At 38.5% G+C, this 143683-nt stretch overlaps 11 protein-coding genes and 1 pseudogene across 15 annotated transcripts; 6 read left to right on the top strand and 6 right to left on the bottom strand.

The window, feature by feature from the left end:
• Positions 1–1683: 1683 nt before the first annotated feature.
• On the top strand, positions 1684–2367 carry LOC145907149 (thiopurine S-methyltransferase-like). The gene has a single exon (XM_082994581.1). It carries the CDS (start codon positions 1684–1686, stop codon positions 2365–2367), a length of 684 nt encoding a protein of 227 aa, XP_082850707.1.
• A 26611-nt stretch (positions 2368–28978) lies between these two features.
• Positions 28979–29938, top strand: LOC145906680 (uncharacterized). The gene has a single exon (XM_082994129.1). The coding sequence runs from the start codon at positions 28999–29001 to the stop codon at positions 29920–29922; it is 924 nt and encodes a 307-aa protein (XP_082850255.1). The 5' UTR covers positions 28979–28998; the 3' UTR covers positions 29923–29938.
• Positions 29939–35896: 5958 nt separating this feature from the next.
• LOC145907150 (trans-L-3-hydroxyproline dehydratase-like) lies at positions 35897–38115 on the top strand (annotated as a pseudogene).
• A 10093-nt stretch (positions 38116–48208) lies between these two features.
• Positions 48209–50403, top strand: LOC145907151 (trans-L-3-hydroxyproline dehydratase-like). The gene is made up of 7 exons (XM_082994583.1): positions 48209–48345; positions 48438–48587; positions 48692–48849; positions 48918–49090; positions 49160–49246; positions 49537–49652; positions 50259–50403. The coding sequence occupies exons 1-7, from the start codon at positions 48209–48211 to the stop codon at positions 50401–50403; spliced, it is 966 nt and encodes a 321-aa protein (XP_082850709.1).
• Positions 50404–61556: 11153 nt separating this feature from the next.
• On the top strand, positions 61557–63774 carry LOC145907152 (trans-L-3-hydroxyproline dehydratase-like). The gene is made up of 7 exons (XM_082994584.1): positions 61557–61693; positions 61786–61935; positions 62040–62197; positions 62266–62438; positions 62509–62595; positions 62886–63001; positions 63630–63774. Exons 1-7 carry the CDS (start codon positions 61557–61559, stop codon positions 63772–63774), a joined length of 966 nt encoding a protein of 321 aa, XP_082850710.1.
• A 6150-nt stretch (positions 63775–69924) lies between these two features.
• On the bottom strand, positions 69925–73760 carry LOC145906647 (uncharacterized). The gene is made up of 2 exons (XM_082994098.1): positions 73648–73760; positions 69925–73499 (listed from the first exon to the last, which is right to left on the bottom strand). Exons 1-2 carry the CDS (start codon positions 73739–73741, stop codon positions 69925–69927), a joined length of 3669 nt encoding a protein of 1222 aa, XP_082850224.1. The 5' UTR covers positions 73742–73760.
• Positions 73761–78069: 4309 nt separating this feature from the next.
• On the bottom strand, positions 78070–81279 carry LOC145907153 (2-amino-3-ketobutyrate coenzyme A ligase, mitochondrial-like). Its single transcript, XM_082994585.1, has 8 exons — positions 81192–81279; positions 80772–80916; positions 80118–80253; positions 79332–79618; positions 78696–78778; positions 78469–78640; positions 78280–78398; positions 78070–78221 (listed from the first exon to the last, which is right to left on the bottom strand). The coding sequence occupies exons 1-8, from the start codon at positions 81277–81279 to the stop codon at positions 78070–78072; spliced, it is 1182 nt and encodes a 393-aa protein (XP_082850711.1).
• A 2446-nt stretch (positions 81280–83725) lies between these two features.
• On the bottom strand, positions 83726–85012 carry LOC145907154 (arylalkylamine N-acetyltransferase 1-like). The gene is made up of 4 exons (XM_082994586.1): positions 84833–85012; positions 84556–84693; positions 83978–84102; positions 83726–83921 (listed from the first exon to the last, which is right to left on the bottom strand). The coding sequence occupies exons 1-4, from the start codon at positions 85010–85012 to the stop codon at positions 83726–83728; spliced, it is 639 nt and encodes a 212-aa protein (XP_082850712.1).
• Positions 85013–89875: 4863 nt separating this feature from the next.
• On the bottom strand, positions 89876–93202 carry LOC145907156 (2-amino-3-ketobutyrate coenzyme A ligase, mitochondrial-like). Its single transcript, XM_082994587.1, has 8 exons — positions 93019–93202; positions 92701–92845; positions 92050–92185; positions 91162–91448; positions 90501–90583; positions 90276–90447; positions 90087–90205; positions 89876–90027 (listed from the first exon to the last, which is right to left on the bottom strand). The coding sequence occupies exons 1-8, from the start codon at positions 93200–93202 to the stop codon at positions 89876–89878; spliced, it is 1278 nt and encodes a 425-aa protein (XP_082850713.1).
• Positions 93203–96690: 3488 nt separating this feature from the next.
• Positions 96691–97978, bottom strand: LOC145907157 (arylalkylamine N-acetyltransferase 1-like). The gene is made up of 4 exons (XM_082994588.1): positions 97799–97978; positions 97523–97660; positions 96943–97067; positions 96691–96886 (listed from the first exon to the last, which is right to left on the bottom strand). Exons 1-4 carry the CDS (start codon positions 97976–97978, stop codon positions 96691–96693), a joined length of 639 nt encoding a protein of 212 aa, XP_082850714.1.
• A 2635-nt stretch (positions 97979–100613) lies between these two features.
• LOC145906129 (NACHT, LRR and PYD domains-containing protein 5-like) lies at positions 100614–105044 on the bottom strand. 2 transcript variants are annotated; one of them, XM_082993538.1, is made up of 4 exons: positions 104929–105044; positions 104091–104147; positions 103715–103831; positions 100614–103539 (listed from the first exon to the last, which is right to left on the bottom strand). In XM_082993538.1, exons 1-4 carry the CDS (start codon positions 104999–105001, stop codon positions 101177–101179), a joined length of 2610 nt encoding a protein of 869 aa, XP_082849664.1. In that variant the 5' UTR covers positions 105002–105044; the 3' UTR covers positions 100614–101176. The 2 variants fall into 2 exon arrangements, with proteins under 2 accessions (XP_082849664.1, XP_082849665.1); XM_082993539.1 differs by lacking the exon at positions 104929–105044 and adding an exon at positions 104786–104900.
• Positions 105045–106569: 1525 nt separating this feature from the next.
• LOC145905572 (tRNA-dihydrouridine(20) synthase [NAD(P)+]-like) lies at positions 106570–111332 on the top strand. Of its 4 annotated transcripts, none has more exons than XM_082992810.1 (12): positions 106570–106732; positions 106790–106835; positions 107738–107841; positions 107971–108014; positions 108167–108227; positions 108300–108413; positions 108561–108718; positions 108914–109082; positions 109555–109676; positions 109950–110184; positions 110458–110531; positions 110955–111332. In XM_082992810.1, the coding sequence occupies exons 1-12, from the start codon at positions 106613–106615 to the stop codon at positions 111067–111069; spliced, it is 1362 nt and encodes a 453-aa protein (XP_082848936.1). In that variant the 5' UTR covers positions 106570–106612; the 3' UTR covers positions 111070–111332. The 4 variants fall into 4 exon arrangements, with proteins under 4 accessions (XP_082848936.1, XP_082848937.1, XP_082848940.1 ...); XM_082992811.1 differs by having other exon boundaries at positions 107747–107841; XM_082992814.1 differs by lacking the exon at positions 106570–106732 and adding an exon at positions 107107–107245 and having other exon boundaries at positions 106788–106835; positions 107747–107841.
• The last annotated feature ends 32351 nt before the right edge of the window (positions 111333–143683 follow it).

Consider the following 143683-nt stretch of genomic DNA (forward strand, 5'->3'; position numbering starts at 1 on the left):
CCAAATAAGACCTCAAAAGGCCTATCACTCATTAAAATCAGGGGCTAATTTTTTAGGAATACAAGTTCATGTAAATATAAATCTGTTAAAATGCTTGCCTACAGGGCTTACAAACAACAATGCTCGCAACGAAAGTCACTCTCAACAGTTGAAAATAAGAGTGAAGGATATGCGCATCACGAAATTAAAAGCATGATTGAAAAACATCAAACCAGCAAACAACTTGTAGCGTCTCGTATTGGTCGTTAACAATTGCTTGTAGTAACCGCATTTTGTTACAAGTCACCGCCAATTTATTCAAACCGTCAGACTGTCGCCACATTGTCGCCAATCGCGGTTGCATGTATTGTGTTTCATTTCCTCGTCCTTTCACTTCCATTTTGCTTCACAATCACCGAACTCGCACTTGCGCCACCGATAACAACCACTGCTTGGCACCTCCTAATAATTCTTTCTCTCTTCTATTACACCTTTGTCCTTTATAAGCCATTACATTTCTCAACCATGTATGTTGTTATGTTAACAACCTGATCACCACATAAATATTGAGGCTTAAAAATACTCTGTATACAGTACGAATAAATCATTGAGGATTTTTAGTTACGTTAATCAGTGAGACGTTTTGTATGCTGTAAGATAGGGTAGCAGGCAAATATATTTTCAAGAGATCTACATATATTTAAACTGATAAGAAACAGAGAATAATTTCGTACATATTTTTGTTGTGCCTTATTTGGTGTCGGATTTTTATTTAATTCGGGTTTTGTCGCTTCACTAGTATTGAAGTTACTCTGAGTCAGATAGCGCATTAATAATATGAAGGAAACCAATCGAACGCTTCAAACTTATACAGAACTGTTGTCACAGCAAGCCAAGTGATCATCAATCAAACCACGTTGTGCACCAGCACAACATTTAATATTTTCTTATTGAAATCAACCTTTTACAATGCCACTTGTTGTGCGTGACAAAGGTGAAAATTTCACATCAAAATTACAATATAAATATCCTCGTATCAAACGCAGTTGATTGCGAAGAAAACAAAAGTAAAATGCTGAAAATAAATTGTTAAAACGGGCCGAACATATAGATTGCTGGTGGTAACTACCTCCAGGTCACTCTGACCAGCAATGTCAGGTGACCAACTACCGTGGTGTAGCACCGTGGCCGCAAGCATGCGTTGAGTGTGTAGATAAAAATTGCAGGTAGTGCCGATCACGTGATACGCCCAATTTTTTTTATCTACACACGGTAGTTGGTCACCTGACATTGCTGGTCAGAGTGACCTGGAGGTAGTTACCACCAGCAATCTATATGTTCGGCCCGGTTTAACATTTAATTTTAGAATTTTACTTTTGTTTTCTGTTTTGTTTTCTTTGCAATCAACTGCGTTTCACACGAAGATATTTATATTGTAATTTCGAATATAAATTAGAGGCACTTCTAGCAGTTATTTCGGAATCAGTCACGTTGGCCACAAAAACCTCCCAATAGCCAATACTTGGAGCATCGTGTAGTGGGAGGAAGTGTCACACTCACATGTAGGTATTTGATAAATTACCAACAAAGATTGATCAACAGAAACAATAGAGCCGATAATGTTGTTTTTATAGTGAGCTGCAATTGTTTTTTGTGAGCTGCAAAGTGCATTCTGCTGTGTATCTGTTAATTAGTTCCAGTAAAATGACTTCACAAAGAAAAGACTGGAGTAATGAAAAGTGGGACAACTACTATCAAACCAACGACACAGTGTGGCACAAATCGTCCGTAAATTACGACCTGCTCAAGCACGAAGACAAACTTTTGCCATCCAAGGGGAGAGTGTTTGTTCCTTTGTGCGGAAAATCAGTTGATATGAAATATTTGGCTGAAAAGGGACATGAAGTTGTTGGTTTGGATTGTTCAGAAAAAGCTTGTGTCGATTTTTTTGAAGAAAATTTTCTTACATTCTTGAAACCAAAAGTTCCGGGTATACCTTTTACTGTTTTCCAAGCAAACGAGCTTGCAATCACTTTGTACCAAGGAGATATTAATGATGCACAAAGGGATATGTTTGGATCGTTTGATGCAGTTTGGGACAGGGGCGGATTTGGTTCAATCAATGCTGGAAGCAGAATCAAGTATGCCGAAATTCTCAGTAGTTTGGTAAAAACAGATGGTAAAATTCTATTGAACGTTTTCTCCTACGACGGTGAAAAATATGATGGAGCCCCTCACACTATTGAAAATGATACTTTGAATAAAATGTTTGGTTCCACATTTAAAGTTAATTTTCTTGACAAACGTGATCATATATCATCTTATTTTCGTTCTAAAGGAGTTAGTGAAGTGTATATCTGTAATTATGCATTGGTTGAACGTGATTAAGAATCTTACTTGATGAAAATCAAACTGTTATGGCGACCTCGTTGAATGCGGTTGCAGCATAAAATTATATTCCCGAAAAACAATAAAAGCTTCAGCGTCACTGGGTTGTGCAAAAACACCTTCTTTCCAACTAATTCCACATGCCTTCATGTGTACATTCCTAATTGTTTCAATATTGTTATTTTATTGGCAAAGAACTGTTGATTAGAATATTTCGAATGACCTATCCCAGGTAATAACTTAGAACGAAAGGCTTATCGCGAATAAAACATTGAGGTTACGACTGCTTTGCGTTTTCGCTCTCAAAACAGGGTTGTGCGTAAAGTTTTTTGTAATATTTCCACCAAACAATTTTTTTTTAAATCAAGTTTAATCGCCTTGTCTAGTCGACCTGGCTTTCTCGACCTTGGTAACATTGCCAAACACAGTTTTGTTTGTAGACTTATGTAGACAGGTAACTTGACATAAGAATGCAAGTTTTAATTGTGTCTATACTGCAAATGTATATTTAGGCTATTTATGGTAACTTGCTACATCTTGTATGTTTCATGTTACAAGCAACATATACATCTCTACCTGTAAGTGTAAATTATTTTGCAAATATCAGCTACTGTTGATGCCTAAAGGCTAACGTAATATCAGTACGAAACGTAAACCTAAACGATCTAGGGTATGAAAAATTTATTGCTGCCGTAAATTGTAACAAATTATTTATATTATCAATCATGTTCGGAGCGGCAGCTGGAAGACGACGTTTCAAACAATGCAAGTTTTGCACGTTCAGAGAGAGACCAGACCTCACATAAAATGTATCAGGTTGATTTTGTCTGCAATGAACTTCTGTGTGAATTGTACTTTGTGGCTCTGCCATGATATATTACTCTGTTTCTTGGTTGGTGATAAGTTAACGGAAAATTTTGGTATCTGCACAGAACAAACTTTTGCTTATCTTGTAGTAACTTAGTTAGTTGTTTCAGAATCTGAAATTCCTGTTGCTGCCAGGCATATTGCAATTTGAAATGTACTGCTTCTCTGTCATGTCCTAGATTCGATTTCTAAACACTAGAGAAGCGTCTTATCATTTTGGCAGAAGGAACATGTGGAGTTTGCAAATGAGTTTGTGTCACAAAATAGAACATCTAGTATAGCTATGGCCGATAATGTGTTATATTCTATATATTTTGAGCCTTTTTAACGACCATTGATAAACGAGACAACTCCTCAGACGGCTTAAAATTTAATCGGACACAACTTCCCGATTGGCAGGATCGTTTCAAAAATGTAAATTGAATAAATTATCATAGCATGAACGCATAAATTTACGCACCGTGTTAATGTGTGGATATTAACGCTGTAATACCTGGCCTGTCACGCCTACAAACCTAAAGAGTGGATATTATGATGTATTGTCAAAAATCGGGCATAACTTATCATTGATGTGTTTGTGTTTAAAACAAGAATGTTTGTTATCCTATCATACTACTTACCTATTACGGTTAAGTTCTGTTGCGGAACATACAATGCCATGGAAATCAGTGGCTAATTTTTAAGGAACACAATTCCATGTAAATATAGATCTGCTAAATGCATGTCTACAGGGCTTGCCAGCAACAAAACTCACAACAGTCAAAAAATAAGCGTGAAGTAAATGCTCATCACGAACTTAAAAGCATGATTTAAAACTTTAAACCAACAAAGAACTTCTACAGAACTGTTGCCACAGCATGCCAAGTGATCATCGATCAAACCAGGTTACGTACTAGTACAACTTCCTTCCACTATTTCACGAACATATGAAGGGAGATGTTACAGTATTCACAGCTGCTAAACGACCAAACTCGCGTTACACTAATACATTAACAATGAAAGCAGATCCAAGAGTCCGACATAATGTCACATTACTGCGTAATCACGTAAATGAAGTGGGACCTATTAACCGAATATAAATTAGAAGCACTTCTAGCCAAAATTCATAAACACATTATTTTTAAATCAGTCACGTTGGAAACTAAAACCTCTCCACTGCCAATACTTAGAGCATCGTGTAGTGGGAGGAAATGACACGTTCACATGTAGGGGATTGATAAATTACCAACAAAGATTGATCAACAGAAGCAATTGAGCCGATAATGTTTTTTTTATAGTAATCTGCAAGTCATTATACGTTTATGTTGAAGTGTATACTGTGTATTCTGTGTATCTGTTAATCTGTTAATTAGTTCCAGTAAAATGGCTTCGCAAAAGAGAGAGTGGAGTAATGAAAATTGGACAACCACTTTCTCCTACGACGGTAAAAAATATGATGGAGCACCTCACACGATTGAAAATGATACTTTGAATGAAATGTTTGGCTTCACATTTAAAGTTAATTTTCTTGACAAACGTGATCATATGTCACCTTATATTCGCTCTAAAGGAGTTAGTGATTTGTATATCTCTAATTATGCATTGGTTGGATGTGATTAAAAATCTTACGTGATGAAAATCAAACTGATATGGCGACCGCGTTGAATTTGCCATGAATAATGTGCACCGAAGCGTGCAGTGTGTCTTTTCTCGTGTAAGGTTTGAACCTCACCAGGAAACCGTAGTATCCGAATAAACAGTTTATTATCAGGCTATGGGAATAAATCCCAAGCCGGCGAACAGCTTGTTGAGTCTCAGTAATAATAACAGTGTAACAGTAATACGATAGAACAAGTAGAATCGAATGGAATCAAATAGAATCAAAAAGAATCAAATAGAATAAAATAGAATCAAATAGAATCAAATAGAATGACAGCAAATAGAATGAATTTACCGGTCTAAACTGGGCTCTTTAACGCTCTCCATTATGAGAGCTGATTGGTCAATAATGTCACGTGATATCATGAGGCGCTTGAAGTAATATAATACAAGAACATAGGTGTGATGTGACCTAAGCATAGAAGAACATTTTATGTGGTAAACAGGATGTTGAATGAATCACTTTACTCGAGAATATTCGATGGCTAAATCATTTGTGTCACATTATGGGATTATGCAGTACATGTGCAAAGCTGCGCGAAAAACATTACGCAATTCAAGCATTGCTTTCTGTGACGTATGTTACACTCGCGTGTTTTTCGATCGTCGCTTTGCATGCGTTGTTAACTCTTCTAGAGGCGCTCGAAATAAAAGCTGAAACATTTCAGGATCTCAATTGTCTGTACGTTTACCTTGATGACATCTTAGGTGCGATTCCAATTCACCTGTGCATCGTTTCAGAAAATTTCTTTGAAAACTCACCGATTACGAATTGGTTCTTAACCTACAGAAATATCAATTTGGCAAAACCACTATGGATTTTCTTGGGTATAGTCTTAATCAACATGGAATGAAATCATTGTCGACAAGACTCGAGTGAAGCCACTAAATAAATTTATGTAAAGTACAAAAGTTATTTGTTTCACAATACATCTAGGGTTTCATGTCTATCAATCCCAGGTTGTTAGAAACTGCTATGGCCGATGAGTTTCTGAAGTTCATAATGATGAATAATGTATAATGCAGTATATTGTGACAGCAAACCGGGAAGTAATGTGACTTTGAAATAAACAAATTAGCCAATGCTATGGTCGAGAATTCAATGATACAGACCTTTCGATTTTTCGAGAGATTAGTAGCCGAACAGCGAGTTGTCTGTGGTTATGATAAAAACAAAGGGTAAAAAAAACAATCTAAATGCACTATGATAAAAAATTAAATATTAGAAAATACATCTCGACCTTTTAGTGTTTTTTAGGCATAAACTTTTTGAGTCATAGTCGTGTGAAAAACAAATAGTGTTTTTCTGCGTCATCATAACGTATTTTGATGGCTAATAAGTCCCCCTGAGATGTGAGGTGTAATAACTTTATTACACACGGTTTTAAGCAAATGTTTGAGGTTCCCTTCAATCAAGGGTGACTCACTTTCAATGTACAAGGTGGAATGTGTTGAGTTGTTGTCTTTACTTCTGTAGGTAGATAATTCGTCCGACACGTTGTAGTCATGGTTGGGACATAGCGTAGAAATGAAAGCAATATTATTGCGTTCTAGACAGTTGTGTGTGATCAATATATAAGTTTAATTACATTAGCCACCACATTTTATTTAAATACCATCGCAGCCTCTTTGGATTAAAGACATTTACCTAAGATTATAGACATTTATCAGAAAACGTAAAATGGAAAGATGTGGGAACAAATACTTGGATTGAGCATTGGATTGAGACCATCGCAAAACCAGCATGTATTTTAGTGACAATTGACTCTTTCTGCCATGCACGTTAAAAGTTACGTTTGCTGATTTCGTTTACCGTTATATCACACATCCAACATAACAGGTAGGAACTTTTTACGCCAGAATAAAAAAAAAGGTTAAGGAACGCTACAAGAACATTAATATGAAAAGTGTTTCGGAAAGTGAACACTACTTGTGAGTTTTTTTGGCTGGGTGATTAGTAATTTCAGGACAGGGTCTGGTATCTTTGTATACGTCATGAGGTTTATAAAAAACATAATGTAACTTAGTTTCACATTTTGTTTCAAACCTTTTTGATCTTTAAACCGTGGTTCAAATGTTGCTAAATCAACCAATGAAATCATCGTTAGCAAACAAGGCTAGCATTATTCATTGCACCACTTTTCCTTGAACAAAATCTACACACCCTCGTTATGACAAGCTGTGTGTTGATAAGCCATGTTTCTCTGTCGTTCTTATCATTTGATCTGCTTCCGATTTCGTGTTATCGGGCAACAAGAAGTTGTTTGCTCTGATTAACGTCGTCAATCCAGAGGGCTCGTGCAACTTTAACGTTCATTCAGTTGCCCTACGGTTTTATCTTCACACGCAACGCATGCTTGTGGCCGCGGTGCTACGTCACGCAAGTAGGTCACCTGACTATTCAGAGTGTCTTGGAGGTTACCACCAGCAGCCTATTTGTTCGGCCAGTTTTAACATTTCATTTTCAGCATTTTCCTTTTTTTTTCGATTTCATTTTAGAACTGAGGAAGCTTTTAGCGAAACATGTATTCTTTACAATAAATGCGCTTGACACAAGGTTATGTTATATTGTAATTTTGCAAATACGAAGTTATCGCTTGTGTCACGCACAACAAGTGGCGTTGGAAAAAGGTAGATTTCGGAACGTGTTAGAAAACTTGTGGTTGTGGCACAAATTGTGTTATCGTTTTTTTATAAAAAAATAAGTTATAATTATAAATGATTGCGTTCAGGATGGAATAAAACAAACTAGAGATAAATGCTGTTTACTCATGACTGGCACAATTTAGGATGCAATATGTGTGTTATGATCTGCAAACATTGTTTAGGACTGCATAGTCACCACAAAGTGGAAGTCTTGCCGGCTATTTAGTTGACAAGATGGTTGTGAGTCACACCATAGCTGCACTGACGAGACCTTCCAGGTCGAAACAGTGGCCATGTCTGCAGCTTATTATGATAAACACTTTTGGTTCTTGTACTGGTTTAGGGTAAGTTTGATACTTTGTTATCAGTAAAACAATTCCATCTTGAAATAGAATATATTCGGTAAAGTACGATAGGATAAATGCGTTTGGAAAGTTTGTTGTATCTGAGGGAAAATCATCCAGTTTTTAGATACTTTATTACTGACAGGCAAAGTACAGTTATCGACATTCCAAGTTATCCGTTAAATGAAATGTAACTGTTTAATAAAAGTTTTGTTTAATAATGTACCTGTAGATACTGAATTGAATGTTTTTAGTGTGACAAGTAGACCAAACGCAACCGAACAAACCGTTGTGAAGAGAACAACGATTTTAATCAAAGCTGTTTGTCAATAATTCTACTTTAGATGATTGTTAACGTGTGCGGTTTTAGACGTGCGACCATCTTGCAGTTTGTACTTAAAACTTACTAGCAATCAAATGATCTCAACTAATTTGAGTCACTTGATTCTACTAATATAATTCTCCTGTGTGGTGTTACAGATTCACACAGTAGAAGTTTGATAAAAATGATAAAGTTGAAATTATCTTCTTTATTTAATCGCAAGCTTTTGTTCATAGCTTTGACGAATAAAGTGGATCGACTCCAGAATGAGCAGAATCGTACATATCACAGTTAAGATCACTCATTTTTATACTTGTGTAAACAAGCTTTAGACTCGTGTTATTCGTTTAAAACAGGTTAAGCAACGTTATCCAAAAAATACCATTGTGTTCATTACTGCCTTTTCGTGTAATAAACACCAAGTTGATCATCACCACAATGGTCGCAAAAGTTGGGTTGTGTAATAGTTCACAACCCAACTTTTCAAACCCGACACTTTCGTCCCAGCTCCTTCCCCCCAAAAAACATCCCGAATCGCATGGAATGTGAATCAATATAAATAAAAATACTGATTGATTCTCAAACGAACTTTCTGGTTGTACGTTACTTTACATAAACATTGGAATTTTTCAAAAATCTGATGTTGAAAATTGTCCCTCATGTGTCCGTGTTCTTTAAACCTAATATAATACAACATTACACATTTTCAAAAAACAGGGATTGAAAAACTTCTACAAAGTCTTGGTTCCGAATCTTGTAAAACATCTCATGTTCATGGTCTCCAACTTCTTAGATCTGGAGAAGAAGCTTACTGTGAAGACGGGTGGCAGGTGAAAGTGAAAATATACATTTCATTGTTTACTTGAGTAAAATGTTGATTATCCATGCTGAAACCTTTTAATGGAACCTCAATATAAATGTAGTGTTATTGGATGTTAGGCCGTTTATTTAATCAGCTTTGATAAAAACTGTGATAAATAACAGGTGTTCCAACGCCGTTACGATGGATCTGTGAGTTTCGATAGAGATTGGGTGGATCACAAGAAGGGGTTTGGAAAACTATCTACAGAATTTTGGATAGATTTGTTTTCCAATTGACTCATAAGTTTGAACAGAAACTAAACACCAGTTTCCTAAAGCACTAACACTTTCGAGCTGGTGGCGTAATATTATAATTAAGAAGTTGTTTTGTTTGGTAAAGATTATTTAATCGCTAGTTTCATGGTGTTATACCAACAAACTTACTATATACTATAGATAACCCTGGCTTTAAAAACATTGGTCGTCAATGAAACTTCTACCGAGAAAGATCCCAGTTGATATAAAGCCAGTAGTCTGTTTCGCCAAAAGCTTTTGTAACAAAAAAACCTTATTAGGTTTAGAGAAACTGCATCAAATCACCAGTGCGTCCACTACATGTCGTCTTCGTATTGATATGCGGATTGTCTGGACTGGTTTTGGTTTTGCCGAGTATAGGTAAGATTATCATTTTATTGTGTTGAAATTAATCAATTCGTGGCAGCGCTGAATTACTCGATACAGCGTAATGTAAAGAATTGCAAATAATGTTAATGCAAATTTATAGTTTTTCTTTGGAATATTTTGTAATTTTGTCCATACTGGAAATAGCCAGTTGTAAAGGTTATATCGAGTTGTAAATCAACCAGCAAACAATTTACTGATTGCCAGTTTCCAGACAAAACAAATTAGGCCAAACAAATCAAATCGAAACCATCTCACAACTTGTGTAGAGAACTATGTATTTTTACTTTCTATCCTCTAACAGAATTCACCCGGACCCACAATTTGAATGACAGCTTGGGTGACAATACATGTGCTACTGCAAGAAACGTGTGGCTTACACTCAAAAATACTTTGAAAAAAAATTAATAGGATATTCGGTGTATTGGGCTACCTTGACTAGGTTGAATAACATCTGAAATTTGAGCACGTTACGACACCAGTAAGAATTCACCAAACGACCACTCTATCTTACGTTCGATTACCTTGTGGAGATTGGGTCACAATTCTATTACTACTCAGTCTCTAATACATTGCAAATTTTCACTTTCACACAACACGACACAATGTGAAAACGAGTTCGAAGCATGGTATAAAACAGAACCAATCTAAGCGGATGGATTTAAAACTACAAATTAAAATTCGTTGTTATTTACTTAAAGTAGTTGCATTAGTATAATTTAATAAATTTAGCATTGGCGATGAAGGAAGTTCTTACAGAACAACTTTATCCTATGATTCGGGAAATGTAACTGACGCCATGACATTTATTAACGGGATGGGATTTACAACTCGTGACAGACACGGCGATGTGTGAGTAATAATGATAAAACATGTTTCATTCTTGTGTTTTTTTTGGTATTTAGAAACGTTGTCTACTTCGCAGACGGCCAGACGGCAGTTGTGATATAGATCGTCTTGGAGCATGGTGGCGTGGACAATACTGTACAATCTCCAAACTCAATAGTCAGTGGGGAGAAACTTCTTGGCACCAGTGGAGAGGATATAATACAGTCTTTGCACCTATAATGAAAGTTAAATGCTAATAAGTATTACTAGGAAGCTTCGAAAAGCTAAACTTCCAATAACTATTATGTCATTTAAAACCTTGGTAACATCATGACTTCGCACATGTCGTACATCAGAGAATAAAAACTAAAGGTAATAAATATTACGAAACAGATTTCCATCAAACAATCTTGTACACAAATCTTTGCGAAGCTGTAAATTACATAGTTGCGTGTTTTTCATAATCCAGGTACCAGTCGGTACCAAAACTTCAAAATAATTCATCGTCACGGTTGCCATTTGTTTGACAACACTCGGAAACACTCGGAAACGAATCAATTATTAACAACATATCCGTCTGTTGATCATCCCTTGTTTATCATGTGTTTGTTTTAACACCCCGCGTAGCCGTTTCCATGCTTTATGTTGAAAACCCACAAGAGTTGTAAATATATGAATAATTAATCAGATTTAACAGAATATGAATAAACTTGATTCAATGCAGGGTTTTTGTCAATGCCTCAATGTGATATCTTGAAAGAAGAAAACAAAGGTAGTGGCAAAATTGAAGATAAAAGAACGATAGTTTATTATGTTTGTCGGTTTCACCAACTTTCAGTTTTCACTAACAAATAGTTTGGTTTGCGGTTGGGCGTTGTGTCTCATGTTGGCTACTTGCCAAGTTATTAAAACCTGTAGTTCCTTAATTGAAACTGGTAGGTATTAATGTCCAACTACGTTCAGAATTCATTCGTTTGTGAAAGCTTAGAAACGTGTGATCGTGCGAAATACGATGCACTGAACAGAAGGTAAACCACTATACTTTCTTCATTGCTGGAAACGAAAACCTCCTGCAAGTTTCCAAACAATAAACTATTGTGGGCTTTTTTATGTAAACACAGTGGGTTTGTGGTTCGAGCTTGCTCACCTTGAGTTTCAACAATAAATGGGTTGGTTCGGCAAAGAGTTCTCACAGGGTAAAAATGCTGAAACTGCGGATGCTTAGTTTGGCGAAATATATTTTTTGTTTTGAAGGAGCATACTGCAACACACACAAGGGTGAAAAGACACTAGTGTAATTGTATGTGAGAAATATTTTCGGTATAAAGTAACTTAAATGTATATCTCCATACACAAATAGGAGAAAACCCTTATCAATGTAAGATTGGCAAAAAACTATTCACACGAAGTGAAATACTTCCAACTCACATGAGGATTCACTTTGAGGAAAGACCTAACAAATGCAAAGTTTGTGAAAAACGTTCATGAACATTTACCTTTTTCGTTCTTGTTTTTGGGGTGATTCATGGCTTACTTTTTCAATAAACTTGCATGTTGCCATAACTTTATTTAACCATATATAATTTTGCACGAGAGGACAATCATTACATTTATATGGTTTTTCTCCCGTATGTGTTCGCTGATTGAGCTTGAACCCTCCTTCAGTTATTGTTTTTTCGCAGATATCGTAAGTGTACTTTCGAGGTTTTACTCCGACGTTTGAGTTTTGAGCTCCCAATGTTTTTTGAAACGTTTGGCGCAAACATCACATTTGTAAGGTTTTTCTCCGGTGTGGATTCTCATAAGACCACTTTATCCACTGTGCTGTTTCTCGCAAGCATTGCACTGGAAAATCTTTTTTTCGTACAATTAATTAAGTATAATTAAGTTATCCACCGGAAATAAACAAATGTTTGCACAATTCGTTGTTTCTACGATTCTTTTTACACGCTTTCTGTGTAGACTTCATTTTATATTCACGTGTCACAACACGATCCTCCAAGTCACAGTCATGTATGTGGAGAAACAACAGGAAAATAACAAACAATGATAACTTATTTTATTTTTATTATATGTTATATATTCTCAGATGTTATCCTTTTTTTTAGTGTCATTTTGTTGTGATTGTGTTCGGTTCACAGATAAACCGTGAATAAGTGGCAACCTATGGTCGCAGGTTTGCCAACAGGGATTGATATAAATTTCACAAGTTTTGTAACACATCAAACTATCGTCTGCGAAATAATGATAAGCATGATTTTGCGGCGCTAGCGTTATCTTTAGTGTAATATCCAGCACTGCTGCCTTCGCAGATAGGAACGTCTTGTTGCACGTCACTCAGATCTGCAACAAACACAGTGTTGTGAAACACTTTAGTTCAGTTGTTGGTCTATGTTGTAGGCAAGACTAGGTATAAAAAATAATCAAAAAAGGAATGTATACTGCACCACACGCAATACAAATATACCTGTAACAAATCTATTTATAATACCGCTACAAGTCTTGTTATATATACGGATTTATTGCATACAATTTGTTGAAGTCAGTTGAGTTAATTTATTAAGACAACTCTGCGTTTATTTTTGTTTATTTATTCAGATATTGCGATATGGGGAACTTGTCAGTGGAGAATGTTTTTAGATTATCTGATTCTACAAATATGCTTGAAAACTTATACCGATGCAAGGTTTGTGAGAAAACATTCAGTTATTCCACTTCATTAAAACACACATGACTAAACATAGTAATCTGAAGTGCTTCAAAACAGCCCAAGACCAGAAGAGACACACTTTAAAACAATGCGGAAATAAAATATGCAAATGTAAAATATGTGAAAAGACATTTCTAATTGTTTTTGTAAGCTACACGGTTTTGTCAGACACGAATTACGAGCGAATCAGGTGTGATGTTTGTCAGAGAAGCTGCTTAAACTGCCTAAATTGTCGCTTCAGTATTTTCAATGATATCCAAGCCTGTGCGCCTAATCGATATTTTGTGGTTATTTTGTGGTTATTTTGTGAATGCGAAAGTTGCTATTTGTCATCAGGCTATTTTTCACGCATTTAAAAGGGCAGGTGATTGCATTAAAAATACCACACACGCAAGTAAAAATGGCACAAAATTCGGCACATTCAGCAAGCACGCGTCTGTGGCATGTCATTGCACTGTTGTTGCCGTGCGTGTGCAATGAGGCGTGTAGATAGATGGTTACACCTTGTCCATATAGCCTGGAGCGGAGGACTTAAAAAGGTCTGGGTATGGTTCACAATGATTTTTGCAAGTTTCTTGTAAATGCGTGCCCGGACAGCTCACGTCAAATAATGCGTGTGATGCTCGTCGAGACTGTAAAGTAGCTTGTATAACGAATGTACAAGAGTTTGATAGCGCATCGTTAAAGCAGGATAATAATAATATTAATGCAACAAACAATACATTACTCGGCTAGCCGTTCGTTCACCAAGCGCTTAGAACAGAGTAAAAGAGAGCGTTAATAATGCGAGAACAGTATGCGATTTTATAGCTAGCGTTTGTCCTGCTGTCGTCAGACCATTGGTTATCACAGAACGATGTACGGAAAATTGTTTACATTGGCCCTGGCTCGGTTTGGTGCCAGTGACCGTAGACCTATTTGCATTACTTTATATTGGTTATTATAAGTCCTTGTACTATCACCAGTTATAGCGCTCTTGCAAGAAAGAAAGAAACACTCACCGAATTTACTATTTGCAGAAATAAAACCTAAAACACATGATTGATACTAACTCTGCGTAGCTAACGGCAGGTGTTAAAAGTCACATAGGGAAACAGAAACCGCAACACTGAGTATTATTAAGCGTAATACTCGATCACGCGCTGGCGTTATAAAATTGTATCATTTTCGAGCTATTTTATGCAGACTGTGTTGATGTATGTGTCCCAAGAAAGTAAACAAACAAAATGTTCCAGGTTGAGTGTGAAGCTATTACGTTTCAGATAAATCACAAAGTTATTCGATTTTTGCTATCCAAGAAGAACATGAACTTTTATTTCAATTAAATGTTCAAGAATATTCAAGTCGTTTTGCTTGCAATAGGTGACCATGATGTTGGTAGGAAAATATTTTAGGAACCTGATATTAAAACTGCTTTTTCTGTTATATGCTACGTAGATTGGCAAGTTAATTTAGCAAGTTAGTTGACCTTACACTATGTGGCCTTTAGCATTTGTTTGAAATTTGTAATTCAAAAACCTAAAATTTCACATGAATGGAAACGTTTGCTTACAGTTTAATATCAGTCGTCATTTTGAGTACAGTTTTATGTGGCTGACATCGTAGCACTGTTTCATAGGTAACAATGTTCTTAAAACCGCGAAATGCAGTGCATTTTTGCACTAACCTCTTAAACAGTGTTACAATGTCACGTACGTCGAAGAACCGCGCACAAGCAGTTTGAACGGTAACATAAAACGATGGCAACCACTGGTACAAAGTAACAATTAGAAATCGTCGTGGCTGCTTCTTGTAGTCATTTTTTTCATTTACTTTAGTAATACCAGTTCAACTCCTGCTATACATGCGGATTTATTACATACAATTTGTTGAACAGTCATTTGAGTTGTTTTGATAGGAAAACTTCTATGTTTACTATTGTTTATTGTTTTAGATATTGCGATATTGGGAACTTGTCAATAGAGAATGTTTTTAAAGTGCCTGATTCTACAAATATGCCTCAAAACTCATACCGATGCAATATTTGTGAGAAAACATTCAGTTATTCTTGTTCATTAAAAACACATATGACTACACATAGTAATCTGAAACCATACAAGTGCAAGATATGTGAGAAGTGCTTCAAAACAGTCCAAGACCAGAAGAAACACACTTTAATACATTACGGAAATAAAAAATACAAATGTGAGAAATGTGAAAAGACATTTATACGGAATTCTCACCTGAAGTCGCACAGTCAAACTCACACTAATCGTAAGCAATTTAGGTGTGATGTTTGCGAAAAACATTTTCGAAACAAGTCCCACCTCAGTACACATATGAAAATTCACACTGGAGAAAAACCTTTTCCCTGCAAAATTTGTGAGAAGTCGTTTCGGCATAACGGTTCATTGAAGACGCATATAAGAATGCATACAGGTGAAAAGCCATACCAATGCAAAATTTGCGACACAACCTTTCGGCAATCAAGTCACCTAAAGATTCATCTTGTGACTCATCAAGAGCGAAAGTCGCACACGTGCGAAATCTGCGGAAAATCTGTCCTGGACGTAAATGAACATATGAAAACACACACTGAAGAAAAACCGTTTAATTGTGATGTTTGTGGTAAAAGCTTCGCCCAGAAGTCGTATTTAAGACTTCACATTTCGTCACACGCAGATAGAAGGTTTGAATGTGGAATCTGCAAACAAGGATTTCGATCAGCAAAGGACTTGGACATACACGATCGAGTTCACACAGGAGAAAAACCGTTCAAATGTGACAAATGCAACAAAGCTTATACGAGAAAAGAAAACCTCAGACGTCATAAGTCGCAAAATCACCAATGAAACGAATCAAATGACGTCAGCTGTTGTGTTTGTAAATTTTTTATTTGTAATTCCGTGATGTAAACGGCTAAATTGACAAAAATTTCATTCCGTCATTCATTTGTCAGTTGCAAGGACTTTCATTGCATTCTGCAGGTTTATTTTCAGTTTTGTTTATTCAGTTTTGACCTTTGTGGTTTGTAAGCGCGTTATATATTTACAAACACTAATCACCACAGAGAACGTTGAATTGTTTTGTGCAACAGATATCATTTCCTGAAGCCTGTAATTGTAGTTGCGGAAGAAGGAATTTATTGATGAATATTTTTTTTTCTTGAAATGTCGAAAATGTCTGAAATATAACTGTGTGGAATTTTTCAGGTAAAGCAAACTTTGCACTAGTTGTATTTTCTCGTTTTTTTTCTCCAGTGTAGGTGCGAAAGTGTATTTGGATTGCTCACCGGCAAGCAACGTTTTTGCGCTAACGTCGGATTTGTAACGCTTTGCTCCGTTGTGGGTCCCCATGTGAATTTCGAGGTGACTGTTTTGATTGAAGCGTTTATCACAGAACTCTGTCTTACGTTCAGGTGGCGAGTTAGTAAGGGTCTAAACTAACACTAAACGAACTGCTATTTTAAGCAGGGTCGCCAAACCCAATTTGGTAAACGTCCAGCTTACCCTGTGCGCTGACGCTCTACCGCAAACACCTTGTGTCGCGCGACCAAGTTGGCTACTCTGTATTTAACAGAACGGACGCTAATACATCTAAATGGCTAAAAACGATAAAAGTGCAGTTCAAACGACGTGTGTTTTATGGCTTACACACGACAGTACTGCACTTCACCTAGCGCTTAACTGTAGCATTTATTCGCTAAGCCACGTAGTTTAAAAGAGAAGGTCACATTGCATCTATTGTTTATATATGTATGTGCGATACCTAGTGAATTTATATAAATAGGAATTACATCAAATTAAATTCATAGAAATCACATTACATCTCCCCTTCCAGAAGCGGCAACATATTTAAGCACAATAAAAAACAAACTTGGCACAACAAAACATCATTGCGCTACATATAAAGGCGTTGCGTTTTTTTAGCTGATCGACCAGAACGCGTACGACTCTTCTTATGTGTGTTCTATCGACATCATGTTCAATCCAAGCATATGTTTTCGGACAAAGGTTGGGTAAACGGCGTGGGCAATGTCGTGCATCGTACTGTTGTTTTTGATCTCTTTAGTGCGGTCATCACATCGCCGATATCCGTTCAGAAATTTCCAACGAGGCACTCCTCATCGTAGGGACGGGACGGTTGTGCGCGTTCATCTATCCATCGATAATTCGGCGGGAGATCAACCCGACTTCATAGGTGTTGAACGGTATGCAGCAAAGCTGCGTGTATATCGCCTGATTTTCAGAGTATCTTTGAACTTTTATCGTTCGAATTGGACGCTCGGCCTTGTCATTGTTCACACAAATCAAAAGGAACAAACCTAATACTTTTCTCTAATGTGTACAACTACATATAACTTCACATAAGGCAACAAAAACATTATCTCCAAAACATAACAATAAAGTTTTCCTCCTGTGTGGATACGAATATGTCTCTTCCATGTTCTTGATCTAGCAAATTCGACGAAGCATCAGAAGGCAATTATTCAGTATGAGTTCAAAAATGTGGTTTTAAAGTTTCATTCATTTAAAATCTCTTTCTTTAGAATGAATGAGAAGGTGTTGCTTTAGGGATCCACTTCGTCTAAATGTTTTTTTTGCCAAACTTGACATTTAAAAAGCTTTTCTTTAATATGAGTCCGAGTATGAACATTCAAATTTCCTCCAGTAATAAATCGTTTTTCACAAACTTCGCATTTGTGAGGTCTTTTGCCAGGGTGAGTCCTCATGTGAGTTCGGAGTAGTCCACCTTGTACAAATTGCTTTTTGCAAATATAACATTTATAAGGTTTTCTCCAGTATGCGTACGATAGTGTAGCTTCAAACCAAAGTTTGAAGATAATTTTTTCTTGCAAATATCATATTTATAAGGTTTTTCTCCAGTATGCGTACGATAGTGTAGCTTCAAACCAAAGTTTGAAGATAATTGTATCTTGCAAATAGCACATGGATAAGGTTTTTCTCCAGTGTGTGTCCGAAGGTGATTCTTTAAATGACCAGTAACATTAAAAGTTTTTTCACACACCTTGCATTTAAAAGGTCTTTCGCCGGTGTGGATCCTAAGGTGGTCTCTGAGCTGTCCATTTTGTCGGAATGCCTTTCCGCAAACTTCGCATTTGTAAGGCTTTCCACTGTGTGTGTCCAATGGTGAGACTTTACATTTCTCAAGGTGACCTGTTTTTCACAGATATCACAAGTGAATTTTCTTTGTATTTCTTTGGTTTGACTCATCTTGTCACTTTTAGTAGCGGTTGTGGAAAGCATGTAAATACAAAAATTCCCTTTCAAATTTTAAGGTATCTTTGGTGTAAGAAAATCTTGTTTAACGCTTTTTAAGGAAATTATTTTTATAAATTCCTATTTGATCCGCTCCTGCAAAACAATTAAATGCCTATTTTTTCTATACTTTTGTCACTGGTATGTTTCAAACATAAGTTTCATTGTGGTAAAATTATTGGATTTGATGTGAAATTATTATTCATTATTCTCGGAATGATGTGAAATAATATACAATGTTTTCAATAAACAATGTATAAACAAACATACAGCAATATTAAAAACTGTCACATTAACTTAATAAAAGAACAGGTAGAAAATATATTCTAGGTCCAGGTGAATGCAAACTTTTTGCACAGAAAGCACAAGGAAAAATGTCTTAAAACTACAGGAATTACTCTTTTGTTTTTGATGGACCGAGCGTTCTGCTTATGTAAAAACAAAGTAAGCCCAGTGCCATAGTCAACAGCTGCACCGATGATACCTTATGGGTCGAAACAGTGTGTACACCAGTCTGTAGCTCTCAAAATACATGTTGTTTCCATTTTACGTTTCAGCTGATACACAACCTAACCTTGTCGCTGTCATGTTATCTTGCACTTCCAGCCTCCAACATGTTTTTTAGCTACTGTCAATAAGCTATGTTGCCACGCAAGTTATAAGAAAAAAAAATATACACGGGTAAAACAAAACATAAACAAATATCATTTTTTGAAACATTGCTATTGCAACGTAGGGTGCAAAAAAGTTCCTACACTTTACTAAATTATTCGTGAGTTTGTCTGCAAACCTTCCATTTGTGTTTGTAACGCGAGATAGCCAACAAATCTGTTCCATGGCATGGCCACGAATACTAAAAATAGAATGCGAGGCTCAACACTTGCAAAAGTGAACGATGATCAGAGAGAGGAAATTGCGGCGACAGTCAAGCGTGTGAAACAGAATTTATTACACATATTAAAAAGCGAGAACACCATACGCCCCTTGAGCTAACGTTAGCATTGACATATTTGGGCCACCGTTATCACAAAGCGATGTACAGGAAATTGTACTCAACGGTTTGTGGTCGGGTCGGAGCCAGTGAGTTAAACTTTATCTGTTTCATGTACCATCGAATACCAATAAAAATACATAATGTTTTGTCCAAAAATGCCTTGTCAAATTCAGACACAAGACAGACTGCGTTTCAAAATCCAAAAATAAGAATCAGTTACCAATGACGAGGTAAGTTTGCAAGAAGATTCAGAAACTTGCAAATACAGGAAGCGCAACCCAGAGGAAACAATTCACGCGGTAACATGGGCTGGTACTTAATAGTCCGCGTGCGGAAAAAAATATTTGTTGTTTTGCTCAAAGCATACAGATATTGAATATTTTGTGTTTGCCCTTCCTTGAAACGTTTGTCGATTTTTTTCGATGCGTTTTCCTGGCTTAAAAAAGAAACTTAAAATCGCAAGAACAGGTTCTACAATATGTTATTTTTCAGTGTTGTTGTAAATTATCACTTTTCCTATTTGGTGCATTGTCATTGAACAGACTAACTCTGCAAGCTTGTAACCGCCATTCATTTGGAAACGCAACTTGCTTTTTGGAACGTAAGACTTTCTGCACTTTCTGTACCGTAGCAATATCACAAAAAAAATGGGTTTGTATGTAAATACGTGGCGCATTAAAATATAGATTGCATGGACTTCAATTGTGTAATGACCATATCTTTCATAGATCAATTTCAAGAACAAGAAGAAACCAATGTTTGCTTCCAATCTTACGTTCAGGTCAAATGTCTGTCCCCATTCCAATATAATGTTTTGGGAAATTAGCAGACGTTTTGATAACATGGAAGTCCCATGCAGCTACCGAAAGTTTGACGTCCAGTTCCCAATCTAACCTCAAAGCTTCTGGAAAAAAATTTAATACACGACCCATTGTAGTAAAGAGCGACTGGAAACCTCAGACTTTTTTTTATTTTGATCATATTGTCATAATCACCTCTAAAAGTTATATTTGTATTATTTACTTACATTGTATTACCAGTACAAAGTTGTTTAATAAGAGGCATAACCACAGTACGATAAAGATTCTAAGAATAAGCGTGGTTCAAACAGAAATATTCCGCGAAACTCCTGTATTTCGCTGAAATTTTATGACATTTACTAAGGTTGGTGGGTCAGAAAGATGGCACTTGTCCGACAAAATATAGTCATATATATATATGCAACAGATGGGGGAACCACAAGGCGTTATATATAAAAATAAGTTTGCAGAGCATTGTTCAAAATATTGTCGAATGCACACAACACCAACTATATTTGTGAACATGAAGAATGAAAGAGCAGCAATGATAAAACTGAATGTAAACTGTACAAAGTAATTGTTTCCCAATGGCGGCATATTTTTGGATTTCGTTTTGCAGTTCATCTGTGGTTCACATGGCCTAGTTATCGTTGGTTCCAAGAACAGACAAAGCAACAGCAGTAAAGTCATTTCTAGCCTTCTTCAGGCGCACCATCAATACACTTGAGTAGAGCAAGGGGTTAATTGCGCTGTTGATCGGAAGCAACAGACAAGCACTCACTACATAAGCATCCGGAGGCATTTTTACGCCTGCTATGCTCAGATATCCCATAATGCAAATCGGAATCCAACAAAAGAAATTAGTCAAAATCAATCTGCTTATTCTCTTCTGCATCTTGGAGCTTTTGTCGTTGCCTCGGGATGCTTTCATGCGATTGCTTTGCTTGAATATAAAAGCATAAGCAATTACCATGTAGACAAACATTAGAAAGTTGATTGTGATGATGAATGTAGAATATTCCCAAGCGAACTGACCGGATGATGCAAATAAACGTGGCATGCAGACGCTTGTTTCTCCATAATATCCAAATTCCCCTTTGATTGGTTGCCTTGGAAACATCTCACTAATAACCTTTTTCACCTCAAACCAATGGCTGGGTTGAGAATTTGAAGCTCTGTGAGCTAGAAGTGACATATTTCTCCTTGAAACAAGATCCGTTTGATAAAAGTTGTTTGGAAACCACACACTGGTGACAAAATAACCTGAGGTAACTTGCAACAATGGGATAACAGCCAGAAGGATGGCAAAAAGCCAACAAAACAGTCCTGAAGTTATGGTTTTAGCGACACTGGCATTCCTCATAAGAAACGGCTTTAATGAGGAAATCAAGCGAAATGTTGTCATGGCGGCCATGGTAAAAGATGACGCTTCTGACGATAAAACAGCGAGTGCCCCAAAACCTGAACATAAGCTTCCAGATCTCCACTCCTTATCAAACAAACAGTAGGAACCAGAAAACCGGGTTGCCTGGATAATAATCCCCAACAGGTAAATCCCCATAAGAAAGTCTGCTGCTGAGAGGTTAAGAATGAACACGCTTGTACACACAAACACGTTCTCATTTTTGTTTGACTTGGCTAGTTTCCAAGCAGTTGAAACAAACACAACAAAATTCCCCACCAACCCTAATATGGCCATAATCCAGAAGATAGCACGATAAAACGGGTTTGCGATCATTTCGTTGACGTTTGCGAATGCATTTTTCACTAAATTTACACATTCGTCACTTCCGTCCGAACAGTCGTCGATTCCATTGTTAACAAACTTCCTGTCAATAGAAATAGGTTGAGAATTTGAACAGAAAAATCTGGTTCTTTCACAACTACAACGGCTTTCGTCTGTTTCATCGTCGCAATCAATTATGCCGTCGCAAATATGTTTTCTTGCAATTGAAATCCTTCCTTTACTCTTGCAGTAGTAGCGAATAGTTTTACATTTTTCGAGAAACTCATCTGATTTGTCGTCGCAGTCGATTTTTCCGTCGCATACGCGATCACTGGCGATATTAATCTCACCTTTGTTGGAACACCTAACAAAATTTGGACAGTGAAGTTCGGTGAAAACCCCCAATTGGTTTTGTACTTTTCCAATGCATACAAATGGAAGAATTTGCAGCACATCTTTGTTTGGAGCAGTTGGATACTTGCTCATAAAAAACTCCAGTTTTGTGCATTTGTAGCGGGGGTTACTGATTTTTGTTCGATTTGGATTGGTCCTTATGTTTGCTGGACACATATATGGTTTTAATCTTTTCTCCTTTGAGCAGTATTTTGTATTCATGTGGTCAGAACACTGAACACTTGTGTTGCACAAAACGCCTTCCTGGCCTAAGCACACTGAAGTGTTGTAACACAATACTTCATTCCTATGACAGCTTCCTCTAACTTCCCGACACAAGGCTTGATCAGCGCACATACATTCGTCTGACATGTCAAAACAGTCTACTACACCGTTACATACCTGTTTGCTTGAAATTATAAGCTTCCTGTCCAAACATTGAAAGCAACGAAATTGGCCATTGACAAAGCAAAGGTCAGAATTATCCGAACACTGAGCCACAGAATCATAGACGTTGGATTGAGGTAAAACACAAACACCTTTTCGTGTGACTCCAGAACATTTAAACCCAAATCCATGTTGAATTTCGTCGCTTTTGTCTTTGCAACTGAGTGAAGGGTCACTTGAACCATCACAAAATTCTGTTTTTGCAACAAGTTGTTGATTTCCACAGAAAAATACATCCCTGCAAATTGCGTTTGCACACGATGTAGTCGTACAAACTACCTTCTCTGATGTACAGTTGTTGATGTCGGAAGCACAAGTCTTTCTTGTGACATGATTGCAGATTATTGATGTGTTCGTGTTGATAAGTTTTCTGGCTTCTTTATCCGTTTTGCAGCTGACAGAAAGTGAGTGGCAAGATTGGCAAGAATAATAATTTGCAGAGCAAACTTCGTCACTTCCATCAATGCAGTCTGTGATGTTATCGCCCACCCACTCATAGGGAATGCACCTGCCTGGTAGTGATAAATTGGCGCCTGTATATTCATTCTGACATTTTGCTGAAATACCGGAACAGATACACGTATGATGCGTTTCATCACTTCCGTCAATACAATCTTCATTTCCGTCGCATAGCAACGAATGATCAATGCAGTTCAAGTTTATTCCAACACATTGTCTGGTGCTGACGCAGGCGCATTGAAACGTATTGGCTGGACAGGTGCAATTAACTTCATCACTTCGATCTCCGCATCCGTTCAAGCCGTCGCATTGATTGATGAACGAAATGCAACCTCCCATGGCGTTACTGCAGTTTTTGGATTTATAACAATCGCATTCAAATGTATTAACAGGACATGAGCAATTTTCTTCATCACTCCAGTCGCCGCAGTGGTTGAATCCATCACACAGGTTCATTGCTAACAGGCAACCGATGCTAGATGAACAATTTCGGTGTTTGTAACACCGACACTCAAACATGTGAGCAGGACAGGACGTACAATTGATTTCATCACTCCAATCCCCACAGCTATCAAATCCGTCGCAATGAAAAATGTTTGGATAATTAAGACATCCAAATTGGTGCGAACAGTTCTGTGTATTATAGCAAGAACACTCTAATGTATTCGCTGGACAAGTGCAGTTGATTTCGTCATACCAATCACCGCAATTGTTATAACCGTCACACACTTCTGACTTGTTGATACAACCATATGAGGGATTAAAACCACCGACTGTTGCAACTACACCCTCGCTTCTTAGCTTTGTGCAGTTACCTGTTTTGTAGCATGGACACTCAAACTTATCGACTGGACATGTGCAACTTAACTCATCACTTCCGTCGGGGCAATCGTCAACTAAATCGCATTTTAGCAAACTCAATACACAGCTTCCTCCGTCCTTGCATGTTGTATTGTAGCAGTGGCACTGGAAAAGTTGGGGGGGACAAACAGAAGCCACTTCGTCACTCCAGTCTCCGCAGTTGTTCCATCCGTCGTATAAGTTTATCATGTTTATACATCCCTGCACATTTGGTTTACAACTTCCTATTTTATGGCAGGCGCATTCGAACACAGTTGCTGGACATATACAGTTGACGTCATAGTATGGCGGGGTACACGTTGTCAGGTTCGTTGGCCCTGCGCAAAATTTTTACAACATTTGTTTTTGTTTTGAAATGACGTTGATTTACGGTATATTTCATTAATGATAGGGAACAGTGCGTTTACTTCCCGGTGCTCTATAACAACTTGCTGTAACTGTAGTTTTCCCGCCCATTTTTTTATACATCACATGATTTTACAAGCGGTGTTAGCGTTATCCCCTTTTTCGTGTTGGCGCATTTTTTGGCGTTAGTTGTGTGCTGTACCATTACCTTGAGGAAACCTTGTTGAATAACAGGCGAAACGTCGGTGAATAAAGTTACGTTTTATCTTTGCCAGAAGATCAGATTATTAAGTTACAATATGCCTGGCAGCAACAAAAACATTATATTTATTTCATCAGAGGTCAACACAACTACATACTATATGTCAATTGGCAGTTTCACATGCCGTTTGGTGCTTAATCGTGCAAATGAAAGTTGTAAAGTCTATTAAGTGTTTATGTAATTTACCCACATAATCACTTGAAAAATCACAAGTGATGAATTCACAAAATATTTAATCGTCAGCAATAAAAATGCTGCAACTTACTTTTGAAGGGAAGTGGAGCCAAACTTGTGTCCTCCGTTGGACAAAGACCTTCCACCAAACAAACTGACAGAAGCACTATATTTATTACATTTAACATCTTACACCTCTGTCGATTGCAATGAAATTTGCTTATAGCCTGTTGTTATACGTGTGATATTACACCATGAGAGATGCTCCAAAACAAACAAAACATAGAATAACTCAGGCAACTACACTGTCTTTGATCGCAAAATCTCACTCCTCTCAGTGATGAAAACTACTGTTAATACAGGTTGAGTTTGGTCCATATTTATGGTAGACTGACAAGTCGTGCACTAGTCGAATACTGTGACGAGCACTTCCTTTGGCCGAGGAAGGTTTATTGAGGATACGCGTTGTTCGCCAGAACTCATTTCCAAACCACAAAAACCGCACTAATACGGTAAACAAAGTGGCGTCTATAGAGTGTGGAAACATGCGCTGTTTTGTCGTTCCTGTCATTGGGGTATGTAATACTCCGCTTATCTTTTTTAAATAAAACAAAATTAAATCTAAAACTTTAGTAATTGTCCAATAAACTGGTGCGAACAGAAATTTTAATTTTCAGTTTTGCCGAAATTTTAAATTATGATTTGCTTTTATTGGATTTTAAATGATACATAATAAAAACCTCCAGTATAGCATAATTGTGTTAACGCACGACAAAATTTCTTGGAACTGATCCGTTTACGACTAACTACTCACTTCCCTTTAATAGAAACAATAATTAATAGCTCTGATCGATCGGTTGATATCAGATACTTCCTGGGTTTGCATTATTAGTACACGACGAGCATTACACTTTGTGAATACACGCCAATAGACTATGAAATCTTTGAATACCTTTTTAATGGAAAACCCATGGCAAATTGGAAAGAAATGGACGCGGGTTGATGGACTTTAAATGAACCTTAATTGAGCAAAATATTCTTTACTTCAATCCTATAAATTAATAGCAAGAAAACGAATGTGTACACTAATTGTTGAATTGGCATTGCTGCGTTAAAACGTTAAAACCACAACTTAATGAGCACATCGACAAATGTTGAACTGTTCTTCCACGATCAGATGACAAGCATGTCACGCACAGATAAATGATAGCTTGGCGATCAGTTCCTCAAACTGACAACTTTATATTTTCAACTTGACGTGGTAAGGTAACATTTTCCATGTTATGTTTACGATATTACGTAACTAGTGGAAGCGTAAGGCCCCATTACTCATGTCAGTTCACAAAAGTTTGCTTTAGGGACCTACAATAATACGTAATAATAGCAGTGTCATGCCGCTGAAATAACATAAAATCGAATTGAACTTCGATTTAAACGGTATATCATGTAATGTAGCTATAACAGGGACCAAGAAAGGAAGAGGGAAAAGACAATGTTAATCAAAAGTTGTGAACATTTCATTGTCTGCTACACATAAAAAATGGGCCAAAGGCCTCTTGTAATGCTTCCAATTCGTTAAGTTGCGTGTCATGAGATGAAGTGTGATATGTGTTAGATATTGTCCGCTCTCGTAAATGCGTTATCAATCAATCAAATTGCTTGATAAACATTACCCAAAAAACGTATTACGCAACTCGCGTAAAATGCGTGAAAATCACCATGACAAAAACATTATGCTGCAGGACCAAATTGATCGAAAGCTTAACAATATTGCGTGCTTTTATGATGTTTCAGTGTTTCGCATTAATTGTCGATATAGTTTCGACAAGGTGTTTGCAACGTAGAAAAAAAATTGTCGTCCTTGGTCAGTTCGTTGTCGTCAGGAAAACAATCGCTTAATCAAGGAATAATTCCTCTCATTCGACAAGCAATCGGGTGCTCTTTTCCAGCATATACCTGCGATAACACACAGCCAACCGCAAAGTTTTAAGTGTCCAACAAAAATTGTTTCAAAACATCAGGGTAGCGCAAAAGAGGCTGAGAATCTAACATGTGTTTATTGGAACTGAGGGCCTGATGGCAAATCTGAAGTACTTGCGATTGGTTTGTTGTGACACAAGGTCTTTAGAGTTAACCCGTCAGCCACCACACGCTGCAAAACAGCGTCGAGGCGCTGCAAACGTTGCTCAAACGTTTCAGAATACACAATGATTCACCTATGCTAGTACCCCCATTCCATTCAATGCCCTACAGGGTCTTCTCTTCTGGGCATTAAGTGTTTTTTCACATACAATATTTATTTGTAGACGAGAATAAAAGCTTTATAAAGCATAACCTCATACTGCAATGATAATACTGGTTTCCAGAAAAAAAAATAGTGTTTACTCTTTCGGCAATATTAAATTTTATCACAAGACCAAGGTAACAAACGGTTCATACACATTGTGTATAAGCTGCAGACAGATGGCCACTGTTTCGACCTAAAAGGTCTCATCAGTGCAGCTGGTGTGACTATCAGACGACTTTGCTGACCAAACGGCCAAGCAAAGACTTCCACTTTGGTTCATACACAGTTTGGTGATGGTTTCTACTCTAACCATTAGCGTTCTTTTCGTCTCCTGTCTTACACGTCACCTCAGCACGTTAAATCCCCTGAGCGTGTCATCGTGCTGTCTACGACATCAGTCTCAGGAAGCAATAGTCCAACAAAAGTTAAGTCCGTTGTTTCGCATGTGTAGTAGTTTCTGGGCTTGGAACACTTTGCGTCGCATGGATGTTGGTTTAAACGTCGTTCGTCTTTGTTCTCGTCGCCTGATCAATTTACATAGGATAAGACGGCGTTCTTTGTGTTAACATATGATTTTTATTGGAATTAACGTTCAAATTTCACCTTTGTGAATAAAAAAGCTAGTTGCAATTACATGTTGTACATGATAACGCATTAATGATAAGGCAGGATCGCCCTACTGCGCAGGCCTATTAAAACCGCAATCCTTGCATCGTGAATAACCCGACAATGTTGATGAGCTTCCACTGCACCAAGTGGCTGCATGTGGTAAAATCGTGTTTTGTGTTTAGTAATCCTTTTTATCAAACAGAATTCAGCATTATCACGCAACGTTCTTCTATATAACGAAGTTTAGCAAAATGCTAAAGAAGTCGTTTCAGACTGTTTTGTTTGTGAGCGTTTAAATTTCCTTTGCTCGCAATAATTTTCCAGCAAATGCCTTCGTTGGTGCTGACTACCGCTTTGCAGGTCATACACGTCTGGCAGATAAATTTCTTTAAACCAACCATGACTGGAAAACCCCTGTCCATTAAATCAGTACCTGCGGTTAACTCCCGAACCAGGAAGAATCTGGGTCTACAAGCAATAATCTCCTGCTTGAACAATTGTCGTACTTCAAGAAGAGATTCAAAACACCTCCGTAACGAAACAATCTGTCGCGCTTATTAAAGGTCACTCATGTCTGACCATTACAGATAAACTGATTCCTTTTAAATGGATTTGATTAAGTCAAATATATTGTTTTTGTGAAGTATGTTGTTTTTTCTGTAACTTACTCTTGCATGCCTCGTGGTACAACACGAGTAATGACCTAGAATAACCCCATTTTTTATTTTAAGTCTCTTCCGCTGATTCTTTAGAATGTTGAGTTGCTCGCAATAACTTTGCGTCACAATCTTCACGTCACTGTTATGAAAACCTGCTATTGTTTCACTGTTTCGGTGCAGGTATTGTTAAGATTACTGTGGCGAAAATCCAGTTCAAAGATAAGGAAGCTGTTTGATCTACAGTTGTTTAACTTACTTGGAAGGGTCGGTTTGTTTTCTGTTGGGTTTAAATGAAAGGGAAATTGGCGTTGACGTAATTCCATAGTTTGCATTCCCGTGTGATTCAATGTTCGAAAGACGGTTTTAAATGAAGGGAAGTTTTGTAGAAAGTTCATAAAGTGGTTTGAGATCTGAAAAAACTATAGTCAAAAAAACATTGAGTATTGCATTTTTACATGAATTAAATAAAGAAACGTTTTTATGCATAGTTTCTGTAATTATTGTTCATCGAAACAGTAAAATGGATGTTGATAACTGCATGCAAACAAGAAATACGCCCCACGGCATTTTGTATTACCACCGACAGACGTTGAATGCGAGTGATGCAGATCAACATTGCCAGGATGTTCACAGTGCAAGGTTGGCAGTTTTAAACACAAGTGAGAATTTCAAAGATGCAGTGGATTTTATTCCATCCATGAAACCATGTGGAAGAAACTATTACCGCATTGGATTAACTGACAAAGGAAGTAACGTTGATGTTTTTTGGATCACTGGAGAAAATTTTAAACGTGTTGCAGAAGGGCAAAATTTTCGATTCAATAGAGCAACAGGCGGAAAGGAGGATTACGGCGAAATAGCTCGACATAAACAAGATATTTGGTTTGGGGGTGCAAGTGAACGACTACCATTTCTTTGTTACAAGCCACACAAACAGTCACCAAGTCACACACAGAGTATAGTAACCAGCACAAATTGCTCCTCAAAAACTACAAGCAAAAAAACTCTCCCAAAAACCAGCAGCGCAATAGTTTTCAAAACAACTAGCAGCGAAATATCTCTGCCAAAATTCGACAGCACAACCGGTTTGCCAAATCACAGCAGCACAGTAGCTTTATCTTCTGCTGTAGGAATGACTGCTGGGATTGTAGTTATTGGGGTCGTGATCATTATTGCATTGTTGGCTTTGGTGGCGTTCTTGCGTCGTAGGCATCAACAGCACCAACAACAACAGGTAAATGTGGAAAGTGTATACATCAACATGCAAAACCGGGAAGACCCCACCTACGCAAACATCCAGGAAGTATCGGTGGCGCCTACAGACAGTGGAAATGGACATACCTACAGCTTTATTGCTCCAGTTACGCCTACACGCAATAAAAACCGGGAAGACCCCACCTACACAAACATCCAGGAAGTATCGGAGGCGCCCACAGACAGTTGAAATGGACATACCTACAGCTTTATTGCTCCAGCTACGCTTACACGCAACAATTTTTGGCCTGATGAAGGGATCAACGTACTTTCCGCACCTCTTACCGCGCAAGTTCATAAGGAGAAGAAAGTGATTGAAGTTTACAGTGAAGTGAAAAAGACGAAACGAGGCGATTCAACAACTTAATATTCTAAATTAAGGTTTTTTTCGGACCATACAATGTATTCCACTGATCTTGTTATCAATTCTGTAGTTAGTCTTGTGTATGATTTAAATAATAGCCACTGTACATATTTTCATGCAAATTAATCAGTTGAATATAAATGTTTTTTTTGTTTGATTTTTTTGGAAGTGATTGCATTTAAACAAGCCAATACATATCTCCCCCCGTATTTATGTCTTTTATTGACCTTGCGACACATTTTCACTTCATGCTGCTCACAAACCTGTAGGTATGAATTCCCCGACATCAGTTTTCGAAGCAACAATTTCGCATATTTGCATTGCGGGTGCGAAAACAATGTCCTGGTGCGAAGACCATTATTAATGAAAATCACATGTCATTTCTGCTGAAGCACAGCTTTTATACGATAGTGTTTGTCTCTATTTGCTATTCTTGGGCCATACAGACGGACATGGGCCCGCAGTTACATTGCACCGGCTACACTTCCTTTTCTTGGCGCATTTTGCCTAAAAAAACAAAACTTTTAAAGTAAAGTTGGAATTTATCGGAAAACATGATCAAGAAACAGGAATGAAAGCAGAAGACTAAATTGCTCCCATTTCGATGTTTTCGCGACACACTTGTTTAGATTAGAATCAGTAAAATGTCAATGTTCACTTAAAATTAAATGAAAATATCCAATGCCACGCGAGCATCCAAACTTTGCATGTAGTAGTAGCTCTCTGAAAAATACGTAAGCTTGGCTGCAGTGCTTAGGCTACGAAGCCTGTGAACCTTACAAACTCAAGTGACGTTATTTTTTACCCGTTGGTTTCTCTGTCTAAAATTAGTAAAACCGCAACCCCATTATCTTATAACCCGACCGTAGCCATGTCAACAAGCGAAGCAGAAATTCCCATAGTTTCGCCGCGTAGTGTTTCATCGGAAACAAATGAGCTAGCGCCCTTGACGTCCAATGTTGCTAACGCCGCAAATGAAACGCAAATACAGCCGATGGTAAAGCAAACATTCCAGCTGGCAAGGTTTTGGCCCAACGCCCAAAGCCATACGCAATACTTCCAATATGCCGACAGACAATTTCAGAAAAAGTCAATTACCTCGGATTCTGATAAGTTCGATTTTTTGTTAAAAAGTTTTTCGAAAGAGCAAACGTTCCAAAATTTAATTTCGCAGGCCTCGGTAACTGATACGCCGTATAATACACGTAAGAAGGCGTTAATTAAGCAAGCCAACGGATTGGACGCCCAAATTTGGCAGACGGACATTTCAAATCTTATCCAACTACCCAACGAATTCCCAAGTGTTTATTTCCATCGTTTGGCAAACACCTGTGCTGAAAACCCGCATACCAATCCATTAGCACAAAATTTAGTGTTAAACGAATTTCTGCAACGTATGCCGCCAGAAATTCAAACCTTGATCAAGTCACAAAACCCCGATACATCATTAGAAGATATTGGTATTTTAGCAGACAGAATTTCTGATGCCAATTCAAATGTACCAAGCGACCGCACGCAGCCAAACGAAATGCAACGTTTAACAAGCCAACTACAGGAATTGCTAACTACGTTTTAATCTTCAGCTACAGGACAGGGCACGCCAAAACCGAATTATTCGAATCGCCAAAATTATCAATATTACAACAGACCACAACCGTTCAGGCGTGACGAGTTTCAGCCACGTCATGCAGCACCGCAACGCGCGCCCGGAAGCTCTCATCAGCTGTTTCAGCAGCCGCAGCAGTACAGTACGTCGCAGCAGCAGCGCAAACAATTTTCGGGACATCCCCCAAATAGACAGCGTTATAACTCAGATTATGTTTTTATCACGCGCGTTTTAGTCCCCGTGCAAATAAATCCACCCCCCCCCCCCTGCCAATGGAAAGGCAATTAACAAGACATCCCTCCTTGTACATAATTCAATTATTAACCATGTTTTGGTGCACCGGCACAACTGCCCTCCATTTCAATTTGCGCATTTATTCTCCGCAACAAGTTGCGGAATACGAGATATTGCCCCCGAAAACCTGCCATCGCCACCTGCTCAACAAGACAAAAAAATCCCATGTTAATGTTTTCCGCCTTGATAGAAATTTAAGGGAAATTCCAGCCATATCATGTTCCGCTGTAGCAATGATTACTACAGACACTTATTACTTTTTTTGGAGCACAAATTACCCACTTCATGCGATTTTTTCCAGCCCAATTATCAGGCACTATTACGCCCGCCTGATAAGGCCATGCCAACTGCTATTGGTTTTTACCTAAACGATTTAAATGATCAATTACGATCAAGTTTCCAACACCTGAATGCTGATGCATCTTACCTACAATGCCAGCTGCAATCTTATCTCTCGATGCTACTTGCAACCAACGCGCGCATTAACCTCTCTCTTACTTTATCATTACTCACGGGACAACAGAAAGCTACCATTACTGGAGAAACTATCACAGAGATAGGCTGCACGTACCGAAATGTACGATTACTAGGCTCCTTACAATACAATAATGTATTTGCCACGCGTCCATTGTTTACCGAATTAGCAGGGCCCGCTAAATGGAAGCAAACCGTTTGGCAGCTGCACTCTAACGGAGAATTACACTCAAAGGTACAGTTTGTAGAGCACTACCAACCTAATAGGATTTTTCACTTTAAAATACAAGAAAAAAACCTATCGGTTTATTAATTATACAATGTCCCACGTTGATACGAATATCAACCAATTATCCTCGCAACTGCTTCCTATAAATATGTCGATTAAGTAAGATAACTTTATCGAAGCTTCGAACATTCTATAGAATGTTCTTATAGGAACCCCTAATTACCCGCTTAGGGATCTCGACTCCATTCTCGCGTCACTGGCACAGACCAAACCGCAGAATGAACGCTCAGACACGTATTTTGGAGGCAAAGAACTTCTCCAAAACGTCGGATGTGGCAAACTTGCGTATCTCAAGCAGCATCATTCAGTACTTAAACAAACGTTATTAATGACACTCTCCTCTATAACAGACCCATTTTGGAGCAGTATCTTGGCTATTTTAGTCATCTTATCCTTAATTTGGGGTGTCATATTAACGGGTTTTGCAATTAAGCATGTCTGGCTACGCCTATACCCACGTGTAAGACCAACTATTGCTCATTATCTAGCACGGGCTCGGACAAACTTAAATCCCTTGTATAGGAATGAACCAGGTAACGAACCTGAAGCAGCAGTACAAAACGAGACTGAAAATATTCCTTTGCATGAATTGTACCCTGATTGGCAAAATGTAAATGCCCAGCAAGAACCAACCGCACCTCCTACTGCATAGGCGCATGGTCCTATCCATAAAACTAGCAGATCAAATATTTTTTAAAGGGTGAAGTTTCCCGCATTGTTATCACCCCCATCACATAGTAATGACCCTTTGTGTATTCGCATGTCATTGCACGTTTGTTGTGACTATTCCTTGTGCACCATTATAACCGAGATAGTCTCTATTAATAACATACCAAATTTGCGAATTATTTCATTTTTTCCGCACCCACCATTTGCGTTTTATTCGTTCAATCGCATTAACCATCTTTTTAATCGCCCACAGCTGATGTTGTATTCATCACCTGCAAATCTGGGGGGAAGTATTTGTAACATACGTCACAGAAATCAGTGTTTATATTTCGTAATGTTTCGTGTGCACAAGTTTTGCAAAATCCCATACTGCGACCAATATGATAAACTCATCGAATGTTCTCGAGTAAAGTGATTCATTCAACATCCTGTTTACCACATAAAATGTTCTCCTATGCTTATGTCACATCACACATATGTTCTTGTATTATATTACTTCAAGCGCTGGTTTTTAAGATCTCGCTCTGACTTGTCGGGAAAAGTGGCTGATCCAGCTTGGCTGCAATGCCTTGGCTGCGAAGCCTGTGAACCTTATGATCAGAATATTAGAGCTGTGATCGCCAAATATAAAGGGCCTGCGCAGTGGGGCGATCCCGCCTTGCTATGCGTAAGCATGGCATTACTTCTACACGCTAGTAGCGTGCTTTATCTTTGTTGTTATTATACACTGAAAGGCGAACAGTCGAACAGTTCTTGGAAGCTAAGGCAGTATTCCAAATTAAACAACATTTGATTAGCAAAAAAGAGAAAGGATATGATCAATTTTAAAACAGTTATAAAATTGCAGTCCGAATTACCATTCACTGATACTAATGCAAAAATATGCTCTGACAGAAAATAACGAACAGCTTGTGCTATGGTGTTCGCATATGAATTCCGTGGGAACGTTACAGCATCCGACAAAACATTACAGCATCCGACATACAACTGTAACCTCGCCTGGTATAGATCAGGGCAGGGTGGTGCGAACAGCAGAATATTCCGAATTCCCCATTGTTTGATATATGATATCGAAATTTTTTACGTACATTAAAGTGTTTTAGGGTGGCAAAACGTTGGCAGGAAGCTTATGTTGTTTAAGACAGGGGGCCACATGTGGTGGGTTGCGACCCAATTTTGGCCAGAATGTTCATTTTGTGACGCGAAAACAGTGGATATGACGTCGCACTTTGGTTAAATTTTCTTGCGCCTAAAAGAACATTCAATGCGCACATGTTGTCAATATTCAAGTGAGTCCCTTCGTTATCATATAATCATTTGCGCTGTAAGTCGTTTTGCACATGATCAATTATTACGTTGCAGTTACGTAAGTGTTGAATTCGCCGCAAGCAGAAGTGACCTCAGGAAAACTGCAAGTGTTACCCTCTTATTTGCGTCGTGAGACATATTACGAATATCATTTGTGGATCGCGCTAAATGTATTCGCGGAGCCCTCGATTATGAACCTATCCTATGTCACAGTTAATTCGTTAAGCCTAAGTGAGTTTGCTGAGAGGGTACATGTTTTGTAAACAATCCCCACAAGAGGGGGTGAATCCGTTGTGGCTCACGTCGACCCATGTGAATTTTGGGGCTTCATGGATTTAATGTTATTGTTTGCTTTGTGACTAAGCTTTTATTGCATTAAATCAGCTGTTTTCAACCGTGGGTCCGTAGAGCAGTGTTTCCCAACCGGTGGCACGCGATCACATTTCTATAATGTGCGGATATAGTTTGAATTAAAAAATCGTAAGTGGTCCGCCATGACAAAAGGTTGAAAACCACCAAGTTACAAAAAGACCCCTACCATCCAATGTAATCTCCAAAAAGGGGGTTCGTCTCGCCCAGGCACAATTTTTTCTCGCTTTCCCACAATTTTTACCGCTCTTCTGTTTACAAACAATCGCCTGTTTGTTCTATAGCGTTTACCCAGCCGAAAGAACATTTAATTTCCGAAGAATTGTCTCAGCACTATATGAGACAGGACAATCTACCATATACCTATATGTACACTTTCTATTGGCTGCTTAGAAAATAATCCGAATGAAATGAAGCTTTATTCTTTATCATTAGGTTTAGTCTAACAGGCTTCGCAGCCCCGGCCTAATTTTTTATATATTTTTTTTTAATTTAACAAGGACAAGCACTTAATCGTTCAGAAAATCATTATGAGACAATAGTATACAACTAACGTTTGGTACTTTGGTTTGAACTGCGGTATGAGCAAAATGGTATGCTTATATTTCACATATGAAGTTCTATTGACCTGCAGGCGAATGTATGTCAGGACCAAATATTGACTTGTCGTGAGTTGCCAACGTTGCTGGTTTTGCAATCCGGCTTACGGCCTTCATAGTGAAGTGTTGACGATTGAACTGTCATTGTAGTTATTCGAAGTAAAGAAACGGAAGCGCATCAAGCGTTTGAAAATGCGCCTCAAGACCATCGACTACCATTGCGGGGGTTCCCCTATGCGGATCATTACCGGAGGACTACCGAAAATCGAAGGAAGCTGCTTTGAGGAGAGAAAGCAATACGTGCACGAAAACCTGGATTTCATTCGCAAGTAAGTTGATTGTGCGACTGAAATCTGCATCTTTACAGTGCATTGTAGTAGAAGACATTTGCCAACGTAAAAAAGCTTACCTCATATCACAGGCAGCTATGTTGGGAACCCCGTGGTTACCGATCCATGACCGTTGTCTTGCCAGTGGCTCACGACTAATCAGTGGCCGACGTCGGTGTGATCTTTTGCGCAGCTACCATGTACTTGCCGATGTGCGGAGAGGCGACTATTTGCTTTACAAGGTGGTTTAACTACAATTTAAGTTGTTTAACTACAATTTAACTTAATACAGCCAACCCTATATTAAGCACATATATGTTTATTCTTACCAATATACACTGCTAAGGTACTTGCTGGAACACGGTTTGATTAAAGGCACTGAACCGGAAACAAAGTTGGTCGTCCAATGTCCTCCCGGTCTGGTCACGTGTTACGCAGAATGGACCAATGGGAAAGTTGGAAACATTCGCTTGAACATGGTGCCTTCGTTCGTGCACGCAAAAGGTGCATTTTTCAGTCAAATTTCGGGCTCCAAAAAAATCTATGCAACTCTTGCTGCTTTTGTTTTGCAGACCGAAGTTTAAAACTATCGACAGGTTTGGAAATAAGTGCCAACCTCGTGTACGGCGGTGCATACTACGTGGTGGTTTACCAAGACGAACTCAAAATCGACATTGATAAAAATGAGATCAGCGCTATGACGTCATTAGGTGATGACGTCACGGAACGAGCAATCGAAGCTTGGGTTAGAACACTGACAACTGAAACGGTGTTTAAAGGACAAATTTTAGGAAAATTGTTTGTTTTGTTGATAGAAAGAAGTTCCAGTCAGCGGTACCATTATTGCGGATAGAAATCATACATCGTTTTCGTTTCATTTCATCGTGGTTGGCGAGTCGATGGTGAGTTTAGGAACAAAACTTTGTTTGCCCTCAAACGAACACTGATTTAATGTTTTCAGTGAGCTGCCTTTTCTTTAAACAAACGTGCTACCATCTAATTATTGAACACTGTTTGGCAATAGGATTCTTTTGGATCTAAGCCAAAAGCGCGGTTTCAAATAGTTACTAGAAAAACATATACTGCATAGGGTCAAAGAGGATGCAAGCGAAATACTCGTGCAATTTTATTTCCAAGGCAAGGTTTAAAAAGAAGACAAATTCCAGGATTTACAAATCCATGTCGGTTACAGGTAAACCGTGGTTTCTGCGGCTCCGGATCTACTTGTCGAGCAGCTTTCGACTATTTTAGCGGAAAACTAAAACTCGGCGAGACACGTGATTATGGAAGTATTGTGACAAAACAATGGTGAGAGAAATAACCACAATTGTTTAAAAAGCGTCTGTCTTCCAATGATTATGTTGAATATTCTCAGGCCCTACAATAAATGGGTCCATATACCAGTTTAGATGGGCCCTGAATAGCAAAATACGGGCCCAAAAACTGTTGACTAGGGAATATAGCTGACTTTCACAAAAAATGTTATGATTTTATTTCCAAAAGAATTTCTCGAACAGGTACTTCTCTCCCTCATGGGCCCTTGTGTATACGGATAATGGCATAGGAATTTATGTGGAAACGTTTAATATGCATATCAATGTTTACAGCATTTAGGACAGCCTTTTAATTAGATTGTTGAAGCTACAAACAATTCGATGAACAGTGTTTCCATATTGCCATGTTACAATGAAAAAATTATCGTCTGTTAAAGACGGGGATTTTCTTGATTGCTCGAAATTACCTGTTCGAAAATTTTTTTTCCATACAGTGTACAAGCGAGTGTACAACGTCATTAGTGTTGTCTAATTTTTGCTGTAGCAAGCAAAAAAAAAGCACTTCGAAAAATCGTATCATGTATCATAAAAAAAATACTTTCCGTACAGGAATGTGAAACATTTCATATTATCAACAACTAAATGTGCATTTTTCGTATGCAGTGCAACTGTATCAGCAGTTAAAGCAACTAAGGTTGGCAAAAAAGATGCGGTGATCATTGAAATCAAAAACAAAGCTTATAGAACCGGATGTCACGAGTTTGAATTTGAAGAAGAAGACCCCCTTCGAAAGGGTTTTCTTGTATAAAACACCATGAACAATCGCAATGCCGCCTAAATTTGCTTTTTTTCAAGCTATGTTAAAATATTCGTATTATTGATCAGTATTTTAATTAAACCGTAGACTTCCTCATGCTAAGTTATCGTAAACCGCAATGAAATAATTGTTTTCGCATTTTGTCGATAGCCTGTTTAAAGCATGTTGATTTTTTTGCTAACTCTGCTGATTGGCTTGTTTGATTTTTTCGGTTCTCGGTCGAATTGCATATTGTTGAAAAAAAAACATTTACTACCTGGCCAAATATCTGACAACTATTTTACCTTAAAGACATGCATTTTATCTTTTCAGCCTGAAGCTGGAATATTATCGTTGCGTAGAAAAAAACAAGTTCAACACCACAAAAGTTAACTTACCTTAACAAATTCACATTTTTACACCTTTTCACACTCAGCAGCAAGTGCCAAACGCCAATCCAAATGCTCTGAATAACAAAGTGTTTCAGGCATTTCACGCAACACTCCACGCCTTCTGCCACGCAAAGATCTAACAATTAAGGCAACGATTGTTGCATCACAGAAAGCGCTCTGTTGTAAATAAGCGCGAGCTGTACTCTAACGGAGAATTACACTCAAAGGTACAGTTTGTAGAGCACTACCAACCTAATAGGATTTTTCACTTTAAAATAGAAGGAAAATCCTATCGGTTTATTAAATATACAATGTCCCACGTTGATCGAATATCAACCAATTATCCTCGCAACTGCTTCCTATAAATATGTCGATTAAGTAAGATAACTTTTTAGAAGCTTCAAACATTCTATAGAATGTTCTTATAGGAACCCCTAATTACCCGCTTAGAGATCTCGACTCCATTCTCGCGTCACTGGCACAGAGCAAACCGCAGAATGAACGCTTAGACTCGTATTTTGGAGGCAAAGAACTTCTCCAAAACGTCGGATGTGGCAAACTTGCGCATCTCAAGCAGCATCCATTCAGTACTTAAACAAACGTTATTAATGACACTCTCCTCTATAACAGACCCATTTTGGAGCAGTATCTTGGATATTTAAGTCATTTTATCCTTAATTTGGGGTGTCATATTAACGGGTTTTGCACTTAAGCATGTCTGGCTACGCCTATACCCACGTGTAAGACCAACTATTGCTCATTATCCAGCACGGGCTCGGACAAACTTAAATATCCATAAAACTAGCAGATCAAATATCTTTTTAAAGGGTGAAGTTTCACGCACTGTTATCAGCCCCATGACATAGTAATGACCCTTTGTGTATTCGCATGTCATTGCACGTTTGAAGTATTTGTAACATACGTCACAGAAATCAGTGTTTATATTTCGTAATATTTCGTGTGTACAAGTTTTGCAAAATCCCATACTGCGAACCATATGATAAACTCATCGAATGTTCTCGAGTTAAGTGATTCATTCAACATCCTGTTTACCACATATAATGTTCTCCTATGCTTATGTCACATCACACCTATGTTCTTGTATTATATTACTGCAAGCGCCTCATCATATCACGTGACATTATTGACCAATCAGCGCTCAGTATGGAGAGCTGTAAAAAGCCCCGTGTGCCTGTAAATTCATTCCATTCGATTCTACTTGTTCTATCGTATTACTGTTACACTGCTATTATTACTGAGACTCTACAAGCTATTCGCCGGCTTGGGATTTATTCCCATAGCCTGATAATAAACTGTTTATTCAGATACAACGGTTTGCTGGTGAGGTTCAAACCTTACACGCACAACACATCGCACTATGCTTTTGTTTTTTATCTGTTTCTTGCACTCACGTTTTATCAAACTTCCCTTTGTGTTTATTTTCTATGTTTACCACATCCCGTAACGCTCCATTGGTTCACCTGCAAGTTGTTGATTGGTTGATTGGCCGGTGCAAGGAGTGCAGTGTGCATGACCAGTAGTCTTGAGATGGGCGTCGTGTTATACGGTTGTTTTTAGTGTCGCCAAACAAGCAAGTACTATTGAAGGGTTTATTGGCGTTTACTGGTATTGTATGTACGTACGTTTTATCGCATTAGTTCGTTTATTAAAGTGCATGAGACACGTAAAAATGTTAACAATGAAACTAAGAGATGTTTATAACTTAAAAATACATAAACTTTTAAAAACACGACAGAGACAAACCCTTAATTTAGCATTGTCATTTTGTCCACTCACAGCAAAAAATAGAAGTAGGTTAATTAAATTTTGAGGCTGGCAAAGACCGCCGAGAAAAACCGACCAAATTATCTGATGATGCAACACGACACTGTTATTCTGTCATAGTACCACTTTTTGTCCGACAGTAGCGTTGCCTTCTAGTTCGCGTCGTGAATGATTTATTTAATTCTCCACAACCAACTACTAATATATTTTTCGCTATATAGTTGTAACTACAAATGTTGGAATCATCAAACTAAAGTCAACACAAAGGTGAGGTTAAAGTTGTGACATCACACCCAAAATGACGTCATGTAATGTCACTGAGCAAAGAAACGCACTATCCCTGTCTTTTCGAAGTACAGAGTAGTGTCGTTGTTTCTGCAATAACCTTTGTTCTTCCGATAATCCGGTACGAATAAGCGTTTGGTTTGTGACGTCACATTGACATATTTTTGTGTGATGTAAAACCTTGTCCCGACCTTTGAGGTAACGTAATCTGTGGATTCTGCTATGTTTGAAAATATTCGATATCTGCAATATAAGGCGCCAAATAAAGTTTACGACTTTTGGTCGCCGCTACGTTTTGTGCAGTACATTTTTTAGTTGGCGTAGAACCGGATATATGTGTACCTTTAGTTTTACGGAAAGTTGCCATGACCGTGTGGTATGCACTTTAAAGTCAGGCGCCGATTTAGTGAAACCAGTGTGAGGTATTTTGGCTTTAGTAGTGAGCCGTTATTGCAGGGTCCTGGCCTTTTCTGAATTAGGCAGGCAGCGTTGGGTTTGCCGAAAAAATTCCGTGACCTATTGAACACACCCCAGAGGCTGACATAGAAATCACACGCCAACACTAGAGCCGATAAAGAGCTTTGTCGTAAGTAAGCAAAAAAATAGCACGGGCGCCGACAAAACCATAAGGGTTATCGAGTCAGGCGTCTTTCGTGTAAAATTCTTACAACTTGTTTACGCCTGTCATAATATCGACTAACTGGAAAAACTAAGGTGTTGTTTTTCCAGTAATTAATATTTTGACTCGCGTAACGTACATTACATCAAACGTTTAAAAATAAATTTCTTCGTGAAGGCGACCGTTTCTGCATGTTGTCACGATGACATCAGGCAAGCGGTGACGTGATCAACGAACCATCTTGTGAGTGTCGATCACTCGTTAGTGGATTTCCACCCAATAACATGTTTTGTCTGTCAACTCGTTTCCTTTTGGAAAATTTCAGGCCATATACTCGTTTAACGATGTATAACAGGGCTGGTCGACTTGTCAGCGAATACTGGATCGACAAGAAACCTATCCATCATTACATTTTTGATTTGGGTCGAGTTTTGGAAAGTATTTTTTTTTCAATTTTGTTACGACACTGAAATGTTACGTTGTATATCATTTTGGACATGTTAGAGCCATGTGTTAGAAAACAAATAAAAACAAAACTGAAATGGTGAGCACAATGTCCCCTACCACTGCATCTACACAAGTGCAAACTTCACAGTCCTTCTAATACCGGAGGCAGAAAGATAAGATAGTGCGAATTACGTGAGCACGCAAAATATTAACGACCCGCAGCACGAACGCACGACGTCATTACACAACATCAAAAACAATGATAAAGGATGTACTCCATCAATAAAACACACCAAACAAAACAGGAAGCGAATTCAGGGGTGAATTATTTTTTGGATGTTTGGACGGTTCAGCCACATGGCTTTGCACACATCCAGCCTTTTAGCGTTTGGCTGTTCCACAAATACTACCGAAAAACAACATAAAAATGCTTAGGCGCGTTCCTACCGGTGGGTGCGCGTTTACAAAATGGTAGCGCAGAGCCGTCTTATCGTTGTTTCACAACTTGCCTTTGGGTAAATTTCAATCTGCCCGGTGATGTGTCTATCTTGTTGGAAATTTATATCTCTATCGCGAACATAGCTCTTCACTATGTTGTGCTATCAGTGGAAAAGTCACTGAATACTGCACACAACTTTAAGAAGTATAATGACGATATCATTTGGGTTTCCACGGGGGTGGAATTGACCAGAAACTCACGCGTCAATCTTTTAAAAGCATTCTTAACTATGGGCCTTTAAACTGTTTTTCGAAAAATGCGTACCAAGGATGATAAAACTACTTCGGAGTTTTCGGATGTGTGGCAAGTGGCGTGCAGCGAATCAAAATTTGAGTTTGTAACCATAGACTTCATCAAAGATACAACAAAAGAACGCTGTTTACTCCGCCCAACGTCATACCACCCTAGACATGTTTACAAGTCGATTGTCCTCAGTGAAGCATGCCGCATGCGCCTCCTCAACAAAAGACAGGACCACTACTTTTAAAGACTTAAATCACTTGAGGACAAATGCCGGAAATCGGGCTTCTCCAAGAAAACCATTGATACGAGTATCGCAGAGGCACGAACGTGGTCAACACACTTCCAAAACTCGACCCCCCTCCTTGGTTAAATTTTAGCAAATTACCGGAAGCTGGCGCTACAGACGGTCTGCAACGACCCTCCTGGTATACCCTTGTAGCTGCGCATTGTGCGGACACAATGGTAACCATATATGTATCCATGGTTAACGAAACGTCAACATATCCAACAAAAGCAGGCAAACAATAAAAGATGCAAAAATCTAACGTGTGCAATTTTCGGCATTTATGTTGCGACCTGCACAGCTTGTCATGAACAATACGTTGGCCAAACAAAACATACACTTTCAACAACATGGGCATAACACCAACATATTGTATTTAGTCAAAGGCAAGTTGGGAGGCAACGGCAAGACGACTCTGCGCCACCATTTTGCAAACGCGCAACCACCGGTAGGAACGCGCCTAAGCATTTCAAGTTGTTTTTCGGTGGTATTTGTGGTACAGCCAATGGCCAAAAGGCTGGATGTATGCGAAGCCATGTGGTTAAACCGCACCCAAGCCTTAATAAACATCCAAATAATTCTCCCCCGAATTCGTTAGTATATTGCTGGCAGTTTTGTTTGGTGTTGTGTTTCATGGATGGAGTACATCTTTTACCACTGTTTTTAATGTTGTTTAATGACGTCGTGCATTCGTGCTGCGGGTCGTTATTATTTTTTCGTAAACAAAGTACTATACTGTATTGTTGTATTTAATCACCCTAAAGCCTGTTTTTTATCAACAGCAGGTGACTTGTGTTTGTTTGATTTCTGCTAATCTCGTAATAGTGTTTTATTTGTCTTCTGTATCAATTTTCAGTTACCACATTTCCTACATTTCTCACGAATACAAAAAACTTGACGAGAATATGGTGGTTTACAGGAAAAAGAGATTTGTGCGTTTTAGACAGACCGCCATACAGTGTTTATTTATTTTAACTTGTGTGGCAGACAGGCGCCCTTACTATAGTGTTACACCGCTGCTGCAACAAAAAGCTCACACATTACGGCTTGTAGTTGCTTCTATATGTTGCCTGATGGTTGGCAACCCCTGGGCCTGATTTGCCTGCTACATCTTTCGTAATATACTGGAATTAATTGTTTTCACAGTGTTTTTTTCTCTGTTACAAAACAATGTAAGTTACATACAAGTCACTAGTAGTATTACCAAAAAAATGATAAAATATTTACAAATTCGGGGAAAGTTATTTTACAGTATAGTAACTAAACCAAATCACAAGAACAGACAACATTGGATTGGAATAAAAGTTTGCAACATTTGTTAAGTATGGCGTTTGCTAAATCATTCAACAATCTCAATTACTCGATCACTATCCTGCTCAGCACGGGGGTTGTATCTAACGCTTAATTCAGACGAACGACTCCTTGATGTACGTGATGACAATATTTAGGAAACGAGCCATTCTTTTATCTTCGACAATAGCTCCTCTAATGATTTGGAGTAGAGCAAGGGGATTGTTGGCGCTGTTGATTGGAAGCAACATACAAGCACTCAGCACATAAGAATCTCCCGGCATCTTCATTCCTCCAAAACTCAAAAATCCCATGAAACAAATTGGAAACCAGCAACAAAAGTCGGTCAAAATCAACCTGGTGATTCTCTTCTGCATCTGGGAGCTGACGTCAGTTCTTCTGGTGCCTGTCATGCGGTTGCTTCGCTTGTAAACAAGAAAATTAGCAACCACCATGTAGATAAACATGAGGAAGTTAAGTGTAATGAGGAATGTTGAATATTCCCAAGCAAACTCATTGGTTGTTGCAAACAAATGTGGCATACAGACGCTCGTTCCACCATAATATCCAAACTCTCTTTTGATAGAATTACGTGGAAAAGTGTTTTCAATTGTAAGCTTAACATCGTACCAAGACTCTGGCTCTGATGCCGGAATTCTTTCTGCAAGTAACACCATGTTTTCTCTTGACACGAAATCTGTTTCATAAAAGTTGTTTGGAAACCAAACATCAGTAACAAAGTACTCAGAAATTGGGTGAAGCAAAGGAACGGTTGCCAACAAAATAGCTAATATCCAACAAGACAATTCAGCAATTAAAGTTTTAGTGACACCGACATATCGCACGTGGAAAGGTCTTTAGGCCGATAGCAGGCGAAATGTTGTCATAGCTGTCGTTGTGAGTACTGATGCTTCTGATGATACCAGTTCAAGTGCCCCAAGTCCTGAACACAAGCTACTTGATCTCCATTCCTTATCAAATAAACAATAAGATCCAGAATATATGTTAGCTTGTATTATGATTGCCAGTAGATAAACTCCCATGAGAAGGTCAGAAACGCATAGATTAAGAACAAAAACGCTTGTATTAATATACAAATTGTTATATTTATTGACTTTAATCAAATCAAGTGTGGTTGTAACAAATACAAATGAATTCCCTCCCATTGTTAAGATGCCTGTCACCCAGAAGATACCTCGATAAACTGGGTTGGCGATCATTTCGTTGACATCTGCAAAAGCGTTTTCTATAACACAACCTTATACGGATAACGCAGAAGAAATACCTTCTTTTTGCAGAGCAAAGCAGGATACCCCGTGAAACCACGGGAGTTGATTAGCCCAGGTTCGTGAGTAAAAACCTCACCGAGAGCTTGATCTCGCACTCGCACCGACTTGTTGGGAAAAATGGTTGATCCAGCTTGGCTGAAATGCCTTACCTGCGAAGCCTGAGAACCTTATAATACGGATTTGTTCTGTTTTGCAACATAAAATGCCATGGAAATCGGGGGCTAACTTTTTAGGAATACAAGTTCATGTAAATATAAATCTGTTAAAATGCATGCCTACAGGGCTTGTAAGCGCACTGACCGTTCGTGGAACGTAGTACAAAATTTAACACTGCAACAATGCTCGCAGCGAAAGTCACTGGTTGAAATAAGCGTGAAATGCACATCCAACAAAGAACTTCTACAGAACTGTTACCACAACAAGCCAAATGGTCATCGATCAAACCACGTTGCGTACTAGTACAACTTCCTCCCATTATGTCACGAACATGTGAGACATTATTAGCAGCCAAAGGACCAAACTCGCGTTATACCAACGACGACCACACATCAACAATGAAAGCAGATCCAAGAGTCCGACATAATGTCACATTACTGCGTAATAACGTAAATGAAATATGACCTAATAACCGAAAATAAATTAGAAGCACTTCCACCCAAAATTCATCAAAACGTTATTTGGAAATCAGTCACGTTGGCAACTAAAACCTCTCCACAGCCAATACTAAGAGCATCGTGTAGTGAGAGGAAATGACACGCTCACATGTAGGGGATTGATAAATTACCAACAAAGATTGATCAACAGAAGCAACAAAGCTGATAATGTAGTTTTATTAAAGTGAGCTGCAAATCAGTACGTTAATATTAAACTGCATTCTGTGTATCTGTTAATCAGTTGCAGTAAAATGACTTTGCAAAGAAGAGACTCGAGGTCGCCTGACAAGTTGTGCGCTTGCGCACCAGTGTACCTTGGCCACAATATACCCCGTGAAGCCACTGAGCTCCTGTAGCTCAGTTGGTAGAGCGTTGGGCCTGGTTAGCCCAGGGTCGTGAGTTCAAACATCACCGGGAGCTTGATTTTTCAGACCTCGCTCCGACTTGTCGGGAAAAGTGCCTGATCCAGCTTGGCTGCAATGCCTTGGCTGCGAAGCCTGTGAACCTTATGATCAGAATATTAGAGCTGTGATCGCCAAATATAAAGTGCCTGCGCAGTGGGGCGATCCCGCCTTGCTATGCGTAAGCATGGCATTACTTCTATACGCTAGTAGTACAAGGCAGTATTCCAAATTGAACAACATTTGATCAGCTAAAGAGAAAGGATATGATCAATTTTAAAACAGTTATAAAATTGCAGTCCGAATTACCATTCACTGATACTAATGCAAAAATATGCTCTGACAGAAAATAACGAACAGCTGGTGCCATGGTGTTCGCATATGAATTCCGTGGGAACGTTACAGCATCCGACAAAACATTACAGCATCCGACATACAACTGTAACCTCGCCTGGTATAGATCAGGGCAGGGTGGTGCGAACAGCAGAATATTCCGAATTCCCCATTGTTTGATATATGATATCGAAATTTTTTACGTACATTAAAGTGTTTTAGGGTGGCAAAACGTTGGCAGGAAGCTTATTGTTTAATTCAGGGGGCTACATGTGGTGGGTTGCGACCCAATTTTGGCCAGAATGTTCATTTTGTGACGCGAAAAGAGTGGATATAACGTCGCACTTTGGTTAAATTTTCTTGCGCCTAAAAGAACATTCAATGCGCACATGTTGTCAATATTCAAGTGAGTCCCTTCGTTATCATATAATCATTTGCGCGGTATGTTGTTTTGCACATGATCAATTATTACGTTGCAGTTACGTAAGTGTTGAATTCGCCGCAAGCAGAAGTGACCTCAGGAAAACTGCAAGTGTTACCCTCTTATTTGCGTCGTGAGACATATTACGAATATCATTTGTGGATCGCGCTAAATGTATTCGCGGAGCCCTCGATTATGAACCTATCCTATGTCACAGTTAATTCGTTAAGCCTAAGTTAGTTTGTTGAGAGTGTACATGTTTTGTAAACAATCGCCACAAGAGGGGGTGAATCCGGTGTGGCTCACTTCGACCCATGTGAATTTTGGGGCTTCATAGATTTAATGTTATTGTTTGCTTTGTGACTAAGCTTTTATTGCATTAAATCAGCTGTTTTCAACCGTGGGTCCGTAGAGCAGTGTTTCCCAACCGGTGGCACGCGAGCACATTTCTATAATGTGCGGATATAGTTTGAATTAAAAAATCGTAAGTGGTCCGCCATGACAAAAGGTTGAAAACCACCAAGTTACAAAAAGACCCCTACCATCCAATGTAATCTCCAAAAAGGGGGTTCGTCTCGCCCAGGCACAATTTTTTCTCGCTTTCCCACAATTTTTACCGCTCTTCTGTTTACAAACAATCGCCTGTTTGTTCTATAGCGTTTACCCAGCCGAAAGAACATTTAATTTCCGAAGAATTGTCTCAGCACTATATGAGACAGGACAATCTACCATATACCTATATGTACACTTTCTATTGGCTGCTTAGAAAATAATCCGAATGAAATGAAGCTTTATTCTTTATCATTAGGTTTAGTCTAACAGGCTTCGCAGCCCCGGCCTAATTTTTTATATATATTTTTTTTAATTTAACAAGGACAGGCACTTAATCGTTCAGAAAATCATTATGAGACAATAGTATACAACTAACGATTGGTACTTTGGTTTGAACTGCGGTATGAGCAAAATGGTATGCTTTTATTTCACATATGAAGTTCTATTGACCTGCAGGCGAATGTATGTCAGGACCAAATATTGACTTGTCGTGAGTTGCCAACGTTGCTGGTTTTGCAATCCGGCTTACGGCCTTCATAGAGAAGTGTTGACGATTGAACTGTCAGTGTAGTTATTCGAAGTAAAGAAACGGAAGCGCATCAAGCGTTTGAAAATGCGCCTCAAGACCATCGACTACCATTGCGGGGGTTCCCCTATGCGGATCATTACCGGAGGACTACCGAAAATCGAAGGAAGCTGCTTTGAGGAGAGAAAGCAATACGTGCACGAAAACCTGGATTTCATTCGCAAGTAAGTTGATTGTGCGACTGAAATCTGCATCTTTACAGTGCATTGTAGTAGAAGACATTTGCCAACGTAAAAAAGCTTACCTCATATCACAGGCAGCTATGTTGGGAACCCCGTGGTTACCGATCCATGACCGTTGTCTTGCCAGTGGCTCACGACCAATCAGTGGCCGACGTCGGTGTGATCTTTTGCGCAGCTACCATGTACTTGCCGATGTGCGGAGAGGCGACTATTTGCTTTACAAGGTGGTTTAACTACAATTTAAGTTGTTTAACTACAATTTAACTTAATACAGCCAACCCTATATTAAGCACATATATGTTTAATCTTACCAATATACACTGCTAAGGTACTTGCTGGAACACGGTTTGATTAAAGGCACTGAACCGGAAACAAGGTTGGTCGTCCAATGTCCTCCCGGTCTGGTCACGTGTTACGCAGAATGGACCAATGGGAAAGTTGGAAACATTCGCTTGAACATGGTGCCTTCGTTCGTGCACGCAAAAGGTGCATTTTTCAGTCAAATTTCGGGCTCCAAAAAAATCTATGCAACTCTTGCTGCTTTTGTTTTGCAGACCGAAGTTTAAAACTATCGACAGGTTTGGAAATAAGTGCCAACCTCGTGTACGGCGGTGCCTACTACGTGGTGGTTTACCAGGACGAACTCAAAATCGACATTGATAAAAATGAGATCAGCGCTATGACGTCATTAGGTGATGACGTCACGGAACGAGCAATCGAAGCTTGGGTTAGAACACTGACAACTGAAACGGTGTTTAAGGACAAATTTTAGTAAAATTGTTTGTTTTGTTGACAGAAAGAAGTTCCAGTCAGCGGTACCATTATTGCGGATAGAAATCATATATCGTTTTCGTTTCATTTCATCGTGGTTGGCGAGTCGATGGTGAGTTTAGGAACAAAACTTTGTTTGCCCTCAAACGAACACTGATTTAATGTTTTCAGTGAGCTGCCTTTACTTTAAACAAACGTGCTACCATCTAATTATTGAACACTGTTTGGCAATAGGATTCTTTTGGATCTAAGCCAAAAGCGCGGTTTCAAATAGTTACTAGAAAAACATATACTGCATAGGGTCAAAGAGGATGCAAGCGAAATACTCGTGCAATTTTATTTCCAAGGCAAGGTTTAAAAAGAAGACAAATTCCAGGATTTACAAATCCATGTCGGTTACAGGTAAACCGTGGTTTCTGCGGCTCCGGATCTACTTGTCGAGCAGCTTTTGACTATTTTAGCGGAAAACTAAAACTCGGCGAGACACGTGATTATGGAAGTATTGTGACAAAACAATGGTGAGAGAAATAACCACAATTGTTTAAAAGGCGTCTGTCTTCCAATGATTATGTTGAATATTCTCAGGCCCTACAATAAATGGGTCCATATACCAGTTTAGATGGGCCCTGAATAGCAAAATACGGGCCCAAAAACTGTTGACTAGGGAATATAGCTGACTTTCACAAAAAATGTTATGATTTTATTTCCAAAAGAAGTTCTCGAACAGGTACTTCTCTCCCTCATGGGCCCTTGTGTATACGGATAATGGCATAGGAATTTATGTGGAAACGTTTAATATGCATATCAATGTTTACAGCATTTAGGACAGCCTTTTAATTAGATTGTTGAAGCTACAAACAATTCGATGAACAGTGTTTTCCAATTATCGTCTGTTAAAGACGGGGATTTTCTTGATTGCTCGAAATTACCTGTTCGAAAATTTTTTTTCCATACAGTGTACAAGCGAGTGTACAACGTCATTAGTGTTGTTTAATTTTTGCTGTAGCAAGCAAAAAAAAGCACTTCGAAAAATCGTATCATGTATCATAAAAAAAATACTTTCCGTACAGGAATGTGAAACATTTCATATTATCAACAACTAAATGTGCATTTTTCGTATGCAGTGCAACTGTATCAGCAGTTAAAGCAACTAAGGTTGGCAAAAAAGATGCGGTGATCATTGAAATCAAAAACAAAGCTTATAGAACCGGATGTCACGAGTTTGAATTTGAAGAAGAAGACCCCCTTCGAAAGGGTTTTCTTGTATAAAACACCATGAACAATCGCAATGCCGCCTAAATTTGCTTTTTTTCAAGCTATGTTAAAATATTCGTATTATTGATCAGTATTTTAATTAAACCGTAGACTTCCTCATGCTAAGTTATCGTAAACCGCAATGAAATAATTGTTTTCGCATTTTGTCGATAGCCTGTTTAAAGCATGTTGATTTTTTTGCTAACTCTGCTGATTGGCTTGTTTGATTTTTTCGGTTCTCGGTCGAATTGCATATTGTTGAAAAAAAAACATTTACTACCTGGCCAAACTATTTTACCTTAAAGACATGCATTTTATCTTTTCAGCCTGAAGCTGGAATATTATCGTTGCGTAGAAAAAAAACAAGTTCAACACCACAAAAGTTAACTTACCTTAACAAATTCACATTTTTACACCTTTTCACACTCAGCAGCAAGTGCCAAACGCCAATCCAAATGCTCTGAATAACAAAGTGTTTCAGGCATTTCACGCAACACTCCACGCCTTCTGCCACGCAAAGATCTAACAATTAAGGCAACGATTGTTGCATCACAGAAAGCGCTCTGTTGTAAATAAGCGCGAGCTGTACTCTAACGGAGAATTACACTTAAAGGTATAGTTTGTAGAGCACTACCAACCTAATAGGATTTTTCACTTTAAAATACAAGGAAAATCCTATCGGTTTATTAAATATACAATGTCCCACGTTGATCGAATATCAACCAATTATCCTCGCAACTGCTTCCTATAAATATGTCGATTAAGTAAGATAACTTTTTAGAAGCTTCAAACATTCTATAGAATGTTCTTATAGGAACCCCTAATTACCCGCTTAGAGATCTCGACTCCATTCTCGCGTCACTGGCACAGAGCAAACCGCAGAATGAACGCTTAAGGCCCGTTTGCACTACAGACGATTCCGTGTTTGTTTTATTGTGCGCGCGTGCTGAGTTGTGCTGGGATGGGATGTGCCGGTCTGTGCTGGGATGTGCTCGCTTTTGCTCGATGAGCATAAATTCGGGCACAGTTGGGCACATTTCGGCACACATTGATGCGAAAGTGCAGCGCGACTGAACTTCAATTTATAGAAACAACTTCAATTTGTACTTATAATATCGCTGGCGATGCAGAGAAATGCAAAATAGTAAAATAGAAACAACTTCAATTTGTACTTATAATATCGCTGGCGATGCAGAGAAATGCAAGGCAAGAGTGACATCCTTAAAAAATTATCAACGTAACTTGTCACTTGCACTTGTCGTATTCCAGTAGTGTAAACACCGTGTGTGCCAGACTGTGCTGTGCCGTGCCAAACTGTGTTCGTGTGTAAACGGGCCTTTAGACTCGTATTTTGGAGGCAAAGAACTTCTCCAAAACGTCGGATGTGGCAAACTTGCGCATCTCAAGCAGCATCCATTCAGTACTTAAACAAACGTTATTAATGACACTCTCCTCTATAACAGACCCATTTTGGAGCAGTATCTTGGATATTTAAGTCATTTTATCCTTAATTTGGGGTGTCATATTAACGGGTTTTGCAATTAAGCATGTCTGGCTACGCCTATACCCACGTGTAAGACCAACTATTGCTCATTATCTAGCACGGGCTCGGACAAACTTAAATATCCATAAAACTAGTAGATCAAATATCTTTTTAAAGGGTGAAGTTTCACGCATTGTTATCAGCCCCATGACATAGTAATGACCCTTTGTGTATTCGCATGTCATTGCACGTTTGTTGTGACTATTCCTTTTGCGTTTTATTCGTTCAATCGCATTAACCATCTTTTTAATCGCCCACAGCTGATGTTATATTCATCACCTGCAAATCTGGGGGGAAGTATTTGTAACATACGTCACAGAAATCAGTGTTTATATTTCGTAATATTTCGTGTGCACAAGTTTTGCAAAATCCCATACTGCGAACCATATGATAAACTCATCGAATGTTCTCGAGTTAAGTGATTCATTCAACATCCTGTTTACCACATATAATGTTCTCCTATGCTTATGTCACATCACACCTATGTTCTTGTATTATATTACTGCAAGCGCCTCATCATATCACGTGACATTATTGACCAATCAGCGCTCAGTATGGAGAGCTGTAAAAAGCCCCGTGTGCCTGTAAATTCATTCCATTCGATTCTACTTGTTCTATCGTATTACTGTTACACTGCTATTATTGCTGAGACTCTACATGCTATTCGCCGGCTTGGGATTTATTCCCATAGCCTGATAATAAACTGTTTATTCAGATACAACGGTTTGCTGGTGAGGTTCAAACCTTACACGCACAACACATCGCACTATGCTTTTGTTTTTTATCTGTTTCTTGCACTCACGTTTTATCAAACTTCCCTTTGTGTTTATTTTCTATGTTTACCACATCCCGTAACGCTCCATTGGTTCACCTGCAAGTTGTTGATTGGTTGATTGGCCGGTGCAAGGAGTGCTGTATGCATGACCGGTAGTCTTGAGATGGGCGTCGTGCTGTACAGTTGTTTTTATTGTCGCCAAACAAGTAATTACTATTGAAGGGTTTATTGGCGTTTACTGGTATTGTGTGTACGTTTTATCATCGTTTTTAACATTAGTTCTTTTATTAAAGTGCATGTGACACGTAAAAATGTTAATAATTAAACTTAGAGATGTTCATAACTTTAAAACATTTTTGGCGAAAGACATAGCTTGATACGGCGACTGGTTTCTGAGATAGAGCTGATCAAAGTCGCATTTTTCGTGCGAGAGCGAGAGCGAGATTATTGTTGCGTAACGTCATAGAAGGCGCTATGGTCGTGCGAGTGCTGACAGCAAGCCTTATGCGTAGGAATGGAAAACATTGTAAAACTGGTTTAGTATAGTATTGCATTAAGCAGGGGACAACAAGTAAACGAATTTGATGTTAATTTTAGCTGCAGACAAATGGCTGCTGTTTCGACCTATTATGACTTGTTTAGTTGTGTAATAATAAAAAAGTTACTGGGACAGAGTGTTCTTGTTGTTACAGCATTTATGATCACTAACGTGATACATAAACTTTTAAAAACACGACAGAGACAAACCGTCAGTTTAGCATTGTCGTTTTGACCACTCACAGCAAAAAATAGAAGTAGGTTAATTAAATTTTGAGGCTGGCAAACACCGCCGAGAAAAACCGACCAAATTATCTGATGATGCAACACGACACTGTTATTCTGTCATAGTACCACTTTTTGTCCGACAGTAGCGTTGCCTTCTAGTTCGCGTCGTGAATGATTTATTTAATTCTCCACAACCAACTACTAATGTATTTTTCGCTATATAGTTGTAACTAGAAATGTTGGAATCATCAAACTAAAGTCAACACAAAGGTGAGGTTAAAGTTGTGACATCACACCCAAAATGACGTCATGTAATGTCACTGAGCAAAGAAACGCACTATCCCTGTCTTATCGAAGTTCAGAGTAGTGTCGTTGTTTCTGCAATAACCTTTGTTCTTCCGATAATCCGGTTCGAATAAGCGTTTGGTTTGTGACGTCACATTGACATATTTTTAGGTGATGTAAAACCTTGTCCCGACCTTTGAGGTAACGTAATCTGTGGATTCTGCTATGTTTGAAACTATTCGATATCTGCAATATAAGGCGCCTTCTCCTATGTGGACAATGCATTTTTGGACGCGAGCGCCCTGCGTGATGCCAATTTCGCCACAGCGAAAATGGTTTACGACTTTTGGTCGCCGCTACGTTTTGTGCAGTACATTTTTTAGTTGGCGTAGAACCGGATATATGTGAGTTGTAAATGTACCTTTAGTTTTACGGAAAGTTGCCATGACCGTGTGGTATGCACTTTAAAGTCAGGCGCCGATTTAGTGAAACCAGGTATTTTGGCTTTAGTAGTGAGCCGTTATTGCAGGGTCCTGGCCTTTTCTGAATTAGGCAGGCAGTGTTGGGTTTGCCGAAAAAATTCCGTGACCTATTGAACACACCCCAGAGGCTGACATAGAAATCACACGCCAACACTAGAGCCGATAAAGAGCTTTGTCGTAAGTAAGCAAAAAAATAGCACGGGCGCCGACAAAACCATAAGGGTTATCGAGTCAGGCGTCTTTCGTGTAAAATTCTTACAACTTGTTTACGCCTGTCATAATATCGACTAACTGGAAAAACTAAGGTGTTGTTTTTCCAGTAATTAATATTTTGACTCGCGTAACGTACATTACATCAAACGTTTAAAAATAAATTTCTTCGTGAAGGCGACCGTTTCTGCATGTTGTCACGATGACATCAGGCAAGCGGTGACGTGATCAACAAACCATCTTGTGAGTGTCGATCACTCGTTAGTGGATTTCCACCCAATAACATGTTTTGTCTGTCAACTCGTTTCCTTTTGGAAAATTTCAGGCCATATACTCGTTTAACGATGTATAACAGGGCTGGTCGACTTGTCAGCGAATACTGGATCGACAAGAAACCTTTCCATCATTACATTTTTGATTTGGGTCGAGTTTTGCAAAGTATTTTTTTTTCAATTTTGTTACGACACTGAAATGTTACGTTGTATAACATTATGTTAGAGCCATGTGTTAGAAAACAAATAAAAATAAAACTGAAATGGTGAGCACAATGTCCCCTACCACTGCATCTACACACGTGCAAACTTCACAGTCCTTCTAATACCGGAGGCAGAACGATAAGATAGTGCGAATTACGTGAGCACGCAAAATATTAACGACCCGCAGCACGAACGCACGACGTCATTACACAACATCAAAAACAATGATAAAGGATGTACTCCATCAATAAAACACACCAAACAAAACAGGAAGCAACTACTAACGAATTCAGGGGTGAATTATTTTTTGGATGTTTGGACGGTTCAGCCACATGGCTTTGCACACATCCAGCCTTCTAGCGTTTGGCTGTTCCACAAATACTACCGAAAAACAACATAAAAATGCTTAGGCGCGTTCCTACCGGTGGGTGCGCGTTTACAAAATGGTAGCGCAGAGCCGTCTTATCGTTGTTTCACAACTTGCCTTTGGGTAAATTTCAATCTGCCCGGTGATGTGTCTGTCTTGTTGGAAATTTATATTTCTATCGCGAACATAGCTCTTCACTATGTTGTGCTATCAGTGGAAAAGTCACTGAATACTGCACACAACTTTAAGAAGTATAATGACGATATCATTTGGGTTTCCACGGGGGTGGAATTGACTAGAAACTCACGCGTCAATCTTTCAAAAGCATTCTTAACTATGGGCCTTCAAACTGTTTTTCGTAAAATGCGTACCAAGGATGATAAAACTACTTCGGAGTTTTTGGATGTGTAGCAAGTGCCGTGCAGCGAATCAAACTTTGAGTTTGTAACCATAGACTTCATCAAATGTACAACAAAAGAACGCTGTTTACTCCGCCGAACGTCATACCACCCCAGACATGTTTACAAGTCGATTGTCCTCAGTGAAGCATGCCGCATGCGCCTCCTCAACAAAAGACAGGACCACTACCTTCAAAGCCTTAAATGACTTGAGGACAAATGCCGGAAATCGGCCTTCTCCAAGAAAGCCATTGATACGACTATCGCAGAGGCACGAACGTGGTCAACACCCTTCCGCAACTCCACCGACAAGATTAAAGATAAAATGAGGTACATCATTTCCGCAGGTTCTCAATCTCACACAAAAAGAAAAGCAATCAAACAGCCAGGTCCAAGTGTTTACAAACGACCCCACTCCTTGGGTAAAATTTTAGCAAATTACCGGGAGCTGGCGCTGCAGACGGTCTGCAACGACCCTTCTGGTATACCCTTGTGGCTGCGCATTGTGCGGACACAATGGTAACCATATAGGTATCCATGGTTAACGAAACGTCAACATATCCAACAAAAGCAGGCAAACAATAAACGATGCAAAATCTAACGTGTGCGATTTTCGGTATTTATGTTGCGACCTGCACAACATGTCATGAACAATACGTTGGCCAAACAAAACATACACTTTCAATAACATGGGCACAACACCAACATATTGTATTTAGTCAAAGGCAAGTTGGGAGGCAAACGCGCACCCACCGGCAGGAACGCGCCCAAGCATTTCAAGTTGTTTTTCGGTGGTATTTGTGTAACAGCCAATGGCCAAAAGGCTGGATGTATGCGAAGTCATGTGGTTAAACCGCACCCAAGCCTTAATAAACATCCAAATAATTCTCCCCCGAATTCGTTAGTATATTGCTGGCAGTTTTGTTTGGTGTTGTGTTTCATGGATGGAGTACATCTTTTACCACTGTTTTTAATGTTGTTTAATGACGTCGTGCATTCGTGCTGCAGGTCGTTATTATTTTTTCGTAAACAAAGTACTATACTGTATTGTTGTATTTAATCACACTAAAGCTTGTTTTTTATCAACTGCAGGTGACTTGTGTTTGTTTGATTTCTGTTAATTTCGTAATAGTGTTTTATTTATCTTCTTTATAATTTTTAAGTTACCACATTTCCTACATTTCTCACGAATATAAAAAACTTGACGAGAAAATGGTGGCCTACAGGAAAAAGAGATTTGTGCGACTGCCATTGAGTGTTTATTTATTTTAACTTATGTGGCAGACAGACGGCCTTCCTATAGTGTAACCGCTGCTGCAACAGAAAGCCCACACATTACGGCTTGTAGTTGTTTCTATACGTTGCTTGATGGTTGGGAACTCCTAGGCCTCATTTGCCTGCTACATCTTTCGTAATATACTGGAATTAATTGTTTTCACAGTGTTTTTTTCTCCGTTACAAAACAATGTAAGTTACATACAAGTCACTAGTAGTATTACCAAAAAAATGAGAAAATATTTACAAATTCGGGGAAAGTTATTTTACTGTATAGTAACTAAACCAAATCACAAGAACACACAATATTCGATCGGAATAAAAGTTTGCCACGTTTGTTAAGTATGACGTTTGATAAATCATTCAACAATCTCAATTACTCTATCACCATCCTGCTCAGCACGGGGGTTGTATCTAACGCTTAATTCAGATGAACGACTCCTTGATGTACGTGAAGATGATATTTTGGAAAAGAGCCATTCTTTTATCTTCGACAATAGCTCCTCTAATGATTTGGAGTAGAGCAAGGGGTTAAGGGCGCTGTTGATTGGAAGCAACATACACGCACTCAGCACATAAGAATCTCCTGGCATCTTCATTCCTCCAAAACTCTAAAATCCCATGAAACAAATTGGAAACCAGCAACAAAAGTCGGTCAAAATCAACCTTGTGATTCTCTTCTGCATCTGGGAGCTGACGTCAGTTCTTCTGGAGCCTCTCGTGCGGTTGCTTCGCTTGTAGACAAGAAAATTAGCAACCACCATGTAGATAAACATGAGGAAGTTGAGTGTAATAAGAAATGCAGAATATTCCCAAGCAAACTCATTGGTTGTTGCAAACAAATGTGGCATACAGACGCTCGTTCCACCATAATATCCAAACTCTCTTTTGATAGAATTACGTGGAAAAGTGTTTTTAATTGTGCGCTTAACATCGTACCAAGACTCTGGCTCTGATGCCGGAATTCTTTCCGCAAGTAACATCATGTTTTCTCTTGACAAGAAATCTGTTTCATAAAAGTTATTTGGAAACCAAACATCAGTTACAAAGTACTCAGAAATTGGGTGAAGCAAAGGAACGGTTGCCAACAAAATAGCTAATATCCAACAAGACAATTCAGCAATTAAAGTTTTAGTGACACAGACATATCGCACGTGGAAAGGTCTATAGGCCGATATCAGGCGAAATGTTGTCATAGCTGTCATTGTGACTGCTGATGCTTCTGATGATACCAGTTCAAGTGCCCCAAGTCCTCAACACAAGCTACTTGATCTCCATTCCTTATCAAACAAACAATAAGATCCAGAATATCTGTTAGCTTGTATTATGATTGCCAGTAGATAAACTCCCATGAGAAGGTCAGAAACGCATAGATTAAGAACAAAAACGCTTGTATTAATATACAAATTGTTATTTTTATTGACTTTAATCAAATCAAGTGTGGTTGTAACAAATACAAATGAATTCCCTCCCATTGCTAAGATGCCTGTCACCCAGAAGATACCTCGATAAAATGGGTTTGCGATCATTTCGTTGACATCTGCAAAAGCGCAGAAGAAATACCTTCTTTTTGCATAGCAAAGCAGGATACCCCGTGAAACCACGGGAGTTGATTAGCCCAGGTTCGTGAGTTAAAACCTCACCGAGAGCTTGATCTCGCACTCGCACCGACTTGTTGGGAAAAATGGCTGATCCAGCTTGGCTGCAATGCCTTACCTGCGAAGCCTGTGAACCTTATAATACGGATTTGTTCTGTTTTGCAACATAAAATGACATGGAAATCAGGGGCTAACTTTTTAGGAATACAAGTTCATGTAAATATAAATCTGTTAAAATGCATGCCTACAGGGCTTGCAAGTGTACTGACCGTTCGTGGAACGTAGTACAAAATTTAACACTGCAACAATGCTCGCAGCGAAAGTCACCGGTTGAAATAAGCGTGAAATGCACATCCAACAAAGAACTTCTACAGAACTGTTACCACAACAAGCCAAATGGTCATCGATCAAACCACGTTGCGTACTAGTACAACTTCCTCCCATTATGTCACGAACATGTGAGACATTATTAGCAGCCAAAGGACCAAACTCGCGTTATACCAACGCCTGACCATACATCATCAATGAAAGCAGATCCAAGAATGTCACATTACTGCGTAATCACGTAAATGAAATACGACCTAATAACCGAAAATAAATTAGAAGCACTTCCACCCAAAATTCATCAAAACGTTATTTGGAAATCAGTCACGTTGGCAACTAAAACCTCTCCACAGCCAATACTAAGAGCATCGTGTAGTGAGAGGAAATGACACGCTCACATGTAGGGGATTGATAAATTACCAACAAAGATTGATCAACAGAAGCAACAAAGCTGATAATGTAGTTTTATTAAAGTGAGCTGCAAATCAGTACGTTAATATTAAACTGCATTCTGTGTATCTGTTAATCAGTTGCAGTAAAATGACTTTGCAAAGAAGAGACTCGAGGTCGCCTGACAAGTTGTGCGCTTGCGCACCAGTGTACCTTGGCCACAATATACCCCGTGAAGCCACTGAGCTCCTGTAGCTCAGTTTGTAGAGCGTTGGGTCTGGTTAACCCAGGGTCGCGAGTTCAAACCTCACCGGGAGCTTGATTTTTCAGATCTCGCTCCGACTTGTCGGGAAAAGTGGCTGATCCAGCTTGGCTGCAATGCCTTGGCTGCGAAGCCTGTGAACCTTATGATCAGAATATTAGAGCTGTGATCGCCAAATATAAAGGGCCTGCGCAGTGGGGCGATCCCGCCTTGCTATGCGTAAGCATAGCATTACTTCTACACGCTAGTAGCGTGCTTTATCTTTGTTGTTATTATACACTGAAAGGCGAACAGTCGAACCGTTCTTGGAAGCTAAGGCAGTATTCCAAATTAAACAACATTTGATTAGCAAAAAAGAGAAAGGATATGATCAATTTTAAAACAGTTATAAAATTGCAGTCCGAATTACCATTCACTGATACTAATGCAAAAATATGCTCTGACAGAAAATAACGAACAGCTTGTGCTATGGTTTTCGCATATGAATTCCGTGGGAACGTTACAGCATCCGACAAAACATTACAGCATCCGACATACAACTGTAACCTCGCATGGTATAGATCAGGGCAGGGTGGTGCGAACAGCAGAATATTCCGAATTCCCCATTGTTTGATATATGATATCGAAATTTTTTACGTACATTAAAGTGTTTTAGGGTGGCAAAACGTTGGCAGGAAGCTTATGTTGTTTAAGTCAGGGGGCCACATGTGGTGGGTTGCGACCCAATTTTGGCCAGAATATTCATTTTGTGACGCGAAAAGAGTGGATATAACGTCGCACTTTGGTTAAATTTTCTTGCGCTTAAAGAACATTCAATGCGCACATGTTGTCAATATTCAAGTGAGTCCCTTCGTTATCATATTATAATTTGCGCTGTATGTTGTTTTGCACACGATCAATTATTACGTTGCAGTTACGTAAGTGTTGAATTCGCCGCAAGCAGAAGTGACCTCAGGAAAACTGCAAGTGTTACCCTCTTATTTGCGTCGTGAGACATATTACGAATATCATTTGTGGATCGCGCTAAATGTATTCGCGGAGCCCTCGATTATGAACCTATCCTATGTCACAGTTAATTCGTTAAGCCTAAGTTAGTTTGCTGAGAGGGTACATGTTTTGTAAACAATCCCCACAAGAGGGGGTGAATCCGTTGTGGCTCACGTCGACCCATGTGAATTTTGGGGCTTCATGGATTTAATGTTATTGTTTGCTTTGTGACTAAGCTTTTATTGCATTAAATCAGCTGTTTTCAACCGTGGGTCCGTAGAGCAGTGTTTCCCAACCGGTGGCACGCGAGCACATTTCTATAATGTGCGGATATAGTTTGAATTAAAAAATCGTAAGTGGTCCGCCATGACAAAAGGTTGAAAACCACCAAGTTACAAAAAGACCCCTACCATCCAATGTAATCTCCAAAAAGGGGGTTCGTCTCGCCCAGGCACAATTTTTTCTCGCTTTCCCACAATTTTTACCGCTCTTCTGTTTACAAACAATCGCCTGTTTGTTCTATAGCGTTTACCCAGCCGAAAGAACATTTAATTTCCGAAGAATTGTCTCAGCACTATATGAGACAGCACAATCTACCATATACCTATATGTACACTTTCTATTGGCTGCTTAGAAAATAATCCGAATGAAATGAAGCTTTATTCTTTATCATTAGGTTTAGTCTAACAGGCTTCGCAGACCCGGCCTAATTTTTTATATATTTTTTTTAATTTAACAAGGACAAGCACTTAATCGTTCAGAAAATCATTATGAGACAATAGTATACAACTAACGTTTGGTACTTTGGTTTGAACTGCGGTATGAGCAAAATGGTATGCTTATATTTCACATATGAAGTTCTATTGACCTGCAGGCGAATGTATGTCAGGACCAAATATTGACTTGTCGTGAGTTGCCAACGTTGCTGGTTTTGCAATCCGGCTTACGGCCTTCATAGAGAAGTGTTGACGATTGAACTGTCAGTGTAGTTATTCGAAGTAAAGAAACGGAAGCGCATCAAGCGTTTGAAAATGCGCCTCAAGACCATCGACTACCATTGCGGGGGTTCCCCTATGCGGATCATTACCGGAGGACTACCGAAAATCGAAGGAAGCTGCTTTGAGGAGAGAAAGCAATACGTGCACGAAAACCTGGATTTCATTCGCAAGTAAGTTGATTGTGCGACTGAAATCTGAATCTTTACAGTGCATTGTAGTAGAAGACATTTGCCAACGTAAAAAAGCTTACCTCATATCACAGGCAGCTATGTTGGGAACCCCGTGGTTACCGATCCATGACCGTTGTCTTGCCAGTGGCTCACGACCAATCAGTGGCCGACGTCGGTGTGATCTTTTGCGCAGCTACCATGTACTTGCCGATGTGCGGAGAGGCGACTATTTGCTTTACTAGGTGGTTTAACTACAATTTAAGTTGTTTAACTACAATTTAACTTAATACAGCCAACCCTATATTAAGCACATATATGTTTAATCTTACCAATATACACTGCTAAGGTACTTGCTGGAACACGGTTTGATTAAAGGCACTGAACCGGAAACAAAGTTGGTCGTCCAATGTCCTCCCGGTCTGGTCACGTGTTACGCAGAATGGACCAATGGGAAAGTTGGAAACATTCGCTTGAACATGGTGCCTTCGTTCGTGCACGCAAAAGGTGCATTTTTCAGTCAAATTTCGGGCTCCAAAAAAATCTATGCAACTCTTGCTGCTTTTGTTTTGCAGACCGAAGTTTAAAACTATCGACAGGTTTGGAAATAAGTGCCAACCTCGTGTACGGCGGTGCATACTACGTGGTGGTTTACCAGGACGAACTCAAAATCGACATTGATAAAAATGAGATCAGCGCTATGACGTCATTAGGTGATGACGTCACGGAACGAGCAATCGAAGCTTGGGTTAGAACACTGACAACTGAAACGGTGTTTAAAGGACAAATTTTAGTAAAATTGTTTGTTTTGTTGACAGAAAGAAGTTCCAGTCAGCGGTACCATTATTGCGGATAGAAATCATACATCGTTTTCGTTTCATTTCATCGTGGTTGGCGAGTCGATGGTGAGTTTAGGAACAAAACTTTGTTTGCCCTCAAACGAACACTGATTTAATGTTTTCAGTGAGCTGCCTTTACTTTAAACAAACGTGCTACCATCTAATTATTGAACACTGTTTGGCAATAGGATTCTTTTGGATCTAAGCCAAAAGCGCGGTTTCAAATAGTTACTAGAAAAACATATACTGCATAGGGTCAAAGAGGATGCAAGCGAAATACTCGTGCAATTTTATTTCCAAGGCAAGGTTTAAAAAGAAGACAAATTCCAGGATTTACAAATCCATGTCGGTTACAGGTAAACCGTGGTTTCTGCGGCTCCGGATCTACTTGTCGAGCAGCTTTCGACTATTTTAGCGGAAAACTAAAACTCGGCGAGACACGTGATTATGGAAGTATTGTGACAAAACAATGGTGAGAGAAATAACCACAATTGTTTAAAAGGCGTCTGTCTTCCAATGATTATGTTGAATATTCTCAGGCCCTACAATAAATGGGTCCATATACCAGTTTAGATGGGCCCTGAATAGCAAAATACGGGCCCAAAAACTGTTGACTAGGGAATATAGCTGACTTTCACAAAAAATGTTATGATTTTATTTCCAAAAGAAGTTCTCGAACAGGTACTTCTCTCCCTCATGGGCCCTTGTGTATACGGATAATGGCATAGGAATTTATGTGGAAACGTTTAATATGCATATCAATGTTTACAGCATTTAGGACAGCCTTTTAATTAGATTGTTGAAGCTACAAACAATTCGATGAACAGTGTTTCCATATTGCCATGTTACAATGAAAAAATTATCGTCTGTTAAAGACGGGGATTTTCTTGATTGCTCGAAATTACCTGTTCGAAAATTTTTTTTCCATACAGTGTACAAGCGAGTGTACAGCGTCATTAGTGTTGTTTAATTTTTGCTGTAGCAAGCAAAAAAAAGCACTTCGAAAAATCGTATCATGTATCATAAAAAAAATACTTTCCGTACAGGAATGTGAAACATTTCATATTATCAACAACTAAATGTGCATTTTTCGTATGCAGTGCAACTGTATCAGCAGTTAAAGCAACTAAGGTTGGAAAAAAAGATGCGGTGATCATTGAAATCAAAAACAAAGCTTATAGAACCGGATGTCACGAGTTTGAATTTGAAGAAGAAGACCCCCTTCGAAAGGGTTTTCTTGTATAAAACACCATGAACAATCGCAATGCCGCCTAAATTTGCTTTTTTTCAAGCTATGTTAAAATATTCGTATTATTGATCAGTATTTTAATTAAACCGTAGACTTCCTCATGCTAAGTTATCGTAAACCGCAATGAAATAATTGTTTTCGCATTTTGTCGATAGCCTGTTTAAAGCATGTTGATTTTTTTGCTAACTCTACTGATTGGCTTGTTTGATTTTTTCGGTTCTCGGTCGAATTGCATATTGTTGAAAAAAAAACATTTACTACCTGGCCAAATATCTGACAACTATTTTACCTTAAAGACATGCATTATATCTTTTCAGCCTGAAGCTGGAATATTATCGTTGCGTAGAAAAAAAACAAGTTCAACACCACAAAAGTTAACTAACCTTAACAAATTCACATTTTTACACCTTTTCACACTCAGCAGCAAGTGCCAAACGCCAATCCAAATGCTCTGAATAACAAAGTGTTTCAGGCATTTCACGCAACACTCCACGCCTTCTACCACGCAAAGATCTAACAATTAAGGCAACGATTGTTGCATCACAGAAAGCGCTCTGTTGTAAATAAGCGCGAGCTGTACTCTAACGGAGAATTACACTCAAAGGTACAGTTTGTAGAGCACTACCAACCTAATAGGATTTTTCACTTTAAAATACAAGGAAAATCCTATCGGTTTATTAAATATACAATGTCCCACGTTGATCGAATATCAACCAATTATCCTCGCAACTGCTTCCTATAAATATGTCGATTAAGTAAGATAACTTTTCAGAAGCTTCAAACATTCTATAGAATGTTCTTATAGGAACCCCTAATTACCCGCTTAGAGATCTCGACTCCATTCTCGCGTCACTGGCACAGAGCAAACCGCAGAATGAACGCTTAGACTCGTATTTTGGAGGCAAAGAACTTCTCCAAAACGTCGGATGTGGCAAACTTGCGCATCTCAAGCAGCATCCATTCAGTACTTAAACAAACGTTATTAATGACACTCTCCTCTATAACAGACCCATTTTGGAGCAGTATCTTGGATATTTAAGTCATTTTATCCTTAATTTGGGGTGTCATATTAACGGGTTTTGCAATTAAGCATGTCTGGCTACGCCTATACCCACGTGTAAGACCAACTATTGCTCGTTATCTAGCACGGGCTCGGACAAACTTAAATATCCATAAAACTAGCAGATCAAATATATTTTTAAAGGGTGAAGTTTCACGCACTGTTATCAGCCCCATGACATAGTAATGACCCTTTGTGTATTCGCATGTCATTGCACGTTTGTTGTGACTATTCCTTTTGCGTTTTATTCGTTCAATCGCATTAACCATCTTTTTAATCGCCCAAAGCTGATGTTATATTCATCACCTGCAAATCTGGGGGGAAGTATTTGTAACATACGTCACAGAAATCAGTGTTTATATTTCGTAATATTTCGTGTGCACAAGTTTTGCAAAATCCCATACTGCGAACCATATGATAAACTCATCGAATGTTCTCGAGTTAAGTGATTCATTCAACATCCTGTTTACCACATATAATGTTCTCCTATGCTTATGTCACATCACACCTATGTTCTTGTATTATATTACTGCAAGCGCCTCATGATATCACGTGACATTATTGACCAATCAGCGCTCAGTATGGAGAGCTGTAAAAAGCCCCGTGTGCCTGTAAATTCATTCCATTCGATTCTACTTGTCCTATCGTATTACTGTTACACTGCTATTATTACTGAGACTCTACAAGCTATTCGCCGGCTTGGGATTTATTCCCATAGCCTGATAATAAACTGTTTATTCAGATACAACGGTTTGCTGGTGAGGTTCAAACCTTACACGCACAACACATCGCACTATGCTTTTGTTTTTTATCTGTTTCTTGCACTCACGTTTTATCAAACTTCCCTTTGTGTTTATTTTCTATGTTTACCACATCCCGTAACGCTCCATTGGTTCACCTGCAAGTTGTTGATTGGTTGATTGGCCGGTGCAAGGAGTGCAGTGTGCATGACCAGTAGTCTTGAGATGGGCGTCGTGTTATACGGTTGTTTTTAGTGTCGCCAAACAAGCAAGTACTATTGAAGGGTTTATTGGCGTTTACTGGTATTGTATGTACGTACGTTTTATCGCATTAGTTCGTTTATTAAAGTGCATGAGACACGTAAAAATGTTAACAATGAAACTAAGAGATGTTTATAACTTAAAAATACATAAACTTTTAAAAACACGACAGAGACAAACTCTTAATTTAGCATTGTCATTTTGTCCACTCACAGCAAAAAATAGAAGTAGGTTAATTAAATTTTGAGGCTGGCAAACACCGCCGAGAAAAACCGACCAAATTATCTGATGATGCAACACGACACTGTTATTCTGTCATAGTACCACTTTTTGTCCGACAGTAGCGTTGCCTTCTAGTTCGCGTCGTGAATGATTTATTTAATTCTCCACAACCAACTACTAATGTATTTTTCGCTATATAGTTGTAACTACAAATGTTGGAATCATCAAACTAAAGTCAACACAAAGGTGAGGTTAAAGTTGTGACATCACACCCAAAATGACGTCATGTAATGTCACTGAGCAAAGAAACGCACTATCCCTGTCTTTTCGAAGTACAGAGTAGTGTCGTTGTTTCTGCAATAACCTTTGTTCTTCCGATAATCCGGTACGAATAAGCGTTTGGTTTGTGACGTCACATTGACATATTTTTGTGTGATGTAAAACCTTGTCCCGACCTTTGAGGTAACGTAATCTGTGGATTCTCCTATGTTTGAAAATATTCGATATCTGCAATATAAGGCGCCTTCTCCTATGTGGACAATGCATTTTTGGACGCGAGCGCCCTGCGTGATGTCAATTTCGCCACAGCGAAAAAGGTTTACGATTTTTGGTCGCCGCTACGTTTTGTGCAGTACATTTTTTAGATGGCGTAGAACCGGATATATGTTAGTTGTAAATGTACCTTTAGTTTTACGGAAAGTTGTCATTACCGTGTCATATGCACTTTAAAGTCAGGCGCCCATTTAGTGAAACCAGTGTGAGGTATTTTGGCTTAAGTGGTGAGCCGTTATTGCAGGTCCGGGCCTTTTTTCGGAATTAGGGAGGCAGCGTTAGGTTGCCGAAATAATTCCGTGACACATTCATCTCTCATTTTGACCTCACCCCAGGGCTGACATAGAAATCACACGCCACCACCAGAGCCGATCAAGAGCTATGACGTAAGTAAGCTAAATAACTAGCACGGGCGCCGACAAAACCATAAGGGTTATCGAGTCAGGCGTCTTTCGTGTAAAATTCTTACAACTTGTTTACGCCTATCATAATATTGATTAACTGGAAAAACTAAGGTGTTGTTTTTCCAGTAATGAATATTTTGACTCGCGTAACCTACATTGCGCTACATCCTCCCACAAAGAGAGTTTTAGCGTTTAAAAATAAATTTCTTCGTGAAGGCGACCGTTTCTGCATGTTGTCACAATGATATCAGGCAAGCGGTGACGTGATCAACGAACGATCTTGTGAGTGTCGATCACTCGTTAGTGGATTTCCACCCAATAACATGTTTTGTCTGTCAACTCGTTTCCTTTTCGAAAATTTTAAGCCATATGCTCGTTTAACGATGTATAACAGGGCTGGTCGACCTGTCAGGGAATATTGGATCGACAAGAAACCTTTCCATCATTACATTTTTGATTTGGGTCGAGTTTTGCAAAGTATTTTTTTTTTCAATTTGGTTACGTCACTGAAATGTTACGTTGTATAACATTTTGGACATGTTAGAGCCATGTGTTAGAAAACAAATAAAAACAAAACGGAAATGGTGAGGACAATGTCCCCTACCACTGCATCTACACAACTGCAAACTTCACAGTCCTTCTAACACCGGAGGCAGAAAGATAAGATAGTGCGAATTACATGAGCACGCAAAATATTAAAGACCCGCATCACGAACGCACGACGTCATTACACAACATCAAAAACAATGATAAAAGATGTACTCCATCCATAAAACACACCAAACAAAACAGAAAGCAACTACTAACGAATTCAGGGGTGAATTATTTTTTGGATGTTTGTTGAGGCTTGCGTACGGTTCAGCCACATGGCTTTGCACACATTCAGACTTTTGGCGATTGGCTGTTGCACAAATACCACCGAAAAACAACTTAAAATGCTTAGGCGCGTTCCTACCGGTGGGTGCACGTTTGCAAAATGGTGGCGCAGAGCCGTCTTATCGTTGCTTCACAACTTGCCTTTGGGTAAATTTCAATATGCCCGGTGATGTGTCTATCTTGTTGGAAATTTATATTTCTCTCGCGAACATAGCTCTTCACTATGTTGTGCTATCAGTGGAAAAGTCACTGAATACTGCACACAACTTTAGGAAGTGTAATGACGATATCATTGGGGTTTCCACGGGAGTGGAATTGACCAGAAGCATTCTTAACTATGGGCCTTCAAACTGTTTTTCGAAAAATGCGTACCAAGGATGATAAAACTACTTCGGAGTTTTCGGATGTGTGGCATGTGCCGTGCAGCGAATCAAACTTTGAGTTTGTAACCATAGACTTCATCAAAGGTACAACAAAAGAACGCTGTTTACTCTGCCGAACGTCATACCACCCCAGACATGTTTAAAAGTCGATTGTCCTCAGTGAAGCATGCCGTATGCGCCTCCTCAACAAAAGACAGGACCACACCTACAAAGCCTTAAACGACTTGAGGACAAATGCCGGAAATCGGGCTTCTCCAAGAAAACCATTGATACGAGTGTCGCAGAGGCACGAACGTGGTCAACACCCTTCCGCAACTACACCGACAAGATTAAAGATAAAATGAGGTACATCAATCTCACACAAAAAGAAAAGCAATGAAACAGCCAGGTCCAAGTGTTTACAAACGACCCCACTCCTTGGGTAAAATTTTAGCAAATTACCGGGAACTGGCGCTGCAGACGGTCTGCAAGGACCCTCCTGGTATACCCTTGTGGCTGCGCATTGTGCGGACACAATGGTAACCATATATGTGTCCATGGTTAACGAAACGTCAACATATCCAACAAAAGCAGGAAAACAATAAACGATGCAAAAATCTAACGTGTGCGATTTTCGGCATTTATGTTGCGACGTGCACATGCAGCTTGTCATGAACAATACGTTGGCCAAACAAAACATACACTTTCAACAACATGGGCACAACACCAACATATTGTATTTAGTCAAAGGCAAGTTGGGAGGCAAACGCGCACCCACCGGCAGGAACGCGCCCAAGCATTTCAAGTTGTTTTTCGGTGGTATTTGTGGAACAGCCAATGTCCAAAAGGCTGGATGTATGCGAAGTCATGTGGTTAAACCGCACCCAAGCCTAATAAACATCCAAATAATTCTCCCCCGAATTCTTTAGTATATTGCTGGCAGTTTTGTTTGGTGTTGTGTTTCATGGAATGAGTACATCTTTTCCCACTGTTTTTAGTGTTGTTTAATGACGTCGTGCATTTGTGCTGCGGATCGTTATTATTTTTTTGTAAACAAAGTACTATACTGTATTGTTGTATTTAATCACCCTAAACCTTGTTTTTGATCAACTGCAGGTGACTTGTGTTTGTTTGATTTCTGTTAATTTCGTAATAGTGTTTTATTTGTCTTCTTTATAATTTTTTAGTTACCACATTTCCTACATTTCTCACGAATACAAAAAACCTGACGAGAATATGGTGGCCTACAGGAAAAAGAGATTTGTGCGTTTTAGACAGACCGCCATTGAGTGTTTATTCATTTTAACTTATGTGGCATACAGACGGCCTTACTATAGTGTTACACCGCTGCTGCAACAAAAAGCCCACACATCACGGCTTTTAGTTGTTTCTATATGTTGCCTGATGGTTGGGAACCCCTGGGCCTGATTTGCCTGCTACATCTTTCGTAATATACTGGAATTAATTGTTTTCACAGTGTTTTTTCTCTGTTACAAAACAATGCAAGTTACATACAAGTCACTAGTAGTATTACCAAAAAAATGAGAAAATATTTACAAATTCGGGGAAAGTGATTTTACAGTATAGTAACTAAACCAAATCACAAGAACTGCCAACATTGGATTGGAATAAAAGTTTGCAACATTTGTTAAGTATGGCGTTTGCTAAATCATTCAACAATCTCAATTACTCGATCACCATCCTGCTCAGCTCGGGGGTTGTATCTAACGCTTAATTCAGACGAACGACTCCTTGATGTACGTGATGATGATATTTTGGAAAAGAGCCATTCTTTTATCTTCGACAATAGCTCCTCTAATGATTTGGAGTAGAGCAAGGGGTTAAGGGCGCTGTTGATTGGAAGCAACATACAAGCACTCAGCACATAAGAATCTCCTGGCATCTTCATTCCTCCAAAACTCAAAAATCCCATAACACAAATTGGAATCCAGCAACAAAAGTCGGTCAAAATCAACCTGGTGATTCTCTTCTGCATCTGGGAGCTGACGTCAGTTCTTCTGGAGCCTCTCATGCGGTTGCTTCGCTTGTAAACAAGAAAATTAGCAACCACCATATAGATAAACATGAGGAAGTTAAGTGTAATAAGGAATGTTGAATATTCCCAAGCAAACTCATTGGTTGTTGCAAACAAATGTGGCATACAGACGCTCGTTCCACCATAATATCCAAACTCTCTTTTGATAGAATTACGCGGAAAACTGTTTTCAACTGTGCGCTTAACATCGTACCAAGACTTTGGCTCTGATGCCGGAATTCTTTCCGCAAGTAACACCATGTTTTCTCTTGACACGAAATCTGTTTCATAAAAGTTATTTGGAAACCAAACATCAGTTACAAAGTACTCAGAAATTGGGTGAAGCAAAGGAACGGTTGCCAACAAAATAGCTAATATCCAACAAGACAATTCAGCAATTAAAGTTTTAGTGACACCGACATATCGCACGTGGAAAGGTCTATAGGCCGATAGCAAGCGAAATGTTGTCATAGCTGTCATTGTGAGTGCTGATGCTTCTGATGATACCAGTTCAAGTGCCCCAAGTCCTGAACACAAGCTACTTGATCTCCATTCCTTATCAAACAAACAATAAGATCCAGAATATCTGTTAGCTTGTATTATGATTGCCAGTAGATAAACTCCCATGAGAAGGTCAGAAACGCATAGATTAAGAACAAAAACGCTTGTATTAATATACAAATTGTTATTTTTATTGACTTTAATCAAATCAAGTGTGGTTGTAACAAATACAAATGAATTCCCTCCCATTGCTAAGATGCCTGTCACCCAGAAGATACCTCGATAAACTGGGTTTGCGATCATTTCGTTGACATCTGCAAAAGCGTTTCTATCCAAATTAACACATTCGTCACTTCCGTCTGAGCAGTCATTAATTCCATTTTGTATAAGCCCTATTTCAACGGATAAAGGATCTTTGTTGGTGCAATAAAACCTGGTATTTTCACAGCGACACCTGCTTTCATCTGATTCGTCGTCACAATCAATTATTCCGTCGCAAACATGATCTCTATGTATGGAATTCTTTCCTTTACTTCTGCAGTAGTAGCGGGTATTGTTACAAAGATCTAGAAATTCATCTGATCCGTCGTCACAATCAATTCTTCCATCACAGACTCTTTGTTCATCAATGTTAATTTCTTCATTGCTAAAACACTTAAACCTGTTGGGACAAAAACGTTCGCCGATAACTCCGATATCGTCTTTGACAGATCCATCACACCACAAAGGATAGTTTCGTTCAGCTATCCCTTGCCATGTCGAAGCATATGCTGTAAACAATTCCGTCATAACTGTAACGCACAACGAATCATTACCCATATTTTCCCTTTTCAAAATGCTCCCATCTGCTATACATTCACTTTGCACTGATGCCATGGCAGTTGAACAATATTTTGTGTTAGTTTGGTTGACGCATTCTACACTTGTGTTACACAACACCTTATCTTGGTTCACACATGTAGAACTGTCCTTACAATGCATTTGGTTGTGTGCACAATCTCCTACTATATCGCGACACAATGTTTGATTTTTGCACAAACATTCATCTGACATATCGAAGCAATCCACCACACCGTCACAAACTTGCTGGCTTGAAACTATCAGTTTTCCGTCCAAACACTGGAAACATCTAAACTGTCCATTGAGGAAACAAATATCTGAACTGTCAGAACATTGAGCCACTGAATCGTAGACGTTGGTTTGAGGTAAAACGCAAACACCTTTCCTTGTTGACCCAGAACATTTAAACCCAAACCCATGGAAAATTTCGTCACTTTTGTCCTTGCAGCCATCAACAGCTTGCATGTCACAAAAGTATTCACTTGCAATAAGTTGTTGATTTTCACAGAAAAGAACGTTTTTGCAGGATTCACGGCATGTTGAAATTGTACAAATCGCTTGATCAACTTCACAATTATGAACATCAGTAGCGCACGTTTGACTGAAAACTTCATTGCACGTTATACTAGCATTAGTATGTATGAGATTTCTGGCATCCTTTTCACTTGGGCATGTTAGAGCCATCAAATAACAAGATTGACACGTAATGTTGAAAAATGAGCAAATTTCGTCAGTTTTGTCATCACAATCTACGAAAGTATCATTTATCCAGTTAAAAGGTATACATCTTCCGTTTGACGAGCATTGTGTGTTATTTGTCCTACATGGACATCTGGCGGAAGTACCAGAGCAGTTACAGCTAGAATGTGTCTCATCACTTCCATCAATGCAGTCAGCTTTTCCGTCACACAACAAAGATCGGTCAATGCTATTTGAATCCATTCCGAGGCACGGTTTTACTCCCACACAAGAACACTCAAATTTACCTTCATACGTGCAGTTAACCTCATCACTCCAATCTCCGCAGTTATTATTTCTATCGCATTGCAAAGATTTTCTAATGCAGCCAGCACTCAAAGACGAGCAATTTTTGTGTTTGTAACACGCACACACAAATCTACCAGCTGGACATAATATGCAGTTAACCTCATCACTCCAATCTCCACAGTCATTAAATCCATCGCATTGTACTGATATATTGAACCAACCAGTTCCTGACGTACAGTTTTTAGTCTTGTAACATGAACACTCAAATCTATCAGCTGGACATGTACAGTTAACCTCATCACTCCAATCTCCACAGTCATTCAATCCATCACATTGTATTGATTTAACGAACCAACCAGTTCCTGACGTACAGTTTTTAGTCTTGTAACATGAACACTCAAATATATCAGCTGGACATGTGCAGTTAACCTCATCGCTCCAATCTCCACAGTTATTCCATCCATCGCATTGCCAAAATTTATCGATACAACCACCAAATAGCGAGGAGCAATTTTTAGTTTTGTAACATGGACACTCGAACTTATCAGCAGGACATGAAGTGCAGTTAACTTCATCACTGCCGTCTAAACAATTCATTCTTCCATTACAATGGTCATTTATTTTCAAACATCCATTACTTCCGGGACATGTTGTTGTAAAACAATCGCACTGAAATCTTTTATCAGGACAAACATCACTTAACTCATCACTCCAATCTCCACAGTTGTTTTGTTCGTCATTTACTTGCGACCACTCAATACATCCAGGTTGACTCGATCCGACTTTACCGATCTTATGATGAGCACATTCGAACATGGCCGAGGGACAAGTGCAGTTTGAGTGAGAATATGGGACTTCACAAACCGGTAGATTTTCATCTTCTGTTAAAAGTTTAAAGTTTTTTGAATTATTGTGAACTTTAAAACAAAGCATAAATGTTGGTTCTGTTCATTTATCAGAAAGTTACTTAAACAGTAGTTATTGATAAAAAGTACAACGAACAGTTGTTAATTTTAAAGCAACACTTACTTGTGATAGGAAGAAGGGCCAAACTTGTGTCTTCACCCGGACATTCACCTTCCGCCCATCCGATTATCGCAAACATCAGCAACAATTTCAGCATTATACACGATTTTTGTACTTCGACTGCAGATTAACAGAAGTTAAGTCTTCAACTGTTTATTTTAAGCTGTAGAAAGATGTCCTAATGACTTTGCCACAAACAAACACAATTCCAAATCTATTATAAAATCAAAGTCTTTTAAGAATGAGATTTGTGACCAGGTTTTTATTTCGTAATTTTTGACACAGAATTTCAGCTTTTGAAATTCGAATGGTTTTGGAGGATTAAGGGATATTTAAATATTATTTGTATAAATCTATGTCAAAGCGGGACATAAACGGACAAAATAAAGGAAATGGCTTAGGATTCCAACTGCTTTTGCATGAACAATTAAAGCGATTTTGAATGCGCTTCGCTCAAAAGGAAGTGTCAATTAACACCAATCCTGTAGCAATTCCAAAATGGTGGTCGTTCAATGCTTGTCTTGTTGATGAATTTTTCCTGGAACTCATTTTTATCAGGGAATTACTGCATTTATTTTTAATTACAGGAGAATGCGAAGGATATGTTGCAACAGGTTTGTACCATTCATTAAAGGGAAGTGCGTACATCAATTTCATTATCATTGAAATATTGTCAGTCATTTCTATAATTGTCACACGCATTAAAATTGAGGATCTATTTTATTCCTGTCAGTAGTGACAACCCACATATCCTATGTAAAGGCAGGAAATCAACAAGAATAATTGTCATCGGGCGTGGATTCGTCGCATTAACATTTTTCATGATTTTATGACATTGAGATTTCAGTATTTTTGATGGAAGGATTCTAAAATGTCGACTTCCGTCCTTTGTTTAACAGCCAACATGCGCCTCACACATAGAAATTATTTTTTTACATCACGACACAGCGTTTCCAATATAAGTTGCGGAAGAAGACAACGGAACAAACCACCAAATTGTTTTTAAAACATTTCTAGGTAAACAAACACTTAACGAACCGGTTTGTTTGCGATCTAGGATTTTCTGCAAACGTTACCGCACACACACAGCGAGCGAAATAAACATTTTCTTTGTGATGAGTGTTTGCAGCGGTGGAAGGTCAACACAGAGACCTCTTATTTTCACTGTAGGTGATCAAGGTTTAGTCTGTATATATGTGGAGAGAGTCGCAACAATATAATTAGACTTAGTAGCACGTTCTATAATATACAACCCTGGAGCTCATCAATGGCAGATCAAGAAAAGGGCGGTCGCACCTAAAAACGGGTATGTGCTGGAGAGGGGTTACATAAATATAGCGTGGTTTAGTCAGCTGACTAATGGCTGTCTGGTCGCCTCAAAATCATCGCTATTGCGTCACAGTTAGTTGCGCCGAGCAGTAACCGCTCACCATAATGAAACTTTTTGCCCATCTCGCTCCAGATGAATTTACTTCTATGCAAATATTCCAGTAAACAAATTCTTATATTTGCTCAAAAACTAATCCCAAACATATTTTCCTGCTACTAATCCTCGTGTACTTTTGACACTTTCTTGCAGCGCACATTTTTATGAGGGGACACCACACTTTTGCTTAATATTTTTAGGAAGATGACCTCCAGTTTTAAAGTATTAAGTATTTCGTGCCTTAAACTTGGCATTATTCCAATAATTGCACAACATCATCACAGTACAATGCAAAGGAAAAATAAACTATACTCTAATAATAAGTAGCAGTATGCATGTTTCCTGGCCTAATTCCTCACACACTGGAACGCATATAACGGAACGAAATATGCAGGCAGTGTTAGACCTGCAGAACTCCCACAGCCTGCTCTCCGTCACACCTTTTTTATGACACCTTGTTGTTGACACCTGCTGTCTTTCCCGTTAGCTTACTGACTCCCAACTAAACCCGACATTAGGGCTTGGATTTTGAAAAATGCTATTTAAAAAAAGGTATTAAAATCACCATGACAACAACATTATGCTACAGGACCAAATTGATCGACGGTTCAACATTTTTGCGTGCTTTTCTTGATGTTCTATATCTCCTGTTTAGTGTTTTTCACCAGTAGTCGATAAAAAGGAGAGGAAACGCTCGAAAGCTCGCATTGCAGACACTTAATAAATTAATCTCTCCATGCAAGTGACAACCTTTTAGAATCGATTTACTGACAAAAGGCTAACTGTATAATTAACAGTATTTTTGAATGAACGTAACTAGCATACCACACTGCGCAATATTTTATTCTTCGTACATAAAGGGAGTCGCTTGTACAGTTATACGCATTATAGTTATTTGTAAACTTGCAAAATTCTCCCTAAAAAGCTCTCGTACGTTTGGAATAAATATTTGATTATATACGAAGGTGTCTCCAAACTCCAAACAGCATTTATCCAGAAAAAATGGTGTTTTCTTTGCTCGGTTATTCGGGTTAATTAAATTTAATCTTAAAACTTTAGTGATAACACACGAATCACATGTATTCAATTATTGTTTGGTAATTGACTTAGTAGTAGTTTCTGCGAGTAATTGCATATTTTAAGAAAAATTTACTTTGATTAAAAAACAATTTGCTTCATTGATTTGGCAGTGCCGAAAAACCTTTAACAAGTAGAACAAGCATGTGGCTTAAGCATGTAGTGTACAACATGTGCATGTGCATGTATATGTAAACAGTTCCTCCTGGTGTATATTTTGTCGCATATATTACACCTGAATTCTGTGTTCTGCATCTGCCGAATGGTTTTTAGCAGGTGGAAGTGGTCAATATGTCGCTTCATATGATTGGAATGTTTGAACTTTTTATCGCTCCCAGGACACGAATATGGCGTCTCGCCGGTATGAGATTTCATGTGCGTTTCAAGAACCGATTTATATGGGAAACTCTTTCCGCACAACTTGCAATAGTGAGGTTTTTGCTTGTGGTGAACCACAGTAACGTGCGATTTAAGGCTGGAAACGTAGGTGTAGGATTTTTCGCAAATATAGCAACGGTGTGACTTCACACCTAAATGCAGGTCCGTGTGGTCTTTGAAGCCCTGCTTCAAAACACAACAAATACCTTTTTCGCAATAAACTTCTCATATTTTCCTTTTCACTGCTGACCCTGCAATTATTTCACCAGATGCCGCTATCATGGCAAACAAGGGATCTAAAAAGAAAAAGGTTTGTGAGGTGTTAGCCTGTCAGGTGCTTTCATGTGCTTTCATGTTATATCCCCGGGGCATAGAAGAATCCGTATGTCCATTGAATTTTTTACTACCATCAAAATCAAACTAGAAAATGAAACACTCTTTCCAGGCACCTATATCAAAAGGAAGGTTAATTAATCGTTTTATACAATACTATACTTAAGGTTAATGTGAACCATGTTCCAAATTTAAAGTCATAATAATGGTTATACCAAGCCATCCGCAAATTCAATAATTCCGCTAATGTGAATTTTACTGATCTTTAATCAAAAATCTTTTAACATGGATTTGAAGGTGCTGTGTCACTGCACAAGAATGCTTTGTGTTGGGGAAACATAATTTAGGTTTAATTGGGTAGACGTGATGTTCAGAATTCAAGCATCGAGCAGCATTTCCCGGTGCGCTCAACGCAATTTAAAGATTTTTCCACATCTCGAACAGGTATTGTCACAACTGGAGTGATGCCATTTAGATGATGACGCCAAGATGTGCTTTAGTTCTTCTTAAATTTGGTTAAAATTAGAATGTGCGACTGCCTTTAACTTTGTCGTGTTTTCTGAACATATGCAGACAAATACTGTACTTATCCCGCTATAGTCCAGGGGTACTCCTGACACTTTTAACTGCTTAGTATATTGTCTCTAAGTGTTCGATGAGTGTACTAATGTTTATTGACTGTATTATGCACCGACAGAGTATTATTTTGTGGAAATAACGTAGGCTACAACATGTTAGTGATGTGTATTCAGCTTTGGTTAAGGTGTAGTGTCAGCAAAATGTTGCCTGTAGGCGTATAACAGCTGTGTATGGATGGAAAATAAAAAACATTCAATACGGAAAAATATCAATCAACCAATGGTTCTCAACGTTTTGTGATTCTTGTACCACATACAATATATCTTAGAGTCCATAGCCCTCTGTTCATCATTCAAAAACTAACATAGTAAGCAAGTTATTAAAATATTAGTGTAAAGTTGTCAGTCAAAAACGGCAACGCAACTGAGCCCTGGATTTTTTCAGTTGTTTTATCAAAATAAAATAAAATGACTATTTCAACAAAATATTTTACATTTAGTTCTATATCGAAACGAGAGGATTCAAATGGAAAATGGTAATCAAGTGAAAGAGGCCTCGAGCGAAAAAGTTTAGAAAGTACTGTAATACATTGTTGTGATTGGTCCGAATGTCATAAAACAGGGGTCTTAAGTTTATGGCAAAACTTTGTGCTTTTTTCCAGATTTGATAAAGGCTTCAATACATTTGTCGATATCTTCGTAAGTATGCAGTGCAGAGATTTGAACACGTATTCTCGACTTACCTAGAGGTACTACAGGGTATTCAATTCCCAAAACAAACACACCTGTGTATGGAAAAAAGTTTAAATAACTCCCCAAACAGTTACAAATATCTATGCAAACCCTCTTGGTGGAGGTCGTTCATCATATCACGAATTTTCTTTTCATCAATCATTACTGGACATAATGGGTGATCACCACCGAGGATTGTAAATCCAGCTTCGGTCATACGATGCCGGAATCTTTACATGTGAAAATATTCATGTACGCCCAACAGGCGTTCTACTGTCAATTTTTTTTGTACCAAATTACCTCTTAGACTTTTCCATAACCGTCTTAGCAAGTTCATTATTGTCCATGAGTAAGTCGACAGCTTTGCTCGCACAACTAGCAACTAGGGGCGGTAGAGAGACTGTGCCGAGATACGTGCGGGATGCTTTTCTCAAAAACTCTATGAGGGGTTTTGGTCCTGTTGTGTAACCGCCTGAGGAAAATGGTATGTTTTTTTTTGTTTTAAGTAACGTAATTTCACCCTTTACCCGATCCACACCCAAATGCCTTTCCCAAGGTCGAATTAATCAAATTTATTTTGCCACTAACTCCAAGCAGTTCGTCTGTACCCCTGCAATGGAAAGGATAAGCAGAGTTTGTTGCCAGGTATTAAATTTTTTAAGACGTTTAATGTAGAAACAACATTTGCGTATGTTGTCACGCTTAAAGTGATTTGTTTGTTTTAATGCTCGCCGTAAATATTTTCATTTCTATTTTAGTCACAACATGAAGGGAGAATACAACATTTTGTTTCCCGCAGGCTTTGGCCCAAAATACGTCAACATCCATAGCAAATATTCTTCAAAAGATTTGGAACATCCTATTCATGGCAAGTATTACAACATCCATAACAATATAGAATTAATTGCGGAGTGGCCTTATTATCTAAGGTTTCCAAACCTTACGGTACGCGGACCCCCATGCGCGAATCTTTCATTTTCTAGGCCTCCATGTGTTGAACGTAATAGAAAACAAAAACACGTATTTTCGCAACAACCTGAAAGAACTTGCGAAATAACTCGCCATGTATTCTTAGACCTCATGTTTAGAAAATCCATTATAAGTGATCATTCTACTTTATTAATGATCGTATTAAATTAAAAGAAACTACATAAAAGAATGACCTGCCAGTGTCTCCGAATAAACCTGTGGCGTGGCATTCATCAATAAACACCATGGCGTCATATTTGTCTGCCAGATTGCAAATTTCCACCAATGGAGCAAAATCACCATCCATAGAAAAAACACCATCGGTTGCAATTAGACGATGTCTGCTTTTTTCTGCATCCTTTAATTTTTGTTCGAGGTCCTCCATGTCGAGGTGCTTATATTTGTACTTTGTGGCCTTACAAAGGCGAATGCCATCGATGATGGAGACATGGTTCAGCTCATCAGAAAAAACTGCATCTTTCTAGCAAAGGTTTGCAACAGTAAAATTGTGGATTCAATACCTGATGAAATATTGCTGATTGGCAGACGAAATGTCGTAACAATACAGCACGTAAATTTTATGCCAGAAGAGCAGTACATTTTAAATTGTAAAGATACTGTTTTAACATTGGGTCGGATTATGGTAATGCTTAATGCACGAAACTTGAAATACACACCGTTCAAATTTTAATGGACTCATGAATAGTGTTAGGAAACGTACATTTTCGTTTATCCCGTCGCATTGGGGCTTTGATGTTATGCAGCAGTGTCTGTCGTTATACCCACGTTATAACGCCCCTATTCGGGAATAACCTAACATTTATATATGACGTATAAGGTAAGAATTGTTTATACTTGGATAATATTTCGAAAAAAGGCAAGCCTATCAGACGCTGCTGATCTCATGTTTCTCTGGAAAACTTAAATACTAAAACATAACTATATGACAAATGGATATTGTGGTTGTACAAACGCAATACCTCTGACAATAGAGCTTGAAACAATCCAGTGTTAGCTGAATAGCAGTTTATGTACAACATAGTATCCTCTGTTCCGTGAAACTCGGAAATCTTTCTCTCCAACTCCTTGTGTATAGGCTGCGTACCACCAGTAAGACTATAAAATGTTCATTTATTATCCTAAGGGAAAATGTAATGAAGAAGACAGGCATCGGCCTATTCTGTTTGGTGGTACAGAAGGATCTGTATCTTAGGAATATAACTGACAGTTTTGTCAATCTTCAATACAAAACGAATAGCCAATACAAGCAACCGTACCATTTTGCCGGCTCGCCTGCAATTAACGCTGAAAATGATTGTAGCACAACAATCGAAACGTCTGTATCACGAAATTCTCGACTATTGCATTGGCTGTTTTGTTTGTATTGAAGATCTGTATCTTCTTGTCAGATGTCCAAAATTACTCACAAACGAGAGGCAGACGATAAATTAATATCTAAATAATTACACAAACAGAAGATGCCTTTAGGCAAAAGTAACATTTCTGTTCATTTTGCTGGTAAAATGTAGCACTGACCCTGATCGTCTGCCACTCTTTTGTAAACAATTCTGGATATGTTAAGTTGACGTTCCTTACGAAAGCATGTTTTTGCCTTAAAGATACCTCAAACTTACCGGGCCGAACTTGCGCCAACCCCGTAATCTCTCCAAGCTTGTTCTCCAGCAGCCAATACATCTGGGTGGCGGGACAAACCAAGGTAGTCACTTCCACAAAAGTTTATACATTCGCGACTGCTGTTTTCTAATCGCAATACAGCACCTGTAAATACGTTCTTGTTGTTGTGATAATCAGGATGTCAGGATGCTCGACGATTTAGTAACGTAAAAATAGAAGCACCGCTTTGGAATTTAGAAACTTAATGTGAAAATATATCTAGGCATGTGTTTAATCGTTTATTTATGTTAAGTCACTGTTGTAGGCATAAAACAGTATTTTTAAGATGAAATTAAAAGCTCTTTCATTTGTCTTCGAAAACAATTTACTATAGTTTTTTCTGCAGCGAAAAAATTAATGAAATTTTAATGTTAACGTACCTTGTTTTCTTGTTGATACATGTTCCTGGTACAGGTCTTTGTTTTTTTTTCCAACAATACTGTTGGTCTGTCGTTTTATCCTTTCCATACTGTCTTCAGGCGAGTTAACTTTTGAAGAAATGCATCTACGCATTATTCACAGTTAGGCAACCACTGTTTCTTAATAATTTTCTTATGCAGCGGAAAGCAATTTGTTTCAATGGTAATCGTGTAAAAGTTATCTTAAATCACCAACGTGATTTATCACTAAAATAATGCATCCTCTTATATGACAACAAGGCAGACTCGCCCAATCGAAAAGGCATTTGGTTTTGTTTTTATATATACATGTGCTGATCGCTGATGCTGCCCTTTGCTTGAAATACCTTTGGTGGCTGCAAACCTCTCAATTAAGAATGCAACTGACTAAACTAATACCTCACATCATACAAATGTGTTATCTTTCATACTAAATATAATTGAAGGCAAAAGGGGGGCATTGGCCAGAATAATTTGGCAACCACTGTGTCAAGGCAAGTACGTAAATAATTATTAACCGAACATGATGAGCGCACTTAAAACTGTCGTTCGTGTTGCCATTGACACGAGGGCTTGTAAATTATTTACATTAGCTCTGCAAATCCTTTTTATTTTTCAAGCGTTTGAACCCAGGTTTTGTTTGTGGTATATTGGTCGAGCGTCTTGACCAACGTTGCCAATCGTCCGACCTCATGCTCTACCACACACAGGCAAAAACATGCCACTACTGCCAATGTTTGACGACACTGTTTCTTAAGTCTCTTAATTCTTTCTCTGATTGGCACTCTTTTGTAAAAGACTGACTTTTGTAATGTAAACAGTACACAAGCTTTCGCGATTTTCCCTCGCTTCGTCAGGTGTAAATGAACACAATGCGATACAAAAAAACAAGCGCAAGGCGGTCGAAGAAAAAAGGCACTGTAAACGATAAGCTGCCGTTAGTGGGCGCCGTCACCTTGCGTCATCGTTCCTGCGGCATCGTTGTGTTGATAATGGCTCATGAATCCCCAATCTCTGTTGAGCCCATCTTTGATGGCGTTGAAGCGGTTAATGTGGTGTTGCTCGGCCGTCTCCCTTGCTAGTCTTGATTTCCCTTTGACTTTTGGCAAGACCATTACCCGCATGTCGTCCACGCTATGTTTGGGCTCGTTGAAGTGTGCCCCTACTGGCTTTTCAGTGTTATTATGTCGGACATCGTTCTTGTGGCCATATATTGTATTGAACGAATGTGTTAGGTTTAATACTGTGGTATGCTCCGGGTAACAAAGACACACCTTTAAAGTAAAGATATCAGTCACAGTTCCGCACCCACAAACGTAACTTGCCTTCAGGGGAAGTATTTTTTTTCAATTTATACGACAGAGCGGAAGCACTAAGCGACAACTTTTCGTTGGTGACGTACGCACGAGCGTACACCGGTTTCAACGCGAGCGGACCAATTATTTCCTGCATAAAGTAACTGTTGGCTTATATTCTGTATTCCGCGTTCATCTCGTATTATTTCTTAATATGTATCGCTGCTGAAACGCCAGTTAAAGTGTATATGACGCGGCCATGGCAACTTTGCGTAAAACTAAAGGTACATCTACAAAAAACATATATCCAAAGTTTTTTTGTTCTACGTCAACTAAAAAATGTAGAAAACTGCACGAAAAGTAACGGCGACCGAAAATCGTCAACCTTTTGCGATGTGGCAAAAATGCATTGTTTAGATAGGAGAAGGCACGCCCGACCCGTACACCAAGAATAAAACCTGATCGGGTTTCGTGCCCAGGACATCCTGGGTTCAAATCCCGGTGTGGTCAAAAAAAAGAAGGCTCCTTATATTCCAGATATCGAATAGTTTTCATAGGAGAATCCACAGATTACGTTATCTCAAAGGTCAGGACAAGGTTTTCCATCACACAAAAATATGTCACTGTGACGTCACAAACTATTTATCCCTAATAACCGGAGGACCAAAGAGCATAGCAGCAACGACTTTACTCTGTACTTCGATAAGACGGGGATGTTGCGTTTCTTTCCTCAGTGATATTACATGACGTCATTTTGGGTGTGATGTTCATACTTTTGTACTTTACTTTTGTGTTGACTTTAATTTGATGATTCCAACATTTCTAGTATCGAACTATATTGCGAAAAATGCATTGGCGGTTGATTGTGGCGAATTAAAAAAAAATCATTTGTGACGCGAACTCGTAGGCAACGCTACTGCCAGGCAAAAAAAGGTACTATGACAGAATTACTGTGTTGTATAATCAGCTAACTTGGTCGTCGGCCTTTCTCGGCGGTCTTTGCCAGCCTCAAAATTAAATTAACCTACTTCTATCGACATTCTGAAAGAAGCAGTTACTAGATGTATTAAATGTAGCCGCCCCCAAAACTATGCATTGTTTTGGCTAAAGCAACCATGGAGATATATTTATTCCCGCTACGTTTCGCTTCAATCAATTTTCACAAGTTGCCATCTTTATTTATTATTTGTCATGGTTATTTGAAGTTTAGACAAAATAATTTTATTCAAGACACATGATTTTTGTCGGTGGTTGCTTTTCAATCCCAGCTGGGTGGTTATTTCCTTCCTCATCCCAAACGAAACCCATTTTATTGATGTATTTTGCTCCAGCATTTACGAGAGCTTTTTCAGCGTATTGCGATGAACAGACAACAATATATAAGCTGCAACCTGCTTGCCGTACCAGCTCCATTTGTCTGCAATAAGAGTTTTTTTTATTATTACAAGGTTTTAATTTTACACCAGCACTTACTTCTTGAATAAAGCTTCGGCAATTCCAAGTCTGGTGTAGGTTTGTGTGACGCACATTATTAACCCACGAACATAATCTCTGTCTCCTGCGTAGGCATTGATGTATTTTGTTGATTGATTGATCATCTTCGATGTAAAGAATATAATAAATCCCAATTATTAAAGTTTCACAGGCATAGCATGCAGCTAAGCTAAGCAGGATCAGACACTGGTTTGAACTCAAAACGCTGGGCTCACGCTCTAGCAACAGAGCTACGGTTGAACGGGGCATATTGTTGTCAACGTTCACCACCAGGCAACCTTCGCATAAACGTATGTAATCTCTACCACTATATCAGACAACGCAAAAGTGTTTCATTCAATCGCATGATTGTCAGGATCGTCCCACCGCGCAGGTCCGTACATGGCGATCACAGATATCGTATCTCAAGTTTTGCTGATATTTTAGGTAAAGATATATAGTGTATGAGCTAATAGTTTATCTGTTTGAGAAGTTTGCAGTAAAACATCATTAAATTTGAACCAAGCTAAAAACTTAATGTGAATTAAGTAGTCAGCACTAATCCTCGTAAAACTTACCTCAAAATACTGGGACACTTTGGGAGACATATCATGCACGGACAGTTGAAAGTTCCGTTTGTAAACGATGCAAATTCCACATATTTTTCCACTTTTCACGTCGTACGCGCAAAGTCCAGGTGTTCTGAGGTAATGGTCCTGTTCGCACAATTAACAATAATCTTTAAAGTCGTTACATTATTTTCATGTGCAAGAAACAAAATTGAAGATAGAATATAGGAAATCAACGTTTATTGTTTCCAGTGAACTTAATAGATTCAAAGGATAATTTGCCAACCTTAATGATTTTAACAAACAAAGTTACGTCATCTTCTGAGAGCTGAAGTTTAACAGCAAATGGTTCAAGTGAGTAATATTGTTGTAGCAGTTTGTCGATTTCTGGCAGATCATCTTCAGTGGTTTGCCTCCAAGATATCAAGTAACTTGAATTTTTTAATTTTAGAACATTTTTGCTCATGTTCAATTGAGATTTATTTTAACCAACTTGCAGGAAAAGTTACAACTAATGTATCAAGGTACCTAAAACGATCCTGCAATTGTACCAACCAGAGATTTTCTACATATAAAAATTGTTTGGTTGACCAAAACTGCTGTGCGGAAAACTGATTTCCTACCATCAGTACAGGAGGTGGCCGTTTATATTATACGAAACAACCTAACAACCTTTGAGATCTTAAGAACTTTAGAAATAAGAAATTAAAGTTTTTTTCAAAAGGAACAAAATGCTGAATATAATAAAAAAACTTTTGTCCAACATTAACCTAAAAAACTTAGGCTTTTATGCTGACTTAGCTTTTCATCCGGCCCCAAAAGAACAAAATACTAAATGTATTTGACGGTGATTGTATAGTCACCACAAAGTGGAAGTCTTTGCTTGGCCGTTTGGTCGGCAAAGTCGTCTGCTAGTCACGCCAGCTGTACTGATGAGACCTTATAGGTCAAAACAGTTGCCCATCTGTATGCAGCTTACACTATTTATATATCATATGCAATTTTGTTCTCATTTTCTTTTCTCATTTTCTGAATTTAAATCTGATCAGCTTTCAGATACATTCCCAACAGAGACAACAAGGTCGACCCCACATTTCAAAATACCAGCCATGGATAGAACTGATACAGGAGTATCCAACATATCTTCTAGTCTAAGGAAGTTAATAATATTTGTCAAGTCCAGTTTCCCTATTTCACAGTTGTTCTCTTCTTTGTGGCAAACGCCATCTGGGGCCATAGATATAGAAACACAAAACAACGAACACGCAGCAAAGTTCTTAATGTAAAGCATTTTTAGTGATTTATGCTTTTGTAAACAATATAACACATTCTGTTTATCGTTGGGGTATCAGAAGTGAATGTAACCAAAGTTTCGCTTATTTGGCACGCGAACAGCTTGATGTAGTGTAAACTTCACTCAAGCGTTCGTAGGCGCGCACCGAAGCGTGTCGATTGCTTTTTTTGATGTTTAAATTGGTGCTTTGTGGAACTTTCTTTCCTTGGTTAATATTGTATGCTTCCTAAATGCGGTCAGATATGTGTCATTTGAAAAAAATGCCTTTTAGGCATTGAGTATGGTTCCGTTTATAATTATAATAAGTTAGTAATTTGTTACAAAATACACGTCCAACCATAAGGTGGTGGTGATGACAGCCTAATACCAAACAACTTCGTGTTGTAGGTTACTTACGACATACCTGGTAGCTGCACAGAAAACTAATCAATAAAGAATGCTGCTGTGTGCATTCAGAGTATATATCATACCAAACATTTGTATAACGTTTACCTAAAACACATAAACCTGAGCACCAGGAACGTAGTTCTTTGATTTAAACCACTATAACATATTAATTAAACATAGCTATAGCCCGTCTTTCTAATAGACACTGTACTCGATCAAGCGCCAACGGAAATCTTTAAACTTTATTTCACCACAACTTGCTGAAATCATATATTGCTAAATAAAGTCTCGTGAAAATCTAAATTTTTTTCAGCACTACCTAGACTCTGCTGTACAACTGACTAAGTTGTCGTGGTTTGATATCTAAGCACGTGCAGACTTTGCTGAATTCTACTTGTGCGGTTATCACGCTTGGTCAACAGCCCATCACATGCCATGTGTTCAGGCAAATCGGAAATAAGAGCAAAATTTACTTGCGACAGGATGGGCTTTATTTCCATATTCTTAATAATAAGGAAAACATATCATAACCATTTAATTCAATTCAAACAATTCATCAAAGGAGATATTTGATGAAAAAATAAATTTATTTAAAGTACTTGTGACACGGAAAAATAAAACATATTCATAACTAATCTAAGAGATGGTCATACCTTTAAAATATTTTTATCGAAAAAAGTAGCTTGACACGGCGACTATAGTTTCTGAGATACAGCTGATCAAGGTCGCATTTTTACCCCTGCAAACGAAATCGTGCGAAAGCTAGATTATTGTTGCGTGACGTCACAGAAGTCCCTTTTATCGTGCGAGTGCTGTCAAAACTTGTTTGTGTAGTTTTGCATTAAACAGGGCATAACAAGTGAACACGTGCAACAAACGAATTTTGATGTTAATTTGAGTGAAAAACCGTCTGCATTTTTGCAAATTCATGTGAAAACCGTCTAAAAATTCGAGCATTTTGCACGCAGACAAATCAAGCGTACATCGCTATTCCCATTTATTCAAAAGTAAGTCGTTTGCCTGATGCTGGCAATAATTTTCAATGTGACTAAAATGGTGATCCCATGGAATATTGGACGATCATTCGTAACTTCAAAGCACATGTTGCTGCTAAGTTTCATTCAGAAGAGTTGTGTTTGGTTTATCTATTGCAACATTGTGATGATAAAGTGCGATTAAAAATTGACCACTTAACAAAAAGACCTGTCGAGGGTTACCGTCAAGCCCGTCATACCCGTCAAAAGCTTTTCCGGAGCACGGACAGCCCCACATTATTGCAAATACTTGTGAGAAGCATCTCAAGAAGAGTCGTTTTAAGGTGATCAACCAGACAAGGCTGATGCAATTTGCAGACCTGCTGGAAGGTGTCTTTCTACGTTGAAGGACATCAACGAATATGTTGGTTTGAACTCACTCAATACGATGTTGCAGCGGATCGACAAGTTGACTTACCGCTTACTGGAACGATGGATTAAACGATCGGTTGAAGTTCTTCATCGAACAAATCGCGAAGCCATGTTTATACATTTCGTTCGGTTTGTTTTGAATCGTGCTGAGGTGGAAATTCTCTTTACGGCAGTAGGATTATGGGATCTAGACGTGACAAGGAGTTCGTTTAGCCTATAAGAAAGACTAAAGCAGTTGCGTCGCTGTTGACCCGATAGAAGTTCAACAGCTTCAAATGGAAAGGTCATCGCTTCATGGCTTGGCAAAGTGCTTCGACTTAAAGCGCAAAACGTATTCCGAACGAATATAGTTTGTTACCGGAAAAAATGCGAGGGAAAGGGTTGTTCAAGTCACTACCATCATACTTTGCTGCACAAACGCGTCCTAAATGTGAAGCCAGAGACTGCAGCGTCGCCTGTTGTACCAGAGAAGGTTGCTTCGTACTCATTGATAACCTCTTCCAGTGGCGAAGAGTGTTCTGAGGACGTGTATCAGTGCGTAGTTCCGGTCCAAGTAAAATACAAGGGCCGAAAGGTTTTGACTTACGCGTTTTTTATTATCGGATCTACAGAAATCTGTTGAACAAAAGGTTTGTCGACGCTTTGGGCATGAAAGGTTAAGCAAAGGAGATTGTTCTACAAACCCTCACCGATGACGCTAGAGAGCATGCGGGTGTTTCAGAGAGTTTCTCTGTTTCCCCTGTGGGCGGTGGAGAGGAGATAGTTCTCCAGAAGGTGATATCCTTTGATGAAATTCCAGTACGACAAATCATGTTTTTACTCTCAAAGATCTCCTTGGCACAACACATTTACGCAACATAAATTTTCCATCAATCGAGGGAGGTACCGTAACGTTTTTAATTGGTTTGGATAATCCAGACGCGCTATTCATCCAGGAAATGCGTTAAGGTCCAAAAGACAAACCGTTTGCTGTCAAAACACCATTCGGATGGCACTGTTTGGTCCCTCTATGTTTCCGTCTGCTTTATCGAAATGTCAGCTGAACTTTGTTAAATCACGTCATAGCGTGGACGATATACGGGTAATGGTCTTGCAAAAAGTCAAAGGGAAATCAAGACTTGCAAGGAAAACGACCGAACAACACCACATTGATCGCTCCAGTTCCATCAACGACGGCCTCAACAGAGATTGGGGGTTCAAACACTACGATGCCGCAACACGACGATGCAAACTAACGAAAGCATATCGTTTCATAGTGCCTTTTTTCTTTCACTGCCTTGCGCTTGTTGGTTCTTCTTAAATTTGGTTGAAATTAGAAGGTGCGACGGCCTAACTTTGTCGTGTTTTCTGAACATATGCAGACAAATACTCTACTTATGCCGATATAGTCCAGGGATACTCCTGAGACTTTTAACTACTAAGTAGTCTCTAAGTGGTCGATGAGTCTACTTATCTTTATTGACTCTATTATGTACCGACAGAGTATTATATTGTGGAAATATAACTGCGTATAACTGCTGTATATGGAGCTGAGGTAACGATGGAAAATAAAAAAACATTCAATACGGAAAATAAATAAATCAGCCAATGGTTCTCAACGTTTTGTGATTCTTGTACCACATACAGTATATCTTAAAGTCCGTAGCCCTCTGTTCATCATTCAAAAACGAACATAGTAAGCAAGTTATAAAAATATTAGTGTAAAGTTGCTAGCCAGCAACGGCAAAGCAATAATGTATGCAATCTGTGACGAAATAGTACAGTGAACAAATGGCATTATGATGTCACAATGTCACCACACTAGACAAATGGCTACCAAGAATGGTAATGTTATTTTTTTGTACCGTAATTATGGCTTCCCAAACTGGGGGCCTCTCGATAAATTGTATGGATAGCAAACAGTGCAACACTTAAATGTACGATTTAACAAACTGTACGCATCCAAGCAAGTGTACTGGGGCTGGGCCACTGTATTTAGAAGTGCCAAATAATAGCTGAACAAAATTACTACACCTGCATTGCACTTTCAAATGTTCCTGAGCCCTGGATTTTTTTCAGTTGTTTCATCAAAATAAAATAAAATGACTGTTTCAACAAAATATTTTACATTTAGTTCTATGTCGAAACAAGAGGATTCTTGGACAATGGTAATCAATCGAGAGAGGCCCCGAGCGAAAGTTTAGGAAGCAGTGTAATACATTGTTGTGATTGGTCCGAATGTCATAAAACAGGGGTCTTAAGTTTATGGCAAGACTTTGTGCTTTTTTCCAGATTTGATGAAAGCATCAATACCTTTGTCGATATCTTCGGAAGTATGTAGTGCAGAGATTTGAACACGTATTCTCGACTTACCGAGAGGTACAACAGGGTATTCAATTCCCAAAACAAACACACCTGTGTATGGAAAAAAAAGTTTAAATAACTTCAAAACAGTTACAAACATCAATGCAAACCCTCTTGGTGGAGGTCGTTCATCATATCACGAATTCTCATTTCATCAATCATCACTGGACATATTGGGTGATCACCACCGAGGATTGTAAATCCAGCTTCGGTCATACGATGCCGGAATCTTTACATGTGAAAATATTCATGTACGCCCAACAGGTGTTCTACTGTCAATTTTTTTTGTACCAAATTACCTCTTAGACTTTTCCATAACCATCTTCGCAAGTTCATTATTATCCATGAGTAAGTCGACAGCTTTGCTCGCACAACTGGCTACTAGGGGCGGTAGAGAGACTGTGTAGTTATACGTACGGGATGTTTTTCTCAAAAACTCTATGAGGGATTTTGGTCCTGTTGTGTAACCACCTGCGGAAAATGTGATGTTTTTTTGTTTTAAGTAACGTAATTTCACCCTTTACCTGATCCACACCCAAATGCCTTTCCCAAGGTCGAATTAATCAAATTTATTTTGCCACTAACACCAAGCAGTTCTTCTGTACCCCTGCAATGGAAAGGATAAGCAGAATATGTTGCCAGAATATGTAAAATGTTTGTGACGTTTAACGTAGTGTATGTTGTCACGCTTGTTAAAGTGATTTGTTTGTTTTAATACTCGCCAGAAATGTTTCCATATGTATTTTAGTTACAACATGAAGGAAGAATACAACATTTTGCTTCAAGGCTTACATTTATATATTTTGACCCAAAATAAGTCAACATCCATAGAAATATATTTCAAAAGATTTGGAACATGTTATTTATGGCAAGTATTACAACATCCATAACAAATATAGAATTAATGTGGTCTATTTGGTCGGAGTGGTCTAATTGTCTAAGGTTTCCAAACCTTTCGGTACGCGGACCCCCATGCGCGAATTTGTTAATTTCTAGGTCTTAATGTGTGGGACGTAATAGAAAACAAAAAACACGTATTTACGCAACAACCTGAAAAGCTTGCTAAATATTTCGCGATGTATTCTCAGTACCCATATTCAGAAAGTCCTATTATAAATGATCATTCTACTTTATTAGTGATCACACTAAAATAAGCAAAAGAAAAACTGAAAAAAAAAGAATGACCTGCCAGTGTCTCCAATTAAACCTGTGGCGTGGCATTCATCAACAAATACCATAGCGTCATATTTGTCTGCAAGGTTACATATTTCCACCAATGGAGCAACATCGCCATCCATAGAAAAAACACCATCGGTTGCAATTAGACGACGTCTGCATTTCTGTGCATCAATTAGTTTTTTTTCAAGGTCCTCCATGTCTACATGCTTGTATCCGTACTTTGTGGCCTTACAAAGGCGAATGCCATCGATTATGGAGGCATGGTTCAGCTCATCAGAAAAAACAGCATCTTTCTGGTAAAGGTTTGCAATTGTAAAGTTGCAGAATCAATACCTGATGAAGTTTCGTCGAATGGCAGACGAAATGTCGTAACAATACAGCACGTAAATTTTATGCCAGAAGAGCAGTACATGTTAAATAGTAAAGATAGTGTTTCAACATTGGATCGGATTATGGTAATGCTTAATGCATAAACTTTTGAATACATACCGTTCAAATTTTAATGGACTCACGAATAGTGTTAGGAAACATACATTCAACGTAGAGCGTGTACAATTCATACTACATATTTTCGTATAACCTGTCGTATTTGGGGCTTTGATGTTTTATATTTCCCTGACCCCGTTTTACAAACATTTGACTGAGACAGACAGGATGACAAATTCGTTTGAAAAAATTAATTTTATGCAGTGTCTGTCGATATACCCACGAACACCCTATTCGGAAATAACCTAACATTTACGTATGACAAAAGGTTAGAACTGTTTAAAGTAGGGTAATACTCCGAAAAAAATACAAGGCTAAGATGCACCCGATCTCATGTCTCCCTGGATAATTTAAATACTAAAACATAACCATATGCCATTGGATAATGTAGTTGTACAAACTCAATACCTCTGACAATAGAACTAGAAACAATCCAGTGTTAGCTGAATAGCAGTTCATGTACAACATAGTATCCTCTGTGCCGTGGAAATCTGAAATCTTTCTCTCCAATTCCTTGTGTATAGGCTGAGTTCCACCAGTAAGACTATAATATGTTTAAAAGTTAACTTGAGGAAAATGTAAATAAGAAGACAGGCATCGGCCTGTTCTGTTTGGTGGTACCGAAGGATCTGTATCTTAGGAACATAACTGACGGTTTTGTAAATCTTCAATACAAAACAAATAGCCAATACAAACAACCGTACCATTTTGCCGACTCGCCTGCATTTTACACTGAAAATGATTGTAGTATAACAATCGAAACATCTGTATCATGAAATTCTCGACTATTGCATTGGCTATTTTGTTTGTATTGAAGATCTGTATCTTCTTGTCAGATATCCAAAATTACTCACAAACGAGAGGCAGACGATAAATTATATCAGAATAATTACCCAAACAGAAGATGCCCTTAGGCAAAAGTAATATTTCTGTTGATTTTGAAGGTAAAATATCGCACTGATGCTGATCGTCTGCAACTCTTTTCTAAATAGTTTTGGATATGTTCAGTTGATATCCTTATGAAAGCATGTTTTTGCCTGAAAGGGACCGCAAACTTACCGGGCCGAACTTGCGCCAACCCCGTAATCTCGCCAAGCTTGTTCTCCTGCAGCCAATACATCTGGGTGGCGGGACAAACCCAGGTAATCACTACCACAAAAGTTCATAAATTCACGACTGGTGTTTTCTAATCGCAATACAGCTCCTGTAAATAGGTTTTTGTTGCTGTGATAATCAGGATATTCTACGATATTTTTGATGCACATGGTAACGTAACAATAGAAACACTGCTTTGGAATTTAGATCTTTGAAAGAATCTTTGAAAACAATTTACTACAGCTTTTCTGCAGCGAAAAAATTAATGAAATGTTAATGTACCTTGTTTCTTTGTTGATACATGTTCCTGGTATAGGTCTTTATTTCGTTTTCCAACAATACTGCTGGTCTGTCGTTTTATCCTTTCCATGCTGTCTTCGGCCGGGTAACATTTTGAAGAAATGCATCTCCGCGTTGTTCCACCATAACGCAATAGGTTGCTCCCAACAGTTTTTCCAAAAATCATGTTTCGTCTTTTTAACTGCTCTGTGTGTAGTGAACGTGATAGTTTTGTAAGTGACTGTTGTCTGCATTTCTTGTTAATATCATTGGTGTTAGGCTCACGCATTTAACTGTGTGAACATTTGCATGTGCCTTCTTGGCGCCTTGACCCTGTTGCACATGACGAACTGGTTTGCATGTTCACAAACAGAGTGTTCAAGAACTTTTTGTAGCCTCGAAAGCAGCCCGTTTTTTGTGCGCGAGTGATCACTTAAACTTTCTATGATCGCTGTATTGCGTTGATGCAACATGGCGGACCGCACTGATTGTGAGAGTAGTACATTACATTGTTGTAGTTATCGTTGTACAAACCGTCCACAGTTCGGCCACCACAAAAAATTTTTAATAATTTTCTTATGCATCGGAAAGCAACTTGTTTCAATGGTAATCTAGTAAAAATTATCTTAAATCACCAACGTGATTAAAGACCGAAATATTGCATCCTCTTGCATGACAAAAAGGCAGGAACTCCCAATCGAAAAGGCCTTTAGTTTTGTCTGTAGTATATATATATATGCTATCGCTGATCCTGCCTTTTGGTTAAAATGCCTTTTAGCTACGATGGCTGCAAACCTCTCTATTGAGACTGCAACTGACTAAACTAATACCTCAGATCATACAAATGCCAATCTCCAGTCCTTGTGCTGTACCACACAATGGTAAACACATGCAACTGCTGCCTTCAATGTTTGACGTCACTGTTTCTCAAGTGTGCAAAAAACATGTCTCATATACTGTATCGAACGAATGTGCTACGTTTCATACTGTGGTACGCTCCGGGTAACAAAAACACACCTTTTGAAGCAAAGATATCAGTCACAGTTCCGCACACAGAAACGTGACTTGCCTCAAGGGGAATCGTTTTTTTTAAATTATACGACAAAGCGAAAGCAATTTTATTGGTGACGTTATGCACGAGCGTGCACTGGTTGCAACGCGAGCGTGTTTACCATGCAGCGGACACAAGTGTTGTTAGCGCCATTCACGTGTATCATTGTACGACCATGAGCTGTGCTCTGCAAAACGGTCAATACAAATCCCCTCATGGGATTTGCACACGATTTTCACTAACTTGTACGTTGACAAGTAATAGCGTACCAATTGTTTCCTGTATAAAGTAACCGTTGGCTTACATTCTATTCCACGTTCTCCTCGTATTATTTCGTTGTATATATCACTGCTGAAACGCCAGTTAAACATTTTGTAAACTTCCTGATGTCGATCATGCGCGACCAGTTTCAACCAATCACGTTCTTAGGCCTCTCTCCAGAGCGACTGTATCTCTTTCTCCAACTCATTCTATTCTGATACGCCATTGAATGCTACTGCTTACTGAAACGAAGTATTACCAACCACAAGATTGTTGTCAACCTTTCGGGTTTGTTTGAATAAATAGAGTTATAACTGTTGTCCATGTTGTTCTGGAAAGCTAAGCAAGGTCTGGAGAACTCGCTCAGAACACGCAGCCGCCTTATCTACAGTCAGCCAATTCCTGCTCGAGACTCATACGCGAGTGGCCTGAGACAGCAACCGACGGGCAGAGGTACTATTCCTCCAGGCTGCTATAATTCTGTAAGCTGCAACCATCAGAGCTTACCATAGTTGCAATGCGAGCAATGGGTAAAACGTTTCCATAGTAGGTATGCCACCACATTTTGCCATGCGACATGCGTGTACAAAAATGGCTGTACTGGCCTTTTCATTCGAGAGGCCTTTTCAATTCAAGCTGAGGTGTTTTGAAAAAAGTATTAAATTCTGACAAAGTAAGCTTCAAAATGTTGTTGATATTGAAAATGTTTGTCGGGTGAGTTGAAAACTAAATGCGTTTGATTTTACAAAGAAAGTTAAATTTTAAAATAGTAAGTGTAACAATTTCTGATTCAACGGTTCAGTATTTTTCGGCAAGCTGTTTTGAATTTAGACTAGACTTGGAAATCTCCAATCCGACAGTGAGAAATATTTTGGTGCAAACTTATTCGCTGGTGGTACACTTGGAGTGTGTCTGCTTGTTTCAAGACGGCATTGCCAAAATATACCGGACAAACATAACTTTTCTGATACTACTTATGCGGACAATACATGGTAATGGCTGGGGTTGTCAGGACATTGTTATTGTTAACTTTGTTAACTTCCGTCGGTTGCAAACTCACGCGAGTTTCTCACATGGTGAGAGCAATTGTCCTTTAAAGGAGCGATTATTTTTGCAAGAAACTTTGCAAACATGTAATTTGGGGAACCGACAAACGAAACAATCGGTCCTAAAGGTACCACTGGCATGTGTACTTTGGGAAGCCCATACAAGTGTGGCGTTCTACCATCTGTACAGTGTAACTGCCAAAATTCACCCACTGTCAACGCGACTACCAACTAATTTTGTTAGTTTTTTGCGGCTAGCTTATTGCAAAGCGCATATAAATACGTGGCTTAATTTCTTTGCATATTTGTAGCGAAAAAAACACCGTTAAACTATGACGATACAGACGATATTGTAAAAAGTCAAAGAGAAATCATGACTTCCAAGGAAAACGGCCGAACAACACCACATTAATCGCTTCAACTCCATCAACGATGGACTCAACAGGGACTGGGGGTTTATAAGTCATTATAAACATGACGATGCCGCAGGAACGATGCGAACGACAGCTTCTCGTTTCATTTGCCTTTTTTCTATGACCGTCTTGCGCTTGTTAATTTGTATCGCATTGTGTTTATTTACACCTGATGAAGAGAGAGGCACACGCGAAAGCTAGTGTACATTTTTCAATACAAACGTTAGTCCTCTTAAAGAGTGCCAAATCAAGAGAATTCAGAACATAAATATAGTAATTACCACTAAATCGTAAACAACTCGTATGTTTTACAGCTGCAAATTTAGTGTAATTATAGGATTTGATGCAATCCTTGATACAATGTAGAGTAGTTTTAACCAAGGTTTTTTGAAACAATCCGGAAGATGAGTGGAATGGAATCACAGTATTATATGTTCTGAAACAAATAACCAATTTGGACATGCGGTTTCCAAATTTTGTGCTTGTCGTTGTATCGTATGCCAAAATTTTAAAGTAATTTAATTCTGACGTTAAATCCAATAAATAGTATAGCGCATGTTGTGGAACTAAGTTGTGAGAAACTATATTGCAGTGTGTGCAATTTCAACTTAATTTTGTATGCGAGGTAAGCAAACTTTGGTTTACAAATTTCGTTTAGCAAGGGTCTTCTCTGCTGTTGTTGTTGGAAAATTTGTGCTGCAATTTAGCACTCATTCTGAAACATTCTGAAAGAAGCAGTTACTAGATGTATTAAATGGAGCCGCCCCGAAAATTATGCATTGTTTTATTTAAAGCAACCATGGAGATATATTTATTCCCGCTACGTTTCGCTTCAGTCAATTTTCTAGTTGCAATCTTTATTTATTATTTGTCATTGGTTATTTGAAGTTTAGACAAAATTATTTCATTCAAGACACATGATTTTTGTCGGTGGTTGCTCTTCAATCCCAGCTGGGTGGTTGTTTCCTTCCTCATCCCAAACGAAATCCATTTTATTGATGTATTTTGCTCCAGCATTTACGAGAGCTTTTTCAGCGTATTGCGATGAACAGACAACAATATATAAGCTGCAACCTGCTTGCCGTACCAGCTCCATTTGTCTGCAATAAGAGTTTTTTTTATTATTACAAGGTTTTAATTTTACACCAGCACTTACTTCTTGAATAAAGCTTCGGCAATTCCAAGTCTGGTGTAGGTTTGTGTGACGCACATTATTAACCCACGAACATAATCTCTGTTTCCTGTGTAGGCATTGATGTATTTTGTTGATTGATTGATCATCTTCGGTGTAAAGAATATAATAAATCCCAAATTTTAATTAATAAAGTTTCACAGGCATAGCAGCCAAGCTAAGCAGGATCAGTCACTGGTTTGAACTCAAAACGCTGGGCTCACGCTCTAGCAACAGAGCTACGGTTGAACGGGGTATATTGTTGTCAAGGTACACTACCAGGCAACCTTCGCATAAACGTATGTAAACTATACCACTATATTAGACAACGCAAAAGTGTTTCATTCAATCGCATGATTGTCAGGATCGTCCCACCGCGCAGGTCCTTACGTGACGATCACAGATATCGTATCTTAAGTTTTGCTGATTTTTTTAGGTAAAGATATATATAGTGTATGAGCTAATAGTTTAACTGTTGGAGAAGTTTGCAGTAAAAAACATCATTAAATTTGGATAAAAACTTAATATGAATTAAGTAGTCAGCACTAATCCTCGTATAACTTACTTCAAAATACTGCGACACTTTGGGAGACATGTCATGCACGGACATTTGAAAGCTCCGTTTGTAAACGATGCAAATTCCACATATTTTTCCACTTTTCACGTCGTACGCGCAAAGTCCAGGTGTTCTGAGGTAATGGTCCTGTTCGCAAAATTAACAATAATCTTTAAAGTCGTTACGTTATTTTCATGTGTAAGAAACAAAATTGGAGATAGAATAAAGGAAATCAACGTTTGTTGTTCAAGTAAATTTGATGGATTCAAAGGATAATTTGCCAACCTTAATGATTTTAACAATCAAAGTTACGTCATCCTTTGACAGCTGAAGTTTAACAGCAAATGGTTCAAGTGTGTAAAATTGTTGTAGCAGTTTGTCGATTTCTGGCAGATCATCTTCAGTGGTTTGCCTCCAAGATATCAAGTAACTTGAATTTTTTAACTTTAGAACATTTTTGCTCATGTTTAATTGAGAATTGTTTTGACCAACTTGCAGGAAAAGTTACAACATATGTATCAAGGTACCTAAAACGATCCTGTAATTGTACCAACCAGAGATTTTCTACATAGCGGTAAATCAACGTTTCGATCCGCAGGAACGATGGATTGAACGATCGGTTGAAGTTCTTCATCGAACAAATCGCGAAGCCATGTTTATACATTTCGTTTGGTTTGTTTTGGATCGTGCTGATGTGGAAATTCTCTTTACGGCAGTAGGATTATGGGATCTAGACGAGACAGGGAGTTCGTTTAGCCTATAAGAAAGACTAAAGCAGTTGCGTCGCTGTTGACCCGATAGAAGTTCAACAGCTTCAAATGGAAAGGTCATCGCTTCATGGCTTGGCAAAATGCGACTTCAAGCGCAAAACGTATTCCGAACGAATATAGTTTGTTACCGGAAAAAATGCGAGGAAAAGGGTTGTTCAAGTCACTACCATCATACTTTGCTGCACAAACGCGTCCTAAATGTGAAGCCAGAGACGACTGCAGCGTCGCCTGTTGTACCAGAGAAGGTTGCTTCGTACTCATTGATAACCTCTTCCAGTGGCGAAGAGTGTTCTGAGGACGTGTATCAGTGCGTAGTTCCGGTCCAAGTAAAATACAAGGGCCGAAAGGTTTTGACTTACGCGTTTTTTATTATCGAATCTACAGAAATCTGTTGAACAAAAGGTTTGTCGACGCTTTGGGCATGAAAGGTGAAGCAAAGAAGATTGTTCTACAAACCCTCACCGATGACGCTAGAGAGCATGCGGGTGTTTTATTGAGTTTCTCTGTTTCCCCTGTGGGTGGTGGAGAGGAGATAGTTCTCCAGAAGGTAATATTCGTTGAGGAGATTCCAGTACTACAAATCCTGTTTTTACTCTCAAAGATCTACTTGGCACCACACATTTACGCAACATAAATTTTCGAGGGAGGTACCGTAACGTTTTTAATTGGTTTGGATAATCCAGACGCGCTATTCATCCAGGAAATGCGTTAAGGTCCAAAAGACAAACCGTTTGCTGTCAAAACACCCATCGGATGGCACTGTTTGGTCCCTCTTTGTTTCCGTCTGCTTCATCGAAATGTCAGGTGAACTTTGTTAAATCACGTCATAGCGTGGACGATATACGGGTAATGGTCTTGCAAAAAGTCAAAGGGAAATCAAGACTTGCAAGGAAAACGACCGAACAACACCACATTGATCGCTCCAGTTCCATCAACGACGGCCTCAACAGAGATTGGGGGTTCAAACACTACGATGCCGCAGGAACGATGCCGCAACACGACGATGCAAACTAACGAAAGCTTATCGTTTCATAGTGCCTTTTTTCTTTAACTGCCTTACGCTTGTTTTCTTGTATCTCATTGTGTTTATTTACATCTGATGATGTACTCGCGAAAGCTTGTGTACATTTTTCAACACAAAAGTCAGTCTTCTTTAAATAGGGCCAAACCAAGAGAATTCAGATACAGTTTGATACACTTTAAATCGGAAACTTTAAAATGGAAATACAAATGCATGTTGAAAAGGCTGCTTTTGCTCATTCGCAACCGCTTGTAACGGTCCCAATGACCCCCTTGGTTGTGATCATATACTTCTGGTTGGGAACTATTGAGTGGAACAGTAGCGAAGGCAATTATAGTGCAGTTTAACCAGGTTGATTGGTCTTCTACGGAGCATTAGCAGGTGTATCTTAGGAGTATCCCGGATCACTTCATTAAAATGATTATAGTAAAGGCATTGTAGATTTGCGAAACATAAAAGTAAGGAATTCTGTAGATTTGTCACGTTGTAGTAAAAGGCTACATGCGATGTGACGCAAAAACTCGGTGCGATTTACAGTAAAATCCCGAATAAGCAAACACTATACAATATAGTACAGTGAGTTCTGCACCAGATGCGGTACAGATAAATTACTCGCTCTCCCATCACTAACGCGCGTGACAGTAACACCCGTCTGGTTTTTATTCGTATATACAGCAAGTGTGCGTTTTCGGCTTGTGTGGGAAATTTATTGAAGAGACATGCGTGCATAACTTTATGTTGAAGTCGAACTCGTTAATGAATTAACTTTCGACGTATGTCCTCGCTATGTGGCGCTGTTGTGCTCTAGTAGTGTGACAAGGTTGTGAATGCCCTTTGTACGTCCACGCATTGCTGTGCAATGCCTGGCTATGAACAGTGTGCTGTACACGCTTAAACGAAAGACAGATAATGTGATAGATTTTTTAGACAGAACCATAAGGTGCAACTAATCAATAATTTCATGTTTTGCGGCGACATTATCGTGGATAGGCATCCGAATCTTCATGCCTCGTTTATTACAAAAAAAGATTTTTTAAACTAGGCTTGTTTCACCTGCGAATTATTTTTATAAGTTTATATGCAATAATGGGTAAGATACCAAATACATTACACGAAGTATGGTGTCAAATGATAAAATAATTGACACTTTTGTGTATCGCCATAGTTATTCCACCATAAAGTAGACACCGTCAATATGCTATCAAGGAACAATCGATGCATATTTACACCGATACATGTGCGCCATGCATACTTTTATTTGGTTACACGGCCTGCGTGCATGTTTCGCCAATAATAACTATGCATTTTAGTCAAGTGACATAATGTATGGGAAGGCCTATAACAACACCAAGTAGGCAAATAAAATATACTTTTTACAATCATTATAAAAATAGGCAACATTTTTCGATAACAGTTCATTTTTCTTTTACTGTTAGGCTACAGGCCGCAATATTCATAAATATGTATTAACACTGAGAAAAAGTACAAACGACACAAACAAAATAAACGTTGAACAAAATTTTGCCAACAACTTCGTAAAGTAAACTAAACAAACTAAATTACAAACAAAAGAGACTTGTAAACTATTACTTTCAAATTATATGGAATCAAATCAAGTTGCAATTGGTGAAAAAAAGCAACATTGAAGTCACAATCACCAAACAGCGTCTCGAAAGTGAGGTTTTGTCAACATTATAGTTACAAATGTAGGTATTAAAACGTTTAAAGCGGAATTTTTTGCAACAAACAAACAACAAAAACAAAAGATAACATATTGAATACATATACGCAAATTAAACTACAAAGAAAATAATAAATAAACTACAAAAAATAACTGCTGTGTTTTCGAAAATATTGAGTTAGTTAGTGACGTCATCGATATGCCGTGCGATTGCGATTAGATGTAATGGCACGACACCTTTGTAAGTTTAATTCCGTAGTACCTCCGGAACCCCTAAATCCCCGACCGAGCCATATTCCGCTCGTTTGAACCAATCCGTTACGTTTGTTTACATCCGCAAACTTGCTGGGAGTAATATTGGGATTAATTTTTAACGTTGTCAGCTTTTGTGACCTCAGCGCTGCTTGCAGAATTTTCTCGTAACCGGTTTCGGTAAACCGATTTTTTCGCACGTCCAAATACTCCAGGGCGATGTTTTGATCATTGAGCAGAAGAGATAAAATCTCGCCGCCAGCGTCAAATAAATCGCAGTCGCACATTTTAAGACTCTTCAATGAATGTACAATTACTGCAGATTGGCACAAGATTTGAACTCCCCCGTCCCCAATTCGATTCATCCCAAGATTGAGTTCCTCCAGTGTTATGTGGGATAAAGAATTTGCGTAAGAAGCAAACCCTGTCATGCCTGCATCCGTAAGTCCGCAATTCCACAAATCCAGACATCGTGTGTGTTGACAGATCATGGCAAGTTCGCTTGTTGCGCCGTCCCCGACTTCCGGGTTGTGCTGAAATGAGATCGAATCCATTCGGATATTTTGGTCGGTCAGTGACAAACAAATATGCGAAACACCTTCAGCGGTCAAAGAGCTATCACCGAGATTTAATGTTTTTACTGCTTCTGACAAGAGATCTGTAAAAGATTTCTCATGACCCAAACCTAACTTAACGTTCAGACTAGCCCGCCCACGCCTTAATTGTAGAATCATCCCCAAAGGAGCAAATATCTGAGGACCGGAGAGCTGTGAGTTTATATCGATATTCTCTCGCAATCCGTTGGCAAAACGTCGAAGTAGTTCGTTATCCCCAGATTCGCAAGCAGCCTGTAGTGCCTGAGTACAGTTTAAGAAATAACGACTGCGTTTATCCCACTGCAGTTGAAGCAGTTGCTTGGCGTACTTGTACATCTGTGACCTCGCAACTTGGACCAGTTCCTGTCCGAAAAAATCTTTCCAAAACTTTCGCACTTCAGTGCGACAAAAACCGCAGAAAAACGTAAGCACAAGTGAATCTTTGTCATTGAAGATCCGCTTTACTTGCTGACTGACCTTCATGTTGTTCAGCCAGAGCCAGAGTGCGGCAAAAAACTCCTGAAGGCTTCTATGCTCAAAGTAATACTCTTTCTGACCTTTCGCGGAAGATCCTGAGTGCAATATTACAGCTAGAAAGTTGCTGATAAAAGCTTCGCATGGTCGCCTTCCTCTGCTGGTCGTCTCGTCGACGCAGAGCATTTTTTCGGGAAATGTTGCTTTTCCGAGGACCATACATTGCCACGCAATCTGTGCCAATTTTTTGGTTAAACCGAATCTTTCTTGGGCAGTTGGTTCGTCCTCTAAACTCACGTGCTCCGATTTTACAAATGCCAAAATAAATTTTGCATAGAGAAATGTAATTGCTCCACACTGTGCAGGCAATTGCTCTTCTAATGTCGGTAAAACGGCGCAAACGATTTGACAAACTATTGGCGTCGTCATTGCATTCCAAACTGCGCCCATTCTCTGCACTCTTTCCAACTGGTTTTCTTCGGTAAGTAAATGACTGCAATATTGCAGGCGGTGTTCTTCACTAAGAGGTTGCACTGCAAACACCTTAGCTGTGCGAATGAAACATTGACGAAGTTGGTTCGCTCTCGCCGGTCGTGAAGTAACGATCACTACACAGTTTTTCAACAGTTTACCGAGCATGAGGTTCGCCAACACCACAGGCGTTGATCTTGTATCGTACAGCGACATCTTTTGCATGGAGGCCTCATTCAGACTTTTGAAATGACTGTACTCATCCAACCCATCTAATGCGACGAAACACCTGATATGGTGTTTGACCATGTGAGTAAAAAGCTCCACTTTTCTTTGATCTGTTAAGTTTGCTGCATCTGAAAAGAGCAAATCTTTCACACTGGTTCGATCGTTGCCGATGCTTCGAAACTCGATACGAAAGAAAAATTCATATCCGCTTTCCTCCTGTGCAGCTTCTTGTATGAAACGATGAGAAAGACATGTTTTACCCGATCCTGGCGCTCCGACGACCAACACTAACTTATTGTCTTTTTCCTCATCGTTAGCAATAACTTGCCCTGGTGTTACAAGTGCATTTGGAGAATTAGAAGATGCTGCCCCCGATGCTGTGCTACACGATGGGCGCTCACTTGATGCATTATATCTGCGACCTTCCCACCAACGGTAAACTCGTTGAATCCAACTTTCTTTTGTGGAGCAGAAGAAATTGGGATCTGACATTAGATGAGTGTGAACCAAAACATCAGCCAGACGTCTGTTATCTGCATGAAATTTATTATAGAACAGATTATTCACGTAATCATTATTTTTGCCAATGTTTCTATGAGTCAGCACTACTTCCAAAGTGTTTTTATCGCGGCATGAGTAATAGTAAACAGGAATAGAATAAACAATAGCATAACATGTAACCTTGCACTGAATGCTTAAAAAACATACCCACGTGCGATCCGTTGGCGTTTAAGATTCGCGTTTTATGTTCTTGAAACAATGTTCTTGCATCGTTTTTGAATTGGTCAATTTCCTCAAGTGTAGGAGGATTTCCGTCGTGATGAACTTTAATAATATCACAGATTTTACCAGCGTATTCGAAAATTGTACGTAGGCCAGAATACACGTAAATGTCTCTCACAGGAAAATATCGCTTATGGTTTTAAGAGCTACTTTCAAGTGTGTGGACCTTTTGTCTAAATGCATTTTGGCGCAATAAAATTTAAAATTTAAAAATGAAAATTTTATACTCTTTTTCGAGGACGTCACTTCAATTGATGTGTTTTATTACAATTTATATTCGTATTACATGAAAATCATATACCTGATATGTTTCCCTGTTGCCCGTAGTAATGGTTATGCACATCACCAATCACAAAACCTGAAAAAGACACAGAGTTATATAAATTTTTATAAAATCTTCCATTAGCAAGCGTCTGTCCTGTTGAAGTAAAATAAAAGGTGGCGCTTAGTCGTCGGCAAATATTTGGGTAATCTGCTGTCTATGCGTAACGCAAATAACACCCTTGAGAAAAATCTATATATAAAAAACGGCATAACGTACGTACGTCGTAAAATCAATTTCACCAGACCCACGGAATTTGCGCAACGATTTAAATGCTGATTTTTTAAGGCCAGGAACTGCAGTGGTGCTGTCACTTTTCTCAAAGAGCTACACAATTGCACAATTTATGCTTTTGCAAATGTCATGCTTTTTTATGTGAAGGCATACAGCAACCATTTAATTATCTTTTCCTGAAAATCCACACAAAAAATTTTAACATGACCGTTGTTAGCGCCAATTATACTCAGCTTACATCATTTGCGTCGCCTCCTTGATTATTTACAACTCCCCAAAAAAGAAAAACTAGCGGTACAGAAGCGTATTACAAAAACAGTAGAGAACAATACCGGATCCTCGTGATACGATCGAGTTGGGTTGGTCGCGCTCGTACATAATAAAAGGTGACTGTGTTTACTTGGGGATAGAGTCCAACGATTGTTGCCTATTGTATTTACCTGCATTGCTAGATTCCATTCTTTTTTTTCAGGAAAAAGTTGGCCCATCAAAGAAACGTACTTTTGTTTATCTTGTAGTTGCTTATGACAAACAAACGATGTTAAAAATACAAGTGTATCTGAAAAATCAAAAAGTAAATAACCTTGTAAACCTGATCTTGGACGTAGTAAATGATTTGTGAAGTTAATGATTATGAATGCACAGAACACGCACATCCATCCAATGCAATGTCGCTAAAAATATTTTCTTAACTTGACATACAGAATACATTTCTTTCGCTGTCTGCACCTCAATGAAAGTAAACATTATTGGCTCTATTTCTTACACGGAATACATTTTATCGGCATCAACAAGACAAACTACTTGTTCCATTAAAGGCTTGTTGATTCGACATAAACATTGAAAGTTTTACTCTTTGTGAAACTTTAAACAAAAATGACAGCTCCACGGTGGTTCGTCTCTGTTGTTTGGTACTCAGTATAGGGTACCCAATGGATCGACGTTGACCGAAAGGTACCAGAAAGCGATAATCAGTGTGCCCGCTAGTGTAAAAGCTATCACAGTGCCACAGTCAACAGCTGCACTGATGAGACATTACAGGCCAAAACAGTGTGTACACCCTGTCTGCAGCTCTCAAAGATGAAAACTACTTCCGCAAATTGGTTCTGCTTTCATTCGCTCATTCTATTTACGTCTTTCATCGTCACGACCGCTGGCAAACACTTTTGCAACTAATTTATGAATGCCCTGTTTTACCCAGCACCAAATTTAGTGCAAGGCAGTGAGTTTTTACGACTTGACTCTCTCTCAGAAAGTATTCTCACCTTGCATTGCAACACTATTGTAAGATTAGAAACTTTTTTGCGGCGTAAAGCAGCAACCGTTAAGAGGGGAAGTCATCCGTGCAGCGCTCCTCACGAATATGGCGCTTTTGAGCTCTTGGTAAATTCCCCTTGGTTTTCGCCACAACGGGCCTGTCTGGATCTTTGTCTGGTTTCCCTGCGCGCCGAATAGACCATGGTTGGTTGCACACGTCTGTTCTCAATACTCTTTTTGTTACGAAATAGGCGTGTTTCTGACTGAATTTTGCATCGTACCGATATTGACATCGTGATGTGTTGTTTCGAAATGCTATAGTGTAATGTGTCACCAAAAAAGACTATAGTGTTGGGTCTAAGCAGACGTCATGGAAATGCAATGTGGTTACAGGTTTCACAAAACAAATCACAAGAAACTTGTGTAAATTAATTGCCACTAGTGGATCTTTACATTGCATCTATCAAATCATTTCATCAATTGAAATACAATGGAAGTTCAACGCACACTGTGACAAAAGCTTTAAATATGCCTCCCAACATGACAATGGCAAGAAAATAAACTACCACCCATTGAATGTTTGTCTGGCAAGTCCCGGCAGGACTGCCAATGAAGTTCTGCTAAAAAAACACTTTGTGCAGAAGCTAACCCAGGGCCCTAACTATAAACATGATAAGTCTTCTTACAAAATTTATTGTTGTTTAAAAAATAAGTTTGTGCGGTTAGAAATCGCAAATTGTTATAAAATTTGGAATCACAAGCACACACCAAGGCAGACAATTGATTTGGGCTTGGTCATTATTTTGGGCTTGTAAATTGCTTGTAGATTTTTAATCACTGTATCCGTGTCATTTGCTTTCATTCGGTTGCGTAAAAGGAACAACAAATCGGGGTATTTCCCGTACGGTACCGCAACGCATGGTTGACTGACAAGCTTTTCATCCTTCCATTTTGCTTGATAAAAGATTTTGCGTATTTGGCAAGTTTTGTACGTACTGCCCCCATAGAAAATGACGAAAGATAGGTTAAGTTATGAAAACAAGAACATTTTAGCACCAATGGTTAGAATCGGAAAGCTACCCACAAGACTTCTTGCGTTGCAGTATGGAGCTGATATAGTGTACAGTGAGGTATAGAAAATCGTAATTTAGGCGTTGACGTATGTTATTTTATTGTATTTGTTGCAGGAAATCATTGATCACCGATTTATTAAGTGCAAGCGTGTTGTCAATGGTAAGATAAGAAATGGTGGGCCTACCATGCATATAGCATTAATGCCTGATTGAAACGCCCAAATTTTCGCAATTTTTTGGACAATCCGTGCTAAAACAATTAGCTAATGCATTAACATACAAAAATCGTCAGTTTGTCTGCACAATCGAGGTTTGTCGACAAAAATCCTCGGAGGCAATTAAAAACTTTCCAATCTGGCATTTAATGTCATCTTGTTACATCAAGGTTTGATTTTTCCAAATGTAATTCATGGTTCCCACATTATCAATAGGTCTGACGTCACAAAGCTAAAAATGCATTGGTTTAGATAGGACTTCTTAAATAAAATGAATGTAGCAGATCATTGGGTCGTAGTTGACAAAAAACAGCCAACAAAACTTTAAACAACGGAAACATGGCCATCTTATGAGGTAGTGATGGGGTATGATTTTTTGTTCTTTGTTAAATAGGCTCCTGCTGGTGTGTAGTAGGAAGGCATAATGAGTGCAGTACTGCACTAAAGAACACACCAAAGCTAAGTAGCTACTTGATGTGCTACTTTTCCAGATGTTTTTCCTCACCAAAATGTGATTTTTAGTTTATAGTGCTTGGTATTGAAAGTTTTTTGATTGCCTAAACATGCAATTTTTTCACAAAACATGATTTACCACATTGCTACACATTGTTTTGTTTAAAAAATCTTATCCAACTCAATACATTTTCAGCCAAGTTTTACTGACAGCTTTCTGATGTCAGACCTATTGATGACAGTGTTATTATTCTTGTAACTTCACATGACTTTTTTTTTCTAAGGTGTACACCAACAAAATTTTTCACTTATACTTAGTAAAGGATAAAATTAACTTTTTAGTATCATGTCAAACACTGTTAAAATGATTAATTTTGTTGTGATTGCACACAAGTACTTTCAGATACTTTGGGAACAATAGACTTCATACAAGATCATGATTGTCGGCCGATGTTTAGAACGTGTGCAGAGGAAAAACATAACGTTGTTTTTCAACTGGTATGTATTGTTTCCATCCTGTATAGCATCAGCTGTACATTTGTTGATTTAATGTTTTGTCCAAAGTATTTTATTATTAATTCTTTAATGCCATAAATCATAAACAAAATATATATTTTCATTTTTTAGGGCACAGCCAATGCAGAAAGAGCCCTAAAAGCTGCCAAATTAGTGTAAGTCAGTCACCATAGCTTTATAGTTTACAAAAAAGTATGAAATATGTTATTACAATACAAGTGACTCAGCTGGGCTGCAATGACTTTTTTGCCATGTTGTGGTGCCAGTGAACTTAATGACTATTACAGTGTATTTACGTTTGTTGCAGTGAAGGTGACGTTGCAGGTATAGATGTAAATATGGGATGCCCAAAAGAATACTCAACAAAAGTAAGTCAACTTTTGTGTTTTGCATAGTGAATCATTTCATTAAGAACCAAGTTTTAACCAATTTTTTTGCAGGGTGGAATGGGTGCTGCATTGCTTACCAACCCCAAAAACATCCAGGAAATCTTGACTACTTTGGTTCAAAACCTTTCCATACCAGTAACTTGCAAAATAAGATTGCTTCCAGATGTAAGTGGACATTGAAAAGTCTGATAAAGTATATATTATTCTTTATTTGTATCTTCCCTTTTCTTCAATTAGAGTTTGAAGTTTTCTTTCTGCCAATATTTAAACTTTATCATCAATATTTTATGTTTAAAATCCACTTTGACTTAGATTAAAGACACAATTAAACTGGTTAAGATGATTGAGAAGACTGGTGTTGCAGCACTTGCTGTTCATGGAAGAAGAAAAGAGGAAAGACCTCGTCATGTTGTCAGAATTAATGAAATTAGGACCATTACTGAATCTATCTCTATACCTGTCATTGCCAAGTAATTTATATTATAATTAAGTATTGCTTTTTTGCTATGTTTTTACTTTTGTTTAATAGACAGCACTTTAAATGCATTATTGTGACAATGATGGTTAATAATTCCATCGATTTTTATTCAAAGTCAAGATACATTGTTAACTGGTCTTTAAAGTCAAATGTTCTTAAAATCTTTAAAAAAAAACACTTTTAACAGTGGTGGATCCGAAGATTGCATTCAATCCTACAGTGATATTGAAGTATTTAGAAAAGCAACCAACACCTCATCTGTCATGATTGCAAGAAAGGCCCAACACAATTGTTCAGTGTTTCGGAAAGAAGGTCTCCTTCCAATGGAACAAGTAATTAAAGACTACCTCAAAATTGTAAGGACACCAAGCAAGGTTATGTTTGATACCTGGTTTTATGCTGTTGGCTTAATTCCTCATATTAAATTACTATGTTTAGTAACAGTTAACGTTAAATTTTGCTATGTCTCGGTCCAGTTTCTAGAAAGCTGTATTTGTCTGTCTGAAAATTGTGTTGTTAAACTCTTTTAGTGTAATGGCTGTGAAACCCAAAGTTTTTATCAATTGCAAAAAATTGACACAATTCTAAAACAATTTTGCAAATTTGCATGTAGAATCTTAAGAACTACATGTATACAATTTCTACCTGTTGGTAAACAAAAATGATTTTTACTGTAGATTATTGGTGGTTAATAGCTACATGCAGCTCTAAAATCTGCAGTTGAGAATCATTTGTTTAAATCATGAGGTATATAGACAGTGTTACATCATTTAATGCTTGTTTTTTTTGTGTTTTGAAACATGTTTTGTTTTCTGTGTTTATTTAAAGGCAATCAAGTATGACAATCATTACATTAACTGTAAGTTCTGCATACTTGAAATGATGAAAGACAGTCAGGAAACAGTAGAGGGTCAAGCAGTGCGAAGTGCTTTGTCATTGGAACAAATTTGGTAAGTTTTCTCACAAGGAGTTTGAATAGAAAGGTCGCAAAGCAAACACCAACTGCATTTTTGTGGTTTTAAAGTAAAAATGACGAAAATATCAAAATTGCAAGTGCTGTGCCCAAATGCATACTCTCTAAATGTTATATTTGTGCCATACTGAACAATGTGAAAATTGAAATTTAAGCAAATAGTGTAGCACAGATTATAATATCTGTGATTTATTCGGAATTTGCCTGTTTATGTCCTTGCTACTGTTTGAATTATCATTTTACTCCTTAGCGCCGCTTGGGGAATGGAAGAACACTTAAATGACGTCACAAGGAAACGGGGAACACCCTCCTGTAATATAGACCTGAACGAGCCGGCGTTGAAGAGGTTAAAAGACGAAGACATCGTCACTATGGATTTCGTATTAAGAAGATGTGAATACCAGTTAAAAAGTGGAAAAAGCCCGAAAACTATTTTGTACGAGCGATGTCGAAATGAAGAGATGGACAATCCTTCATATGACACTGTGAGTTTTTTGAATTGGGTTCAAAGGGCTTGCTTTATACATTGCTTTTACACATTTTCTCATATCGTGGTAATAAGTTTGTACATCAAAGGCACCAAAATAATTAGAACCCACATGTCGGAAAATTGTAAAACCCAAAATGGCGGTTTTATTTCAATTATTTTTAACTAAATAAAAACAAATGTCGATATGTATTTTTCTATGTGGCTCAAAAATGTGACGTAACCAATGTAAATCTTACAAAATATTAAATTTATCGATTTCATTTTCCAGGTTTCTCGGAAGTCAGACAGAAGATTTAATTCTGTTGTAACTTGCAACGGAGCAAAGTATCGATCAACCTGCTGGTAAGTTCTTGTCTTTACCCTTGTCGATTTTGTTGGTTTTTTTTTCGATAGCAGACGACCGAGGATATTTCTGAAACTTTTGTGACCATGACTAAAGTGTAGCATCCTATTGTACAAGCACTTAATTTAGCATCGATACATGGGTGTTCTGAGGGGTCAAGGGGGCATTTTCCCCAACTGTATAGTGAAAATAACACATACATGCAGGGCGAAGAATGAAAAGAAAACAATGTTAAATATTTTTTTGCCCCCTTCCTGAATTTTGTTACTATGGACATCAATGTGACGATATATTGTTGTTAACACTATTCCCCGCAGTTTGTTCACTTTTAGAACACATACTTTGCATGACATCCAGACCCATGGCTAAAACAACAACCAAAGTTGACACCTAATCACCTCTAATGCTTTGTCATTCTGCAGGGAACGAAACAAACGTCTTGCGGAACAGGCGGCAGCCATCGTGTGTCTCAGGACTCTAGGTGTCGACGATGGGCGGGTGACGTCAACAAATGGCGAACGACCCAAAGGCTCGTGACCACACTTGCCTTATACAAAATTAATTGACCAGTTGGTCGTTGTGGTTGGTCAATTGTGTGAAAAATGTAGGAAATTTTTTTTTATACCCCTGTTGATGTTGTTGGTTGGAGGGTCTTAGCAATGCTCGTGGTTTTAGGAAGTTGTGATTCAATGAAATATTGCGATTTTTATGCCCGTGAGGCAATTTTATTATACTTGATGGCGTTGGACACTTGTGGTCGCAATAAATTTTAGACATCCTCCGTTAGATGTCGCACAAGAGCTAAGTTTTGCAATGCCCTTTTTTTCTGATCTGTAGGTTTACTGTCATCGCTGCCAAGCTGAATCTGTCCATTTTTTACAACTTGCTATAGACAACCTTCACAAATACGTAGGGGATCTCTTCCACCCCTATCAGACAACACATAACTGTTACATGCAAAGTAAAGGCAGGATCGTCCGAATGCGCAAGTCCTTACTTGGCGATCACAACTATTGTATTGTAAATATCCTTTTCTAATCACTAGGCTCGCATCAGCAACTTTTTTTCCGATACATCTCAGCGAGATCTGAAAAATGAAGCTCCCAGTGAGGTTTGAACTCACGGCCTTGAGTTACCAAAAACCTAATGACATCATTTAGACCATTAATCGTAAGGTATACTGACTTTGAAAGGTTTTTGTGCCGAAACCTTGATTGATCACTAGGCTCGCATCAGTCATGTCGGAATGCCGATTAATGTGTTGCTCGTCGCTGTCTTAAGTGTGTTCACGCAATGTTACAGCAACTGAGCTCATGTTACCATCCAACAGAAAGCCGTTGCTGCACCAAAACACATCAATGTGTTGCTCGTCGCTGAGTTAAGTGCATTACTGCCACGCACACATTTGACGCCCACACCCAAAGTCACTGGTCGCAATACAACCGCGAGCACTAGAGATGAAAGCAATGTTGTGGCAACAAAATTTGTTTTTGAACACTAACCTCATGGTGAGACTTTATATCAGACTACTTCATTCAATAACCTCATAGCGGCGAAGGGAATATATAAACTATTTTTCGCAAGGTGTTGTGAGGCGAAATGGTACTTTTTAGGGTCTTTCTATTGCGACATTAGCAAGAGTACTAATGTGAAACTGTACTTAGTTGGACATCGATGTTTTTTGTACACTAACATCGATCGACTGTAATTTCATCCGATCAATCGAATTCTAAAGTCTGATATGCAACCTACACCTGAATAACAAAGTGATATTTTGAAAGATTTTCCTCATGTTATATCCGACAACACCACTAAACTTAATAACAGAAATGTTACGATTTGTACAAATGTGAAACACAAAACATACATGCAGGCTTGTTTTTAACATTGCTTCTTCTTGCACAATACATGTGGCCATACGTTTTGGAAGGTATATTAAAATTATTTTGTCATAGGTCAGAATATCACATCCAAGTAAATGCAGTGGTTTACAGTCAAATAGAATTAAACAAAAGTAAGCGAAAGCGAATACAATGTTAAATCTACAGTCATTCTGTTTCTCCCATATCTGTATCAACTTTGGGGTATTTTTAAGCTAAGCGTTGGCTCCAGTGGTCGAGTTTCCGTCATTTCCACGAACCGACGTAACAACTGATGTGAGTGCACTTCTAGCTCGACCCAAGCGCTTCTTCAATGCGTTAGAGTAGAGCAAGGGGTTAAGTGCACTGTTGATCGGAAGCAGCAGACACGCACTCACTACATAAGCATCTGGAGGTATTTTAACACCTGCTATGCTCAAATATCCCATAATGCAAATTGGAATCCAACAACAAAAGTTGGTCAAGATTAATCTGGAGATTTTCCTTTGCATCTTCAAGCTTTTATCGTTGCCTCGGGATGCTTTCATGCGATTGCTTTGCTTGAATATAAAAGCATAGGCAATTACCATGTACACAAACATTAGAAAGTTGATTGTGATGATGAATGTCGAATATTCCCAGCCAAACTGATCGATTGTTGCAAAAAGATATGGCAAACAGACGCTTGTTTCACCATAGTAACCAAACTCTCCTTTGATTGGTTGCCTTGGAAATACCGCATTTATAATCTTCTTCACGGCAAGCCAAGTATTAGGTTTGAAATTGGAAACTCTCTGCGCCAGAAGTGACATATTTTTTCTTGACACAAGATCTGTTTGATAAAAGTTGTTCGGAAACCAGGCAGTGGTAACAAAATACTTGGAAGTGATGCGTAACAGTGGGATAATAGCTAAAAGAATTGCTGCCACCCAACAAATCAGTCCTACTGTAACGGTTTTAGCGACACTGGGATTTCTCATCAAAAAGGGATTAAATGCTGAAATCAAGCGAAATGTTGTCATGGCGGCCATAATAAAAGATGACGCCTCTGATGACACAAGTGCAACTGCTCCAAAACCTAAACATAAACTTCCAGATCTCCACTCCTTATCAAACAAACAATAGGAACCAGAAAACCGGATTCCCTGGATAATGATCCCCAACAGGTAAATCCCCATAAGGAAGTCGGCTGCTGAGAGGTTAAGAATGAACACACTTGTACACACGAACACGTTTTGATCTTTGTTCGACTTTGCCAATTTTAAAGCAGTTGAGACAAAAACAAAGAAGTTTCCAACCAAAGCTAAGATTGCCATAATCCAGAAGAAAGCACGATAAAACGGGTTTGCGATCATTTCGTTGACGTTTGCAAATGCATTGTTCACTAAATTTACACATTCGTCACTTCCGTCGGTACAGTCGTCGATCCCATTATGGACAAGCCTCCTATCAATCGAAAGAGGTTTAGAATTTAAACAATAAAATCTGGTTCCCTTACAGCTACAACGGTTTTCGTCTATGCGGTTATCGCAATCAACTATGCCGTCACAAACATTTTTTCTGGCAATTGAAATCCGTCCTTTGCTCTTGCAGTAGTAACGGATATTTTTACAATTTTCCAGTAACTCATCCGATTTGTCGTCGCAGTCGATTTTTCCGTCACAGACGCGATTGCGGGCGATATTAATTTCACCCTTGTTGAAACAACTAACGAAATTTGGACAGTAAAGTTCGGTTGAAATACCATATCGCGTAATAATTTTTCCGCTGCAAAATAATGGTAGCTCCTGCAATAATTGGTCATGTGAAACAATTGGATACTTGCTCATGAAATATTCCAGTTTTGTACATTTGTGTCTGAGTTTGCGAATACCAGTTCTGCTTGGATTTATCTTTACGTTTGCTGGACAGAGATACGGTTTTATTCCTTTCTCATTGGTACAATACTTAGTATTGGTTTGGTTGGAGCACTGAACACTTGTATTACACAGTGCAACCTGGCTTAAACATGGTGAGGTGTTATTACACAACACTTCATTTACAGGACAACTTCCTCTAACTTCCCGACACAACGTTTGATCAGCGCACAGACATTCGTCCGACATGTCAAAGCAGTCCACTACACCGTCACATACCTGTTTGTCTGAAATTATAAGCTTCCTGTCCAAACATTGAAAGCATCGAAATTTACCATTCATAAAGCAAAGGTCAGAATTGTCCGAACATTGAGCCGTTGAATCGTAGACGTTGGACTGAGGCAAAACACAAACAGCTTTCCGTGTCAATCCAGAACATTTGAATCCAAATCCATGTTGAATTTCGTCGCTTTTGTCATTGCAACTGTGCAATGGGTCGCTAAATCCATCACAAAACTCTGTTTTTGCAACAAGTTGTTGGTTTTCACAGAAAAATACATCCCTGCATAATGCGTTTTCACACGATGTAGTCGTACAAACTACCTTCTCTATTTGGCAGAAATTGATATCGGAAGCACACGTGTTTCTTTTCACAGGGTTGCAGGTTATTGATGCGTTTGTGTTGATTAATCGTCTGGCTTCCGTTTCTCTTTTACAGCTGATGGAAATCGAATGACATGATAGACATAAAAAGGAACTAGAAGAACAAACATTGTCACTTCCATCAATGCAGTCTGTGATATTATCACCCACCCACTGGTAGGGAATGCAATTTTCTGATCTGGTAAAGTTATATATAGACCCATTTGGACATTTTGCTGAAATACGGAACAGTTACATGTATGATACGTTTCGTCGCTACCGTCAATACAGTCGGGATATCCGTTGCATAGCAACGAATGATCAATGCAGTTTAAGTTTATTCCAACACATTGTCTAGTGCCAACGCATGCGCACTCAAACTTATCGACTGGGCAGGTGCAATTACCTTCATCACTCCAATCTCCACATGTGTTCAAGCCGTCGCATTGATATGTAAGCGCTATGCAACCTCGCAATGTATTAGTGCAGTTTTTGGTTTTGTAACAGGAGCATTCAAAAGTATTAGTAGGACATGTGCAGTTTGCTTCATCACTCCAGTCGCCACACGTGTTATAACCGTCACAAACAAATGATGTTTGCAAGCAACCGCGACCATATGTACAATTCCTTCTCTTGTAACACGTACACTCAAACAAGTGCGCAGGGCAAGACGTACAATTGATTTCATCACTCCAATCCCCGCAATTATCAAATCCGTTGCAACGAGCCAGGACGTTGGTGCAGCCAAAGCTGTAAGGACAGTTTTGTGTTTGGTAACACGCACAGGTATATGTGTTCGCTGGACATGTGCAATTGATTTCGTCGTGCCAGTCACCACAATTGTTAAAACCGTCACAAACTTCCGACTTGTTTATGCAACCATTTAAAGGATTGAAACCAAGACCTGTTTCGAATCCACCGCCGCTTCCTAATTTGGTGCAATTTCCTGTTTTGTAGCATGGACACTCGTACTTATCGGCTGGACAAGAGCAATCCAATTCGTCACTACCGTCGGGACAATCGTTGATGAAATCACATTTAAACAAACTGAAAATACAGCTTCCCCCGTCCTTGCATGTTGTATTGTAACAGTGACATCGAAACAATCCTGGAGGACAAACAGAAGCCACTTCGTCACTCCAGTCTCCGCAGTTGTTCCATCCGTTGTACAAGCTGTACATTTCTATACATCCTTGCACATTTGGTTTACAAGTTGCTATTTTATGGCAGGCGCATTCGAACATACCGGGAGGACACGCGCAGTCGAAGTCATAATATGGTGGGACGCAAGTTGTCAGGTTCATTGATCCTTCGAAAAGAATTATTAAACTTATTATTTGTATGCAACAAATAAGAAAAGCACTTTATCGAACTGATCATCTGGAGTCACATCTACAGATGACTATCATGAAACTTAAATTAACTTCATGAAATTAAATTGCCATTGACAATTTGGTTGGAATTCCATAGTTTGGGTAGTTAACAAATTTAACAACAAGTCAAATGGATCAGATTAAACCGTAAAAAGGCCTACGTGGTTTAATACCTACATTATCAAATGACAATCGGCTAACCTTGCGTTGACCAATTGGTTTAATTTTATAACGGGAAATATGTTGTTACTCTGTTATTCTACTACAGTGCTTTCTAAACTAGTTAGCTTTTGCGACAAATTTGTTTGACCGCCATGAGATATATATTGTCAAGAGATTGCTCTCACTGTGAACAACATTAACCACTTCCAAAAGATTACGCTTGTGATTAGACTCTAAAAGGTGCGATCACACATTGTTGCTTCACGGCCCTCCCAAAGAGCCTTGAAACGCACCAGTTGGTTAAGGTCGTAATTGTATGATTAGCACTTAGCACTTATCTTTCATCCAAGCGAAAATACACATGCAATGTTAATAAAATAAAACTTACGTATGTATGTAATGGGGGCCAAACTTACATCTTCCACTGGACAAAGACCTTCAACCACACAAACGGAAAGAAATATTGAAGTAAGTATTTTAATCATTTTGTAACGCTCATAAAACATCAAAACATTGATAAACGACCACCTCGCTAATACGTTTTGCACATTGCCCGCTACCTGAGGCATGTTAAGAAACTTTCTTTAGACAACAGAGATATCCTGAAATCGCAACGCTCAGTTTCCAGGATGTGGCCTGCTGTGTAACGACAAAATCGTTTATCAATCGCAACCATCCGAATTAATGCGCCCATGAACATTAAGTATCACAACTTTTGGACAAATTATTTTTTCACTGCCTTTGTTGTAATGAGACAATATGGCGATCAAAATGTTTGTTGCTGCATGCCGCCTGCTTTTTTCAAAAATCGAGGGAAGCATTCCACATTTTGCCAAAAATATTTTGACATACATTTTCCTTTATCAATCAATTTATGCTTCAAAACATTGATCATCATACAATACACTCAACTAGGTAACAGTTAGTGCAAGATAAATTTTATATTTTACTGAATTAAAGTATTTTACTAAATTAAAACGTGTTGTGACTGATGTAACTCAAAAGCGTGCACATAATAGAGATCATATACGAAGCTAGCAATAGTTTTTCAACGCTTCTAATGTAAACGTGTAATCATCAAAGTCAGCAAGCAGAATATTACAATGCATTTTTGATATGAATCCAAGTGTTTGTAATACACTGAGTTAGTGCCAAAAGTTTCCTTTAGTTTTATTAGACTTGTAGAAAATTTAGAAATTTGTTCCTTCGGAAGAAGTCAGACTGACGTAACCACTGGTTCCGCTTCGGTCGTCGTCTGGATTGTAATCTTGGTTCAAGTGAGCCTCAAAGTTTTCTTGAACTCTGCTTCGTGTGGCGTCGAGGTCAGATGACGTGATGCTCTTAAGTTGTTTGTTACTGAACTTGGTAATAGGGATTGCAATGCATTGAACGACCTTGAATGCAAAAAAAAATTGAACTTGTAAGTAATATTGTGACGTTGTGTAAGCTGCAGACAGATGGTCACTGTTTCGACCTACAAGGTCTCATCAGTGCAACTCCACTTTGCTTATCATATTGTGACGTTGTTTGGCCTTAATTTTTTCTCTCTAATGTTCATAGAAACGTTGTTATCATATTTGTCTTCTTTGAAAAACCGTTACGAACCACTTGTAACATTGAGACATTTCTATTTCCTTACTGATGCTGTAGTGGCTGATCGGATTTTCTTATGTAACAAACAACGCGCAATAAAAATTGTTGAATTTGTTTACAAAAATGCTTAGAACAGTCATCCTCCGAAATTAAACTTGGCAGTTATACCAAAAATGTATTATTTTTCATAAATTGGCTGGAAACCTACTTAAACTTCTAGTTTAAATATTTGTTACAGAGAAAATCAATTTCGTGGGATGCACTTATAGAACTCCTAAAAACCTGTAAGGGAATCTCACGACAGTCATATAGTAACATAGACTTGGTATCTGATTTATCAGCAAGTTGTCGAAGAGAAAACCTAGGTTACTTCAGTTGTTTTAGACATATATATTTCGCCTGTAATTCGGCATCTTCGTATCACTTGTTCAATAGGGGCTTACAGCGTCTAAGTGGATCAACTCTTTTATGTCTTTCAAAATTTTATTTGGGTTAACTTTGCTACACGTTTCTCACCTCCATGCCCTCAGCTAAGTAGGAGTGAACAAATCGTGGTGAAGAAAGGGGTTGTGAAATGACGTCACCTGGTACCAGGGTCTTACCACGACTTTCCCCGTGACTGCCAAAATAACAAAATAAACATGAAAAGATCACAATCTGGACTTACAATAAAACATTTCTAGTAAATATTTCAGATAGCCAAAGAATTACATTCGTTGATTCAATCATTTAGATATATAAGTTACCTCACATACATTTCACTCACTTTACCGTAACCAGCCTCCCTTTTTTCACAAAGTAAAATTTGTTCATCACGTCACCGGAGCGCAGTAGGAATTTTCCAGGCGGGCAAAGGACAATCTGAAAGAGATTAATTTTTAACCAACGTTGAAGCTCCTGAAAGGTCTTTTCCACCCATGTCACTGCACAAATAACAATGCTCAATGTCTATATCGCACCTTTTACAAGGCAAAAGTACCTTGCAGTTAAAACCCGTTATAGTGTGTATAGCCTACACTATGACTCACACTTTGCTGGTACTGTTCATAAGTTGCTTTTCGAGTCAGCGGATACTTTATTGTTTAAATGAAATGATATAAATTACACTTCAAAAGTTGTGGACTTCGCCCTTGTAGATACTGTGGAGGAAGAAACAATATAAATACATTGCAACATATTACCTCGCTGTTTTTGGTCAGATGAACTCGCCGTTTCTCTGAATAAGAAGGAAACACTTGACTTAAATAGTCAAAAGTCACACGAAGTCGCTTCGGTGTTATTTTCCCCACAGTTTGTTGAAAGTCAGTTCGTGTGAAGTACCACAACTATATGTAATGAAAGGTAGTTGTAATGAATACTTTACAACTAATATGGCTTAATGTACTGCGCACCTTTCCTGATTCTGAACACGTACATGTTGTTACATGTACTGACTCGAAGAACAATTCGTCCCATCCTAGAAACGTCCAGGCTGTGCTAGCATATGGCTCCTGGAACGAGCTTTCATTTGCAAAAGAAGATTGATTTGCTTTACCAAAACGAAATAGCCCGGTTTCGATGACGAACACTCGCTGGCAAGGCTTTCCCTGCTCAAAGAGCCGATACCCTGAGAACATTATTTAGACGTATTACGTACACATATTATATTTGCTTTACAAGAGGTTTCAATGTATTGTTTGCGCAAATTGTAAATCAAACAAAAACTTTTAAGCACCTTTTCTGGTTTGCATGCACTTCATTTTATCCACAAGATCTGCCATTTTCTCGAAGGTAAAAATACGAACAAATTCATTGGGGAGGGCCCGAATGATGTTTTCCCGGGTTTGTGGGGTCATAATTGTTGACATTGTTGTGTGTTGAATTCTGAAAAATGTTAGCCAAGTCCACCATGTTGAAAAAAATTTGGACCTTGAAACTATTTATTTCTCAAAGATAACACCCAAAATGACGAATTCAAGATATGAATGTTACTCTTCATAAATGACTGTTTTTTTTATTTGTTTTTTTAATTTTTAGTAATCAAACCAGATTTCGAACCCAGGATATCCTGACCAGTATGATTCTTTTTTTACTTACAAACTACATGACTCTACCGAACGTTATGTTAAACCCAATCGGAATCTACCTCTTTTGTTGAGAAGCACTGGATCTTCCATTTGGTGTAAGTTCATGGTAAAGAAGTTGGGATTTTAGTTTCTTTATTTCATCTTGTAATTCCTTATTCCTTGCTTCAACACTATCCAATTTGTCTTGGAGGTACGTACAGTCGGGACATGGTACCTAGAAGGCAACAACAGTTAATCACTAAGAGTTTGTCACAGAAAGAAACATGCAACATTTTTTAATCAAACAGTTACGTTTACGCATATTTTTCCGATGGTGGTTCAACACAGCAGTTAAGTTTAATGACCCTTAAATTGCTTTAATAACGACAAATTTCCCAATGCCTTCTGATCAACCTTCTTATGTTAGTTTAGAACTTCAAGGTTATTAAAATAAGCAAAGCACGACATTTCAGAACATCATTCTACAGGGCAGATTTAACCACTCCTTTTTTAAGATAAAATCATAGCTCCCAGCCCCTGCGACATAAATTGAACAGTTTCTAGGGAAGTGTTGTTCGTAGGCTCGAGGGGCAGTTTCCTGCTTCCAATTAGTCAAAATGACGTTATTACACCTGTGTATTTTGTCAAAAATTTTCTGTTACCCACCTCGATTTCCTCATCGATATCTTCAGTTATATTTGTTTGTCCAGCAACATTTTTCGATTTTTTCCACATGCTCTTAAATCTACGGCTGAGTTTATTGCCAGTCGACCTGGAAATGAAAGTCGGCAACAAATTTTTCATGAAGAGATTTTAGTAAGGGAATATTCACTTTTCAGGTTTCTGGTTTCGTTGTGGCTGATTTTGAATTCTTTGGTCCGCTTCTTGTCTGCTGATCTGCCTTGAACTGCCAGGTTCATTTTCATTGGAAATTGAAGCCAGGTCATCATTTAGATCTTCCAGACGCCGAGATACGTTGTCAGGTTCAGAATCAGTGGGAGATTCGTTGGATTTAAACGATATTCTTGGGGTGGGCGCTAGAAACCGAAATGAATGGAACAATTTAGCTTATTTTAACTTTACAAATCAATTTTAGGTCAACGTCCAGCAGTAAACAAATTGCAGCCCGAGCGATTCGGAAAACGAAACTTTAGGCACAAACCTTCCACTCCATTGCTAGAAACGTGGTAGTGGTTATTTTGTTCTTCGATGAAAGTAAGATTCTGTTAAACAAAAAGAATTTGTGTAATTGATAAAAAAGGGGTAAAAGGTTACATAGTACTACAAGGCAAAAAAGAATGCTAAAAACCATGTATAAAAGTTTAGTTGTGAGTTGCGTGCTAAATAGATTGCAGTTTAGATTTTAAAGCACGCACCCTTTCCCTAACCAAATGCTTAGTCGCATTTTGGCAACAACTTTTCATACAAATGTGATATTGATGATCTGGGAAAACATAGCAATGAAACTTGGGACATCCACGAAAATAAGATCGTGCGAAAATAGGTTCATTTAACATTAAGCTACAATGTTTATCAGTTTATATATTAGTTTATCACTTTTTTGAGACACGTTTATGTCCTCTAATCAATTCGGGTGAACCTTTGTTACCACAAGGCCGAACTAAATTGCGCGCAATGGCTTTTGCGAGAACGTCTGAGCACGCATCGACGCCCTTCAAACATAGCCAATAAGGTTACTTTTAAGTTTTAAGAACACGTAGATACACCTTAGTTCAACAACATTTTTTTTTAAGACGAAATACTTTCACATGTTTTGAAGTGGGCAGAAATGCAATTTACGTTTTTACCTCGACTTGATCGATGTTGTAGTTATCAGCTGGTCTCTGACGTTGGTAAAATGAAGTTTCTCGTCCAGGTAAATTCATTTTTTCAGAAGTACCACATTATTTTTCATTGAAGCATATCAGACAAAAAAACACTACGTTCGTCGATCGAACGTGTAAGTTACTGCAGTGGTTAAACTTGTAGCAATTTTACGGGCGACGCAAAATCAATGATTAACGCATCACCAACAACCACGCGCACTTCGTCAATCAAACGTGTCAGATCTGTTTTTTCAAACGACCGCTAACTGTAAAAACGATAAATTATGATGGGTTACGAGTTGCATTAAATGTGAAATACGCGGAAAGGTAATGAATTAAAAAATATTTTAAACGAGATTTTTTTGTCGATATGACCGTCCGGTTGTTAGCTGACCAGCATGGTAATGTTTAATCGAATGCAACAATCCTTTGGTCCGCGCTTGCAACATTAAATAAATCAGTCTCAAGTGAAACGGCAAACAATGGAATGAAATTCCCCGATAAAGTCTAACTTTTGTTTGCGCGGCAATTAAAAGTAAACAGCACAAACCTTTACCATGGTATCGGACCAAACGTTGATTTTTCAAATCCCATGACAGAGCATTGACACTTTTTGATATATATTATCCAGGTGCTGCACATTCTCTTTCAAAACGTTGTTTTTCTATGAAATTTGTTTTCACATTTTAATGACTATTTCTTCTGCCTTAAACAAAGAAACATAGCTATGGTCAACCACAGAATCATCAACGTTACTACAATACATGTGTCTGAATATCGCATTAGTAACACCCGTAGCACGGTGGGAAGTCATGTTTAACCTATATATGTGGGACAACAGGTCACCTAGAGTCGATACATTTACAAACAAATACCTAACATTCAATCCAATGTCAATATTACGAATTGTCATACAAAAGTTCACCAGCGTATATTTCCTAGCACTCGTATACAGATACAGACATTCTGCTTTGGCAACGTAGCAAATAGTCATGGTCAAGGAAGACGCGCGTGGTTCAAAAGTAACGCAATTTTACAACACTACAATCATTTATCCCAAATTCGATAAGGCTTTTTCAGTTTTTTCTCAACACGAGTTTAAGGGTGCTGTAAAAATTATGTATGCAACCGAACAGCCAAGTAGCTGATAAATGGTACGTGTGCTATGTGACACCTTGTTTGGTATTCCATTATTTGCGCGTTTGTAAAGCAGTAATCTATTTACGGATGCCAATGCGTCACCAAACATGTTTGTTGAGCAATGTTAGCGGGAAAACCCATCGGTGGCTCGTTTTTAAGTGTTGGTTGCACAAATTCCTTACACCGCTGAGTAACTATAGCAGCCAAAGAAACACACTTATACCAGAAATCTGAGTTAACATCTAATATTTACTTTAAACCAGCATTACATAAACCCATGAACAACAAACACGTCTAAAGCACCTTTAATACGGGGAATAGCGCGTTTAAATTTTTGAATGCATTTTAAAACATTTCCAAAGTCGTTTGGGTGGCCGACCGTTACGTTACTATAAAATATGACGCATTTTTATTGCACTGTTAACCACTAGGTGCGAATAATTCGATGCATTTGCTTGCTCACAAAATCAACGTTAATAGTTAACAAAATTCAACGTATTGTACAATCTGTGGTGTTTATACTTGTCTCGCTGCCTGCAATAAAGCTGTTAATTGTGTGGGAGGAAGGATATTTTCAGCGAAGTACCTCTGGTGACGTAACAATAGCTATGTGTTAAGTGTGAGTTTGTTCCTAACGACGACAATATACTTCGCGCACTACATTGTCTAACTGCTAAAGGCGGCAAAATGTGTTGAAATCCCATTTTGTCTTTAAAGTAAGCAAAAGTTCCTGGCGAAAAGATCTTGATATCACATCTTGGTTACAGTATATAACAAACGCTAATTCTATCGTTGTATGATGTAAATTAAGAAAAATAGGTTTTGGTCAAAAATGTATACATCCGATATTAACATTCCAGTTATCATGGCGCAAGCTAGGCTGGATGGGCATGTTGGCATTGAGATAATGTTTAAACGAGTTCAAAGAATTGCACGCTTGCGTCATAAACAGCAAACTGAACTCAACTGTGGAACAAACAAACACACATGACTACAATAGAAAAGCAAGAGGCAAAGGTCACTTGTTACGACAAACTTCATCATATTCTAAATAAAGGACTCCTTTGTTGGTTGTTTACTAATTCAAGTAATTTCCTCAGTGCAGTGCATGGTTCACAACTTCCCATGAACCGGTGGCGCACAACAAAATGCTATAAAGACTCGCTCAAAAAACGATATTTATAGTATTGGCCGTTTTTCAGGGACGTTGTCGCTTTTTTACTAACATAATTTTACACCACTCCTGTTGCTGCCAGGCATATTGCAATTTAAAATATACTGCTCTTCTAACATAAAATTAACGTTATATTTTTACGACGTTTCGTCTGCCATTCAGCGAAACTTTATCAGGGTTTGTCACCGCAAATGACATTGTCTCAATGTGTATACTTTCCTGCAGTTTACGACAACTTGTTGTAACTGTATCGCCTCCTGCAGTGTTTGGTGTTTTGCTTTTACCACGTGATCTGATAAGCGGTGTCAACGTGTCTCCTTGTTCTTTTTTGTGCCTCTGAATGTTTTAGTGTGGTTTACGTTGAAATTGCGGTACCAAACCCTGATAAAGTCACGCTGAATGGCAGACGAAACCTCGTAACAATATAACGTTAATTTTATGCCGGAAGAGCAGTACGTTTCAAAAAGATAAGTTTAGTTTGTTTTAAAATGAAATTCGTCAAAGTCTGAAAGGAAACTGATGACGCCCTATGTAACAACATATAAACCAACCCGCTGGCCTAGCGTATTTGTTTACAACTTCCGTACGAGCTGCAGCCATTGAGCAAACAAGTATGCTTTTGTGCAACTAGGTAATGTTTCTAAATCTTTTAAGTCTCGGATTTGGTTTGGTCAAGCCCTTTTCAGGTTTTTTTCAGCACATATGCAAAAAAACTTTAAACTAATTAGTGTCGCGTTTTGGGGTAATACGTTAACGCCAAAATCTAACCAATGTTCAAGACAAACTGTCAAAATATAGAATGAAAGTTGTCAAAGATGGGAAACAAGCGCTACCGAAAGGCGTCGGACCGAATTTTTACGCGCATACGCATACGGACGAAAACGGATCGAAACTGATCCTGTGTACAGCCACCTTTAGTTAAAGTCGCTGCCTGTCGTTGCTTTTTTGTGCATCCGCAGGGTGGTGTTATTGCACCAAATCCAAGTGATAACAGATAGAATCCCCCAAGGCAATCCAGCCTTATGCAGCAAACAGTGTTCCAATAGTTACGAATATCGGCATTGTCAAAAATGCTTGGTGGCATTTATTAGATCAGGGGTCGGTAACCCTCGCCATGCGCGAAAAGTCTGGGGTAATACAAGAAACAGGGAATCCGCTCATATTGTCAAGTGACCAGTTGTGTAGCGGGGCGTAACAATTACAATAAGTTGTTGCAAACAGCTGGAAAGTAGACGAATTGCTCCTTGTCATTAACACAATGGTTGTTCTTATGAATGTGGAGTGTTTCCAGGAAAAAACGTTTTGTGTTGTCCTCCTCCATCTCTAGTACTCGGACCTCGTTAAAGTTTACTCGGTGGCCGAGTGTGGCAGTGTGTTTCGCTTTCGCTGTCCTCTGGCCATTCTTCGCTGCAACATCGCGGCGATGCTGTTTTAACCGTGTTTGTAACGCTCTTCCGGTTTCACCGATGTATGCTCCATCGCAGTCCTTACACGGAATATAATACACAACGCCTTTGGGTTTGGGCCCCTTTTGGAAGTTTTTTTTTTTTCAAATAACTAAAAAATCGAAAGAAGCATTAACCACTTTTTGCCAACAATATTTCGATATACATTTTCCTTTATTAATCAAGTTATGCTTTAAAACATTGATCAGCATATAATACATTCAAGTGGGTAACGGTTGGTACAAGAGAAATGCATTATGAGTTTACAAATTTAAAGAATCTGAAGTGCATCGGCAAATTTCCACGACATTTCGCAGGAGTATTTTATTGAATTAAGTGTTGGTGCTGAAGTAATTCTTAAGCGTGCACATAATAGAGATCATACGAAGCTAGCAATAGTTTTTCAACGCTTATAATGTAAACGTGTAATCATTAAAGTCAGCCAGCAGAATATTACAATGGGTTTTTGATATGAATCGTTTGTAATACAGAACACTGAGTTAGTGCCAAAGGTTTCCTTCAGTTTTATTAGACTTGTGGAAAGTTTGTTTCTTCGGAAGAAGTCAGACTAACGTAACCACTGGTTCCGCTTCGGTCGTCGTCTGGGTTGTAATCTTGGTTCAAGTGAGCCTCAAAATTTGCTTCAACTCTGCTTCGTGTGACGTCGAGGTCAGATGATGTAATGCTCCTAAGTTGTTTGATACTGAACTTGGTAATAGGGATTGCAATGCATTGAACGACCTTGAATGCAAAAAAGCACATTTAAACTTGTAAGTAATATTGAGACGTTGTTTGGCCAAAATTTCATTTCTCTAATATTCATAGATACATATTTCTCTTCTTTTTAATTTCTTTTGCTATTGATAGAAAATTGCTATCATACTTTCTTTAAAAGACGTTTCGCGCCACTAGTAACATTGAGACATTTCTGTTTCCTTACTTTGTGTAGTGGCTGATCGGATAATTTGTTTATTTTCTTATGCAAAAATATTGCGCAATATAAATTGTTGAATTTGTCTGCAAAAGTGATTAGAACAGTCATCTTCTGAAATTAAACTTGGCGGTTATACCAAAAATGTATTATTTTTCATTAATTGGCTGGAAACCTATTTGGAAAATATTTTAATATTTATTACAAATTTTTTTACAGAGAAAACCAGTTTTGTCGGGAACACTTATGACGTCTTAATGGATCAACGCTTGTTTGTCTTTCAAAATTGTTTTGGTTTTAACTTTGCTACACGTTTCTCACCTCCATGCCCTCAGCCAAATAGGAGTGAACAAATCGTGGTGAAGAAAGGGGTTGTGAAATAATGTCACCTGGTAGTAGGGTCTTGCCACGACTTTCCCCGTGGCTATACAAAAAAAATTATAAACATGCAAAGAAGTTCACATCCCGGACGTATACAATAAAAACGTTTGTTATAAATATTTTAGATAGCCAAAAAATGAAATTCTAAGGTTTAATTATTTAGGTATGCACTTCACATGCATTTTACTTACTTTACCGTAACCAGCCTCCCCTTTTTCACGAAGTAAATTTTGTTCATTACGTCACCGAAGCGCAGAAAGAATTTCCCAGGCGGGCAAAGGACAACCTAAAAGAGGTTAATTATTAACCAACGTTGAAGTATAAACATAAAGATTAACACTTTGAAAACTGAAAATAGGCTTTGACCACCCGGTATCATAATGAATATGAATCTGACGCTCTTCTCGTGGAGAACAACAAATATACACCAAACACTGTGTTTGTTTTATTCTCTGAAGAAGCCTAGTCGTACGTACAGGCGAAACGTCAGAAAATACAATCTTTTTTAAACAAAAGGTGTATATTTGTTGTTCTCCGCCAGAAGAGCGTCAGATTCATAATTGATTAACACTTTGCTGGTACGGTTTGTAAGTTGTTTTTGGAACTAGTGATTACTTTATTGTTAAATAAAATAACATCAATTACATTTCAAAAGTTGTGGGCTTCGCCCCTGCAGGTCAATGTCCTTTGGAGTGTGAGACACACTAAATATATTGCAACATATTACCTCGCTGTTTTTGGCCAGATGAACTCGCCATTTCTCTGGATAAGAAGGAATCACTTGACTTAAATAGTCAAACGTCACACGAAGTCGCTTCGGTGTTATTTTCTCCACAGCTTGTTGAAGGTCAGGTCGAGTGAAGTACCACACCTATTTGAAATAAAAGGTAGTTCTAATTAATACTTTACTGCACTGCACATGTACCACAACGACATATAACAAATGAGGCTCAATGGACTTATCTATATCTCTAAAAACGCTCAAAGAAACGTGCAAGTAAGACAAAAGTAAACATTACCAGTAAAACCAGTAAGTTTTAATTAAACATAATTGTATAATCGCAAATAACGAGCATATTTCGCACCTTTCCTGGTTCTAAACACGTGCATGTTGTTACATGTACTGACTCGAAGAACAATTCGTCCCATCCAAGAAATGTCCAGGCTGTGGCGTCTGGCTCCCGAAACGAGCTTTTATTTGCAAAAGAAGATTGATATGCTTTGCTAAAACGGAAGATCCCGGTTTCGATGACGTAGACACGCTGGCAAAGCTTTTCCTGTTCATAGAGCCGATACCCTGAGAAAATCATTTGGAAATATTACGTACACATATTATATTTGCTTTACAGTAGGTTTCAATGTATGGATTGCACAAATTGTAAATCAAACAAAAAAGCAATGGTATATATGTAGGTTTGCAGGCATTGCAGCCTAGCTGGATCAGACACTTTACCTGACAAGTCGGAACGCGATTTTTAAAATCATGATCCCGGTGAAGTTTAAACGCACGACCCCGTGCTAACAGGCGCTTTACCAACTGAGCTGCAAAAGCTCAGATGTTTCACGGAGTATATTGTGACCAACGCGCAACTTGTCAGGCAACCTTCACGTGTACGTAGGGGATCTCTACCACTATAATCGGACAACGCAGTGATGTTTCATGCAATGGCATGATTGGCAGAGTATTGAGCCTGGTTAGCCCAGGGTCGTGAGTTTAAACCTCACCGGAGCTTGATTTTCAAATCTCGTCAGACTGCAATACCTGGGCTGCAAAGCCTTTAAACCTAATGATCTCTATACGATTGCTGTGATCGCCCCACGATCCTGCCAATCATGCCATTACATGAAACACTACTACGTATAGCCTATATGTATAAGCTACCTTCCCTCGTTGGCATGCACTTCATTTTCTCCACAAGATGTTCCATTTTTTCGAAGGTAAAAATTCGAACAAATTCATTGGGAAAAGCCCGAATGATGTTTTCCCGGGTTTGTGGCGTCATAATTGTTGACTTTGTTGTGTTTTGAATTCTGAAAAACGTCATTTTTTTCAGAAAGGGCCAACCATATGCAAAACTATATGGAATTAAAAAAATTATTTATTTCACAAAAATAACTCCAAAAATGATGAGTTTCAGATATCAGTGCTACTCTTCATGCATGACTGGTTTTTATTTGTTTCTTTAATTTCAATCACACTAGATTTGGAACCCAGGATATCCGGGCCAGTAGGCCCTTGGAGGTTTATATTCCTTTTTTCGATCAAGGTTACAAAGTACATGACTCTACAGAACGCTATTTTAAACCCAATCGCGATCTACCTCTTTTGTTTGAAAGCGCTTGAACTTCCATTTGGTGTAAGTTCATGGTATCGAATTTGGGATTTCAGTTTCTTATTTTCATCTTCTAATTCCTTATTCCTTTCTTGGAGGTACGTGCAGTCGGGACATGGTACCTGGAAGCCAACAACTGTTACTTGCTAAGAGCTTGTCATAGAGGTTGAGAGTCATTAAACTTAACTGCTGTGTTGAAGCACTATTTTTCCTATAGTGCTTCAACACAGCAGTTAAGTTTAATGACTCTCAACTTGTTTCACTAACGACAGCATTTCTAATGCCTTCTAATCAACCTTCTCGTGTTCGTTTACAAATATAATCCTAAGTTATTCAAAGTAAGCAAACCACGGCATTTCAGAACATCATTGTACGGCGCAGATTTCACGGCACATTTTGTAAGATCGATATATATTTAACAGTTTCAAGGGATACAATGTTTTTCGTAGGCTCCCTAGAATAGTATGGGCCACAATGTGCCACATCACGTGGGGCTAGTTGCTTGGTTTCAATTAGTGAAAATGACGTTATTGCCCCTGTGTATTTTATCAAAAAAAAATTTTCTGTTACCCACCTCGATTTCATCATCGATATCTTCAGTTATGTTTGTTTGTCCATCAACATTTTTCGATTTTTTCCACATGCTCTTAAGTATACGGCTGAATTTATTGACAGTGGACCTGGAAACGAAAGTGGGCAACAAATTTTTCATAAAGGGATTTTAGTAAGGCCATATATTCACTTATCCGGTCTCTGGTTTTGTGGTGGCTGATTTTGAATTCTTTGATCCGCTTCTTGTCTGCTGATCTGCCTTGAACTGCCAGGTTCATTTTCATCGGAAACTGAAGCCAGGACATCATTTACATCTTCCAGACGCCGAGATACGTTGTCAGATTCAGAATCGGTGGGAGATTCGTTGGAATCAAACGATGCGCGAGAAACAGGTATTCTGCTTTGAGCTACTAAAATCAGGCTGTGAAAAGCTCCTATCCGAATGAATGTAACAATTTAGAATATTTTAAGTTTACAAATCAATTTTTAGATCCATGTCCAGCAGTAAACAAGCTATAAAACCCGAGGATATTAGAAAACGAAACTTTAGCCACAAACCTTCCACTTCATTGCTAGAACCGTGGTAGTAGTTATGTTGTTCCTCGATGATAGCAAGATTCTGTTAAACAATAGGAATTTGTGTAATAGTTATAAAGGAGTAAAAAAGCTGCATAGTTCTACTAGGCAAAAAGATTTTTCCTAAAAACCATGCGTTAATTTAAAAAAGTTTAGTTGCGTGCTGAATAGATTGCAGTTTTGTTAGATTTTGATTAAAAGCGCACACTCTTTCCGTTAACAAGTGTTTGGTCGCCCTTTGACAACAACTTTCAATCAGTCTTTTTACACAAATGTGATGTTGATGGCCGGGTAAAACATAGCAATGAAACTTGGGACATCCACTTTGCGAAATTATCATAACATTAAGCTACAATGTTTATATGTTTATATATTAGTTTATCACTTTTTTGAGACACTTGTTTGTGTCCTCTAATCAATTCGGGTATTTTGTCAACCTTTGTTACCACGGGGCTGAATTAAATTGCGCGCTATGCCTTTTGCGAGAACGTCTGATACAAGCACGAAACGATGTCTTTCAAAAAGTGTAGCAAATGAGCTTAACTTGCAAGTTTTAACTTCCCGTAGAGCCCGTAAGCGCAACGCATAAATGTACACTTGCTGTAAATTCTTGAGTTAAATGAAAATTTCGTTCACATAAGACAACATGATTTATTGCCGTGGCACAACGCCATGTGCAGTGCAGGACTTAAATTCGACTTGACAACATATAGATACACCTCAGTTTCACAACAGCTTTTTTCAAGACGAAATACTTCCGCATGTTTTGTGGAGAGAAATCCTATTTACGTTTTTACCTCGACTCGATCGATGTTGTAGTTATCAGCTGGTCTCTGATGTTGGCAAATCGAAGTTTCTTGTCCTGGTATATTCATTTTCTTAGAGACCCCTTATTATGTTTGATTAAAGCATATCAGGTAAAAAACACTGCGTTCGTCGGTCGAACGTGTTACCCAATGGCTAAACTTGTAACAATTTTGCGGGGCGACCCACAATCAATGATTAACGCATTACCAACAACTGCATGCAATTCGTTAATCAGAAGTGTTGCAGCTTTTTTTCAAACGACAGCAAACTAAAAACGGAAAATTATATCACGTGAATTAAAAAATATTTCAATTTTTTTTGTCGGTATGTCTGTCAGGCTGTTAGCTGACCAGCATGGTAATGTCTAATCAAATGCAACAATCCTTTGGTTGGCGCTTGCAACATTGAACAAGTTTGTCTCAAGTACATTGTCAAACAAAGTAATGAAATTCCTCGATAAGGTCTAACTTTTGTTTGCACGGTAATTAAAAGTAAACAGCACAAACCTACACTATGCTGGTATCGGACCAAACGTTGATGTGATATTCCAAATCCCATTGTGAAGTATTGAAACTTGTTGATCTATATTACCCAGGTGCAGCACACTGTCCTCCAAAATCTCGTCTTTTTTGTGTTAATGACTTTTCCTCCACCTTAAATAAAGAAATGAAACTGTAGGCAACCACAGGATTATCAACTTGTTTGTTGAGCAATGTCAGCGGGAAAGTCCATGGGTGGCTCGTTTTTAAGTGTTGGTTGTGTAACATACGTCACAGAAACCAGTGCTTGAATTGCGTAATGTTTTGCGTGCAGCTTTGCACATGTACTGCACAATCCCATACTGCGACCCATATGATAAACTCATCGAATGTTCTCGAGTAAAGTGATTCATTCAACATCCTGTTTACCACATAAAATGTTCTCCTATGCTTATGTCACATCACACCTATGTTCTTTGTTATATTACTTCAAGCGCCTCAAGATATCACGTGACATTATTGACCAATCAGCTCTCAGTATGGAGAGCTTTAAAGCCCAGTGTGTACCTGTAAACTCATTCTATTTGATTCTATTTGATTCTATTTGATTTTATTTGATTCTATTTGATTCTTTTTGATTCTATTTGATTCTATTTGATTCTATTTGATTCTATTTGATTCTATTTGATTCTACTTGATTCTATTTGATTCCATTCGATTCTACTTGTTTCATCGTATTAATGTTACACTGCTATTATTACTGAGACTCTACAAGCTATTCGTCGGCTTGGGATTTATTCCCACAGCCTGATAATAAACTGTTTATTTGGAATCAGCGGTTTGCTGGTGAGAACGAGGCAGAAGCAGATTTAACAATCGAAGAGATTCAATATCCGCTCAGGCCATCGAGACACTGTTAAATATCTCAGAAACAGTTCGAGTTATTTACAGTTGCACAAATTCCTTACACAGCTCAGCAACTGTAGCAGCCAAAGAAACACACTTAAACCATGAATGTTGTGAGTTTTAACATCTAATATTAATGCATGCAAAGATTTCTAAAGAATTGCGCAAGCCTTGCTATGCGTAAGCATGGCATTACTTCTGCGTTGTCTGATTACGGTGGTGGAGATCCTCTACGCATGTGAAGGTCGCCTGACAAGTTGTGCGCTTGCGCACCAGTGTTCCTTGGCCACAATATACCCCGTGAAGCCACTGAGCTCCTGTAGCTCAGTTGGTAGAGCGTTGGGCCTGGTTAGCCCAGGGTCGTGAGTTTAAACCTCACCGGGAGCTTGATTTTTCAGATCTCGCTCCGACTTGTCGGGAAAAGTGGCTGATCCAGCTTGGCTGCAATGTCTTGGCTGCGAAGCCTGTAAACCTTATGATCAGAATATTAGCTTTGTGATCGCCAAATATAAAGGGCCTGCGCAGTGGGGCGATCCCGCCTTGCTATGCGTAAGCATGGCATTACTTCTGCGTTGTTAATATAAAACATATTGTATTATTATTTATGTTGCACTGGGTGCGAATAGTTCGATGTATTTGATTACTCACAAAATCAATGGTATAAAAGTTAACAAAATTCAACGTATTGTACAATCTGTGGTGTTTATACTTGTCTCGCTGCCTGCAATAAAACTGTTAGTTGTGTGGGAGGAAGGAGGCTTTCAGCGCAGTAGCTCTTGTGACGTAACAATACCAAGGCGCGAAGAGTGCGGTTGTTTCAATATACTTCGCGCGCTGCATCTTCTATTTGCTACTTACCGAATGGTGGCAAAAAGAAAAAATTCCTGGCGAAAAGATCTTGAAACCACATCGCTGTTACGGCTTATTACAAACGATATTTTAAAGCAAATTAAGAAAAGAAAAAAAGGATTTTGTTGAAAAGTATACATGTGATATGTGAAAAAATTATCATGCCGGTTATCAATGCGCAAGCTGGGCTGCTTGGGCATGTTGGCTTTTAGATAATGATTAAACGAGTTCAACGAACGCTTGCGCCATAGACTGCAAACTGAACTCAAGTGTGTGACAGACAACCACACATGATTACAATATAAAAGCAAAAGGCAAAGGTCGCTTGTAACTTCATCACATCCTACATAAAACATTTCTTTATGTTGGTTGTTTACTCATTCAGGTAATTTCCTCAGTGCAGTGGTTCACAACTTCCATGAACCGGTGGCGCACAACAAAAAGTTTTCAAGACGCAATCGAAACACGAAAGATATTTGCAGGGTTGACCTTTTTTTGACGGACGAAGTCGCTTTTGTATCAAGATAATTTTAGATTGTCACGAAAATAAAATTCGCCAATTCTGAAAGTAAACTGGTGACGCCTTGTGCAACAACATATAAACCACAACTCTGGCCTAGCGTATTTATTTACAAACGCACGGAATAAGTCAAAAAGTTGCATTGTCTGGGACTCCGTACGAGTTGCAGCCATTAAGCAAACACGTATATTTTTGTGTAACTAGGTAGTGTTTCTAAACCTTTTAGGCGTCGGACTTAATCTGGCTTGGTCAAGTCTTTTTCTGGACTTTATTTGAGCAAATATGCAAAAAACTATTAGTGCCGCTTTTTGGGGTAATACGTTAACGCCAAAATCTAACCAATGTTTAAGATAAACCGTCAAAATATCGAAAAGAAGTTGTCAATAATGGGAAACAAGCAGGTATCGAAAAGCGTCGGTCCGAATTTTTACGCGTATCCGCATACGAACGAAAACGGATCGTAACGGAACATTTGTACAAACACCTTTAGTTGAAGTCTGTGCCTGTCGTTGCCTTTTCCTGCATCCGCATGGTGGTGTTATTGCACCAAATCCAAGTCATGTAAACACACTAACTCCCCAATGCAATCCAGCCATGGTCTCGAATCTGGGAGTTGTCAAAAATGCTTGCTGGTATTCACTTAATCAGGGGTCAGTGATCCCGCCGCGCGCGAAAAGTCTGGGGTAATTTTTCGTGGCAAATGATTTGCGAATTTGGAATGTACTAACCTCTACTACACTGATAATTTCTCGGGGATCTTTTGTACTAGACAGGAAGGATAAAATGTGCTTAAATGTCCAGGAATGAAAAAGCCATATAAATCATACAGTTGAGCATAGAGAAGCTGTATTTGACAAAAAAGGTCAAAATTTCTGCACGCAAAGCACTCGACAAATTGTTGGCACGTGAATTCATTGACATTTTGATACAATTTGTTGCACGCTGAGTGCAAGTGATTGTCCTCCTATTTGGAATGGTTTGAATTTATTTCCAACAGGTGACTCTAATTTTAGTTATTCCATTTTTAACACTTGCCTGTTTTTGTATTCATTCGGTGGTGTCATTGGAGAAGATGTTATAAAGGAATGCAGAAAAACCATAAACTGTTGTTGTTGCAGGTTAATTGTTACGTCACAAGGCACAATCAGAAAATGGCGTTTGTCAACTAGCCGATATTGCATTGAACGGTTCATGCTTTGTGATAAACCTTCAAGGTTTGCGATACAGTTTTCAAAAGAAAATCCGTCTTGAGATGAAGATTTGCAGAAATTATGCCTCGCTAATATTGCAAAGCAATACATGCATGCGATATGATGCAACCGCCATATACGGAAGTAAAATAATTACCACTAGCGCATGGACATAGTCAATATTCCATTGACCAGCAAAACTAATGCACCAAACTTAAATAACACTTGTGTGTTTTTGCATGGCCCGAGGGATACAAAAGTCCACATACAAATGTCAAGTTAGGATCCATCGCAAGAGAAATTGTTATGCAGTATGCAGACTCGTATCTACGTACGAATATCATTGCGCATTTTCCGAAGTCGATGCGGTCAATAATGTAAATATCATAATATCGCGGTGATTCGTCAAGATCATGCCTGTTATCCATGTTTGTCATTCTCTTATCACTTACGGGCCCATTTACATAGACGCGCAAAACTCAGTTGGAAAAAATATTGTCTCTTACGTAACTAATGTTGAATAACGAAAATAAATTGATGATCAACCCAAAAAATTATACCAATGTAAATTTATTTTTATTGTCGTTGTGTTTTGCGTTGAAATAAATATTCCAAGTTTCACACATAAAACCTATTTATTAGCAAATGGCTTTTTTTAATTTTGGTTTGTGACTCACTAAAGTATAATGTAGTTTTAGAGTAATGCATATGCAACCTATAATATTTCATTTGAGTGGCTCTCCTCAAGGCGTTTCGATGCTTAAAAAATGTACTTTTTGCGCTGTGCAAGTAAGGAAAGTCGTCAGTTTCGCAATATGATAGATAAAAAAACACAGACCCGCGATAAAGTGGTTTGACTGACGTGTGACGACATAGAAATATGCTTATCTTCGAACATCGCTGTGTTGTATGTCTTTTCTCCTAGTAAAGGCATTCGTCAACTGTTGGTCTGGATTGGTTGTGATTTGAGCCTTTGGAAACAAACAACCACAAGTGTCTTTACCTGCGCTAAGGATAATGTCTGTGTTTATTTGTTTGGCTGAGATATACTACGAAAAGCATTATGAAGTTACGATCCCATTGCTGGATTGACTTTGGCAAAATTATTCAAATAAAATACATTCTATTTTTTGCCTGTTTTCAGGAAAATTACGTTCTTCCAACAATTTATTTGAATATGGTTACACTTAAAGTGTATTGGATATTATGTATCCAATTGGGCAAGGAACAATTAAATCATTTTGCTCATCTGTACAATAGAACGTAATAACTTTGCTTCATCGCTGTAATGCACCAATTAAATTCCTCCTAGATTTGAATATCCCAACGTAATTGCGGTTATACTGTGTTGGTCGATCATTGATCACACATTACAAAGCGGATTAGTGTCATTAATTCTGGTTAGATTTGCCGAAGGCCTTGGTTTGTCGCGAAGCATGAACCCTCTAATGCAATATCACGTAGTTTACAAACGCACCGTTCCTGATTGTGCCGTGCGCCTTGTGACGTAACAATTAACCTGCGCTTGGTGCGTGCCAGTGTGGCTTATGCCGATAAACAGAGCGCGGCAAAAGTGCACAAGACACTGTTTGTTGGGGCTTTCACGAAGCGGTTCTATCTCTTATACCAGCTTGAGGAGTGGGATAGACAAGTTTAGGTCAGAGACATTGCTGTTCGATGAGCTATGCTATGTACCGCGTTATGAAAGGTTGTCAAGGTTAATGTTCAGGAGGCTGTTGGCGCAATTCGTGGAACTTGTAGTACAAGAATTTAGCTTTCGAGTTGGTTTCAGTTGTCTGACAAGCTTAGATTCTGTAGTGCGTTTGTATATTGTAATTAACTATATTGCTACACGTATATGCATGGGGCTGTTTAATACGTTTAAACGATGCAATAAAATGCTACAAGATAAAAAGGTACTGTATGTGGAACAGATGGATTACAATGAGGCGATGCAACACTAATGCATAATTTATTGCCAATTTCGGGAAATTTTGTTTATCTTTATTACCGAATGAATGTATGTCGATGATGACAGGTGAGTGATCAATCTGGCAATATTTTATCCCGAATTTAAGAAAACGATGAAAAGTAAATGGAATATTACTATTACTGATGCAACGGAAGTATAATGACCGCATTTCATTCACCTAAATATTATGAGAAAGGCATTACAACAATCAGTTCGACAAGCATTCAAAACCGAATTAAAGAAAAGCATTTAAACCGCAAAGTTATCGCGTGACCACAACTTAAATTACCTCTTGAGCGCTGTAGAAATCCGTCTATGCCCGAAATTGTCACTTCAGCTGCGGCGTTGTTGTGTTTTCTCTTACAAGAGCCAGTTCATAGTCCACGGCCCATATGATTTTTAACTAGGAAATCACCCTCTTCTGAGATCTCTGTTTCTTAACCATGTTGTTGGTAGTGCCCTTGACTTTATGCAGCTGTGACTATTCGGCAAATGTGCGAGTTAGATTATGCAAAAATTCAACATTAGCTTTCTGGAAATCACCACTTGATGCTTGAGGAATGCTCTTCATTTTTACACCTTTTATTGCATGAGTTGATTTAAAGTTCTCGAATATCAGATTTGTGAAAATTAATTTATATTCGACCGGTTGATATTCGTCTGGTTTGAGTACTACAGGTTGTTTCCAGTGGGTGGTTATAACGGTCGAGCTCACACAATAAAACCAACTCACGCATGAGTTTATATTCAAATTACAACCAGATATTTGAATTTACCCAGCATGGCGGCTTGTGTGGAAGGTATATAATGTTCGCTCTGTTGTGTAAGTAATAGCAGGGATTGCGACAAACCGTACCACAGAGCTTACTGGTTATACACCAAAGTATAGGCTCTTAAACCAGACAATCGAGCAAATTATCATTGCGATTTAAATCAAAGCAGGTAAATTAACAGTTGGGAGAAGATATTGTTTCAAAAGGTATATGCAATATATATCCACCAACGAACACACAATATTTATGTGACCAACCAGCGGTGTTTGTAAGTATGGGTCACCGCCACTCTAACGCAGCCGTGTCTCGAATTTTCAAAAGAGAGGCTATTTGCGATTTGTAAACCTAATTAAGTCCCGCGTTAATTTAAGCGCTTGAAATTAACCATTTTATTGTACTTGACTACCCAGCGTTGTGCTTGCCTCTCTGTGCAGCTCAACCTTTCTCATTTCCACACCACTACGGAAGAAAACTTCAAAAGGCTGTAATTGACTGCGTGTGAATCTGAAGTGATGTTATTTGTATTCTGGGACTTTTTACGCTTGTTGGCGATATTCTGAGCAATCGTGGTGGGAGAAAAGTTGTGTTAATATAAATTTTTGCACACCTAACGGAAAATATTATTAAAGTTTTCTCAAATTCATGTCAAATGTAATTTGTTCAGTTTTTTTCTACTTGAACGCAATTTGTAAACAGTGCGTTTCTCCTCAGCATGGTTCTTCAAACAGTTGTTGCTAAAAATGCCATAATATTGTCCAAGTTAACTGATTGCATTTACCACGTTTATTCCATCAGTTTTTTGTGTTTTGTTGGTTGTTCAATAACTTTTTATAAATCATCCTCTATCATGTACTTGCGCCTTTAAGTCAGAAAATGTGTAGCATTTACCTCCAAAATTAAAACGTTCGCAAGCATTGGTGAAGAATGACTCAATTCAAGTATAGGGGGTTGATTTCATGGTTTCAAAGCGTTTTCGGACGTTTTCTCGTAATTCAAAATATTTGTTGATATATTTGTGATTTCAAAGGTGTTGTATGACAACATTTTCTTTCAAGTTAATAGCCAGGGAATGTTCTCATCTTTACTCGCGCCGTTCAGGTTTGTCATAGTTACCAGAGATGTGGAACAAAATTACTTGCTCTTATCTTCTAACGACCTTCCAAGTTTTTCCCAAACCTCGTTGTGCTTTTTGAAGACAAATACGTAAGGTTGCTGTTCTTTTGTGGGAAATAATGCAGTTTGCCCTTTCGTTGAATATGCTTTTAAGCATTGTGTTCTTTTATAACTCAACTCTTGTTTACTTGAAGTGCTGCAACTTGTTGCCTGGAAAACGGAGCTTATCCACTTAAAGCCGACATGTGCAATTCAGTTTAAAATCAGCACAAAAATGAGACTTGCGGGCTTCTTTGTTGATATTAAACAAACGACTTTGGCCGTCGGTAGCGAGATGTTTGTCTGAAGTTACAAGAATGCCTAAACGACTTTCGCGATACGATCGCGGGAATATAGAAAAGATATTTTGTGCCTATGCGACCTATCTCTATCTTTCAACTAATCACCGACCTTCGCAAGGTTTGTGTACTTGGATTCTGCCCAGTTTGGCACCAGTAAGCTACATTCAAACGTCGGAAGGAATGCACAGTGTTGCTGTGTTGTAGTTTGGAGATGTGTTCCCCGTTGTTGCAATACGTGGAAGTTAACAGAGGAGGTGTTTCCTGAAGAGTAATAATCTGTTTATTTCAGGACAGAATAAGATTAACGTTGACCATAAGAGTTTAAATAAACATGTTTTGGAATTCTTTCCTTGTTGGATTTTGTTCGCGAAAACAGTTTTTAAAAGAAGTCCAAAATCATTTTCTTATGAAGATGTTTAATAATTTTTTACGAAGTTATAACCCCTGTACGAATAATAAGATTCATGTAGAGAATGCCATAAAATAATCACCGAAACGGGTGCGATTGAATTTCACTCAGGCACTTCTTTTATCTACTCGTTTTATCAACTGTTTTACCTCTTTTACAACTTGTTACAAATATGTGATTAACTTTTCCCTTCAGTTTGCGTGCCATTCAGATGCATTGAAGATTGCATTGTGATGCATTGGTCTTATCACGAACCAAGCGTCAGCATTGAAAGAAGGAAAAAGTTCCTACAATGAATGTAACACATATTAACTTGTGGTCGTACTGTTTCGTATTCTAAATACCATACCAGTGTGACTCTCCTTTTTAATACGCGTATAGTTGTCGGACTTTCAATACCGCAACTAAACAAAACCTTATGCGCACCTAAGATAAAGAATTCTTAAACATGACAACATTTCATGCTAAACTTAGCTGACGTTCCCTGATTAGCCGTTTTGGTTTTTCATAAATTAAGGTATACCTGTTACCTCACCGACTTGTGGTTTAATTTTTTTTCTCCTGGTAGTGCTAGACAGGTTTTGATGAGATTTTAATCAGTTTTTTCTTTCGGTTTAACAAAAATTCCACATTGCTTCTGTAATATACTAAGGTCTAGGGATCCTACTTTTCTTATTTTCACTTTTTATTTTTCCTTGCAATTTGTGGGAAAGAATGCAAAACCTATTAAGGTTTTGGATATAAGTTGTTGTGTAACGTTAGTGTTCCAACAAAATTGTATAAGAACACCTTATTTGGAACATACATCAAAAAAGCAATTCTTTACGAAGTCAATTGTGGAAAGGACATATGAACAACGACAGCATATATCGCCAGTGGGTAAGCAAAGCAGAGTTAGTTCTTGCTCCGGTTTGCCAAATTGTGCCCTTTTTCGCTTAAATTAGCAAATTTTTGAAAAGTTTAACATTTGAAACAAATGAAAATCCTCCAACTTGCAAATAAAGGACTTGATTTCAGAATACTTTTAACAACGTTTTAATCAACACTCTGGTAAGCGCCTTACACCACCACACGCGAAATTTTTCTTGTTCTACACGTGTTTTGCAGTCGAGATAACCTCGGTGTGGGAGTTTTAAAAAACCTGTACATAGGTTTGGAATGTTTGCACTATATTTGAACCAAACTTTAGCACGTCGCGACATACAAAAACTATATATATGAATTAAGTTGTTTCTGAACTTTGTGCGTCACTCGGCAATAGGGAGAGCAATCCACTTCTCACTATACAGGGAATATGCATTGTATTTCAGATTGATCTGTAATAAAAATTGTCTCTTAACATGTTTCCGACGTGTTCTCCAGTAAATTCTCGAAAATTGACATCATCCTCCGACCACAATGTGATGAAAACGTTAAATGTGTTCTGACCTTTGACCAGCATAGATTTTGGCCTTAACCCCGTGATCGTAAAATCTAAAAAAAGATATTCGCATCTCGTCCCGCATCGAATCAAATTACTGGCTTCCGCATATGCGTTCGTGACGTCATAATCGATTGCTCGCGCTTGCGCCTAATGGTGGTTAACATTTAGAAGCGATTGACAAATAAATAAACATGTCAAGCCATGTTGTCTGACTTAGAAGACAGCGATGCGTGTGCACTTATATTTAGTTGGTGGGTGGTCACCAACCGATGTAAGTAAGATCTACAATTTCTTGTCTGTTAAATAAATGCCGCATTTAACTGACGCTGATGCACAAATTAAATAACTGCTTATTTAAAGAGACGGTTGCAGTATTCGAGTCGTGAAGTTTTATTATATATCGGTTAGTCGGGTATTAATATTTATATAATCTTATGCAACGTGTGTCGAAAGAAGTTCGCAACCTTTTTGTTTCTATAATATTGAAATTATAGCAAGAAAACTGCTGAAAGGAATACTATTGCAATACTTTTGAACAAATAGTTTAAACCGTTTGCTTTTGACATGCTTTTTGCTGTGTCAAAATGTGTGAATTTGTAACTTCAAATGTCCAACGAAACAATTATTAGAACAAAGTTTCTGTGAAGGAAGTTTTTGGTCACCTTTTTTGAATCTACTACATTCTTTCTAGCTTTATTTCAGGCAAAATGACGTTTCGGTTTCCATTCTCATAAAGCTTAACATGAAAGTTAATGTTTTTCCCAGAGAAAGAAAGGTGACTACACGAACGAACGGTGGCAACCCAGTAAGCTTTAAGAGTTCATACAACCGATATATCGCATCTTTAAACAAAAAGAAGCACTGTGTTGTGGCCTTATTTCCATTGTACGCAAGTCGATGTTTGGGAAAATCCTCTTAACCCTCTCGGCGACCGCGAACAAATGCTTCCTCGCTTTTAAACCATCAAGACAACTCAAAACTTTTCGACGTGTCGTGTCGAAAACAAGGCGATTCGGATTCTAGCGGTTAAGCCGATTAATTGGCACCGTAATGTGCCGCGCGAACAGCGAAGTAAATCCAGTTGTTTTGCGGCGCCCGTGCCCACGGCCGGAGATTTTTTCTGCAGTTTTTGTAGCCGCGTCGATACACGCTTTGCTCGGTGGGCTTTATTTTGCTTCCTTGTGGGTATGACAAGTTGCCGTGTGTATTTCCTTCGTGGTTGCACGCCACCGGTTTGGTTGCGCTGTTTGGAGTTAAACCTGTTGGACTGAGAAATTTTGAATGATTTTTTTTCAGGCAGACTTGTGGTTACAAAATGCAGTTGTTAGATAATTTGTAATAGAATCAGGAACACTTCTGGTAGTGGTAAAGGTACAGGATAATATGTACAAGTAAAAAGTCATATTTCTGTTTAGGGAACTATGAAAAGTAAGAAGAGAAATTTTCTTCGTTTACAGCAGTACTGTAATAGTAAGGCAACAATACACTTGCTTGTCATACAATGTTTATCGCAAACGACATTTTAATAGGTGCAATGCAAAATAACTTAACTTTCTGAAAAAGAGTTGTCATAATCTATCCATGGAATTCCTGACGTTTTATGTAACACGTGAATCCCGATATCACAGGTGCGGTTCCATAGGTTGTTTTAAAGTGGGCAACTCATGTTCGACAGTACATAACGAGATTTTTTAAATACTTTGGCACAACACGATTCTCTGTTGTGGTTACTGTGGCTTGCTATAGTTTCAAGTTGTAAGAGTATGTGCGTTATTTGTGTAAATTTGTTTAAGTTTCTAGCATCCCATTAAAGATTACTTTTCGAAAAGATGTTTCATTTCCGGCAGTACGTATTTAAACTTGGACGTATACGTTTTTTGGTTGTGGCAAGAAATGACTTCATGCAATGTTTGTTATATAGTCTGTCCTATAGGTGTACAAATGTACAACAAGAGTTTGTTTTGTCGCGTTACAAATTTCTTTTTCCAGGCTCTTGATCCGCTTGACTATCCACTCAACACTTTATCTAAAAAATTGCTTCGGGTGTAAGCCGAAAACCTCTGTGACTCATGCACAGTAAAATACCCTGCCTGTCGCCACGTTGTTAGCCGCATGGCGCACGCTGCATTGTAACTCCATACACTACTGAACCGTTTTTGAGGTTGGATAGAAGAGGTATTTCAGCAATTGACTCCCGCTCGAAAAAAAGAGTTTCAAAATTTCAGAAAATGGTTTTAACTTGTGAATAGAGTAAAATAGCCAAGTTGTAGGAAATCCTTGCTGCACTATTGGGAAGAAAACAAGGTAGCCATATTTGTGCAAAAAGGAATGTGGTCATTTTCAAATGTAGGGTTTGTCAGTTGCAACAAATGTGCTTTGCGTGAACAACAAAATTGACAATCAAACAAAAACGTAAGTTTAACGAAAAAAACGTTTTTTTACGGTTTAGTGAAGAATCAGCGTGTTGTCTGTAAAAATAAT

Source organism: Ascidia mentula, chromosome 6 (assembly GCF_947561715.1).
Source record: "Ascidia mentula chromosome 6, kaAscMent1.1, whole genome shotgun sequence".
Classification (NCBI taxonomy): Eukaryota; Metazoa; Chordata; class Ascidiacea; order Phlebobranchia; family Ascidiidae; genus Ascidia; species Ascidia mentula.

Excerpts from the sequence above, each read along its gene's own strand:
- LOC145907149 (XM_082994581.1), top strand. The coding sequence starts at position 1,684 with ATGACTTCACAAAGAAAAGACTGGAGTAATGAAAAGTGGGACAACTAC.
- LOC145906680 (XM_082994129.1), top strand. The coding sequence starts at position 28,999 with ATGGATGTTGATAACTGCATGCAAACAAGAAATACGCCCCACGGCATT.
- LOC145907151 (XM_082994583.1), top strand. The coding sequence starts at position 48,209 with ATGCGCCTCAAGACCATCGACTACCATTGCGGGGGTTCCCCTATGCGG. Across the intron at positions 48,346-48,437 it reads AACCTGGATTTCATTCGCAA|GCAGCTATGTTGGGAACCCC; the intron begins GTAAGTTGATTG and ends CTCATATCACAG. Across the intron at positions 48,850-48,917 it reads TTCGTTCGTGCACGCAAAAG|ACCGAAGTTTAAAACTATCG; the intron begins GTGCATTTTTCA and ends TTTGTTTTGCAG.
- LOC145907152 (XM_082994584.1), top strand. The coding sequence starts at position 61,557 with ATGCGCCTCAAGACCATCGACTACCATTGCGGGGGTTCCCCTATGCGG. Across the intron at positions 62,198-62,265 it reads TTCGTTCGTGCACGCAAAAG|ACCGAAGTTTAAAACTATCG; the intron begins GTGCATTTTTCA and ends TTTGTTTTGCAG. Across the intron at positions 62,596-62,885 it reads TCGTGGTTGGCGAGTCGATG|GTAAACCGTGGTTTCTGCGG; the intron begins GTGAGTTTAGGA and ends TGTCGGTTACAG.
- LOC145906647 (XM_082994098.1), bottom strand. The coding sequence starts at position 73,741 with ATGCTGAAATTGTTGCTGATGTTTGCGATAATCGGATGGGCGGAAGGT. Across the intron at positions 73,500-73,647 it reads GGCCCTTCTTCCTATCACAA|AAGATGAAAATCTACCGGTT; the intron begins GTAAGTGTTGCT and ends AACTTTTAACAG.
- LOC145907153 (XM_082994585.1), bottom strand. The coding sequence starts at position 81,279 with ATGGAAAGGATAAAACGACAGACCAACAGTATTGTTGGAAAAAAAAAC. Across the intron at positions 79,619-80,117 it reads TTCAAGCTCTATTGTCAGAG|AAAGATGCAGTTTTTTCTGA; the intron begins GTATTGCGTTTG and ends AACCTTTGCTAG. Across the intron at positions 78,779-79,331 it reads TTATTCGGAGACACTGGCAG|GGGTACAGACGAACTGCTTG; the intron begins GTCATTCTTTTA and ends TTTCCATTGCAG.
- LOC145907154 (XM_082994586.1), bottom strand. The coding sequence starts at position 85,012 with ATGAGCAAAAATGTTCTAAAATTAAAAAATTCAAGTTACTTGATATCT. Across the intron at positions 84,103-84,555 it reads AAGTGTCCCAGTATTTTGAG|ATGATCAATCAATCAACAAA; the intron begins GTAAGTTTTACG and ends TTTACATCGAAG. Across the intron at positions 83,922-83,977 it reads GCCGAAGCTTTATTCAAGAA|ACAAATGGAGCTGGTACGGC; the intron begins GTAAGTGCTGGT and ends CTCTTATTGCAG.
- LOC145907156 (XM_082994587.1), bottom strand. The coding sequence starts at position 93,202 with ATGATTTTTGGAAAAACTGTTGGGAGCAACCTATTGCGTTATGGTGGA. Across the intron at positions 90,448-90,500 it reads GGCATTTGGGTGTGGATCAG|GTGGTTACACAACAGGACCA; the intron begins GTAAAGGGTGAA and ends CATTTTCCGCAG. Across the intron at positions 90,206-90,275 it reads GTTATGGAAAAGTCTAAGAG|ATTCCGGCATCGTATGACCG; the intron begins GTAATTTGGTAC and ends TCACATGTAAAG.
- LOC145907157 (XM_082994588.1), bottom strand. The coding sequence starts at position 97,978 with ATGAGCAAAAATGTTCTAAAGTTAAAAAATTCAAGTTACTTGATATCT. Across the intron at positions 97,068-97,522 it reads AAGTGTCGCAGTATTTTGAA|ATGATCAATCAATCAACAAA; the intron begins GTAAGTTATACG and ends TTTACACCGAAG. Across the intron at positions 96,887-96,942 it reads GCCGAAGCTTTATTCAAGAA|ACAAATGGAGCTGGTACGGC; the intron begins GTAAGTGCTGGT and ends CTCTTATTGCAG.
- LOC145906129 (XM_082993538.1), bottom strand. The coding sequence starts at position 105,001 with ATGTGCGTGTTCTGTGCATTCATAATCATTAACTTCACAAATCATTTA. Across the intron at positions 104,148-104,928 it reads TCCAAGATCAGGTTTACAAG|GTTTTGTGATTGGTGATGTG; the intron begins GTTATTTACTTT and ends TGTCTTTTTCAG. Across the intron at positions 103,832-104,090 it reads GCAACAGGGAAACATATCAG|TTCATCACGACGGAAATCCT; the intron begins GTATATGATTTT and ends ATATTATTAAAG.
- LOC145905572 (XM_082992810.1), top strand. The coding sequence starts at position 106,613 with ATGACGAAAGATAGGTTAAGTTATGAAAACAAGAACATTTTAGCACCA. Across the intron at positions 106,836-107,737 it reads GTGCAAGCGTGTTGTCAATG|TACTTTCAGATACTTTGGGA; the intron begins GTAAGATAAGAA and ends ATTGCACACAAG. Across the intron at positions 109,677-109,949 it reads TTGTCATTGGAACAAATTTG|CGCCGCTTGGGGAATGGAAG; the intron begins GTAAGTTTTCTC and ends TTTACTCCTTAG.